Raw genomic sequence first — 121,896 nt, 5'->3', positions numbered from 1 at the left:
CATAAAATTGTCGCCATTGTGCCATACCATCAAACGCAGCCACTATGCCCATCAAACGCAGCCACTGTGCCTATCAATTGTCGTCACTGTGCCATGCCAAACGCAGCCACTGTGCAATACCAAACGCAGCCACTGTGCCATGCCAAAGGCAGCCACTATGCCATGCCAAACGCAGCCACTGTGCCATGCCAAACGCAGCCACTGTGCAATACCAAATGCAGCCACTGTGCCATGCCAAACGCAGCCACTGTGCCATGCCAAACGCAGCCACTGTGCAATACCAAATGCAGCCACTGTGCCATGCCAAACGCAGCCACTGTGCAATACCAAATGCAGCCACTGTGCAATACCAAATGCAGCCACTGTGCCATGCCAAATGCAGCCACTGTGCCATTGTCACCACTGTGCCCATTAACTGCTGCCAGCTTTCCCCTAAAATGGCGCCGGATTACCCCCCCCCCCCCCCCACACGCCACTTACCTTTCTCAGTCAGCCATCCTTGGATCGTTCCCTCGAAGTAGTCCGCCCTCGATGTTGCTTCACCCAATCAGGTTACTGGTAACCAGAACCGGTGAATCCGATTGCCTGAGACGCCTGTCAGTGTTAACCAGGGAACGCACACCCCTAGTTAACTATTTGGAAGCCGATTACAGCCCTCAGGCTGTAATCGGAAAGCCTATCGAAGCCGCTGGCTCTGATAGACACTTCCAAAGCCAACCAGCTGCCGTTATTCAGATGGCCGGCGCTCACCAGGGGGGCGGCCATCTGAATATTGGCGGTGCATTGCCATGAAATGAGATTTGCCATGGAATGAGATGGTCCGCCTCCATCTTATCCTATTGGCTCACTCATGTCACGTGACAAAACATCAGTCACAGCTAGGCTATCATAGGGAGAGGATCTCCTCTCCCTGAGATAGCCCGATAGCACTGTCAGCAGCGTGCCTCCCGCCAGCGCTAAGTACATCCCGCGCCCGCAGCTCTACTCCCCGATTAAGTACACCTGTTCCTGCAGGAAAAAGTAACAGTTGCATGAATGTAGCCCTCCTGCCAGCAGCACATATACTCCTTTCCTACCCTCTCCTGCTGCTCTGTTTAGCCACTGGTAATACCCGGTTCTCTGAGGTAGGGAGGAGCATGTGACTCGCTCCGCCTTCTTTTGTGACAGCGCTGGTGATTGGACGAGTTCTGTTACATTGGATGAGCGGAGAGCTCAGACTATTCTGTACTTACATGGGTCTCTCTCTGTTTGCTTGGAGGTTGAATGAGTGTGTGTGGCTTTACTGGGGGGCCATTAACCCCTTTAATACCGGGCATTTTCACCCCCTTCCTGCCCAGACCAATTTTTAGTTTTCAGCGCTGTCACACTTTGAATGACAATTGCGCGGTCATGCAACGCTGTACCCAAATTAAATCTTTATATTTTTTCCCCCACAAATAGAGCTTTCTTTTGGTGGTATTTGATCATCTCTGCGTTTTTTATTTTGTGCACTATAAACAATAGAAGACAATTTTGGAAAAAAACACAATATTTTTAACTTTTTGATTTAATAAATATAATTTTTTTTTTTTAAATACATATTTTTTTCCTCAGTTTAGGCCGATACATATTCTTCTACAGATTTTTGGTAAAAAAAATTGCAATAAGCATATATTGATTGGTTTGCACAAAAGTTATAGGGCCAGATTCAGAAAGATGCGCGTATCTTTAGGCGGGCGTAGCGCATCTCATATGCGCTACGCCGCCGTAACTTAGTCAGGCGAGTAGTGTATTCAGAAAGAAGTTGCGCCCGAAGTTATGGCGGCGTAGTGTAAATGGGCCGGTGTAAGCCCGCCTAATTCAAAGTAGGCTGGTAGGGGGCATGTTGGTATGGTAATGAATTGTGACCCCATGTAAATGATGCACCTAACGAACGGCGCATGCGCGCGCATGCTCAGTATCACGTCAAATTTTCTCCGTAAATTACGCCGGCTCAATGCTTAGTCGACGTGAACGTAACCTACGTCCATCCCCATTCACGGACGACTTACGCAAACAACGTAAAATACAACGCTGTTCCGACGTTTCCGACGTCCATACCTAACATGACTTACCCCTGCTTTATGAGGGGTAAAGTTACGCCGGTCGGACGCCTTACGTAAACAGCGTATTTTAATACGCCGGGAGCAAGTACGTTCGTGAATCGGCGTATCTAGCTCATTTGCATATTCAACGCGGAAATCAACGGAAGCGCCACCTAGCGGCCAGCGTAAATATGCACCTAAGATACGACGGCGTAGGAGACTTACGTCAGTCATATCTTAGACAAATTCTGGCGTATCTGATTCTTTGAATCAGGCGCCGAGATACGACGCCTCACATTCAGACTTACGACGGCGTATCTGGAGATACGCCGTCGTAAGTCCTTTGTGAATCTGGGCCATAGTGTCTACAAAATAGGGGATCATTTTGTTGAATTTTTTACTAGTAATGGCGGCGATCTGCGATTTTTAATGTGACCATGACATTGCGAGCGACATATTGGACACTTTTGACACATTTTTGGGACCATTCACATTTATACAGCGATTAGTGCTATAAAACTGCACTGATTACTGTGTAGTTGTGACTGGCAGGGGTTAACACTAGGGGGAGCTGAAGGGGTTAATATGTTCCCTGGGAGTGATTCTTACTGTAGGGGGAGGGGGGACTCACAAGGGGAGGAGACCGATGTGTGTTCCTTTGTCTCCTCACCTCTGACAGGAGGTGAATCTGTGTGTTTACACAGAGATTTCCGTGGCCTCCTACTGCGCAAGCGCCGCGCCTGCACAGTCGAGGCAGGAACCTATCCGATGGAGGAACCAGCTCGACAAGACACCAGTGCCACATGGCATCTTGCAACCAGTGACAATTTTATCTCAGACAACGAGACTGGGAGCGAGGCCTGCGCCTAGTGCAGCACTGCTGTCCCCACCCACCTCGGCACCCAGCAGGGACTGGTGTGATCTTCACTCTCCAGATAGTGATGCCACTCCTTTCCTTCTACGCACGTGGCTCATGCAGAGGGAGTGACAGCAGCACTGCATCTGGCGGCAGGCAATGGGTGGCAAGCGGCACTGCATCTGGTGGTAAGTGGCACATTCACCTGACAAATAACCCGCCGCCAAATTCCCCATCAACCCCGAGACTACATTTCCCCCCTCCCCCCCATCTTTTTTTGGGGAAGGTAAGAGAGGGGGGCAGGGGCGGACTGACTATTGAGGCACTCGGGCACTAAGGGGCCCCATCAGGGTTGCCAGGCTCAGTAAAACCAGGGACAGTATGTACAAATTTGTGTTTTTTTTGCATCTGTCCCTGATGTGTCCGAAACCAACATGCTTTTCATGTGAAAATCCAGAGATTTTAGCTGCCCTCCTGGAGATTTTAGCTGCCTGCACTGCCTCCTGGCGTGGTGGCCATCTGTAAGCCCAGGGGCCGCACAATCTTCTATTGCCCGGGGGCCCCATGAGCTGTCAGTCCGCCCCTGGAGGGGGGTCTGTCCCTGAATGGCAGTTTGGAAATGTGGTCACCCTAGGAGGTAGAAGGGAAGCTGTCGCCACTAAGGGACCATCCACCTTGTTACCGGAGACCACTGTGAGTGAGCTGGAGCCAGTACCAGAGCAGTCTTCTCACCAGCCGTGGATGGTGAAGAACTGGGAAACTTCAGCAAGTGCCAAGCCAGGGACCCAGCGGGACAGCAGAGGTGATGCTTAACCACTTCCATACCGGGCCTATTTTGGCACTTCTCTCCTACATGCATAAATCATAATTTTTTTTGTTAGAAAATTACTCAGAACCCCCAAACACTATATATGTTTTTTTTTAGCAGACACCCTAGGGAATAAAATGCCGGCCATTGCAACTTTTTATCTCGCACAGTATTTGCGCAATAATTTTTCAAACGCGATGTGAATTAAAAAATAACAAAGCAGTAAAGTTAGCCCATTTTTTTTGTATAATGTGAAAGATGAAGTTACGCTGAGTAAATTGATACCTAACATGTCACGCTTTAAAATTGCGCACACTCATGGAATGGCGCCAAACGTCAGTACTTAAAAATCTCCATAGGCGTCGCTTTTTTTTTTTTTACAAGTTACAAATTTAGAGTTACAGAGTAGGTCTAGTGCTAGAATTGTTGCTGGCGCTCTAACGATACCTCACATGTGTGGTTTGAACGGCGTTTACATATGTGGGCGGGACTTACGTGTGTGTTCGCTTCTAAACGCGTGCTACCGGGGATAGGGGCGTTTAAAAAAAATTGTTTTATTATTTTATTTTATATTTTACTCGATTTCTTTTATTTTCACACTTTTTTTGTCATTTTTTTTTTTTTGATCACTTTTATTCCTATTACAAGGAATGTAAACATCCCTTGTAATAGGAATGGTTTGTGACAGGTACTCTTTATGGAGCGATGCGGGGTCAATAAGACCCCACATCTCTCCTCCAGGCTCTGACTCTAGATTGGATTCACCAATCTAATGCTTTCAGCCGCGATTGCGGCTGTGTTTACATTCCAGGACCCGGGCGTGACGTCATAACATCGCGCCTGGGCCTCTGACGATCATAGAGATGACTGGTGACCATCTGGTCACCAGTCTACTCTATGGTTTCCATCGGACGCCGGCGGATCGTTTCTCCGGGTCTCCGATGGCAAAGGAGAGCCCGGAGAAGCACCGGATGGCGGCGGGAGGGCGGGTGTCCCCTCCTGCCGCTATGATCATTCTTATGGTGCACAGAATCGCCGGCTGAAGAGATGGATATCTGAATGATGCCTGATATCCCCACTGAAAGTCCAGAACGTCATATGACGTCCTTGGGCGGGAAGTGGTTAAGGAACATCAGTCAGGGACCTAGCAGGTCAGCAGGGGTGACGCTTAAAGAGTATCTGTGAATGCCAAGCCAGGGACCCAGCAGGGAAGCGGGGGTGACGATTGAGGAAGATACTGAGTAATAGAAGTGGAAGAGTTTAAGGGATCCAGTGGCGATTGGGTCTGACAATCTAATGAGAGATTGGGAGCTCTGAGTGAAGATCTACAGTGAGAGACTGTAGAGTGTGAAGAGAACTATTCTGTATTACCAATAGTTAAGTACAACTATCATTAGTGACTGTTACAAGATTGTTGCCATAGGAGACAGCAGTCCTACCTATAGAGAAGTGGTGTCTGGCTGGAGGCCTTCACCTGTATAGCTGTCTACCTGTAGAAGTCTCAGAGATCGCTAATTATTATTGCATCTACTTAAGGGTGTCCTGGCCCTAACCCTCTCTCCCACAGTTGTGTTCAAGAGACAATAAATCTCTTTGCATTCAAAAAGTGTCTGGCGCCCATCACTCCACCTTGTATTACACCCACCATGCCTCGTAACCCACTCTACACAGAAGGATGTCAGCTCTCCCTCACTGAAACTTCTGGTCATCTTTCACACCCAGGTGACAAATGTGAACATAAAGCGGAGTTCTGGACAAAATTTTTTTTTTTTTAATTGTTCCTTGTATTATTACTAATTAAATACAATAACGATTATACAAAGTTCATTATGGATTCAGTAGAAAATGTAATTACTTACTCAATATTTCTCCCTCCTGTTGTGGCTGTTGCCATCATGATTGTGGGCATGTGAAGCCCAATCGATATCTCTTCCTGGTTTTCTTTGGAGAGGTGCATGCTGGGTAACCAGCATGTGCGATATTTCGAAAGTTGCCATAACACTGGGCGGCAACAGAGAAAGGCCCCGCCCCTTTGTTATGGCAACATAGATAAACACATCTCGGCACTGTGATCCGCCCTAAATCGTGTCATTTCCTGCCAGGAAACAACGAGATTTTTGGTCACAGTACTGCACACTCATTTACCAGGAGCATAGGCGAGGGAGGAAGTGGCGAGGAGCGCCACGGACAAGGAAGTGGCAGATTAGGAGGACTACATAGCAACAGGGCGATTCTGGTAAGAAAAAAAAAATCCTCCAAATCTTTTTTTATAGGTTTAGAGCAGGGGTGGCAAACACATAGCCCGCGGGCCGGAGACCTTGCCATGTGGCCCGCGCAACGGGCCGTTCATTGCCTCTAGTGATGCAATGGATCGTGACCGATCCGTGATCCGTGGAGCGCACGCTGCCTCGGCCTTAGGAAAGGCTGCGGCTTCGGCCTAGCTCCGGAGCGGTCGGCCATCTTGGTACACCCGGCTCCTATGATGGACATCCTGGAGATCCAATCACAGGACCGCGGGAGGTGTGATGTCCATCATAGGCGCCCCCACATGGGCGTGGTCATTTTACGAACTCCTCCCCTTTACAAATGTTTCTATGGCAATGACTCAACCACAGAGATGCTCCCCCACGAAGTCTTCATTACCCTGGGATCCTTACATGATCTCTTAACAATAAACAAAATACAGGAAGAGAGGCAGAGTACTTTTTTGGGACGTGGAGGGGGGGGCCTCCCTGATGGACACAGAGAGGGCTTCTGTTAGAGAGTCTGTTAGAAAGACCCCCAGACATACTACAGACATGATACAGGAGATGGTCAGAGACTGCAGACATAATTACAGGAGATGGTCAGAGACTGCAGACATTGTACAGGAGATGGTCAGAGACTGCAGACATAGTACAGGAGATGGTCAGAGACTGCAGACATAGTACAGGAGATGGCCAGAGACTACAGACATAGTACAGGAGATGGCCAGAGACTACAGACATAGTACAGGAGATGGCCAGAGACTACAGACATAGTACAGGAGACGGTCATAGACTGCAGACGTTGTACAGGAGATGGTCAGAGACTACAGACATAGTACAGGAGATGGTCAGAGACATATCAGTTCTGGACAGACACACCCCTATGCTCCGAACACTAGTTCTAAACAGACACAAACAAGGCGAGAAGGAGGGAGGGGAGAACTCTTCCACTTCGGCGCCCCCACCTCTGCAGGCGCCTGGGTGCAAAGCACCCTGTGCACCCTGCCTAGGATCGGCCCTGGCAAGATGTCAAATCACATCTAGCTAGGTAAGCAAAAAAAACTGAAGCAGACAAACTTTTACTTTTTTCTTAAATCAAACTTTATTATCATACAATAGGCCATAAGAATAAAACAAAAGCTTCCTTTGTGTACACTCTACCCCAGTAAATGGTAACAAGCAATCCTTAAAATATATCATGTACAACACTAGGCAACATATATGAAAGCAAGAATGTCAAATATTAAAGCGGATCTTCACTGCATCTGAGCACCACAAACCAAAAACACAATTAAATTCATTTTTCATTTTCAAAGCAAACTCCCCCGACCGTCCATGTCGCTATGCTTTATTTTATTGAGAAATCACTTTGAAAAACACCCCACTAGTAATTCAGGTGGTGACCATCTTCAGTAAGGGCAAATGATTAATGTAGCATTTACTTCCTGGAATCCATCGGCCCTTGGCTCAAGTATGCATGCAGAGAGTGTGCTTAGCTGAGAAAACCCCTCCTCCTCCCATGAAGACTGCTATATGACATCTTTTGCCTTGGCAAGAAACCAGGAAGTACCGTATTTATCGGCGTATGACACGCACCCTAACTTTAAAAGGGAAGTTTCAGTAAAAAAAACTTTCCACAGCCCCCTGCGTATAACACGCAGGCACAGTTTACCCTCTATTTTCAGGGTAAAAAAGTGAGTGTTATACGCCAATAAATACAGTAACTGAAAAAATGTAAGAAAAAAAAAGGTTTAAAACAAGCAACTATGATATACTTTTTTATTTACTAATGCTATCAGTATTAGGTTTAAAAATATGAAATGGTGAATGGGAGAGCGAATTTCCGCTTTAAATTTGAATTCCAAACCAAAACCTTTACCTTTAATATTTCTAGAGGTTCTAACCTCTGCCAGGTTTTAAAAAGGTATGTAAACCCCAACATCAGTTACATTGTTCCTAGTTATCTCTGAGGTCTGAGGGCTACAGAATTCTGTCCACCTATGTAATGGACAATAGGAGGTCTCTGCAGTCCTGTCCTAGGTTGAAAAACCATGGCTTCTTCTATAGGTACAGTGGAATCCATGAACTTTTTTGGCTGAAAATAAATGAAAAGTGCTTGAAAAAAGAAAACTATTGCAGACACCTAAGGACTAATTGAATGCAAAATACGTGTTTGTGCTTGTATATGTGTTTGTTTTCATTTCATTCTTTTTTTTTCTGAAATTCTGAAATTCGAAAATTCGGAATTCGGGAATCCAAAAATTAGAATTTTGCGAAATTCAAATTTCCGAAATTTTGAAAAATCAAAAATCTGAGAAAAAGAAAGAAAATCTGTAAAATTTGAGATAATAACTAACTAATAATAACTATTAAAGTATAGGTATTGTTATTTTCTTTTCAAATTTGGCTGTTAGTGAACGTAGCGTATACAAATTTATCCGAAGTTACGAATTATCTGTAATAATGAATGCCGCATCTAAACAAATTGAATGGAACAAATTAATAATAATAATAATACGTTTTCATTATTATTATTATTTATTATTATTAGATCATTACTTTCCATTCAATTAGACACGGCATTTGTTATTTCATATAATTTGTAACTTCGGATAAATTCTTACTCGTTACGTTCACTAACAGCCAATACCTATAATTTAATTGTTATTATTCAAATTTTCCAATTTCCGCAATTTAGAATTTCTGAAATTTAGAAATTTCCAATTTCTCAATTACGAATTATGAATTTTCCAATTTTTAATTTCCCAATTTTCGATTTTCCCAAATTTCAAATTTTTGGAAATTCAGAAGTTCAGAATTTTGGAAATTGAAAAATTTGGACATTCAGAAATTTTCGGAACTAAACGAATTGCACATGTCTACCTTTCACTACATACAGTAAGTGGCAGCTACAGCCATGTGGGGAAGAATGTCATGGAGGCTAAGCCTTTGGAAGGCTTCCAACACCAAACCTTATACCATTGTTTAGAAGAAGGGATTGAATGAAGCTCCATATGGTGAGAGGAACAACTTCCCCAACTACCGTATGCAGTTTATGTTTAGTGTGTATGTACTAGACACTGGTGGCCAGTGGGAAAAGGCTGCTACTTGTAAGTACCTACGACCTATGTGCATGCATTAATAGGATTACCTTGAATAATTAAACAGTATTATAATCATCATAGGAGCTGCAGGCTCCAGAAGGCGGGACCTAGGCAGCCGCCGCCGCTGGGTGTACCAAGATGGCCGACCGCTCCGGAGCTAGGCCAAAGCCACGGCCTTTCCTAAGGCCGAGGCAGCGGTGCGCTCCGCGGATCGACCCGTTCGGGTCATGGAGGCGCGGGCCACATGGCAAGGTCTGGCGGGCCGGATTCGGCCCGCGGGCCTTGTGTTTGCCACCCCTGCCATACATTATACCATTTTCTTGTACAATTTTCCTTTTCGATTTACCAAACCCATATAATATGAGGTCATACCTAAACACTTCCATTTTGTATGCAATCAGGAAGGCCCTTGCACTACATCATGCTAGGGCAGGGGTTTTGAACTCAAATTTCAGCCTGGGCCGCATCAGCAATTATAGTTGACCTCAAAGGACCAGGTGTATCTGTAAAGCCTCGTACACCCAATCAGATTTTCATCAGACAAAGCATAGGACTTCTGTCCGAAGGGCATTGGCCAGGAACTTGTAATACATACAAACATAGCTCCCAACTGTCCCTGATTTCGAGGGGCTGTCCCTGATTTGTCCCTCTGTCCCTCATTCCTCCTCATTTGTCCCTCATGTTGGTCTGATCTCTATAGTTGTATATAAAATGCACTTTTTATCTTTCAAAAAGTGTTCCCTAGTGCTAAACCTTTCATCTAATTTCTACATTTCTGCATTTGCACATTTTAAAAGCCAATATAAAGGAATAGTAGTGGTAAAAAAAGAAGTCCTTGTGGATTTAATTAACTTTTTTTGTTAATTTTTCTTTAAGGGGTGTGACAGGGGGCGTGTCCTATGCCAACATACGTTTGTTAGTAGGTGTCCCTCATTCCCATCTCAAAATGTTGAGAGGTATGTACAAATGGCAAAGAATTGTCGGCCAACAAATACGAAGCTAAGTGGTTTTTAAGCTCTTTAGCACCACCTTTTGGGCAACTTCTGCTAATGTAGTGTTATGGTAAGCATTGCTTCTGAGCATGCGTGTTTGTACTTTAGAGTTTTGTCTGATGGACACTATTGGATAATCTGACAACACATATTTGTTGGCAGACAATTTTAAAGCATGCGATTCAACATTTGTTGGCGGAAAATACGACAACAATCTTCCGATGAAGCATACAAACGGTCGGATTTTCCGACAACAGCCTGTCATAACACAATTCCCGTTGGGTAATCCGATCGTGTGTACGGACCTTAGGACTGTTGAAATTTATCCAGCGCTTTTTTTCTCAAAGAATAGATGCAGGCGCTCAACCCCCCCCCCCCCCTGAACTGCATCAAATGGTGGGTGTGGTCAAACTGCACTAACAGTGGGAGTATCTTAACAGGGGCAATAATATAGTATGTTATGTACAGAGTGTAGTTTCAGGGGTGCCCTATGCACAATGCAGAGTTCAGGGTAACACTACATACAGTGTTCAGGGGTTGTGCTCTGTACAGAGTGCAGGGTTGAGGAGTGCGCTACATACAGAGTGCAAGGCTTTCGGGTGTGCTATGCACAGTGTGCAAGGTTCAGCTTTCTTTCACAGGCTGTCTATATTTCTGCTTATTTCCTTTATTGCACCCCTGTGTCTTTCTGTCCCAGTGAATCTACACCCTCCTATTTCTTGCTGTAGCATCACCAGAAAGCTATGGAAAACTTCCTAATGTAGACAATTACTAGAATTTCTGACTATTACCTACTCTATCAAAATACAGCCAATAGGAAAAAAAGGTTCTAGCCAATTAAGAAGCGTACTGTATTTGGGCAGACTTCTGAATGTAAAGTTAATATACAGAGTTTTCACAGCTGCTATCTACCTATGACACGAGAGAGGGAAATAAAGAGCTTACAATAGCCAGTGGGCAGAGTTACTGTTAGATGGGGTAGCATTACAAATACCAAGGTGCACTTTAAGACCAAAGTTATCCATGTACTTTATTTTTATATCAACCCTTTTTCATAAACTCACAAACAAAGTAAATTGTAAGCTGACAATCAACATCATTCCAGGCGCCTGTACTGAGCATTTCCACACAGTCCTCGTATCCTGATTTGTCATTGGGTTCCCCGGACTTCCAACTGCTGAAGGTCTGTAAGGGGGTGTTATCCACATACATAAATTGCTTCTCCTTCTCTAGATCATTGATGCCAATGAAGACTCTCAGTAAACCCAAGCTGGAGATATATTCTGAAATCAGCGAATTTGTGGCCGCATCCTTGGGCATCGCCAAGGTGCCCCCTCTGATTCTGCACTGAGTCAGTGCATCCCGGTAATTGCGCTCTTCTTTCACAATGTAATAAAACTTCTCATCTGTTTCTCGGATACCAGCAATCACTTGAAAAGAAGATAAAGTAAAATCAACAAATTTTGCAAGAACTTAATATCCACTACAATAAGGCCCCGTACACACGAGGAGACATGTCCGCTGAAACTGGTCCGCAGACCAGTTTCCGCGGACATGTCCGACCGTGTGTACGGCCTAGCGGACAGGTTTCCAGCGGACAAAAGTTTCTAAGCATGCTTAGAAACTTGTCCGATGGAAACATGTCCGTCGGACATGTCCGATGGTTAGTACGCCTAATCGGACATGTCCGCTGGTTATTACGTCTAACCAGCGGACCGAAATCCTGCGCATGCGTCGAATTGATTCGACTAATGCGTGGAAGCATTGAACTTCCTGGTTTGCGCACGATGCCACGTCACCGCGTTCTCTGTCCGCGGGGATTTTGGTCTGATGGTGTGTACACACATCAGACCAAAATATCCCAGGAGACATGTCCGATGAAAGCGGACCGATTTCATCGGACATGTCTCCTCGTGTGTACGGGGCCTAAGGCTTGCTGAGCAAGATCCATCCTTGCTGAAACATCTGATTTCTACAGTGCCTTGAAAAAGTATTCACACCCCTTTAAATTTTCCACATTTTGTGTTACAACCAAAAACATAAATGTACTTTATGTGTGTAGCGGCCTGCTCCTGTTGGGCTGGCGCTGCTTTAAATTTAGGGGGAAGTCCGAGAGTTAGTTGACTCAGACATGTGTAATTTTGAGCAAATTTGGCCTCTGTTCCAGCCATGGCTGTGCTGTGAGTGACCACTATTGTTCACCTGGGGTGTTGTTATCACTCCAGGCCAGTGGCGGCTGGTGCTCAAAATTTTTGGGGGGGCGTAAACGAAAAAGAAAAAAAATTGCAGCCTCACTGTGCCCATCAAATGCAGCCACGGTGCCATCAATTGTCACCACTGTGCCATGCCATCAAACGCAGTCACTGTGGCATCAATTGTCACCACTGTGCCATGCCATCAAACGCAGCCACTGTGCCATCAATTATCACCACTGTGCCATGCCATCAATGCAGTCACTATGCCATCAATTCGCACCACTGTGCCATGCCATCAAACACAGTCACTGTGCCATGCCATCAAACGCAGCTGCTGTGCCATGCCTTTAAACGCAGCCGCTGTGCCATGCCATTAAAAGCAGCCGCTGTGCCATGCCATCAAACGCAGTCCTGTGCCATGCCATCAAACGCAGTCACTGTGCCATGCCATCAAACACAGTCACTGTGCCATGCCATCAAATGCAGTCACTGTGCCATGCCATCAAACACAACCACTATGCCATCAATTGTCACCACTGTGCCATGCCATCAAACGCAGCCACTGTGCCCCTCAATTGTCGCCACTGTGCCAATTGTCACCACTGTGCCCCTCAATTGTCGCCACTGTGCCCATTGTTGCCACTCTGCATGTCACTGTGCCCTTTAATTGTTGCCACTGTGCATGTCACTGTGCCCTTTAATTGTTGCCACTGTGCCCATTGATGCCACTGTGCCCATTAATGCCACTGTGCCCATTGTCGCCGCTGTGCCCTGTAAAATGCACTTACCTTAATGCTTCCATGTCCCTCGATGTCTTCTCTCACCTTGGTGACGCTTCAGCCAATCAGGTTACCGATAACCAGAATCGGCAAACCTGATTGGCTGAGACGGCCGTCAGTCTTATCCAAGGAACGCACCCCCGTACGTTCTGAGGATAAGGCCCCGTACACACGCACACAATGCATGAATGTATGTTATTTTCAGTGGTGGTGCGGAGCCAGAGGGGGCGGCGCTCCAGCGCCCTCTATGGACGGACCGCCGCTGCTCCACGCCAAGGGTGGCAGCAGCTAGGACAAGGTAATTTGGGTATTTTCCCTCGGCAGCCAATCAGTGGGGTTGATCAACCCGCTGTGCATGCTAGGGAGGGGTACTTAAGGGACAGACGTCATTGGACAGGGGTTGTCGATCCTGGGTCTGTTGTCCCACCACCCCCCGTGTGTGGCCCTCCTGGCCCAGGGTGCGTGTTCCTGTAATCCTGGCTTCGGATCATGTTGGTCCGGGGTTGTGATCTGTTAAGTAGGCCCAGTAAGCAGATTGGGTCTACGTTTTCAAGAGTGATCCTGTGCTGTCCGTCCTGGAGGGAGGAAGCCGCTTGATGAAGGACCTATTTTGTAGAGGACCAAACAAGAGGCTGGTGTGTCAAGAGAGGCCTTGAACTTCATCGAAGGATGCACCATTTACTGAAAGGCTTGGTGGTGATCGCCTGTCAGTTCTAAGTCCTGCAAGAAGTTAATCTGGAGAGATACGGGTGCTGAATCCTGTGCTACAAGGATTTTGGACCGAAAAGTGTCTCCGTTTGTGGGAAGGTCTGTGGCAGAGACTGTACCATATTCCGTGCGCCATTCCGGCTGCTAGGCGAGGGTGACCAGACATCCCCAGTTTCAGGGGACAGTCCCCTGATTGAGGACACTGTCCCCGGACCAAGTCTGTCCCTGGTTTTGTCCCCAGATTGGATTTAATAGGGGGCAGGGGCAATTTCAAAGAAAGTCAGTGCAGAATTAAGATAAAAAAATTAGAATTACACCCCCCAGCTCCGCCGTGTCTACTAGCATAGTGGGGTTGTATTGTTCCCATTACCTGTGCCCCTTTCTGATGATCATGTGCTGGTCGGAGTGGAGGGAATATTTCTTCAGTTTTGGGCGCATACCCATTCAGCTCTGCTCACATGTTATTCTACCTTGGCTCAAATCCCGGCCAGCCACCTGCCTATCTCCTTGCCTTCCCTGGCAGAGTGATCTTCCTCCGCTCCCTATCTAGTAGTAGCCGGGGCCCAGAGAGTAAGACTTGAGAGGCTGTGAGGCGGGCGACGGGCAGAGAGTTGCTGATTGTTGCCATTACTAGTAAAGAAAAAATATGTCCCCGGATTTCATTTTAAAAATCTGGTCACTTTATGCTAGGCTAGTGAAAGAAACCTATCCGGGTGCGCAATACCCACTCTGGCTAGAGAGGCGACAAAAGCTGTTTAGCTGGAAGTAGGGGTGTTTCCGGATTGAATTAATACACCTGAACCTATACTCCTGTTATTCTTCCACCCCTTCAACCACTTCTTTTATTCTTTTACCAAGTTCAGCAAATAAACCTTTAAAAAGGAAGTGTAAAGTGTGGACATTGAACTTTCTCTACTTTCATCCATCACTCTGAACGGCGAGGAAATAGAGGTAACATGCCGCCCGAAAATAACCAACAGCTCCTTCGGGGGTAGTGTTACACGTGATAGACCAACACATACTGTAATTGTAAAGTAGAAGGAAAATGATAAATGGTTTTCAACATTTTTTACAAATAAATATGTGAAAAGTGTGGTTTGCATTTTTATTCAGCTCCCCGAGTCAATACTTTGTAGAACCGCCTTTCTCTGCAATTACAGCTGCAAGTCTTGGATGTCTCTACCAGCTTTGCACATCTAAAGAGTGAATTATTTGCCCATTCTTCTTTGCACAATAGCTCAAGCTCTGTCAGATTGGATGGAGAGCGTCTGTAAACAGCATTTTTTCAGCCTTGCCACAGATTCTCAATTGGATTTAGGTCTGACCTTTCTCTGGGCCACTCTAAGGCCCCGTACTCACGACCAAACATGTCTGCTGAAACTGGTCCGCAGACCAGTTTCAGCAGACATGTTTGGCCGTGTGTTGGCCCGAGCGGACCATTTTCGGACGGATCGGACAGGTTTCCAGCGGACAACTGTTTCCTGGACTTGCTTTAAAACAGTCCGCTGTAAACCTGTCCGCCCGGACATGTACGGTCGTCTGTACAGACCTACCGTACATGTCCGGCCGCCCGCCATCCCTCGCATGCGTCGAATTACTTTGACGCATGCGTGGAAGCATTTAAAAGGCAGGCCCGCCCACGTCGCCGCGTCATTGTCGCGGCGACACCGCGTCATCGACGCGGCGACACCGCGGACACGCCCCGCGTATTGTTTACGTGCGGACTTCTGTTCGATGGTGTGTACAGCCATCGAACAGAAGTCCCCGGGCAGACATGTCCGATGAAAACGGTCCGCGGACCGGTTTCATCGGACATGTCTGCTCGTGAGTACAAGGCCTAACACATGAACTTACTTTGATCTAAACCATTCCATTGTAGCTCTGGCTATATGTTTAGGGTCGTTGTTCTGCTGGAAGGTGAACCTCCGCCCTAGTCTCAAGACTTTTGCAGACCCTAATGCCGCGTACACACGATCATTTTTCGGGTTGTAAAGAACAACGTTTTTTAAAAATGTAATTTAAAACGATCGTGTGTGGGCTTCAGAGCATTTTTCGGGTTCTAAAAAACGGACAATTTTTTTTCCGAACATGCTCTATTTTTTCACAACGTTTTAAACGTTGTCGTTTTTCGGGTTGTAAAAAATGATCGTGTGTGGGCTTTAATGACGTGAAAAGCCTGCGCATGCTCAGAAGCAAGTTATGAGAATGGAGCGATCGTTCTGGTAAAACTACCGTTTGTAATGGAGTAAGCACATTCATCACGTAAGTTTCCTACACCGTCGTATCTTGGGCGCATATTTACGATGGTCGCAAGGGGCGCTTCCATTGATTTACGCGTTGAATATGTAAATGACCTAGATACGCCGATTCACTAACGTACTTGCGCCTGTCGCAGTAATATACGCCGTTTACGTAAGGCGTACGTCCGCCGTAAAGTTATTCCACCATATAGGAGGCACAACCCATGCAAAGGTATGGACGACGGAACAGCCTTCGTATTTTACATCGTTTACGTAGTACTACGTGAATAGGGCTGGGCGTAGGTTTACGTTCAGTGAATCGGCGTATCTTAGGTGTTCGTTCTGACGTGATTCTAAACATGCGCACTGGGAAGCGTCCACGGGACGGCGCATGCGCCGTTCGTTCGGCCCTTCATTTGCATGGGGTCACGCTTCATTTAAATGGATCACGCCCACTTCCTTCCTACTTTGAACTAGGCGGGCTTACGCCGGCCAATTTACGTTACGCCGGCGCAACGTTGGGAGCAAGTGCTTTGTGAATACTGTGCTTGCCTCTCTGAGTTACGTCGGCGTAGCGCATATGAGATGCGCTACGCCGGTATAAAGATGCGCCAATCTACGTGAATCTGGGCCATAGAAATGTGTATTCAGTATACTCACCATTCTTTACAAACAATAAAGACGACTTGAGATGAGTGACTTTTAGGTCCAACTGTCCAACAGCTCGGCGATACCTTCCACAGTCGCAGAAAGTGCCTGGATCAAAACAGAATACAAATCAATCAGAGGAGTCTCATGGCCATCATATATGGCTCTGTCCACAGATAGACACCTGGGTAGAGATGGGTGACTTGATTCACAAATCTGGAAAATGTGGAAAAATCCCAAATATTCATCTGAAACACAATTAGGTAGATTCAGGTACGGCCGTGCAATCTTAAGACGGCGTAGCCTAGCGTGTTTACACTACACCGCCTTAAGTAAGAGAGGCAAGTACATGATTCTCAAAGCACTTACCTCCTTACTTAGGGCGGCGTAGTGTAATCGCGGCCGGCGTAAGGGCGCCTAATTCAAATTGGTTGGAGGGGGGCGTGTTGTATGCTAATGAGGCTTGACCTCGCGTTTTTTGACATTTTTAGCTACTGCGCATGCGCCGGGCGCCTACATTTCCCAGTGCGCATTGCGGCTAAGTACGCCGTACGGGCCTATTGATTTCGACGTGGACATAAACGACGTAACTCCCGATTTGCGGACGACTTACGCAAACAACATAAAAAATTCGAACCTCGCGGCGCCACTTCATAGGTGGAATAACTTTAGGCCGCCTAAGGCCTTACGGAAACAACGTAATTCGACTGCGGCGGCCGGGCGTACGTTCTTGAATCGGCGTACAAGCTCATTTACATAATCTACGCCGGCCGCAATGGAAGCGCCACCTAGCGGCCATCCGAAAAATTGCAATCTAAAATAGGACGGCGCAAGCCGGCCTATCTTAGATATGTTTAAGCGTATCTCTGTTTAAGCATACGCTTAAACATACGGCGGCGTAGATTCAGAGTTAGGTCGGCTTATCTACTGATAAGCCGGCCTAACTCTTTCTGAATCTACCTAAATGTTTGTGGGTTTGTTGAGTTGGGTTGGCTCATCACACAGAAACGGAACTTCACTCCCTCAGTCAACATGGATTATTTTTAATCCTTATGCTGCTAGCATTGGTAAATAGTAGGGATGCACCGATATATCGGAGACCGAAAACAACTAAAAAATTGCGGATAATGACTAGTGGTGCAACGCGGGATTGCAGAGCGGTAAAACACACACTGAAATTGTCTCCACACTGCTTGCACACAGCCCCGCCTGCTCCTAACCACGCTGTGATAGACAGAATGCGGGTCTAATGCTGAGATGTGTTCTGTCTATCACTGCATGGTATTAGGAGGCGGCAGGGCTGTGTGCGAGCAGCGTGGAGACAGTTTCAGCATACGAGCGGTGAGTTGCTTTCTTTTCTAGTAGAACATGTGTGCACTGTTCAGCCATTATTTTCTCCTGTGTGATAGCAATAAAGTTAAGTGTAAAAAAAACAAGAAATAATAATTAAATTAATAAAATAAGTAATTAAAAAGTAAAGAATAAGAAAAATAATATTAAAAATAAGAATATTATACAAAAATAAAAAAAGTAAAACGACAAGCTACAAAATAAAAAGTGATAAAGTAATAAAAAAAAAAAAAAGAGAAATAAACAAGAGGCGGCAATTGGGGGACAGTGATAGGATGTTACATACATTTTTGTAAATTCAAACTTGATGTTTGAAAGATTTTTTTTTTTCAAGTAGAAGCAACTCCTTATAAATTGGAATTTACGCATTAAAACTTATTTGAAGATTATGACCCGGATTCACAAAGCACTTACGCTGATGTATAACAAGATAAGCCGACGTAAGTATAAATCTGGGCCGTTGTATCTGTGCGCCTGACCCACAAACAGAGATGCGCCCAAAAATAGGCTTCAGCCTGCCGACGTAACTTGCTTATGCCGGCATAGGGTGGACGCACATTTACGCTGGGCGCATATTTACGCTCCCATTGATCAGCCATTCAAATATGCAAATGAGGGAAATACGGCGATTCACGAACGTATGTGCGTCTGACGCAGTGCGCGTAAATTATACGCCCGGCGTAAAGTTATGCCCCATAAAGGAGGTGTAACCCAGCACCAGACATGCAAAGGTCTGCACCAGGGAACACAAGCCGGCGTATTTTACGTTGGACGTGGGTCTGGCTGGGCATAGGTTACGTTAACGGCGTACACAGTGATCCGGCGTAGCATAGGCAGTTGTTCTGACGTGGTTGTGAGCATGCGCACGGGGATGCGTCCACGCCACAGCGCATGAGCAGTTCGTTTTATGTACTTGTCTGGCGCTCGGCCCATCATTTGCATGGGGTCACGCTTCATTTGCATGGATCACGCCCAATTCCACTTCCGCCAGCCTGCGCCTTTGAAACCCACGCCACGCTGGTGCAACGTAGGGAGCACTGGCTTCATGAATTCCATGCCTGCCTCTCTGCGCTGCGTTGGCGCAGAGTACAGGGGGATATGCTACAACGGCGTAATGTGCGCCTGCTGTCTGTGAATCCGGGCCTTAATGGTTAGGCTTACATAGGGCCAGATTCACAAAAGAGATACGACAGCGTATCTCCTGATACGCCGTCGTATCTCTGTTTTAGGGGCTTCCTAACTATGCGACTGATTCATAGAATCAGTTACGCATAGTTTGCCCTAAGATCCGACAGGTGTAATTGTTTTACACTGTCGGATCTTAGGATGCAATACCGCGGCCGCCGCTGGGGGGAGTTTGCGTCGTAAACCAGCGTCGGGTATGCAAATCCACGGTTTTTCGCGTTCGCTACGTCACTGCTAGTCTAGTTTCCCGTCGCAAAGTTAGTCGTTGTTTTAGCTGCCCTAACTTTACACAGCTCATGTTAAAGTATGGCCGTCGTTCCCGCGTTGAAATTCAAAAAAAAAATTTCTTGCGTAAGACGTCCGGGAATACAAAAGTACGCTACGCACGTCGCCGTTTGAAAAAATTACGTCACTTTGCGCAAAGCACGGCGGGAAATTCAAAAGTAAGCATGCGCAGTAGGTCCGGCGCGGGAGAGCGCCTAATTTAAATGGCACACGCCCCTTTGAATTACGCGGGCTTACGCCGGAGGCCGCCGGCGTAGGTTTTCATTGCAAGTGCTTTGTGAATCAGGCACTTGCGATGAAAACTTGCGGAGGTGTAATGTATCTACGATACGTTACGCCGCCGCACTTCTACGTGAATCTGGCCCATAGACTTTAGGTTTTCTATAATGATGTACAGCTAAATTCACATACCTGGTTTCCCCTTTCCTCCTGGAAATCCAGCTAAGCCTGTATGTCCTTTGTCCCCTAAAACAAACATCAAAGACATTTTCTATTGTATTATATGTGCAGAAATCAAACCAATAATCATTGTACAATTTTTATCCTGACATACATACTTTTCAAATGAAAATTCTCCCAATAACATATTTTAAATCTAAATAAATAATAAAAAAAAGTAATAATCTGAACAATGAAAGTCTAGAGAAATGGTTCTCAACCACGTGGCCGTGGCCTGCTTCCCGGTCTTGTCCTTCTCCCTCCCGGACCTCCAGCCAGCTGTAGATCACCTAAACTCCCACTGTGCCCCTCAATCTTCTACAGTGTCCCCGGAGTCCCTGAGAGCCGTCAGCCCCTACAATGCCCTCCAATCTCCAACAGCGCCACCTAGCCCCCTGCTTTGCCCCCTAGCTTGCTGAAGAGTCTCAAGCCCCTATAGTGCCCCCAACAGAGTCCCACAGTACCCAGCAACTTCCTGCAGGGCTCTAAAGTCTCCCACAGTGCTCCCAATCTTCATCAGTTTCCCATAGTGCACCCCAACTTCCTAAAGTGCTCTCCAGTCTCGCTGCAAAGCTCCCAGCCTACTAAATAAATAATAAAAAAACATAATAATCTGAACAATGAAAGTCTAGAGAAATGGTTCTCAACCACCGGGCTGTGGCCTGCTGCCTGGTCTTGTCCTTCTCCCTCCCGGGCCTCCAGCCAGCTGTAGATCACCTAAACTCTCACAGTGCCCCTCAATCTCCCACAGTGTCCCCGGGCTCCCTGAGAGCCCTCAGCCCCTATAATGCCCTCCAATCTCCAACAGCGCCACCCAGTCCCCTGTTGTGCCCCCTAGCTTGCTGCACAGTTTCCAGCCCCTATAGTGCCCCCAATCTCCAACAGAGTCCCACAGTGCCCACCAACTTCCTGCAGTGCTCTACAGTCTCCCACAGTGCTCCCAACCTTCATCACTGTGCCACAGTGCCCCCCAACTTCCTGAAGTGCTCTTCAGTCTCACACAGTGCCACTGCAAAGCCCCCAGCCTACGGAGAAAAAAAATCAGCCTCCTCCAAAGACACCAGCTCCCTTCAGGTAACCCCTTACCCTACAACATAGCTCCCAACTGTCCCTGTGAAAGTGGTTAATGGTAACTACTATATACAGAGTGGGGCAGATTTAGGTACCTGCGCGCCTAGTTATGGCGGCGCAGCGTATTGTATTTACGCTACGCCGACGCAACTTACAGGAGCAAGTGCAGTATTCACAAAGCACTTGCTCCGTAAGTTGCGGCGGCGTAGCGTAAATGGGGCCGGCGTAAGCCGGCGTAATTCAAATGTGGAAGGGGGGCGTGTTTTATGCCAATGTGTGATGACCTGACGTGATTGACGTGTTTTACGAACGGCGCCGTCCGTGTACATATCCCAGTGTGCATTGCTCTCAAGTATGCCGCAACGCCGTATTGGTTTCGACGTGAACGTAAATTACGTCCAGCCCTATTTACGAACGACTTAGGCAAACAACGTAAAAAATTTAAATTTAAAAGCGGGAACGACGTCCATACTTAACATTGGCTGCGCCTCCTAATAGCAGGAGCAACGTTACGCCGAAAACGACTTACGCAAACGAAGTAAAAAACTAACGCCGGGCGCACGTACGTTTGTGAATCGGCGTAACTAGGTAATTTGCATAATCTACGCCGAAAACGACGGGAGCGCCACCTAGCGGCCAGCGTGAGAATGCACCCTAAGATACGACGGCGTAAGAGACTTCTTCCAGTCGTATCTTAGGCTAATGTCGGCGTATCTTGCTTTCTGAATACAGAAAGAAGATACGCCGGCGCAGATTTGAATTTACGCGCCGTATCTATAGATACGCCGGCGTAAATTCTCTCTGAATCTAGCCCAATGTCAATAACATAATAAAACGTGCAATAATGATTTCTGCCCAGAAGAGGGCAGTGTGGCCCTTCTAAGTGACAACCGACATCAAGGACACAGTATAATAATCTTGTGTACGTTTTAAAGAGAAAAGGTTTCTGAAGCATTTTAGATTCACACTTTCACTCAGACACATTTTTTTTTCTGTTTAACCACTTGCTTACTGGGCACATATACCCCCTTCCTGCCCAGGCGAAATTTCAGCTTTCGGCACTGCGTCGCTTTAACTGACAATTGCGCGGTCGTGCGACCCTGTACCAAAACGAATCTTGCGTCCTTTTTTCCCCCACAAATAGAGCTTTCTTTTGATGGTATTTGATCACCTCTGCAGTTTTTATTTTTTGCACTATAAACAAACCAACAGTTTTTTTTTCCTCAGTTTAGGCCGATATTTATTCTTCTACATATTTTTGGTAAAAAAAAAAACGCAATAAGCGTATAGTGATTGGCTTGTGCAAAAGTTATAGCGCCTACAAAATAGAGGACAGAATTATAAAAAATATATATATATTTTTTTACTAGTAACAGCAGCCATTCTGCGATTTTTATTGTGACTGCGACATTATATCGGACACTTTTGACACATTTTTGGGAGCATTCACATTTATACAGCGAACAGTGCTGTAAATATGCACTGATTACTGTATAAATGTGACTGGCAGGGAAGGGGTTAACACTAGGGGGCGATCAAGGGGTTAAATGTGTTCCCTGCTAGTGATTTTAACTGTGGGGGGAGGGGACTGACTGGGGGAGGTGACCGATGCTGTGTCCCTATGTACAAGGGACACAGCATCGGTCTCCTCTCCCTGACAGGATGTGGATCTGTGTGTTTACACACACAGATCCAAGTCCTTGTCTGTGTAACGTCCGATCGCGGGTACCCGGCGGATATCGAGGGCGCCAGGCACGTGCATCGGCACCGCAGTGATGCACCATGCGCGCCCCCCAGTGTCCGGAGGAGCCGAGGACATCAATAGACGTCCTCCCGGCATTGTAGAGCCACCTTGTGGCCGTCAATGTACAATGTTGGGGCTCCAAGTGGTTAAACAAAAAAAATAGTAATATTAAAAAGGTAGTAGCCTATATCAACCAATCAAAACATTTGTTTTGCATTTCTTACTTCGGAAAACTGAAATTTACAAATGTAGCAATTTAGAAATGAGATGTAAGGTTTAACACTGGGGAACGCTTTTTGAAAAATAAAAAAGTAATATAGTAATATATAAAATATAGAAAATTGGCACTATAATCTATGATTAGCACTAAATACAGTGGAACCTTGGATTACAAGCATAATCTGTTCCAGGAGAATGCTCGTAATCCAAAGCACTCACATATCAAAGTGAGTTTCCCCATAGAAGTCAATGGAAACGAAAATAATTTGTTCCACGTTGACTTCTATGACATGCAATACCGCATGTGGCCAGAGGTGGGGGTGCCCCGGAGATACTCGGGACAGCTCGACTGAACTTGGAAACCCTCAAAAAGGCTCGGGAAAGGAGTATTTCCGAGTAACGGCTTTGATAGGCTCCGATCAGCTTCGGCACCCACGCACCACAGGCCAAATGCGGTACTACACACCGCTGTGGCTTGAATCCTGCTACATAGTTAGTCAGGTTGAAAAAAGACACAAGTCCATCCAGTTCAACCACAAAAAATAAAAAAACAAAATAAAAAACACAGTAAAATCCCATACACCCAACTCCATACCCACAGTTGATCCAGAGGAAGGCAAAAAACCCCAGCAGAGCATGATCCAATTTGCTACAGCAGGGAAAAAATGCTAGTTTTGTGAGACAATCGAGTCAGGATTTTAAAAAATAAATAAAATGATTGTATGGATTAATCACGTTACTCGCAATCCGAGGTTTCATTGTAGTCTAAATTTCCATGGAACACATTTGTTCAGAATCTTCCTGAGACTTGCTGTCTAGATCAGAGTTTCTCAACCTCTTTTCAGTCAAGGCATCCTTAAAAAATGTACAATCCAAAGGCCCCCCCATTCTAATGTATAAAAAAACGACATAATGCAGCAACATTCACACCTACAGGACCCACCAACATCAGAGGTAATTTATTCTTCCAAAGAAAATACACCTTTCCACCCTGGTACTGACTAGTATTCAGGCCCGTCGCTACAAGGCAGGCAAACCAAGCAATTGCTTGGGGCCCTGAGCTGGCCTGGGGCCCCAAGCAGGGCCCTTACCATGCTTCCTACAGCTGCCTGAGCGCTCTATAGAGAGCCTGCAGCACTGCTGCCTCAAGTTGTCACTTCCCTTTCTCTGTAGCGTGGCCGAGCTCCTTTTCCTTCCTACTGTCCGTCCGGACTCTGGCCGGGTACCGCGCGTTACAGCGGTACTGGAGATTCAGTTTCCTGTTCCTGGCCAGACTGACAGGAAGTGCACACTGAGTGCTAACTTCCTGTTAGTCCAGCCGGGAACAGGAAACTGAATCTCCTGCCGTGCGGTACGGACCCGGTAGGGATGGGGGAGTAAAAAGAACATAGGGAGGGGGAGGGTAAAAAAAACATTGGGGGGGGGGAGTAAAAAGAACGTGTGGGGGGGTTGGGGGGCCTCCATGTCCATTTTGCTTGGGGCCCCCAAATTCCTTCAAATGGCTCTGCTAGTATTCCAGAGTTTCTCTCCTCTCTCACTCAACTAATGTGACTTCAGTGCTGACAACGAGAGACCAACAAGGATGCTGTGCAGGCACCTTACATCCTCCTTATCAACCAACCACATCATTGGTTGTGTTAGGATGCATGATGGCTAGAAGGTTGTAATGAAGGTCTTCTCTCCTCCAGGCTGGAAAGCATCAGATAAAAAAACGTCTCCCCTAAAAACCAAGGACGTCATATGACGGGCTGCGGTATGGAAGTGGTTAACAAACATTGTTGCAGATTCCTACCCTTTGTTATTCTGAAGAAATCCCTGTGTGTTTCTCTGTGCCCATGTGGGAAAGTGAGTCTAATGGGAGGGGTTTCATAATAATCAATCAGCTGCTGCACCTGCAGGGCACTAATGAGGAAAGCTGCTGGGCCTGCATTTCTTTAGATGTGATTTCCTATTGAAAGTATCTCACCAAAAATGACATTTTTGTTGCAGGGGATGCCCAAAATCTGACTTGTATCTTGGGCCAATCACACAAGCAGGAAATTATGTTGCTGTACGCATTAATAATATTCAATTACAATATGAAAAGTGTCGCAATTGTATACACTATATTATTTTTTTCTTTACTGGATATTTTTTTTCCCCACGAAATTGATCCCCACGGATTTACGCTTTAATCTACCTGCCGGCTTGTATACAAATTTTGGGCAATTTTTAGGCATTTTGTCAAGGCGCCCCAAGTTGAAAAAGGCTGGTCTAGGAACTTGAAATGGATTTTATCTGTTCTGGAAGAATTCTTAAGAGAATGTAAATAAAAACACAAAAACATATAAAAATATACTGAAAATGTAAACTTTAAAAACTTGTGAATATGCCCCAATAAATATAGGATAGAATAGTGTAATGTCACAGAATAAATACTAGATGGCATTAACTGCACACCAGGTCCACGTCCAGGTTGTCAATCTGGGGCTAGATTCAAGTATCCCGCCATAAGTTTGTGCGGGCGTATCGTATGTTATTTACGCTACGCCGCCGCAACTTACACGGGCAAGTGCAGTATTCACAAAGCCCTTGCTCCGTAAGTTGCGGCGGCGTAGCGTAAATGGGGCCGGCGTAAGTGCGTCTAATTCAAATGAGTACGAGGGGGCGTGTTTTATGTAAATGAGTGGTGACCCGACGTGATTGACGTTTTCCCGAACGGCGCATGCGCCGTCCATGGAATTTCCCAATGTGCATTGCTCCAAAGTACGCCGCAAGGACGTCATTGGTTTCGACGTGAACGTAAATTACGTCCAGCCCTATTCGCGAACGACTTACGCAAACAACGTAAAAAATTCAAAATTTGACGCGGGAACGAGGTCCATACTTAACATTGCGTACGCCTCATAATAGCAAGAGCAACCTTACGCCGAAAAAGCCCAACGTAAACAACGTAAAAAAATAGCGCCGGGCGTACGTAAATTTGTGAATCGGCGTATCTAGGTCATTTGCATATTCTACGCTGAAAATGACGGAAGCGCCACCTAGCGGCCAGCGTAATTATGCACCCTAAGATACGACAGTGTAAGAGACTTACGCCAGTCGGATCTTAAGCTAATGTCAGCGTATCTTGCTTTCTGAATACAGAAAGGCCGTATTTTTCACTTCTCATTTATGGTTCTTAGCCAGTTTAACCGCTTCAGCCCTGGAAGGTTTTACCCCCTTCCTGACCAGATCACTTTTTACAATTTGGCACTGCGTCGCTTTAACTGACAATTGTGCGGTCGTGCGACGCTGTACCCAAACAAATCTTGCGTCCTTTTTTTCCCCCCACAAATAGAGCTTTCTTTTGGTGGTATTTTATCACCTCTGCAGTTTTTTTGCACTATAAACAAACCGACAGTTTAAAAAAAACAAAAAAAAAACATATTTTAAACTTTAAAAAAAATAAATAAATGATTCTCATTTTAGACCAATATGTATTTTTCTACATATTTTTGGTAAAAAAAATCACAATAAGCGTATATTGATTGGTTTGCGCAAAATTTATAGGGCCAGATTCACAGCGGACTTACGTACGCCGTCGTAAGTCCGAATGTGAGCCGTCGTATCTATGCGCCCGATTCCTAGAATCAGTTACGCATTGATTTGGCCAAGATACCAGCGGCGTAAGTCTCCTACGCCGTCGTATCTTGGGTGCAATATTTACGCTGGCCGCAAGGGGCGCTTCTGTAGATTTAAATTAGGTAGATACGCCGATTCACGAACGTACTTGCGGCCGCTACGTCATTTACGTAAGGCTTACGTCCTGTGTAAAGTTACCCCTGCTATATGAGGCGTAGGTAATGCAAAGTATGGACGTCGGCAAGCGTATCTTTTTACGTCGTTTACGTAAGTCGTACGTGAATGGGGCTGTGCGTAGGTTACGATCACGTCACAGGCAATGGGCCTGGTGTATCTTATGGAGTAAATTCGACGTGATACTGAGCATGCGTTCGTTAGGCGCGTTATTTACGCATTGATTTACATACAACACGCCCACCTCTTCCACATTTGAATTACGCGGGCTTACGCCGGCCCATTTACGCTACGCCTCCGCAACTTACGGAGCAAATGCTTTGTGAATACTGCACTTGCCCGTCCAAGTTGCGGAGGCGTAGCATAAATAGGATACGCTACGCCCGCACAAAGTTACGCGCTCGTACGTGAATCTGGCCCATAGTGTCTGCAAACTGTGGGAAGGATTTTTGGCATTTTTATATATTTTTTTTTTACTAGTAATATCGGTGAACTGCGATTTTTAGCGGTACTGCGACATTGCGACGGACAGATCAGAGACTTTTGACACTTTTTTGGGACCATTGGCATTCATGCAGCCATCGAAATTTGGAATAAACTGTTAGCGCAAACACTGGTACTACCCAACACTTAAAAAGCAGGCAATGTATATGTCTACAGTCAGTTTTATAGTCCATATAGTGGTACAAAATGACCAGTCCTAAAAAGAAAGGAGATCAGAAGATGATTGGCGGCAGCTGTCCTCAGAGAAAAGCCAACTCTGTTAGGGGAAGACAAAGAGACAAATGCATTGATTACTGTGTAAAGGAAGGACTGGCAGGGAATAAGTTAACACTAGCGGGCAATCAGGGGGTTAAATATGTGTCCCCCCCCAGTGTGTTCTAACTGTGTGGGGATAACAGACATCATAGGCGTGCGCACAGGGTGTGCCAGGTGTGCCTAGGCACACCCTAATCATCCTGTGCAGCACAGATTCCCCCTACTGCCCTCCCCTCCCACCACGCTCCCGACTTCCCTCCTCTCCTCTACCGTCGGCTGTTGCTGCGGAGATGTTTTAAGATGAGTGGGGAAGGGGCCAGTAAATATGTAATTTACTGGCCCCTTCCCTTTCTGAATGAACATTGTGAATAATCGGTAATGTGTGTTTGAGCTTTGGGGTGCACACCCTAATGCAATAGGCTGCACACACCTATGACAGACATACAAACTTACTTCCATGCAGCAGCATTGGTCTGATGCTGCAGCTGTCCCCAGCTGGCTCTAAGCTGGAGAATTGCAGTCATGTGATCGCTCAGCTCTCAGTCTTCTCAGACCAGAGAACATTGACTGTCAGTCACCGCTCTCTGCTCTGCCCCTCTCGCACTCACTGGAGAGCCAGGCAGAAGAGGGGGCAAGCACAGATGGCTTTGGCTCTCAGCTAAGCGCTGAGAACTGAAGCCATTTGTCTGTGAGGCAGCTGGGTGGATCCTGACTATATTGCCGGGATCCTTCCAGAGCCTGTGGCGGCTCTTCCACGTCAGCCAAACATGCTTTAGCCCAGGGATCCTCAAACTACGGCCCTCCAGCTGTTGTAGAACTACACATCCCATTAGACATTGTAACACATTGACATTCACAGACATGACTAGGCATGATGGGAATTGTAGTTCCTGAACAACTGGAGGGCCGTAGTTTGAAGACCCCTGCAGTTTAGCCCACTGTCAGCTGATTCTGGGTCACAGGAGAGCAAAAGCACATGCACTTCTGTAACCCACAAGAGAAGTATGGCCAAAAAAGCGGGCGGCTAGGGGGCGCGCGTGCCCGCCACATCGCTCGGGACCCAGTGCGTGTGCCCGGCGTCCGCAATGTTCGTGTAAACACACAGATCCATGTCCTGTCAGAGGTGAGGAGGAACCGATGTGTGTTCCCAGTAGAGAAGAACACAGATCGGTCTCCTCCCCTTGTGAGTCCCCGCCCCCTACAGTTAGAATCACTCCCTAGGGAACATATTTAACCCCTTGATCGCCCCCTAGTGTTAACCCCTGCCAGTCACATTTACACAGTAATCAGTGCAGTTTTATAGCACTAATCGATGTATAAATGTGAATGGTCCCAAAAACATGTCAAAAGTGTCCAATTTGTCCGTCGCAATGTCACGATCACAATAAAAATCGCAGACCGCCGCCATTACTAGTAAAAAATATAAAAATGCCATAAATCTATCCTTTATTTTGTAGATGCTATAACTTTTGCGCAAACCAATCAATAAATGCTTACTCTGATTTTTTTTTACCAAAAATATGTAGAAGAATACGTATCGGTCTAAACTGAGGAAATTTTTTTTTTTTTTAATTGTGATATTTATTAAATCAAAAAGTAAAAAATATTGTGTTTTTTTTTTCAAAATTGTCGATATTCTTTTGTTTATAGCGCAAAAAACAAAAACTGCAGAGGTGATCAAATACCACCAAACGAAAGCTCTATTTGTGGGGAAAAAAACATAAAGATTTCATTTGGGTACAGTGTTGCATGACTGCGCAATTGTCATTCAAAGTGCGACAGCGCTGAAAACTAAAAATTGGTCTGGGCAGGAAGGGGGTGAAAATGCCCGGTAATGAAGCGGTTAAAGAAAATATCTAACATTTTCTCCTATGTGTGTAAAAGTGGCAAATCCTAGAGAGATAATATATAAACTGCAAATAATACTAACATTATCATTCCAAGGAACGATTTAACATAAAAACAGAAATCTCACGGATGCAACCATAAGAAATAGTCATTCATAGAAATATTACTTTGACTTTTTATCACATAAAAAAAGAAGAAGAGAAAAAAAAATGTCCTACCTTTTCCTCCAATAGGGCCAATTTTTCCTATCAGCCCTTGGCCACCCAAGTACCCAATTTCTCCTTTAGCACCTGAAATATAAAACATGTTAACAAAACAAAAAATAAATAAAATGCAAATCACTTAAAGGGGTGGTTCCCCCTAAAACAAATTTCTAACAATACATTCGTAAGACTGCTTACACTGCGGGTAGGCTGGCTTTTGTTTTGTTTTTTTAGTACATACCTCGATAACGCCGTTTCGTCCCTTGGCGGTGGGCGTTCCTAGTTGATTGACGTTCCTCCGACGGGCACATACGTGACGTCACGACTTTCCGAAAGAAGCCGAACGTCGCTGCGCAGGCGCCGTATAGAGCCGACTCTATACGGCGCCTGCGCAATGACGTTCGGCTTCTGTCGGAAAGTCGTGACGCGCAGTATGCGCCCGTCGGAGGAACGTCAATCAACTAGGAACGCCCACCACCAAGGGACGAAACGGCGTTATCGAGGTATGTACTAAAAAAACAAAACAAAAGCCAGCCTACCCGCAGTGTAAGCAGTCTTACGAATGTATTGTTAGAAATTTGTTTTAGGGGGAACCACCGCTTTAAACACACCAATCATTTTGAATGTTTTATTTAGCTATTTTGCACAATGTCAGGCATGTTACATTGCAGGGAAATCCATTTTTTTTAATGGGCTGTCCTTTTTGCAATAAACAAGCTCATGTACCTTTTTTGAGCACTGTGCATTTTTTAACTGAGGTCAAAAATTCCCCAGTTCCTTTCTCTGCACTGGACAGTGAATGAATGGGGAAGCACTCTGTGCTAAGTGGCTTCCTGTTCATTCACAAACTGAAGCATAGTAAACCGTTTACTATGCTACAGCTATGAACAAACACAGCGAGTGATCGGTACCGTATCACAGCATTGTTAAACCCTTGATCCCCAGGAGGCACCAGCTCAGCAGGGTAATAATAACCAAACAATGTAAAAGCCAATAGAGCCACACACACAATAACCTTTATGGAAACAAACACTTACTTAGATGTGAGTGACAAGAGAGGAAAATATTTACTGTCTTTTTTGGAGCTTTCATTTTAGAGACACACTAAGTTAAAAAGAGACAGTTGGGCTATGCAAGGAGTACCACCTGCGCTAACCAGGGGAATCAATGGGCCAGATCCACATAGAAATAGTTTGGCGCAGCGTATCAGAGATACGCTACGCCACCGTACCTTACCTGGCGTTCTTTCGAATCCTCAAAGATTTTGCGCTGTAAGTTACGGCGGCGTAGTGTATTTCTGGTGGCGGAATTCAAATCGGCGGTTAGGGGGCGTGTTTCATTTAAATGTAGCGCGTCCCCGCGCCGAATGAACTGCGCATGCTCCGTTTCTAAATTTCCCGCCGTGCATTGCGCTAAATGACGTTGCAACGACATCATTTTTTTTAACGTCCGTGAATTACGTCCATTTCGATCCACGGACGACTTACGCAAAAAAAAAAAATTCAAATTTCGACGCGGGAACGACGGCCATACTTAACATGGCAAGTCTAACTATACGTCGGAAATAGCTTATTTGCATACCATAAGTGGAAAACGACGTGAACGCCACCCAGCGGACGCCAAAGTATTGCATCTTAGATCCGAAGGCGTACAAGGACGTACACCTGTCAGATCTAACCCAGATGCCGTCGTATCTTGGTTTTGTCATGGTCTTACCTCTCTCCTGTCTCCTTCGTTTGACATGTGCTGGCGGCCATCTTGGTTTCTGGGACTCTTGTAGCCTCCCACCCTGCGGCTCCTCCTTCCCACTGGGAGGAGCTGGATGCCTGGCTCACATATATAGGAGCTCTGTGGCTTCAGTTCCTTGCTTGGTCCTCCTGTGTTCACATGCTTCTAAGACTGCTGCTGCTTCTGGTTCCGATCCTGGCTTCGTCTGACTTCTCTGCTGGTTCCTGATCCTGGCTTCGTCTGACTACCCTGCTGGTTCCTGATCCTGGCTTCGTCCGACTACCCTTCTGGTTCCTGACCTCTGGCTTCGCAAGACTCTGTTTAACCATCCGTTTGGACTTTTGCTTTACAGCTTGATTTTCAATAAAGCCTTCTTATTTTCACTTATCTCTTGTTGTACGTCTGGTTCATGGTTCCGTGACATTAGGACCAAGCCATGAATTCTGACGGTACAGGGCCATTCTCGCTACCCACGCTGGTTGCCAGACTTGATCAGCAGGATTACCTGTTGGGTCAGTTCGCCGTGGCGTTGCAAACCCTGCTTGAACGCACGGCTCATTTCGCTCCCGTTGCCGATGGGTCGGTTGTCGCTCCTGGGCCCGCTCCTACTGCCGCTCCGGTTGTTGCGCCAGAGTCTACCCCGACACCTGATGTTGCGCCTGCGGTGTTTCGGGGTATGACCGGTTCTGCCCCCCTTCCACAGCGATTTGGGGGAGAGCCAACTCAGTGCCGAGGTTTCCTTAACCAAGTGGGCATTTATTTCGAGTTGCTGCCACATGCCTTTCCCACTGAGAGATCAAAGGTGGGCTTCTTGATCTCGCTGCTCTCGGACAAGGCCTTGGCCTGGGCCAGTCCTTTATGGGAGAACAACAATCCGGTGGTTGCCGAGTTTTCCGGTTTTGTTGCTTCTCTTCGGAAGGTATTCGATGTGCCGGCTCGCGCCGCCTCTGCTGCGAAGCTCCTTATGTCCGTCAGACAGGGTTCACGATCCGTAGCCGAATACGCCATTGAGTTTCGTACCCTGGCAGCAGAGGTGGGCTGGAATAATGAGGCTCTGGTCGCTGCTTTCTCTCATGGTCTCTCGGATGCCTTGAAGGATGAGGTTGCAGCTAAGGACCTACCAGTGGAGCTCGAGGCTCTTATTTCTTTCCTGATTTTGATTGACACCAGACTCAGGGAGAGACCTTCCTTTAAGGAGAGCCTGCGGAGGCCTCCTAACAGTTTGGCGCCTACGTTTGCTGTCCCACCCGTGCCTCCCTCTCCTCCCACGCCTCCTGGGGTTGACTTGTCTGGGGGTGAACCCATGCAGCTGGGGTTTGCTCGCCTGTCCGAGGGGGAGAGGGTACTCCGGAGACGCGAGGGCCGATGCACGTACTGTGGTCTCGGTGGGCATTTTCGGTTGGCATGTCCGAACCGTCCGGGAAACGCTCGCACCTGAGATCCTGTCGGGGGCAGATCTTGGGTGGAGTCTCCTCGTCCCCGGTTTCCCGTGTTGATAAACCACTGATCACTGTTGTCCTCTCCTGGGTCGGGGGCTCGGTGACGACCCAGGCGTTGGTGGACTCTGGTGCTGGTGGTTTTTTCATTGATAGTGAGTTCGCTGCCGCCAATTCCATTCCTCTGCAGGCTCGAGGTTCCCCGCTGGCTCTAGAGGCGATAGACGGCAGACCCCTCCAGCCGTCACACGTGACTCATGAGACCCTTCCAGTGGGGATAGCCATTGGTGTCGTTCACAGAGAGTCAGTCTGCTTCCAGGTTATTTCGTCTCCACACTACTCGGTGGTCTTGGGGTACCCCTGGCTCCAGAAGCATAATCCGACTTTTGACTGGAGATCGGCCGAGATCCTCTCATGGTCACCACAGTGTGGGGCTAGTTGCATCCATGGGCCTGTCAAGTTGCTGTGTACTTCCTCGGACTCTCTGTTGCCTCCTGAATACGAGGAGTACCGGGATGTATTCGATAAGGTGCGCGCAGTTGCCCTACCTCCGCACCGCCCATACGATTGTGCCATAGAGTTACAACCTGGTGCCGTTCCTCCTCGCGGCAGGGTCTATCCTCTGTCGGTTGCGGAGAATGAGGCCATGGAGGAGTACGTGATGGAGGCGCTGTCCCGTGGTCACATTCGCAAATCCTCGTCCCCGGCAGGGGCTGGATTTTTCTTTGTGAAAAAGAAGGGCGGTGAGTTGAGGCCTTGCATCGATTACAGGGGCCTTAATCGCATCACGATCAAGAACGCTTACCCGATACCCTTGATTTCCGAGCTGTTCGATCGCCTTAAGGGGGCCACGGTCTTTACCAAACTCGACTTGAGGGCGGCATATAACCTGGTAAGGATCAAGGCGGGCGATGAGTGGAAGACCGCGTTTAACACCAGGACCGGTCATTATGAATCCTTGGTTATGCCCTTTGGGTTGTGCAATGCGCCTGCAGTCTTTCAGGAATTCATCAACGATGTTTTCCGTGACCTGTTGCAGCAGTGTGTGGTGGTCTATTTGGATGACATCTTGGTATACTCTGAATCCATGGAGGCCCACATTCTGGATGTCAAGCGAGTGTTGCAACGGTTACGAGAGAACAAGCTGTTCGGTAAGCTTGAGAAATGCGAATTTCACCGATCCCAGGTAACCTTCTTAGGTTACATCATTTCCGCTGAGGGGTTCTCCATGGACCCTGAGAAGGTTTCGGCTGTCTTACAGTGGCCTCAGCCCAGTGGTCTTCGTTCCTTGCAGCGCTTTTTGGGCTTCGCCAATTATTATCGGAAGTTCATCAGGGACTTCTCCATGCTGGCCAAGCCTCTCACGGATCTGACCAGGAAGGGCAGTAATTCCCAGGTCTGGCCGCTCGAGGCCATCCGGGCTTTTGAGGCCCTAAAATCCGCCTTTGTGTCGGGCCCGATTCTGTCTCATCCCAACCCTGGGTTGCCCTTTGTCCTCGAGGTGGACGCATCTGAGACGGGAGTAGGCGCCCTTCTGTCTCAGCGTAGAACACCAGAGGGCCCGCTGCTTCCTTGTGGGTTTTACTCCCGGAAACTGTCACCCGCGGAGTGCAACTATCAGATTGGTGACAGGGAGTTATTGGCCATAGTGCAGGCTCTCAAGGAGTGGAGGCACTTGCTCGAGGGCTCCGTGGTTCCGGTTCTCATCCTGACGGACCACAAGAATCTGACCTACCTTTCTGAGGCCAAGAGATTGACACCACGTCAGGCCAGATGGGCTCTGTTCTTGTCACGTTTTAATTACGTGGTCTCCTACCTACCCGGTTCCAAGAACATCAGGGCGGATGCCTTATCACGGCAGTACTCCAAGCTGTCCAGGGAGGAATCTATACCGACTTCGGTCATACCTCCGAATCAGATCCTGGCCGCCATTCGCACCAGCCTGACCTCTCCCCTTGGTGAGCAGATTTTGGCGGCTCAATCTGGTGCTCCCTCTGGGAGACCCAACGGCAGATGTTTTGTGCCTGAGGAGTTGCGCACTCGGTTGTTGCGAACCTACCATAACTCCAAGACCGCGGGGCATCCTGGTAAGAATCAGCTGTCCTGGGCTGTTTCACGTCTGTTCTGGTGGCCTTCCCTACGTTCCGATATCGCCGCATATGTAGCGGCATGCTCCGTTTGTGCCCAGAGTAAGTCCCCTCGGCACCTTCCGTTGGGCCTGCTGCAACCCATAGCCACCGGGGAGCGCCCATGGTCACACCTGGGGATGGATTTCATTGTGGATCTCCCTGCATCCCGAGGCCATACGGTCATTCTCATGATTGTGGATCGGTTTTCCAAAATGTGCCACTGTGTTCCTCTCAAGAAGTTACCCTCTGCACAAGAATTGGCCACGATTTTTGCCTGGGAGGTCTTCCGGTTGCACGGTTTGCCCAAGGAGATAGTGTCGGATCGGGGGAGTCAGTTTGTGTCCAGGTTCTGGCGCGCCTTTTGCTCCCAGTTGGGGATTCATCTCTCCTTCTCCTCGGCCTACCACCCTCAGTCCAATGGGGCCGCAGAACGATCCAATCAGGCCTTGGAGCAATTCCTTCGTTGCTATGTCTCCGATCACCAGGACAATTGGGTTGACCTCCTGCCTTGGGCTGAGTTTGCCAGGAACACGGCGGTGAACTCTTCCTCTGGGACGTCTCCCTTCATGGCCAATTATGGGTTCCAACCTGCCGTGTTACCGGAGGCATTCTCTCCCCAGGATATTCCGGCTGTGGAGGATCACCTTTCCGTCCTACGCGCCTCTTGGGTACAGATCCAGAAGTCCCTTGAGGTCTCTGCGCAGCGCCAGAAACTCCAGGCTGATCGCAGACGAGCGCCTGCTCCTTCCTACCAGGTCGGAGACCGTGTATGGTTGTCCACTCGCAACCTCAACCTTCGAGTGCCCACTCCCAAGCTGGCTCCTCGCTTTGTTGGTCCCTTCCGAGTGCTTCGCAGGGTAAACCCGGTAGCCTATGCCCTTGCGCTTCCTCCTGGCATGCGGATCTCCAACGTGTTTCATGTCTCCCTGTTGAAGCCACTGGTGTGCAATCGCTTCACTTCCTCGGTTCCTCGGCCTCGTCCGGTCCAAGTGGGCAATCATGAGGAGTATGAGGTGAGCAATATCCTGGACTCACGCCTGGTCCGCGGTCGGGTACAGTTTTTGGTCCACTGGCGTGGTTACGGTCCAGAGGAGCGTTCCTGGGTTCCCTCCGCAGATGTCCATGCTCCTGCCTTGCTCCGAGCCTTCCACGCACGTTTCCCTCAGAAACCGTTTTTTGCACCGCGGAGGAGGGGCCCTTGAGGGGGAGGTACTGTCATGGTCTTACCTCTCTCCTGTCTCCTTCGTTTGACATGTGCTGGCGGCCATCTTGGTTTCTGGGACTCTTGTAGCCTCCCACCCTGCGGCTCCTCCTTCCCACTGGGAGGAGCTGGATGCCTGGCTCACATATATAGGAGCTCTGTGGCTTCAGTTCCTTGCTTGGTCCTCCTGTGTTCACATGCTTCTAAGACTGCTGCTGCTTCTGGTTCCGATCCTGGCTTCGTCTGACTTCTCTGCTGGTTCCTGATCCTGGCTTCGTCTGACTACCCTGCTGGTTCCTGATCCTGGCTTCGTCCGACTACCCTTCTGGTTCCTGACCTCTGGCTTCGCAAGACTCTGTTTAACCATCCGTTTGGACTTTTGCTTTACAGCTTGATTTTCAATAAAGCCTTCTTATTTTCACTTATCTCTTGTTGTACGTCTGGTTCATGGTTCCGTGACAGGTTTGAGGATTAAAAATAAAGATACGATGCGGGTAATTTAAAAGTACGCCGGCATATCAGTAGATACGCCGGCGTACACTGTCTGTGGATCTGGCCCAATGTATTTAACCTAGCCTCAAACAAGCATAAAAGGCCCTATGCTCCGAATTAGTTTTTTAATAAATTTGGACTAATTAGTTAATTTCCGAAATTTCCCATTTTCCGAATTTCTAAATATCTAATCAAAATTTCAGAAATTTGGAATTTCAGAGATTTGAAAATTCCAAATTCTAGAAATGTGAAAATTCAAAATTTCGGAAATTTGGAAATTCAAAATTTCGGAATATCAACATTTCGGAAATTCGAGAATTCTAAATTAGAAATTTCGGAAATTTGCAAAAATTCTAAATTTGGTAAATCGCAAATAAAAAATGAAAATCTGAAAATTCTAAAGAATGAAAATTCGAAAACCCGAAAATCTGAAATAACTAACTAATAATAACTTGACTATTACCAGGGCTTTTTTTCAGGGGGAACTTGGGGGAACTCAACCTCTGGCTCATACCCTTTGGTGTCTGCTCACCACAATCACTTGTAAACACAGAAGTCTGGTTTCTGTGTTTACGAGTGACAGCTCTGCACTCTGTGTGTAACCACCCAAACTCTGCTCTCTGTATGTAATGCAATCCTGGTATTCAATGCCCCTTTAAGACCCTTCTACTGTTTGTGAAATCTGAACGGGGTCGTTGTTGAGTTCCTGCACCTATTTTCGGAGAAAAAAAGCTCTGACTATTACTAACTATTAAATTATAGGTATTGGAATTTCCTTTCAAATTTAGCTGTTAGTGAGCGTAACGGATATCAATTTAACCAAAGTTACGAATGATCCAAAATAACGAATGCCGCATCTAAAAGTATGGAACGTAACAATCTAATAATAATACTATAAACTTTTTATTATTATTATTTATTATTAATTTGTTCCATTCCATTTGTTTAGGTTGAAAAAATTCCATCTAGTTCAACCATAAAAATAAATAAATAAAAAATATCATACAATCCAGTGGAAGGCGAAACAATTCCTTCCTGACACCCGAGAGACAATCAGATTTCCCTGGATCAACTTTACCTATAAATCTTAGGGCCAGATTCACAAACAGCGGCGCAAATTAAGTTACTCAAAACTTATGTCATTTAAGTTACGGCGCCCTAATTTGGTGTCGTAAGTGCCGTATCCACAGCGCATTTGCGCACAAAATTGCGCAAGCGTAACTTAAATCCCGAGGCGTAAGGCGGGGTTATTTCAAGTGGGAAGGAAGTAAGCACTGGAGGAGGCGCACCCTGCCCCATCAGGCTGAGTGAGGAGGAATGGGCAGTGGCCAGGTGTTTCCACCCACAGCAGGTGGTGGGCCTGCCTGGCTATCAATCTGATTCTCCTGTGAGGACAGGTAAGTTTTGGGATTTTCTATCTGGTGATTAGCATGTGTGGGTGGGGGAAGGGAAGATGTGCCAAGTGTGTGGATCCTCCAACCTGTGATTGTTTTGTGTCCTCCACACATGGCCAGGAGATTGCTGGCCCATCAGGCCAGGAGGTTGCTGGGCCATCAGGCCAGGCTGCACCATCCCCTGGACAACAGCCTGCAGAAGAGTGGCCATACCTCCCCTCATGGGGAGGTTGAGGGGGAGGAGGATGAGGGGGTGGAGGCTGAGGATGAAGATATGGACATTGCCAGGGAAGTCCTTTTGGCCTCGGATTTGTTTACCCCTGAGGCTGGCAGCAGTCAGGCCACCATCAGGGGTAGCCCCTCCCACTCCTCCCCCAACAGGCCTCAACCCACAAGGGTCTCTCTCTCCCCTCCTCCCAGGCCACAAGACTCGGCTGCAGGCAGGATGGCGACCCATGAGACCAGGGGGGTGGCCGAGCGTCTGCCGGCCAGTCTGCAGAGGGACAATGCCCGGCAGACCCGCAATCTGGCTCAGATCAAACAGACTCTGAGCCAGATGGAGGACAGCCTGGGTTCAATTAAGGAGTCACTCACTGATGTGGCCACAAACTCCTTGGCGGTCATCACATGCTTGTGTGACCTGCAGACCGCCACAACAGGCGTGGCCCAGGAGGTGAGTGCCCTGACCCAGGCTGTCCAGGACAATACCCGGGCTGTCCAGGCCAATACAGCTGCCCTCACAATCTGTCTGAACAGGATAGCAGTGGCCATGGAGGGCAGGCCAGCAAGAGGACAGTCACCAGGGGAGGCTCCTCCTTCCCCTGCTCACCCCCCCATGAGTCTCCTCTTTCCCCTGCTCACCCCCCCCCCAGGAGGCTCCTCCTTACCCTGCTCACCCCCCCCCCCCCAGGAGGCTCCTCTGGTTGGCCGTGGCCGTGGGCGGCCCAGGCGTAGCCGCCGCCGTTAATTTTTGGGGGTACTTTTTATTTTTTATTTTTTATTTTTTTATACTGTACTTATGATTTGTTTTATGTGTGTGAATGATGTGTGAATGTGGGGGTGACATTCCTGATTAAATAAGGGTGTCATCCTCAGTTTTGGTGGAGTAGGGATCCCCAGGACCAGGGAGAAGTGATCCCAGGTCCATGTGAATGGTGTAAGAATGCACAGTGACATAATTGGAGCCGTGGCATGGCGTTACTGCTCCCAAGTACCATTGGAGGGGTACTTGGATCTAATCCAATTAGATGTGCATGTGATGTGTCTGTGCTAGGGACCACAGTGGGTGTGCATGCATGCATTCTCATTGTGACATGATTAATGTGTGTGTTTACTGTGCAAAGATGCATTCTGCGAGGCGTCTCCTGACTGCTGTTCCCTCAGAAGAGGGGGTACCCTCGGTTACTAAAGTCACTAGTCTAGCTATGCGCATGGATGCCCCTGGCATGTTGGCATACAGATTGTTGTCCTGCAAGTGTGTGTGCTCAGCTCTTCCTTAATGGTGTTGCTTTAGCTGACATTTACACGGCTGGTGTAAAGTTAGGGCTGCTTTTATAAAGTGTAATTTTACACCATGAAACTAACAGAAGCGCACAGGGCGTAATCTACGCCGCACACACTTAATTTTTTGGATCGCCTTATCTCCCTCATTTGCATCTTTGCCTATCAAAACAGCGGTCTGTCTAGCGTATTTTGCGCTCGAAGAAGCGCCGGTGTAATTTTTTTAGGTAGGACGGAAAAAACAGGATTTCAGGCGTAACTCGTTTTGAGGATCAGGCGCAAAAATACGCGCGGCGCATCTTTCAATTACGCCGCGCATCTCGAGTTAAGTTGGTGCAAGTGCTTTGTGAATCTGGCCCTTAGTGCTCAGTTATATTATATACATTTAGGAAAGTATCCAGGCCTTTCTTAAAGCAATCTACTGAGCTGGCCAGAACCACCTCTGGAGGGAGTCTTTTCCAAATTTCACAGCTCTTACTGAAAAGAAACCTTTTCGTAAGTGAACGTAATGAATACGAACTTATCCGAAGCTCCGAATTATCCATAATAACGAATGCCGTATCTAAACGAATGAAACTTAACAAATAATAATAATAAATAACAATAAAGGCCCCTTTCACACTGACCGGTTTAGCGTTAAAAATAGCGACTAAATACCGCCTGAAAAAATCCTGCACTGAAGCGGTACGCTAGCAGGACCGCTCCAAAAGTCCTGCTAGCCGCATCTATTTGTTCCATTTGTCTAGATGCGGCATTCTTTATTTCAGATCATTTGTAACTTCAGATGAATTTGTATATTTGTTACGTTCACTAACAGACAAATTTGAATGGAAATTCCAATACCTATAACTTAATAGTTATTATTAGTTGGTTATTATTTAGATTTTTGGATTTTCGTTCTAATTTTCGAATTTCCTGAATTTGCGAATTTCCTGAATTTGCGAATTTCCTGAATTTGCGAATTTTCAAATTTACGAATTTTCAAATTTACGAATTTACGAATTTTTGAATTTATGAATTTTCGAATTTATGAATTTTCGAATTTATGAATTTTCAAATTTACGATTTTTTTAATTTATGTATTTTCAATTTTTTTTAAATGTATGAATTCCGAGTTTTCGAATTGTCAAATTTTTTGTATTTTCAAATTTACGAAGAACACAAAAAACAAATGAAACGAAAACTAACACATTTTTCGGCAGTACACGTGTCTACCAAGCGAGCAGAATCTGATAACCTAGTATAGCGGGGCATCACCTTTTATGTGACCTAAAGACTACCATCTGCTGATCAAGAAGGATCTCGGCTCCCTCCGGTGGTCAAGTTGTGATATAGCCACCTTATATTTACTTTGCATTGTTACAACAAGGAATTTTGGGAAATTGAGTACAGGGAGAAAGAGACTCCATTCCCCTGGTTTTGTTATAGACTACAATACCCAGAGAGCAACTGTACAACCCCAGAATGCTTTGCTGCCCGCACAGACTTCTGGGTTAGGTAATTTAAGAAAGAGGACATTCTTGGCGCGCTCTCTCGGGACTGCCTCTCCAACCCAGAAGGAGGCCTGCGTTGAGGTGTCTCACTGGAAACCTAGGCCGAAGCCTGAGGCCTAGCCATACCCGAGTGGATCACCATCCAGCGACAGAGGGAGCATCCCTGACGGAGTGATTGGACGGTGTCCCAGCACGACGGTGACTTGTGAGAGAACCAGAGAGTGTCATCCTGAAGGACTGTGAATCGGAGTTCGCAGACGGAGTGTTCCGGGAGGACAAGGCCTAATCTGGTTGGGTGAGATGGGCACCTGCCCAAACCTACTGACTGTGTGGCAGGAGGGTGGATTGTTTGCATTCACCACTGGGATTTAACTGGCATTTCCCTCCAGTTGACATATTCCCTTTTTTGAATTACAAATTACCCTTTGCGTGCCAACGCATGCCTACGCGGGAGTGCACGAACTGCTGAGATCATTTGTATTGAGGTTTGGTCTGGCCCACCAAACCGCATTAGTGGAGTATATTATCTAGAGCAGGGGTCATCAACCTCCGGGCCGCGGACCAGTACCGGTCTGTGGCCTGTTGTCGAGCGGGCCGCCATCGGAGCAAGAGGTGAGCCCTGTCACGGACCGCAGTATAGTTAGCAGCCTGTATGTATTCTGCCATTTCTCCCGAGCGGCCGACAATGTCAGCCTATTAGCAAGGCAGGGGGCGGGACGGCTACAGATCGCGACAGAGAGCGAGAGCTGCCAAACTTATATTAACATGCGGGCGATTGCTCACTTGTTATTATGAAGAGTTTTTCACTCTCTGCCACGATCTGCAGCCGTCCCGCCCCCTGCCATGCTAATAGGCTGACATTGTCGGCCACTCGGGAGAAATGGCAGAATACATACAGGCTGCTAACTATACTGCGATCCGTGACAGGGTTCACCTCTTGATGAAGCATGAGGAAATAGACATAGGCTGCAGGGAAGGCAGCTATTAAATTGGCACTATGCAGGGAGTACTGTGATTGGAGGGGGGGAGGGGGGTGCATAACTGCAGGGAGGACTGTGATTGGAGGGGGAAAGGGGGTGCATGACTGCAGGGAGGACTATGATTGGGGTGGGGGGGTGCATTAATGCAGGGCGGACTGTGATGGGGGTGGGGGTCATGACTGCAGGGAGGACTGTGATTGGGTGAGGGTCATAACCGCAGGGAGGACTGTGATGGGGGGCCATGGCTGAAGGGAGGACTGCGATGGGGGGCCATGACTGCAAAAGGGCACTGTGATATAAAGGGGAGTGTAATCCTTACAGTGCAGGCCCCTTTATATTACAGTGCTCCTTTACAGTGCAGGGTGGGTTGTAACACTCCGCAAAACACCCGCCTTCCTTATATGATGCCCCCCCCATGGGCCCTGAAAAAAGTGACTACACCAAAAGCGGTCCCCGGTGCCACAAAGGTTGGGGACCACTGATCTAGAGACTGCCTATTAGATATAGCAAACTGTTGATATCTATTTACATACTCTTTAGTTCGGTAATTGGTTTCATTAGTACTGTACAGCGTTGTTGTTAAGAAGAGCTGGGTGAGGCTTGGCAAGGAGGTGCTTTAGTGTGGATATCTTGCTGAAGGGGCTCCTTTGCAGTGTGCTTACACAGGTCCGCATAGTTGTTATAACTTATTTTGTATTTATCTGTTACCACTAATTCTGACTCTTGTAGGGCCCTGTTGTACTTGCCCCCTCCCTTGGACTACAAGAGAGTCAGGACGCCCACTAACACACAGCTCCTTTCTCTATCTGCAACGTAGAGAGTGTCCTGACTCTCCTGTAGCCTAAGGGAGGGGGCGAGCACAACACTCCACACCAGGGAGAAAGCCTTGCATTACTGTGTGGAGTTACAGACAGAAGAACAGGAAGTGAGGATTTCTCAAAAGAAATAAGGACATTTAAAAGCAAAATGGAAGGATGAGGTAAGTGAAGGAGGACTGCACTAAGGTAAAGGAAGCTATTTAGGAAAAAAAAATTGTACCTTTACAACCCCTTTAACCACTTGGGATCCGCGCTATGGACGAAAGACGTCCACAGCGCGGCTCTAAAGTGCCGAGTGGACATCTTTGGATGTCCTATTGTTGTCATTCCCCGTGTGCGCCGGTGGGGGCGCGCCGCGGGGAAACAACGTGCCCGGCGCATCGCTCGGGAGCCGATGCGTGTGCCTGCCGGGCGCGATGTCCGCCAGACACCCGCGATCGTCAGTGACAACAGGGACTGTATAGGCCTTAACTAATACACAATATCAGATTGATGTGCTTTATTATAGATAGTGAGATCTGTTCTTTCCAACAACTCCTGAGTGTGTCCTGACGAAAAGAAAAACAGCGAAACGTGTTGATGCACAGGGGCTCACTGCTGTCTATATGGTGTCAACATTTTGTTCACACCAAACATTTATGTCTATTGTGTATTAATTGTTTGTGTTTTTTTTTTAATTATTTTGATACTTGCTCTGTGTGCGATTAATTGCTATCAATAAAATATATTTTTACTATACTCTCGTCCATTTTGCCTCTAAAGTCCGATTTAGGGCCATTTTGGCCCACCTTTTTTTCCCAATATTTACCCTTGTATTAATCTGATATTGTGTATTAGTTAAGGCCTATACAGTCCCTGTTGTCACTGACGATCGCGAAATTGAAGTTTGAAAAATAACCTCCTAATATTTTAAGCAGTAGATACATTTTTTTTGCAATTAAAGTTGAATTCCAGATATGCAATTTTTTCATAGTTTCACTGACCCAGCTTGCACCAATGTAAACATGTATGCGCCATACCTGTAGGATACCCATGGAAGCTGGAAATCACTGTAGGGGGCACCACTCTAAAAGTGATTTCCATTTGCTTCAATGAATGCAGTGGGGTTCATTTACTAAGCCTGGAGAGTGCAAAGTCTGGTGCAGCTGTGCATGGAAGCCAATCAGCTTCTATCTTTAGCTTGTTTGACCACTTGCCGAATGCTGCACGGCGACATACATCGGCAGAATGGCACTGCTGCGCAAAAGGGCGTACCTCCGTCATCAGCAGCTAGCGGGTCCCATGGACTTGATGTCCACCAGTGGCCCGCGATCGTGGCATGGAGAGGCAGAACGGGGAGAGGCCTATAAAAAATTAAGCATTTCCCTGTTCTGCCTAACAAGATAACAGGGATCTAGTGTTCCCAGTGATCAGGAGCAGTGATCTCTGTCATGTTCTAGTGAGCCCATCCCCCCTACAGTTAGAACACATCCCTAGGACACACTTTACCCCTTGATCGCCCTCCCAGTGTTAACCCCTTCTCTGCCAGTGACATTTACACAGTAATTAGTGCATTTTTATAGCACTGATCGCTGTATAAATGTCAATGATCCCAAAATAGTGTCAAAAGTGTCCAGTCTGTCCGCCGCAATATCGCAGTCTCGATAAAAATCATCGCCGCCATTACTAGTAAAAAAATATATAATAATAATAATGCCATAAAAATTACAAAAATCTTTCCCATAATAAAAATGTAAAAAATATTAATAAAAATGCCATAAATCTATCCCCTATTTTGTAAATGCTATGGCCCAGATTCTCGTAGGGAGCGCGTATTTGTGTGCAGGCGTAGCGTATCGTATTTACGCTACGCCTCCGCAACTTTGACAGACAAGTGCAGTATTCACAAAGCACTTGCTCTGTAAGTTGCGGCGGCGTAGCGTAAATTGGCCGGCGTAAGCCCGCCTAATTCAAATGTGGAAGATGTGGGCGTGTTTTATGTAAATTTATTGTGACCCCACGTAAATGACGGTTTTATCGAACGGCGCATGCGCGCGCATGCTCAGGATCACGTCGATTTTTTAAATTAAATTGCGCCCGCTCAATGCCTAGTCGACATGAACGTAACTTACGTCCAGCCCCATTCACGGACGACTTACGCAAACAACGTAAAACGTGAAAAATTTTACGCTGTTCTGACGTCCATACCTAACATTAGTACGCCTCATCTACGCCTCATAGAGCAGGGGTAACTATACGCCGAAAAAAGCCTTACGCAAACAACGTAAAAAAATGCGCCGGCCGCACGTACGTTTTGAGAATCGGCGTATCTAGCTCATTACCATATTCGACGCGTAAATCGACGGAAGCGTCACCTAGCGGCCAGCGTAAATATGCAACTTAGATACGACGACGTAAGAGACTTACGCCAGTCGGATCTAAGACAAATCTATGAGTAACTGATTCTATAAATCAGGCGCATAGATACGACGCCTCAAACTCAGAGTTACGACGGCATATCTGGAGATACGCCGGCGTAACTCCTACGAGAATCTGGCCCTATATCTTTTGCACAAACCAATCACTATACGCTTATTGCGATTTTTATTTTATTTTTTACCAAAAATATGTAGAAGAATACACATCGACCTAAACTAAGGAAGAAATTATTTTTTTAATATATTTTTTGGGGGATATTTATTATAGCAAAAAGTAAAAAATATTGTTTTTTTTTTTTCAAAATTGTCAGTATTTTTTTTATTATAGCACAACAAATAAAAACCGCAGAGGTGATCAAATACCACCAAAAGAAAGCTCTATTTGTGGGGAAAAAAGGACGTCAATTTTGTTTGGGTGCAATGTCGCATGACTGGGCAATTGTCGGTTAAAGCGACACAGTTCTTTATCACAGAAAAGGGCTTGGTCAGGAAGGGGGTAAATTCTTCCGGGGCTGAAGTGGTTAATTGAGCTTTGACAAAGAAACCTGAAAGCTTATCAGTGTCTACGCAAAGCTGCACCAGATTTTGCACTCTCCAGTTTTACTAAATCAACCCCAAAGTGTTCTCAGCGCGGGGCCCGAAAGCAAGCGCAGATCATTGGAGCAGCGTTGCCTACTGCAGTGATTTCCAGCTTCCATGGGGATCCAATAGGTATGACACATAGGCCCAGATTCTCATACATTAACGTTGCTCCTGGGCAGCGTAACGTATGTGATTTACGTTACACCGCCGCAGGTTTACAGGTTTACAGCCTGATTCTCAGAACACTTACCTGTAAACTTGCGGCGGTGTATCGTTAAATCGCTCGGCGCAAGCCCGCCCAATTCAAATGGGGCGGGCACCATTTAAATTAGGCGCGCTCCCGCGCCGAGCGTACTGCGCATGCTCCGTCGGGTAAATTACCCGACGTGCATTGCGCTAAATGACATCGTCCCAACGTCATTTGCTTAGACGTTTACGTAAATGGCGTCCAGCGCCATTCACGGACGTCTTACGCAAACAACGTAATTTTTTTTAAATTCGACGCGGGAACGACGGCCATACTTAACATTGGTTGCCCCTCTTAATAGCAGGGGCAACCTTACGCGTCGCGTACGCTACGGAAACGACGTAAATTCTAAGCGTCGACCGCGCATATGTGCGGGAATCTCGCGTAATTACCTAATTTGCATAGACGACGGGGAAAACGACGATGCGACACCTAGCAGCGGGAAAAAAAATAGCTTTTAAGATCTGACAGCGTAAGAGCCTTACACCTGTCAGATCTAATGGGTATCTATGCGTAACTGATTCTAAGAATCAGTCGCATAGATACCCGGGGCCAGATGAGGAGTTACGACGGCGGAAATGGTGTTGCGCCGTCGTAACGCCTTTGAGAATCTGGGCCATTCTGTATATACTAACAGTGGTCCAAGCTGGACAATGGAACAATGTAAAAATTGCCATACCTAAATTTCATTTTTAAAATTCCACTCCACCTAAATACAGGGAAAATATTCCACAAATGTATTTTACCTTTTGATCCCATAGGACCTTCTTTTCCCGGTTTTCCAATCTCACCAATATCCCCATTTTCACCAACATCACCTGAAAAAAAATATAATTAAGGATTAAGGAGGAAGCACAAAAAATGATACACAACATATTAAGAATTCAGTTTCTCTTTAACCACCCAGCCCCCCTCCCCCCGTTTTACTTACCTGAGCCCCGAATTTCTGTGGGCGCGATCCCGCGTCGCTCTCTTCATGGCTTCTTGGCTCTTCATTGGATAGATTGATAGCAGCGCAGACATTGGCTCCCGCTGCTGTCAATCAAATCCAATGACATGGGCGCCGGGGGCCGAGTCATACACTTGGCGGCTATGGATGCCAAGTGTATGACTCAGGAGTGCGCCTGCAAGGTAACCCCCTCAGGAGACAGCTTCCCAGATGGGGTCATCTAATGTGGGGAGGAGCCGAGGCAGCTGCCATGGGACCCCAGAAGAGGACGATCAAGGCCATTCTGTGCAAAACAAACTGCACCGTGGAGGTAAGTATGACATGACATAACAATAATAAAAAAAAAAACTATACCTTTACAACCCCTTTAAAGGTAAAACACACAAGTTAAGTTTTTGTTATCAATGTTGTCACCAAGACAGGAAGTGAAGGACAATCTCCACAAAGGTGTGAAAGTGAGATGAACTCCTCCGTGTGCTACTATGTTTACCTTTTACTGTTTAGTCACAGAGTGGGAATGGGAAGGAGAGTTAAAAATGAAACTCCATCAGAGAAAGATCAGCTCCCCCCTCCTGCCAGGTAGGACTGTGGTGTGTAGTACAGCAGTGTAAATCTTAGGGCTAAATGGACAGAAATACAAATCGTTTGGCAGGTAAAAGAGCTCCGTTATGTGTGTTTTATTTAATTTAGCTGGGTAGCGCTGGCTGTCGGCGTCCTCTTTAACCACTTGCAGACTGTCCACTGTAGACATATGGCAGCAGGGGCAACCTGATTACGTACCGAGTATGTGATCCGCGCGCCCCCCCCGCCACTCCAGCTGTGCTGCGATTGGCTGCAGAACAAAACAATCAGAGGGTGCTGACTGCTAGTAAAAACAGCACGCACATTAACACTGGTTAGGCACACATTTAACCCTTTGATTGCCCTTCCCAGACAGTGTCATTAGCACAGTGACAGTGCATATTTTTTTAGCACTGATCAATGTATTAGTGTCACTGGTCCCCAAAAAGTGTCACTTTGTTTTCGATTTGTTTGCCGCAATATTGCAGTCCTGCTATAATTTGCTGATCGCCGCCATTAGCAGCAAAAATAAATAAAAACTCCATAAATCGATCCCATATTTTGTAGATGCTATAACTTTTGCCCAAACCAATCAATATACGCTTCTAGATTGTAAACTCTAATGATCAGGGCCCTCTGATCCCTCCTGTATTGTAACTCTACAGCCTGCCCTCATGTTGTAAATCCTGTATAATAATAATAACAATAATATTATACGCTTATTGTTTTGTTTTTTACCAAAAATATGAAGCAAAATAAATTGATGAAGAAATTTCATTTTTTTATTGGTTGTGTTTTATAGCAGAAAGTAAAAAATTATGTTTTGTTTTTTTTTCTTGTCTTGTTTATAGCCCAAAAAATAAAAAACGCAGAGGTGATCAAATACCACCAAGTAACAAAAATAGTAACAGTATATATTTTTTATTAAAATAGATGTACATACATGAATAATACAGCATGGTAGCTCAGCCAATAGATTTGCACATAATAAAAGGTAATTAAAATTGATACAAACGTTATACAATGCAGTATATACAAATGCACGCATCAGAGAACCCGACGCACGTTTCGCGAGATCATTGCTCGCTCATCAGGGGTGGATGCAGATGGAATGTATCAATGAACGAAGCCAGTGTCTCCATTGCTGAACCCCCAAATGGACGGCAGCAGCCAAAGTGTGACACAGGAGCTGAGGGGGAGAAAGCAAACACAGATACCCCCAGGGAGGACGTCAAGCGGCAGACATGGCATGGGTAAAGGTGAATGGTCCTAATTGTCTCAGTATGCGACTTGATAGATATCAGCTGATCCAATAATGGAGCAGACATAGAGACCATGGGTAAAAAAGTAAATCCTGAAGCAGTGTGTTTGTCTAGGAAATCAATCCCTTAATGTGTAGAATCACTGAGCAGCAGTAGAAGTCCATGTGATGTGCATGGTGAGTAAAGGAAAGTTTTTTAAATTGTCAGTCTTGATTATAGCCCAAAAAATAAAAAACGCAGAGGTGATCAAATACCACCAAAAAAAAGCTCTATTTGAGGGAAAAATGGACATTCATTTAATTTGGGTACAGCGTTGCATGACCGCGCAATTGTCAGTTAAAGTAACGCAGTGCCGTATCGCAAAAAATGTCCTGGTCATTCAGGAGGGTAAATGTTCTGGAGCTGAAGTGGTTAAAGTGGTTGTAAAGGACATTTAAAAAAAAATAAACAAACATGCCTATACTTAGAGGAGGAGCCAGGGGCGGCCACAATCCTCCTCTTCTTGGGTCCCCCGCCGGCACGCCTGGCTCCTCCTCTCTCGCTATTGCCCCCAATAGGAAACTGATTCCCGTGGGGGGACTCATGCAGGCTGCGTCTATTGACACAGACAGCGAGGCTCGGCCCCGTCCCCCCCACTACCTTGTCACTGGAGTTCACTGACAGGAGTGGGAGCCAATGGCTCCTGCAGGTATTGGTCTGCCCAGGGAGGTGGGACAAAGCCAGGTGGTGGATCGCGATGGGGTTCAGGTAAGTATAAAGACTGGGTGAGGGGGGAGTCTGACATGGAAGCTTTTTTACCATAATGCATGGAATGCAGTAAGCCAGGTTCACACTATTGCGAATTGGATGCGGCATCTCCACATCCAATTTGCAATAAATAGCAGGAGAATGTGAATGGCTCTCTATGGAGCCGGTTTACATATCTCCGATGCGGCTCCGGAGCCCTGTGCGTCTTTTGGTCCATTTCAGGTCTGAATTTAGCCCAAAATACGGGGTGAATTCAGACCTGAACAGTGAACCAGGACACATAAAACTCCTGCTGGGAGCCGCATCGGCATTAGGTGTGAACCGAGACTAAAGCCTCGTACACGCGACCGGTTTTCCTGCCAGGAAAACTGCTAGGAGAGCTTTTGGCCGGGAAAACCGGTCGTGTATGTATGCTTCCTCGCAGTTTTCCCAACAGGAAAACTGAAGTGAATCACGGCGGGAAAATAGAGAACCTGCTTTCTATTTTTCCGCCGGCATTCCCAACGGTTTTAAACTCGGCAGTTTTCCTGTGAGGGAGCATACACACGGCCGGGATTCCCGGCCAAAGCTCTCCCTGCAGTTTTCCCGACGGGAAACCCGACCGTGTGTACACGGGGAAACTTTACAGAGCAAGTTCTCGGTTTTCCCATCGGGATTACCGCCGGGAATCCCGGTTGTGTGTACAGGGCTTTAAGGTAAGAAACCTTGAGACTTTAGAACCGCTTTAAGCCACTTGGCAGAATGTTTTCTCAGTCGTTGCTCTCCCCAGTTATTGGACAGCACAGGGGGAATAAGGAGAAAAGAGTATGGTAAGGAGATCTGTAAGTGAAACTGCAGCGAAGGAAGATCAGGTCTCGACGTGATTCTTGTGAAGCTTTCAGGATCATACACACGATCCTGAAAAAAAAAAATGCTCGAGCAAAGCGCAGTGACATACAACACGTACGACGGCACTATAAAGGGGAAGTTCCATTCGATTGGTGACACCCTTTGGGCTGATTATGCAAATGTTCCTTCTCATAACCTGCTTCTGAGCATGCACGTTTTTTTCCCCGTCGTTAAAGCCTACACACGACCGACGTGAAAAATTACGAGAAAAATTAGAGCAAGAAAAATGCTCTGTAGCCTACACACGATCGTTTTTAACCACTTCCCGACCGCCGCATGTAGATATACGTCGGCAGAATGGCACGGACAGGCACATCAACGTACCTGTACGTGCCTGCCTAGACGTGGGTCGGGGGTCCGATCGGGACCCCCCCGCTACATGCGGCGGTCGGGTTCCCTCGGGGAGCGATCCGGGACGATGGCGCGGCTATTTGTTTATAGCCGCTCCGTCGCGATCGCTCCCCGGAGCTGAAGAACGGGGAGAGCTGTATGTAAACACGGCTTCCCCGTGCTTCACTATGGCGCTGCATTGATCGAGTGATCCCTTATATAGGGAGACTCGATCGATGACGTCATTCCTACAGCCACACCCCCCTACAGTTGTAAACACACACTAGGTGAACACTAACTCCTACAGCGCCCCCTGTGGTTAACTCCCAAACTGCAACTGTCATTTTCACAATAAAGAATGCAATTTAAATGCATTTTTTGCTCTGAAAATGACAATGGTCCCAAAAATGTGTCAAAATTGTCCGAAGTGTCCGCCATAATGTCGCAGTCACGGAAAAAATCGCTGATCGCCGCCATTAGTAGTAAAAAAAAAAAATTAATAAAAATGCAATAAAACTATCCCCTATTTTGTAAACGCTATAAATTTTGCGCAAACCAACCGATAAACGCTTATTGCGATTTTTTTTACCAAAAATAGGTAGAAGAATACGTATCGGCCTAAACTGAGGAAAAAAACATTTTTTATATATGTTTTTGGGGGATATTTATTATAGCAAAAAGTAAAAAATATTGCATTTTTTTCAAAATTGTCGCTCTATTTTTATTTATAGCGCAAAAAATAAAAACCGCAGAGGTGATCAAATACCACCAAAAAAAAGCTCTATTTGTGGGGAAAAAAGGACGTCAATTTTGTTTGGGAGCCACGTCGCACGACTGCGCAATTGTCTGTTAAAGCGACGCAGTGCCAAATTGTAAAAACCCCTTGGGTCATGTAGCAGCATATTGGTCCGGTCCTTAAGTGGTTAATGACCAATTTAAAAAATGTCCGTCTGCGGCCTCAGTGGTGTCCTCCCGGCTTCTCCCGCGCTGTCTCCGAGCCGAATCCCCGCTTCCCGCGCTCAGTTTGAACGCCTCCGCCGACATATACCGAGCGCAGTACACTCGGGCACGCTCGACCACGCTCGGCTTCTCACGCATAAACGTCACAGGGCGTGACCATGAGCGAAGCCGAGCCTGGCCGAATGTACCCGAGTGTACTGCGCTCGGTATATGTCGGCGGAGGCGTTCAAACTGAGCGCGGGAAGCAGGTATCGGCGTATATCGCGCACCCACGATTTTCCCCTTATTTTAAGGGGAAAAAAGTGCACGTATACGCCGATAAATACGGTAGCTGTTTGCCTGGAGTTCACCTTATTTATAATTTTGAACATCTCATCTCATCCAGCTTTACCAGGGCAGCTTGCCGATTCCAGAGGCCAGCCTTTCTTTCTTTTCTTTCTTTTTTATGCATTTTAAATATTACAACTACGCTATTATTATTACACTGCAAATGCATTTTATGTGTCTGGTGACGCACTATACCTTAGCACTGAGTAATATATTTACATTTATCCAAAAACAGATAGCGGGGCATTTACTGGAAATATTATGAGGCAAGCGGAGAGAAGGAGTTAATTGGGGGATATGCTGGCTCTGGACATCCAAAACAAATTCAATAAATTGCAGGTTCTCTTCAGATGAAATAAAACAGAGCAGGGAAGAGGAACATCGGTTTACAATTGTGCGGGATGTGGGAAACAGAATCACAGACTCTTCAGGAAGTGTGGGCAGCTTGGCACGTTCCTCCGCTCTCACAGTATGAGATGTTATTACACACCACCTTTTAAATAGGAGAGATGGAAGAAAAATATATGTGGGGTTATGTTCTGCTTAAAGTGGACCTTGAGTCAGAAAGTGAATGCCTGCTATCTTAAAGGGTTAGTTCACCTTTACAAAAAAAAAAAACTGCCTATACAAGTACAGGATATTTGGGGATAAAAGCAAACTATGCAGCTCTGACTAAAGTAGAAAAATGCCCTTGTTATAGGCAGGGCCGGATTTGCTCTCCCTGCCACCCCAAGGCCAGGTTCCGCAATGCACCCCCTCCCTGCCAACCAAAACCCCCCCCCCCCAAAATCAACGGAGAATGGGCGGCACGGTTAGTTAAAATATGTTTTGTTTTGTTTTTTTACTTGTTTATCACTTTTTTTTATTATTATTATTATTATTATTTGTAGCTTGTCGCTTACTTTTTTTAATTTTTGTATAATTTTCTTTATTTTTCCTTATAATTTTTCTTATTCTTGACTTTTTTATTTTATTAATTTCATTATTATTTCTTCTTATTTATTTATTTTTTATCAATTTTGTTCACTTAACTTTTTTGCTATCACACAGGAGAAAACAATTGCCTGTGTGATAGCAATTGGAGGTGACATGTTCTCTTTATTGACCCTGTCACCTCCAAAACAGGAGTCCTAGCACTGTGCTAGAACTCCTGTCACAGCTGGGATGGGAAGAGCACAGCTCACCCCTCTCTCTGTGTACATCGGCAGCAGGGACAGGAGACAGACTCGGTGGCCGGGGGGAGGACGGAGTCCCGAAGACAGAGCCAGCAAAGAGAGGTATGTGAGGTGGGGGGAGAGGGGAGGACGGACGGGAGCACACATTTTACAAGTGATTTCGGCGACATCGCCGCAATCACTTGTTAACGAGCGAGCGGATTCCCCCATAACTTACCGCCCTTAACTGTATGTTCCGGGCGTCGGGGGACTCCATGCCACTGCCGCCCCTTGGCGCCCTGCCGCCCCAAGACCTGGCCTCAGTGGCCTTGTGGGAAATCCAGGCCTGATTATAGGTGAAGGACATTTACATACCTCCTGAAGCCTGACTGGAATACTCCCAGGATATTGGTAGGATGTTACTAAGTGAGGCCCAGTCGTTACGGCTCACCACTCACTTTCTACCATTGTAGGCGGAAGGGGCTATAGACATGTTTACTACAGGTCCACAGCAAACAGCAGAATCTGACAAGTGGCACCACGTGCCAAACATGCCCAGTAAGGTACATGGGAGCGTGCCACAACCATAAGCCAAGCACCTAGCTCGCAGTTGCGGTGAGGTAGTGTATTACAAACTACCCCTTGAAATAACAAAAAATAGGAGACATCCAAGAGGTGGCATGATCACCTCCCGAATGCCTGATAGCCCCTGTTCTACTGACCTCTGAAAGTGATCCTCCAGCTTTTCTCAACTAGGGTCCCACGGAACCCCAGGTTCCTCTAGATCAGGGGTCTCCAAACTGCGGCCGGATGCGGCCCTTTGCTTGATTTTACCTGGCCCCTAGTATCTGCCCCCCAGCCATGCTGTGAACTGAATGGGGAGCTGCGAAGTGGCTGAGTGGGCGGCCACAGGGTCCAGGAACAGCCCAGCTGGGACAGCCGCAAATAGGCTCGGAGAGGGGTGCTGGTTTCGGTGATCCCTGGCAAATCATAATTCGACCCTCAGGTTGAGAACCACTGATCTAGAGGTTGTTAGGGGTTCCTTGAGCAATGAGTAACACCTACCTCTCAGATAAGTAACCATTGACACCAAGGTTCTTGTTGCGTGTCTTTGAGGGGCCATTCTTCCCAATGACCACAAATGTAAGGAGCATTCCAGTGGTGAGAGTACTAAATCGATCAATGGGTGGGAATCCTTTTCATATGCTGTTTCATTATCTATATTTAACTCTCATTATTATCATAATATAGTTTCCCCACTTTATTATTCACTCAACGTAGCAACAGTTGTAGGCCATTAACATGGAGTCCATGAAATGGAAACCCATGATCCTATATGTATCAAATAAAATCCATCAAACACATCGATTTGCAATTGATGTCTGTGAATATGTCCTCAAATAATGAATGTCCACATTGTCTATAGGCATTGATCCCCACATTGATATTTCCACTTGGGATTATTGGACAGCCCCACCCAGTTACTGTATGCTATCAGTGATTTCAGAATGACCGTAATGGAATAATACTATTCTAACATTGAGTTCCTGAAGAAGATCAATGGTCTAGGAAATGTGTTGAGGAACACATATACCTCTGCTTTGGTGATCCCTATGGAGATGATGATTGGGGCAATATAGAATATAGTACTGGATGTTCAGGGTGATGTGGAGGCTTGATTTTTTTTGTGAAGTGTAAATGATATATGTACTTTTTATATGTATGCAGATAGTTTTTATGAATGCAAATGTCCATATGTAGTTTTAAACCCTTACAGACCACTTTTAACTACAGGTAAGCCTATAAAGAGGTTACCGGCGGCTTCCGTGTGCATGCGCAGGAGTGACGTCATCACGTCTCCAGGCAATCACAGCGCCGGAGCCCGCGATACCCGGAAGTAACTCCGGGACCGATGTCACCGGCCGGAGCCGTGTACGGGGACCGCTACGCGGGCTTCGATCTAAGGTGAGTATTTCATAGTGAGCTAGTATGCTATGCATAACTGTCTGTAATAGCATTTTCCTTCTCTCTTGAGCGCTCTACTCTCACAGGAGATGAAGGAATATCCCCCTGTGGCACACAAAAAAGCCTGCAGGGGTTTTAGCTTTTCCTTTTACGAAAAAAGTTTAAAATGTAAATATACTTTATAATGCAGACCTAGTTTCAGCACTACGGTTTTAAAACCACTCAACGGCCACAATACATATATTGCGGTATACATATACTGTATATATATTGTGAGGGGTTAGCTCGGTAGCAGTAAGCAGCTTGCTATGGGGGCACCCAAGCAGGCGCTCTCCCGAGCAGTGGCTCTCTGTGTCTCCCTTGTACATAAGAACTCCTCCCTTCACAGTCAGTCCCCTCCCCCCACAGTAAGAATCACTCCAGGGAACACATTTAACCCCTTCCCCACCCCCTAGTGTTAATCCCTTCCCTGCCAGTCACATTTATACAGTAATATGCATATTTATAGCACTGTTCACTGTATAAATGTGAATGGTCCCAAAATAGTGTCAAAAGAGTCCGATCTGTCCGCCGCAATATCGCAGTCCTGACAAAAATAGATAAACCACCATTACTAGTAAAAAATAAAAAGTCATAAATCCATCCTCTATTTTGTAGGCGCTATTACTTTTGCGCAAACCAATCACTATACGCTTTTTTTTTGCCAAAAATATGTATAAGAAAATATATCCACCTAAACTGAGCAAAAAAAATAGTTAAAAAAAATAAAAATAAATTGGGATATTTATTATAGCAAAAAGTAAAAAATATAGCTTTTTTTTCAAAATTGTCGCTCTTTTTTTTTTAAAGTGCAAAAAAAAACGCAGAGATGATCAGATACTGCCAAAAGAAAGCTGTATTTGTGGGAAAAAAAGGGTGCCAATTTTGTTTGGGAGTTACATCGCAATTGTCATTCAAAGCGTGACAGTGCTGAAAGCTGAAAATTGGCCTGGGCAGGAAGGGGTGAAAATGCCCGGTATTGAAGTGGTTAAAAGTCAGCAGCTACACTTTTTGTAGCTGTTGACTTTTAATAAACACAAAAATGAGTGGTACTCAGATTTAAAGACCCAGGGGCAGATTCACAAACAATTGCATGGGCGCAGCGTATGCGAGATACGCTACGCCGCTGTAACTTACTGTTCCCAGTTTCGAATCCACAAAGAATTTGCGCCGTAAGTTACGGTGGCATAGTGTATCTCTTGCGGCGTAATGGCGCGCAATTGAAATGGGGCGAGTAGGGGGCGTGTTTCATTTAAATGAAGCGCCGAACGAACTGCGCATGCGCCGTCCCTAAATTTCCCGCCGTGCATTGCGCTAAATGACGTCGCAAGGACGTCATTGTTTTGATGTGTACGTAAATTACGTCCAGCCCGATTCACGGACGACTTACGCAAACTAAATAAAATGTTTAAAATTATACGCGGGAACGACGGCCATACTTAACATTGAGTACGCCACCATATAGCAGCTTTAACTATACGCCGGAAAAAGCCGACTAGAGACGACGTAAAAGAATGCGACGGCCGCTCGTACGTTCGTGGATCGTCGGAAATAGCTAATTTGAATACTCTACGCGGATTACGAAGGGAACGCCACCTAGCGGACGCCGAAGAATTGCATCTAAGATCCGAAGGCGTACAAAGACGTACGCTTGTCGGATCTAACCCAGATGCCGTTGTATCTTGTTTTGAGGATTCAAAACAAAGATACGACGCGGGAAATTTGAAAGTACGCTGGCATATCAGTAGATACGCCGGTGTACTCTCTTTGTGGATCTGCCCCCCATTTTTTAACAAAACGGTACAGACTTCTGCTACCGCTTTGATATGATGTAGAGGAAATACTGTTGCATATTCCTGTGACATATCAAGAATGGCTGTAAAATGTAATGAGTTGGTGAGAAGATCCAAAGATTGTTTAACTCACCAAGACACAGAGAAATCTTCCAGTGCAGGGTAACCCTTTCTTAACCAGAAGTCATGAAAGCATCGTCCCTATATGTCAATGTGACAATAACTCTACCACTAAAGGAGCTGCCCTAATAGTTTTTAAAATATTTTTTATAGTACAGTAGAACCAAATGCAAAACTTTTTTTTTTCTTTTAGTTTTGGATAGAGTGGAGATGGATTAGATGGATCTGCCCCCCACCCCAAAGCACCTTGTCTCCCCTATGCGAATGAGTATGTGGGAAATAGTACCCCTACCCATTCACCAAAAAAGTGAATAAGGACAGTACAAGAATTTTTGACAAGTCCTTTATTAAAAAATAAAAAAACAATGTCCCCCGATGTAGACATTTCTTAAAGCGGGAGTTCACCCGTTTTTTTTTTTTAACATTAGATTGAGGCTTATTACGGGAAGCAGAATCGGGTGTTTTTTTTAAAATGAATGCAGTACTTACCGTTTTAGAGATCGATGTTCTCCGTGGCTTCCGGGTATGATCTTCGGGACTGGGCGTTCCTATTTGATTGACAGCCTTCCGACGGTCGCATACAGCGCGTCACCAGTTGCCGAAAGAAGCCGAACGTCGGTGCGGCTCTATACGGCGCCTGCGCACCGACGTTCGGCTACTTTCGGGAACTCGTGACGCGCTGTATGCGACCGTCGGAAGGCTGTCAATCAAATAGGAACGCCCAGTCCCGCAGCCCATACCCGGAAGCGGCGGGAGAACATCGATCTCTAAAACGGTAAGTACTGCATTCATTTAAAAAAAAACACCAGATTCTGCTTGGTAAAATTAGCCTCAATCTAATGTTAAAAATAGATTTTTTGGGTGAACCTCCACTTTAAGTATGTAGCACTGCCCCCTTGAGGGCTGCTTCGATTTACCTGTTCATCTGCACCACCCTGACCCTGTGAACACTCTAAACCACCTGACACTCTGGGTTCAGACATCTTCTTGCAAGCATCTTTAAATGACACTCCAACACAAGTCAAATAGATATTATATTAGGCTTTACTGGAGTAAGGATATGTTTACAAAAAGGGGTTATTGATCAACTGTGTCCCGGATAAACAGCCGAGACTCAGGTGAGGAATCCCCTTGAAACAACTTAATTACAGTTCAACAGCACAAAATATATATATATATATATATATATATATATATATATATATATATATATATATATATATATATATATATATATATATATATATATTAGGGCTGTTACTGATCAAAATTTTTGTGTTCGATTAATCGATTTTTTAAAATCGATTAATCAACTCATTTTGATTAATTATAACGCACATACAGATCCAACTACTTTTAGCTGATCTCCTCCTTGCAGGCTGATTCCCAGTGCAGCTCCCAACCACTGGAAAAATGGATAGCAGGATACAAAAAACACACAAAGGCAGCGCTCGATGGGAATAGCATTAAAACTATTATAGTCTTCAAGTAGGTAACAAAATAAACATTAAAAAAGAACAAAAAGCGGCGCCCTCTAAGCGTAGTATGAAGTTTAATAAGGCGGACAAACGACAACAAATCATATGAGGGGTTACTCACAAAGATAGAGGGAATACAGGTATTTAAATACTGGTGTCATCTGAGGCTGACGTCTGGAAAGCGTAGACTCTGCTGAAAAGGTCTTTATTGCAGGCTTCAGGCAGCGTGATGGTGGATCCACACAATAATGGCCGTGGGGGGTGTCTCTGGGGGTCCCCGGATGATATCACAGCGCTGGTACTGGGGGAGACAGAGACGCCACATTCGGCGCGGTGGAGCGCAGCCGTGGAGCGCAAAACAGCTCCACGGCTGCGCTCCACCGCGCCGAATGTGGCGTCTTTGTCTCCCCCAGTACCAGCGCTGTGATATCATCCGGGGACCCCCAGAGACACCCCCCACGGCCATTATTGTGTGGATCCACCATCACGCTGCCTGAAGCCTGCAATAAAGACCTTTTCAGCAGAGTCTACGCTTTCCAGACGTCAGCCTCAGATGACACCAGTATTTAAATACCTGTATTCCCTCTATCTTTGTGAGTAGCCCCTCATATGATTTGTTGTCGTTTGTCCGCCTTATTAAACTTCATACTACGCTTAGAGGGCGCCGCTTTTTGTTCTTTTTTATTGTTTCTCCAGAATTGCTTCTTCTTGACAGCTGGCAGCCCTCCAAGCAAGAGAGTATATACCCAATCTATTAACATTTGTGCTACTGTTCCATGAATTTCTCAATGGACTGAACTTTTATCACAAATAACTCTAAAACCCTTTTTAAATTTATTATTCATATATAATTTTTTAACAATGTTTTAATTCTTCATTTTTATTAACATTCTTATGGATAGCTGAATAGGACCATTGCCCCACTCCAAAAATCCTCCCCCCCTTTTTTCATTATTTCCTAATCCTTCAGCTTTTTCATGAGTTTCACCATTTCATTATTCCATTTCCTAAACGTATATTTTCATCCCCTTCATTTCATTTTAGTGAGCGCTTGATTTTATTGATGCCACTGCTGAATCCCGTGAAGGGAACTATCACAACTCCCAGTGGATGGCTGTAGAATCCCAGGTTGATAGATGGAAGTGTAACAGCCCTTGCGTGTGGCAGATAGTGAGGTCCCGCCGACATGCAGATATGAAGGCACAGCAAAGGAGTCCTTCAGATGGACACGGCAAGCCCCGCCGGTGGCTGTGACGTCACTGGATCTCCGACGGAACTCCCTGAAGCCTAGCGGAGAGGTGAGTACAAATCAAAATAATTTTGATCGATCCAAAAATTTTGGATCGATCAAAAAAATTAAAGATTAATCGATTAATTAAAAGTTAATTTCCACAGCCCTAATATATATATATACACACACACACATATATATATTGTGACAGGAAGTCAGGTAAATCTGGGGGTGTTGTCACAGACGGGAGATACATTTCTGCCTTGTTTAGAAAACTCAGCAATTACTATCAGGTGTCGGCTGCAGAGGTAGCCAGAAAGGTTTAAGGACGTTGGATAGCTTCAGCTGTTCAGAATGAGGAAATTAAGGCCTCTATATGTTGTCAAGAGGATTACTGCTCAATGCTGTATCCTGAGGCTTGTTGAGTTAAGGCAGTGTTTCTCAATTCCGGTCCTCAGGCCCCCCCAACAGGTCAGGTTTTCAGGATTTCCCTCAGATGAAAAGGCTGTGGTGATTACTAAGGCAGTGAAACTGATCAAATCACCTGTGCAAAATAATGGCAATCCTGAAAACCTGACCTGTTGGGGGGGCCTGAGGACTGGAATTGAGAAACACTGAGTTAAGGAGAGCAGTGAGCTGAGGAAGACTTCTGAAGGTGAAGTGGTGGTTGATATTTTTGCTGTGTGATAAAAAATCAAAAAGACTATTGTTTTCTGCTGGAAGACCAGCAGTGTCTGTCCAGCAGTAGGCTGTGCCAGACTCCATAGGTAGGTTCCTGTGTTGTGAAGGTAGACGGCCCAAATGGCCAGGGTTTATTTTATATTTTGTTTTGTTTATGCTGTTTGGTTGCTTGTACTTGTTTCCAGCAAGATGGAAGAATAAACCATAACCCTTGTTTTTCAACCACCCTCGGCTGCCTCTCTGTAGTGTGTGTGTACCCACTCAGGAGGTCACACACCCCCGCTACCGAGCTAACCCCTTACACATGGTGGAGTGCCGCGGGCAATTAAAGTAAACCCAAAATGGAGGAGATACTGAAGCAGCTGGCTATAGCAAATCAACAGCAGGCAAATGCAGGTTTGCAGCAGAGCCTTGCAGCTCAACAACAAGCTCACCAAGAGAGCATTGCAGGCTTGGAACAGAGACACCAGCAGCAAATAGAGGCCATCGTGAAACAGCTTCAGAGACAGCAGGCCGAGGTTGGGAGTCAGGCCAGTAACATAATGACTTTTCGGGTAAGCAACTTATTGCCAAAGATGACTGCAGATGATGACCCTGAGATGTTTCTGACCACGTTTGAGAGAACAGCAGAAAAAGAGAGGCAGCCGAGGGTGGTTGAAAAACAAGGGTTATGGTTTATTCTTCCATATTGCTGGAAACAAGTGCAAGCAACCAAACAGCATAAACAAAACAAAACATAAAATAAACCCTGGCCACTTGGGCCGTCTCAACACAGGAACCTACCTATGGAGTCTGGCACAGCCTACTGCTGGGCAGACACTGCTGGTCTTCCAGCAGAAAACAATAGTCTTTTTGATTTTTTATCACACAGCAAAGATATCAACCACCACTTCACCTTCAGAAGTGTTCCTCAGCTCACTGCTCTCCTTAACTCAACAAGCCTCAGGATGCAGCATTGAGCAGTAATCCTCTGGACAACTTATAGAGGCCTTAATTTCCTCATTCTGAACAGCTGAAGCTATCCAACGTCCTTAAACCTTTCTGGCTACCTCTGCAGCTGACACCTGATAGTAATTGGTGAATTTTCTAAACAAGGAAGAAATGTATCTCCCGTCTGTGACAACACCCCCAGATTTACCTGACTTCCTGTCACAATATATATATATATATATATATATATAGTAAACTTTGGGGGTCTTTAAGCTCCGCGAGTCAAGTGCGTAAAAACCGTGTCAGTAAAGCAAAGGATCTTTATTGGTGACAAAACAAAATAAAGCTTTTCTTCAGCATCCAAAACGTCACAACAAAATTCCTGCTTGTTTCCAGCATAAATTAGGAAAAAGTCTTTCTTCAGAAAAACAACCAAAAGAAAGGCACATACGTTTTTAGTAAGAAGTCCTCCAGACCTTCCCTGCAGACACAGCTTCACTTCCAAACTACTCAAAGGTCCTCTCTGAGCAGCTAGTGTGATAGACGTGAAACTAAAATGAATATTTTTGTGTTATGATTAGAACCACTGAAATGGAGTGTATATTTTCCTTGAAATGATTCTTCAGATTTTGTCAGATATGTTCTTAAAGTATATTTTAACTTGGATGGACATACAGAGAGAGCTGTTGAAATCAAAAAGCAACTCCATCCACTCACTCACTCTGTGTCCCCCCTCCCTCCTGGATTCCTCAGTTGTAACAGGAAAAGCCTTCCCATCCCCCACATCCTGACTTTTACAGACCCCAGAAGGAGCCTGTATGACTTTTGGAAGAATATGAAATGGACTTGTGAGGAGAAACCACCCTTCTATGAACTGGCCAATAAAAGACTCACAAGGGTGATGGGGAGGGATTGATGGGTGTGTATTTTGTGACATCATGAAGTCAATAAATCTAAGAGGAGAAGGCCCGCCTCTCTCTCCTCTTTCATTATTTTACTACATTCTCTGTGTGTGCATCTGTCTGTTCTTCTCTTCTCTCATCTTCCTGCTGTGCACTTCAGCTCCAGACCACAAGAAGCTGTGTGTGTGTGTGTGTGTGTCTCTGTTTGTTTCTGCTTATTTTAACAGATTATAGCAGTGAATCATTACAAATCTAAATCACTAGCAGACTTCCATCTTGTCCTCACAGGTGCACTCTCCCAACTCACTCACTCCCTCCAGCATCACTTCCTGCTTTAATGGGTGGTTGTCTGTGAGATTTTAACCCCTTGTGCGCTGGCTTCCAGGGTTTAGGAGTGGAGGCTCCATCCCACCCAAATAACACTTTGGAGCCTCCAAAATTCCAGGCCCCAAACTACTTTATTAAGATAGAGAAGACTGCGAGCCAGTCCTCTCTGAATTAGCGCCTGCCTGGAACTTTTCACCCACTTTTGGGTGACCCCCTGAACCTTCTACCTCTATTTAAATGGACCATAGTCCAAACAGTGGTGCCGTATAGCACCCGTCCAGGACCCACCCCCGGTGTCCTGTACAATATATACAGTGGAATCTTGGATTACGAGCATAATCCGTTCCAGGAGAATGCTTGTAATCCAAAGCACTCGCATATCAAAACAAGTTTCCCCGTAAAAGTCAATGGAAACAAAGATAATTTGTTCCGTATTTATTGCATGCAATACCACATGTGGCCAGAGGTGGGGGGGGGGGGCGCCAGAGAGCCTCATAAATACTCTGTTTAAAAAGTTTGGAAATAAAAGTTTGGAAACACTGGGGAACGGAGTATTTCTGAGTGATTCTGACTATTTCCAGAACGGCTCCAAACTGTTCCGTGTGTCACCGGCGCCCCCGCACCTCTGGTCAAATACGGTACTGCACACCCCATTAGCTTGAATTTTGCTTGTTTGTCGAGACAACACTCGCAAACCGAGTCAGGAGTTTAAAAAAAAGTTGCTCGTTATTAAAAACGCTCATTAACCTCGTTACTCGTAAACCAAGGTTCCACTGTATATATATATATATATATATATATATATATATATATATATATATATATATATATATATATATATATATATATATATACACACAGTGAAATACCAACTAGGGAATAGACTGGAGAGGTTGTAAAGAATCCACTAGTTATCTATGGATTTTAGGAACTATGGGCCAGATTCACAGAGGAAATACGCCGGCGTATCTACTGATACTCCGGCGTATTTTCAAATTTGCCGCGTCGTAGCGTTGTTTTGAATCCTCAAAACAAGTTACGACGGCTTTAGGCTTCGATCCGACAGGCGTACGGCTTCGTACGCCTTCGGATCGTAGGTGTAATACTCCAGCGCCCGCTGGATGGAGTTTGCGTCGTTTTCCGCGTTGGGTATGCAAATTAGCTGTTTACGGCGATCCACAAAGGTACGCGCGTTCGCCGCATTCTCTTACGTCGTCGCTAGTCGGCTTTTCCCGTCGTAAAGTTACGAGTGCTATTTAGGTGGTGTAAAATTAGACCATCCATGTTAAAGTATGGCCGTCGTTCCCGCGTCAAATTTTAATTTTTTTTTTTTTTGCGTAAGACGTCCGGGAATATGAAAGGACGTAACGCATGTCGCCGTTCAAAAAACACGTCGGGGCGCCGTAATTTCGCGCAAAGCACGGCGGGAAATTTTCACACGGAGCATGCACAGAACGTTCGGCACGGGAGCGCGCCTAATTTAAATGACACACGCCCCATTTGAATTAGGCGGGCTTACGCCGGACGGATTTACGTTACGCCGCCGCAAGTTTACAGGCAAGTGCTTTGTGAATCAAGCACTTGCGCTGAAAACTTGCGGCGGTGTAACGTAAATGAGATACATTACGCCGCAGCGCAACTATGTGAATCTGGCCCAATGTATTTATAGAACGGACATAAACTGCAATGCCACCTAATAGCTGACACAGAGATGTTGTTGTAGCTCAGTAATGTGTACGCTGCGCCTGCTCAGCCACTTGTGAGACAACATGGGAAACCTAAACCTTAGAATAACAGACTGATGCCTTTTTTTAAAACCAGGAAAACAATGTTCTCGCCCAGGGAATCCGCCTCTCTGGGTCTCCCGCTGGGGCAGAGGAAGTCCTGTAGGCTATCGGTTGGTATGTGAGTGGGGGGTGTGCCTGGCATATCATGTGCCCGGGACATTCGCAGAAAAACAGATGTAACAAAAGTTCACGTTCCAACTTTCAATATTTAGACAGATGGGTTTGGTTGTAGCAAACAAGCTGTGATAGAACACAATGTTATTTTCAATGAATGCCTGTGTATAGACATGCCAGTAAGTGACACAATTAAAGGGAATCTGTCACTAGAACAAAGTTTCCAAAGCAATAATGTGGGTGCGTTCTACGAAAAGGCAGCTCACCAATGACCCTGACATCGTATACAGAGTTGCAGGTGGTGGCATAATATGCAAATTTTGACTTAGCCTAGAAATCACTCCTCCTCATTTGCCCACAGCCACTCCCCCTACTATACAATGTCTTACTCCAGCCCCTCCTGCCTTGGAAATTTCCTAACCAGTTATCCTCGTTGTTGGCGCTACCATCTTTCGATATCGGCATATAGACAGATGCCTACTTTATGTTTTGGGTTTGTGTGTTTATTATGCCAATGCGTACTGTGATGTTCAAGTTTTGGCTGGCGTTGTAGGGGTTGGGTCAGCAGTGGCATACACTATATTACCAAAAGTATTTGGACGCCTGCCTTTACACGCACAGGAACTTTAATGGCATCCCAGTCTGATAGCTGTATTCAGGTAGGGGCGCGCATCTTTAGGTAGGGGCGCGCATCTTTAAGGCGGCGTAGCGTATGGCATTTACACTATGCCGCTGTAAGTTAGAGAGGCAAGTGCTGTATTCACAAAGCACTTGCCTCCTAAGTTACGGCGGCGTAGCGTGAATTGGCCGGAGTAAGCGCGCCTAATTCAAATGAGGATGTGGGGGGCGTGTTTTATGTATATTACTTGTGACCCGACGTGATTGACGGTTTTTACGAACGGCGCATGTGCCATCCGTGTACATATCCCAGTGTGCATTGCTCCAAAGTACGCCGCAAGGACGTATTGGTTTCGACGTGAACGTAATTTACGTCCAGCCCCATTGACGGACGACTTACGCAAATGACGTAAAATTTCCAAATTTCGACGCGGGAACGATGGCCATACTTAACATTGACTAGGCCAGCTATTTGATGGAATAACTTTACGCCGGAAAATATGAAAATATGTTCAATATTGAGTTGGCCCACCCTTTGCAGCTATAACGGCTTTGACTCTTCTGGGAAGGCTGTCCACAAGGTTTAGGAGGGTGTATAGGAATGTTTGCCTGGCTCGCAGTCTCCACTGTAATTCACCCCAAAGGTGATAAATTGAAAGGCCAGTCAAGTTCCTCCACCCCAAAATCACTCATCCATGTCTTTATGGACCTTGCTTTGTGCACTGGTCCAAATCATTTAGTGGAGGGGGAATTATGGTGTGGGGTAGCTTTTCAAGGGTTGGATTTTGCCCCTCAGTTCCAGTGAAGGGAACTCTTAATGCCTAATACACAGGATCGGTTTTCCCGGTAGTAAAAAGTCCGCTGGGAAAACCGAGGGAAAAACCGAGAACCTGCTCGGTAACTTTTTCCCCTACACACACGACCGGGAGCTGACCTCGTGGTGAGTAGCCCGTTGTGGGAAGCAGACAGTGAGGATCTGTATCCTCATATATTTATTCTTTCAGCCACAACACCCTCCAATGGGACCCGTTATTAGGGCAACCACGTGTTATAGACTTTTTAACTATGGACTACGGCCAGCACTATTCACTTGTGCACCATTATCCAAAAGCACCACTAGGGGCAGTGTAGCTAAACAGCGCAGCCACATTGCACAGTCAAGTATTGCAAACTGTTACGGCAATATGATCGCATGTGAATGAGGAGGATTATTTACTTATTCTGATATGGATATACAACTAATCATTTGCAAGTCTGCAAGTAAAAAAAGATCTCATATCGAAAATGAAGAGGTCACTAAAGTTCTTGTATGACAGAATAAAATTTCTGAAGTGATGTCATGTATTTTATTGTATTTGTATTGCATTTTTGGATGAAAACTGTACAGAGTGGGTGAAAAAATCATACGATCTGGTGTGGTACGTGTTTTTTTTTTTTTTATGGTTGCCCCTTCGGATAATATCGGAGTAGTGATTGGCTTTCGATAGCAATGTACTAACGATCAGATTATCGTACGATTGCTTCGAAAACTGTATTTTTCATACGATTTTCTGATCGTGTGTACAGGCCTTTAGCTGAATCTGGCCTTTAAATTAGTCACAGAATATTAAACTGAGTTGAATTCATCTATAAGGGGGTAAGAAGGTGCAGTGGTTCTAAAAAGGGCCACGAGTATCTACGTATCTACCACCAAAGTTTGGGAATTAACATATCAAATATAATATAGTAGATATACACACTATATCTAAAATGAATAGTGTGTGTGTATATATATAAAAAATTGAAATAATAAAAAGTTGTGTAACTCTGTAACGGGAAAAGATACCAATTTGTCTGTTTTTTTTTCTTTTAATGTCCAACAGCGATAAAAGTATAAAAAAAAATTCAAACAGCTGAAAACCTGAAGAAGCAGCCTTACCAGCCCACAAAACAGACTGGACCACATTCAATAGAAAATATTGTATTCTGGTAACTGTATGTGGTTAACACCTGTAATGATAGTATTCAGCGTATGAATTCCTTTTTTCTTATTTCACATGCCTTTATTTATATATTTTTCCACATTTACATGCAGACGAAGTGTCCAGAAAAGTAATAGTTCCATGGGAATGGACAACCATATTTTATTGGTGGGGATATTTACAAATGGTCAGCTTTTATTCACGTGTTTTAAACCTTTATCCAAAAGAAAAAAAATACTACTTCTGTAATTGCTTAACCACTTCAAGTCCGGATGCTTTCACCCCCTTCCAGTCTAGACCTTTTTTTTATTTTTCAGCACTGTCATATTTTGAATGACATTTACCTAGTCATGCAAGACTGAAAATAAATCAATTTTTTATCATTTTTTACCCAGATATAGCTTTCTTTTGTTGGTATTTAATCACCACTGGGTTTTTTTTTTGTTGCTATATAAACCAAAAAAATACCAAAAATTTAAAAAAATGTGTTTGTTTCTGTTATAAAGTTGGGCAAATAATCTTTCTTCATAAATTTAGGCCAAAATGTATTTTCCTGGTGCCTCCATGGCAGCATACCAATGGTCATGGCTCCGCCCCCGACCGACCCACAGGACCTATTAACTCTCTAATAAAAGGAGTAATCCCCCCCCAGTTAGGCATTCTTTTTTCTGTCCTCATCCCCGCAGGATCACGCGTCAGCCCTACCTCACCGTCTTATGGTGTACCGTTGCAGGTTCATGCTCTCCTGCAGGATGGAGTCCTATCGCTTGGGTTGCTAAAGGCACCAGATAAGTATAGGAGCCCTTTTTTCTGTGGATCTTTTTTTGGCAATACACACACTTGTAACCTCCAGGAGCTTCTCCTCTCCTCGTTAGGTGCACAGGCTGACTGTCCTAAACATCCTACATTTCCCCAGTACAAGCCACATCTTGGTACAGGAGCGCAGCCTCATCTGAGGTACTTTACCTGACTTCCGCCACCCCAGCCTCCGCTCGTCGCTCGGTACGGCAGGGAGAGGGGGAGCGGGTCAGCTGTTTTCCCCTGCTTGCGGCTCCACATGCTGTCGGCGCTTCGCGCGCGTCACGGAGCTCAGCCTCGTCATCTTGGTGGGCGGGGCCTCAGTCGGCGCGGCGGCGCATGCGCAGTACGTCGCGGGCGGCCATCTTGGTGCTCTCATCTACTTAAGGCAGCCTGTTGCCTCATTTGAGGACAGGCTGTCTTGAGGGAAGCATCTCTCCACCTCTCCTGCTCTGATCATGGACCCCTGTCAGGGTAAGGCTAATTTTCTTATCAGAGGAATATTACTTATTTAAAAAAAAAAAAAAAAAGGGAGAACCATCCTTTCTTTTAAGTGGATTGCTGTGCTTGTGTATATATATGTATGTGTAGGTATGTGTATATATATGTGTATATATGTATGTATATATATATATATATATATATATATATATATATATATATATATATATATAATGTATGTGTTATCCAGCTGATCTTGTGTATAAAATGTATAGCTTCATTTTTAGTTTAAAAAAAAAAAAAAAAAGAGATAGTAATTTCTGAAATAAATCTACCCCTAGCTGCCCTGGACATAGTCATGCCGCTACAAAAAGATCCTCAACATTCCACTAGGTAAGGGCTGCAACAGCAGGTAAGCTTTTTTAAATAAAAGAGCACTACAACAGGTGGGAGTCAAATTAGCATCCTATATTTTTTTGTCTTCCCAGCCCGCAACGAGACTCTTCTCGCAGATCTTCCCAAGACAGAGGCTCAAGGAGCCATAGAAGCTCGGGACACTCAGCCCACAATTCCAGTAGTCACCAGAGTTCCTCCCACCACGCGTCCTCCAGACCTAAGAGGGACGATTGTTGGGTGTGTGGCAGAAAGGCCCTTCCTGGGAAATTAGCCTGTGGCCAGTGCTTTCTGGAGGCCACAGCAGAAAGACAAGGTTCCTCTAGTTCCATTAAAGATCTAATCAAGGAGTCTATCAGGGAATTGGCCACAGTACAGAGCACTCCCGCCTCCCCTCCCGCTGATCAGGAGGTCGCAGGGACATCTGTCTCTCGCCCTGAGGGAAGCATCTCAGAGGATGAGTCAATCCTGAATGAAGAAGAGCCTTCAACCTTTGACTTTGGCCTGGTTGAGCCCTTTGTGGTAGCGGTCAAGGACGCTATTCAATGGGAGGAAGACCCGGAACCTCCTTCCAAAACAAAAAAGTACTTCCCGCATTTGACTAAAAAAGTTTCCAACTTTCCCCTAATGGAAGAGATTAAGGGGGTTATCGTAGGAGAATGGCAAAAGGTAGACAAGAGGCCGGTCGCCTTTAACCGTCTTCAGAAATTATACCCATTAGCCGAATCGGATGCAAAACTTTTTGACTCTATCCCTTCTGTAGACGCTTCAGTTATGAGGCTAGCAAAAAATACGACCTTGCCATTAGAAGACGCAGTCTCTTTCAAGGATACCTTAGATCGAAGAATCGACACGGACCTCAAGAAGATTTACCAGGCGACCGGAGGGGCTTGCAAACCGGCAGTAGCCTTATCTTCTATTTCTAGAGCGACCAAAGTATGGGCGGATAACATTGAGACAGCCCTCAGGGCTGGCATAGATTCCGAAGAAATTATAAAGGCCTTGGATGAGCTGAAACTGGCCTCAGATTTTATGGCAGAGGCGGCCATAGACGTCCTGAGGTGTTCATCTAGAGCCATGCTGTATTCTATTACCGCCAGAAGGGCCCTGTGGCTGAAACCATGGGCGGCAGACGCATCATCTAAACAATCATGGTGCCGCATCCCGTACGACGGGAAGGCGCTGTTCGGAGAGAAGATGGACTCCGCAATCACCAGAGTCACGGGGGGAAAGAGTGGTCTGATCCCTCAAGACAGAAGCAGAAGAAAGAGGTTTGCTCCTAGGCCAGCGGCTCAACAGAGGGGAAGGGACTCAAGATTTTACCGCCCAGGTAGAGAATACAGAAGGGGCTGGAAGGGCTCACAAGCTTCCTTCCTCAAGCTGGGAAAGCCAAAACCCGCTACCTCAGTTGGGGATAACCAGAAGTCTTTTTGACTCCCCTACCGCCCAGACCAGCGTAGTGGGAGCAAGGCTAAGATCCTATGCGCAGATCTGGGTGGAGGGCTGCACAGACCAGTGGGTAGTGTCCACTATTCTCCAAGGTCATTTTTGGAGATTCAAGACACGTCCTCCACCATTTTCTTTTCAAAACACCAAAATCCCGGCCTCCAAGGAGAAAAGGGAAATATTATTTCAGTACGTTCAGATGCTCCTGCAGCAAAAGGCAGTTCTACCAGTTCCGGAGTCAGAGATAGACTCGGGATTTTACTCTCCAGTCTTTCTAGTGCCCAAAAAGACGGGAGGGTGGAGACCCGTGTTGGATCTAAAGAGACTGAACAAGTACATTCGTTTAGAACACTTCAAGATGGAGTCCCTAAACACAGTGATTCTATTAGTCCAGCCGGGGGACTGGATGGCCTCCATAGATCTTCAGGATGCGTACTTCCACATCCCCATCCACAGCCAGTTCCAACATTTCTTACGTTTCAAAGTGGGCAATCTACATCTACAATTCCAGTGCCTCCCCTTTGGAATCTCGTCAGCACCCAGAACCTTTTCAAAAGTCTTGGGAGCCATCCTGGCCCCCCTCCGAGAAAGGGGGATAAGAGTATTGCACTATCTAGACGATATACTGGTTCTGTCGCAACACAAGAGTACCCTGGAAGAACACACTCAAACAGTGTTAAACACCTTAACCAGGTTCGGTTGGTTGATCAACTTCACAAAAAGCCAGCTAGCGCCAACACAAAGAATGGTGTACTTGGGAGCCTTATTCAGCACCCCGGAGAGAGCAGTCTCTCTTCCTCCAGAGAAAATACCAGCATTAATCCAGAAGGTGAAGAAGGCGTTAGAATCCCACAGCATGTCAGCATCAGATTGCTTGAGCCTCACAGGCTCCCTCGCGTCGTGCATCCCAATGATAAAGTGGGCCAGATGGCACCTACGGGACTTCCAATTGGGTTTCCTGGCACAATGGGGGAAGTACATCTCAGGCAGAGGATAATTATTACCTCTTCTATGAAGTCCGGCCTCTGGTGGTGGACAAGGCCATCCAATCTATTAGTACCTCGGTCCCTAGGGCCGATTGCCTGGACTGTTCTTACCTCAGATGCCAGTCAGCTCGGTTGGGGGACTCACTCCCAAGGCAAATTAGTTCAAGGGAAGTGGCCGTTCAGTGCGGAGGGCGTGATCTCCAACGTCCTGGAGCTCAGGGCCGCTTGGATGGCGCTCCTACATTTAGCTCCTCTACTCAGGGGGAAATCAATCCTCCTCCAAATGGACAACAGAGCAGCAGTGGCCTACGTCCAGAACCAGGGTGGCACACACAGCAGATCACTATTCAGCGAGGTGACCCCAATAATTTCCTGGGCAGAGAAGAACCTATGCAACCTGAGGGCATCCTATATTCCGGGTCCCGAAAACCAACTAGCCGACCACCTATCGAGGTTGTTTGTGAGCAACAACGAGTGGTCGCTAGACCAAGAAGTCTTCAATACAGTATGCCGGCAGTGGGGGACTCCCCAAATAGATCTTTTTGCCTCACCCCTCAACGCGAAAACCCCACGATTCTTCTCGAGGGGCCCCTGTCCGACCTCGGCAGGGGTGGACGCCCTGATACAGCCATGGTCTTTCCGGTTGGGGTACGCCTTTCCCCCAACACCCTTAATACTACGCTTTCTCCAACGGCTGACAAAGGAGGATGTCACCATCTTAGCGATAATTCCATACTGGCCGAAGAGACCCTGGTTCCCACTCTTGGTCAGTCTGGCACTGGGCAATCCGCTTCCTCTACCTCACAAGAGCGGCCTACTGTCACAAAGAACTTTTCTTCACCCACGCCCAGAAATCCTGAGTTTGAGGGCCTGGAGATTGAACGGAGGAGGCTGGGCAGCTTAGGGTGTTCTCAGGAGGTGATTCAAACTCTCCTACAGGCAAGGAAGTCTTCCACAAATGCCACTTATTACAGGATATGGAAGAGGTTTATAGCTCTGGCGGATTCCAACCAATTCAATCCTCTAGTTCCCGGGATCCATAATGTACTGCTGTTTCTTCAATCAGGTCTGGACCTGGGTCTTGGCCACAGCACACTAAAGGTCCAGGTATCTGCCATCTCAGCCTTAACGGATACCAGATGGGCCCATGACCCTCTAGTCGATCGTTTCCTTAAGGCGGTCCTAAGATTACGCCCCCCTAGGAAAACGCTATATCCCAAGTGGGATCTGACTGTAGTCTTAGAGGCGTTGGCACGTCCACCCTTCGCCCCTACAGAGGAATGCTCGCTGGAGGACATCACTTGGAAGACGGCCTTTCTAATTGCTATCACGTCGGGTCGCAGAATATCAGAGATCCAAGCTCTCGGTGCTCAGGAACCCTATGTCACATTCTTCCCAGACAGGGTGGTTTTGCAGCCTATTCATCAATTCATTCCCAAGGTCCCCTCGGCCTTTCATCTTAATCAGGAATGGGTCCTTCCAGCATTTGGAGAAGATCAAAACTCCTCGAACTTACACGAGCTAGACGTGGCCAGGTCCTTAAAACATTACCTAAAACTCACACAGGGGTTCCGGAAGGGCCAACGACTCTTTATCATCCCCAGAGGGGCAAGGAAAGGAGAAGCGGCCTCCAAGACAACAGTAGCTAACTGGATTGTGAAACTTATTCAAAACACCTATCGGGCTAGTGGTCTCCCTATTCCCAAAGCGGTGAACGCCCACTCGACGAGAGGAATCGCATCATCTTGGGCAGCCTTGGCTCGGATCTCTCCGGAAACGATCTGCAAGGCGGCAAGCTGGTCATCCTTCAGCACATTTATGGCTCACTATAGCCTAGATCCGGCAGCTCTCACCTCCCGCGATTTTGGGAGAAAAGTGCTACAGCAATCTGTTCTGTAATTCATTAAAATATATTTTTTGAGCAGTACCCTCCCTGTAAGCGAGTTATTGGACCATTGGTATGCTGCCATGGAGGCACCAGGAAAACGGAAAATTGAATACTTACCTTTCCGTAATTTTCCTTTCCTGGTGCCTACCCATGGCAGCATACACCCTCCCTTGTTGACTTGCTCTTTGGGTCTGAGGTCTAGTTACTAAGAATGCCTAACTGGGGGGGGATTACTCCTTTTATTAGAGAGTTAATGGGTCCTGTGGGTCGGTCGGGGGCGGAGCCATGACCATTGGTATGCTGCCATGGGGGGTAGGCACCAGGAAAGGAAAATTACGGAAAGGTAAGTATTCAATTTTCCGTTTTACTGAATTTCTTTGTCAAAATTATCCAAATCAGTGTATATTTAGTTTGTGTGAATGATATATACTCTTCAAACTATGGTATATACCGTATTTATCGGCGTACAACACGCACAGGCTTATAAGGCCGCGTATACACGACCGGTCCAAACCGATGAAAACGGACCGAAGTTCAGTTTCATCGGTCCAAACCGTCCGTGTGTACGGCCCATCGGTCTTTTGTCCTTTAGGCAAAAATGAGAGAACTTGCTTTAAAATCGAACCGATGGACCGCTGACCGATAGTTAGTACAGAAAAGCATTGGTTCAAAACCCGCGCATGCTCAGAATCAAGTCGACGCATGCTTGGAAGCATTGAACTTTTTTTCAGCACGTCGTGTGTTTCACGTCATCGCGTTCTGACCCGATCGATTTTTGAACTGATGGTGTGTACGCACATCAGACCAACAGTCTGCCAACAGTCTGCCTCAGCGGCGAACCGATGAAAACGGTCCGTCGGACCATTCTCATCGGATGGACCGGTCGTGTGTACGCGGCCTAACACGCACCCTAACTTTAAGAGGGAAGTTTCAGGAAAAAAACTTTCCACAGCCCCCTTCGTATAACACGCAGGCACAGTTTATCCTCTATTTTCAGGGCAAAAAAGTGTTATACGCCAATAAATACAGTATATTTATGATGTACTGATCTAATTTCTTGAGGCCCTAAAATGCCAGGACAGTACAAATGACCCCTTTTTGGAAAATAGACAGTCCAAGGTATTTAATAAGAGGCATGGTGAGTTTTTTGAAGTTCTCATTTTTGTCATCATTTTTTGGATAATGAAGAAAGTACATGAAATATTTTTTTCACAAAAAAAAGCAGAACACTGATAATGCGTTGTATGATCCCAGGAAGAGGAATTTGGATCACAGAAGCAAACATGTGGAGATTTGGAGGAGGTTGAGAGCAATAGAATGGCATTTTTTGAGTTAAAGTGATTGTACAGCTTCCTTAAAAAAAACCAAAAAAAAACAAAACACATGTCTATACTTACTTCTTCTGTGCAGTGATTTTGCACAGAGTGGCCCCCGATTATCCTCTTCTCAGGTCCCCCTGGCGGCGCTCATGGCTCCTCCTCTTCTTGAGTACCGCATTCCATTGGCACTGCTGCATACATTGACACAGACAGCAGGACTCAGCCCTACCCCCGAGTTCCGTATCACTGATTTTGATTGACATCAGTGGGAGCCAATGGCTCCTGCTGCTATCAATCTATCCAATAAGGAGAGATTTTTTTTACACCAGAGGTTAGTGTCTCTGTAAGGCATTGAGCTGCACAGTGGTTCAGTGATTAGCATTTTTGGGATCTCCAGTTTGGATTCCAGTCATGACCCTGTCTACATGGAGTTTGCATGTTCCCCTTGTGCTTGCATGGATTTTCTTCCAGTTTCCTCCTTACATTCCAAAGACATGCTGGTAGGTTAATTGGCTCCTGTCTAAATGATTCCGTGTATGTGTATGCATGCAGGTGACTTTAGACTGTAAATTCCTTCAGGGCAAGAGAGTAATGTAAATGTACAATATTTAAAATTAAAATGTAAATTACCAGTGCTATATACTTGAAATAAATAAATACACTTTTAAATAAATACACCCTAAATAAACAGGGTGACAACGCTGCTGTTTGAATTCACTGCAAACAAGCAGCGTTGTGACCATGTTATAGGAAGTAGAGTAATCGTGGATCTACTAGCATGTAACAAAAGTAGGTCAGGAAAACAAAAACTCCAACACGTGGTTGTAAAGGCTAAAGGTTTTTTTGTAACTTAAAGTGGAGTTCCACCCATAAATATAACATTACATCAGTAGTTTTAAAAAAATGTCATTAGTCCTTTACAAATTTTTTTTTTTTTTTTAGATGCCTTCAAAGTGTTGTTGCTAGGCAGAATAGTTAATCTTCCCACTTCCTGCACCTAGGTGCTTAATGCTTCCTAACCTACACCGCACAGACTCCTGGGAATGTAGTGGGTGTAACTTTCCAGGAGTCTGTGCACTCCCCAGTCTCAAAGAATCATGTGACTTGGACAGCACAGGTGCTGAAACCTGATCTGACACTGCTTGTGCAGCACTGAGCATGTGCGAGATCTGCAAGGCTGAAATCCAGGAAGTCATACAGTCTGGCTTCATGATGCCCACATTTAAGATGGCCCCAGTCAATTTCTATTTTATAAAGTGTCTAAATGCTGTAACAACCTAACAAAACTGACCTTAGTTTACAGACTAACTTTACTAGAATACATTAAGCTTGTGTAGTACAGGGGTATTTATATTTAAAAAGTGAAATTGTGGCCGGAACTCTCGCTTTAATACATTCTCTGGATTAAGGTAAAAAACCTTAACTTCCCCCAGTCCCCCTAAATAGCCCGACCATGATCCAGCGCTGTGCCCGTCTTCTCCCCAGCTCTTCTCCTCACTCTTTTCTTACAGACTAGACTTGGAAGCAGCGGCATTGGCTCCTGCTGTTGTCAATCAAATCATGTGAAGGGGGGGTGAGAGGTGGGGCTAGGCCACGCTGTGTGCGCCAGCTCAGGATCTAACCTGCACAAGTATCCGCCTAGCAAGCTGCTTGCTATGCGGGCATCAGAGAAGAGAAGGAGCCAAGATCACTGGCAGGGGACCCCAGAAGAGCAAGTTTGGGGCAGCAGGTAAGTATAACATGGTGTTTTGTTAAAAAAACCTACAGGTTTAATATCACCTTAATCCCAGTGACAGACTGCATCATAAAACTAATTTTTTATATACCAACAGGTAAAATATTAGGAGCAGTATACAGTTATTCAGTAGATATTAACACCATAGAAACAAATTATAAATGCCTTGCTAGATGGTATAAAAAAACGATTAAAGCAAATACCAGTTAGAAAAATCGTCAACGTGTTGGAGGGGATGTAATTTACAGGGCATTATGACACACATTTGGTGGGAATGCCCAAAGGTCAGAGAGTATTGGCGGTGCTTCCATAAGGGGTGCCGCTCCCTTTTTCCTGCCACCCCTCTATCACCAATAGATGGATTCATGTACTGCATGAATCTATCTAGGGTATTTTTTTTGTAAGCACCTGATTAGAGCCGTAAGCTATAATAGGCGTCAAAAAAGGTGAAGTAAAAAAAAAAAACATAAATCTTTCCCATAGTTTGTAGACGCTATAACTTTTGCGCAAACCAATCAATAAACGCTTATTGTGTATTTTTTTTACCAAAAATATGTAGAAGAATACATATCGGCCTAAACTGTGGAAAAAAGTTAAAAAAAAAAAATGGGATATTTATTATAGCAAAAATAAAACATATTGGGGGTTATTTAACCCCTTCCATACCGGGCACTTATACACCTTCCCGCCCAGACCAATTTTTAGCTTTCAGCACTGTTGCACCTTGAATGACAATTGCGCGGTGATACAACACTGTACCCAAACAAAATTTTTATCATTTTGTACCCACAAATAGAGCTTTCTTTTGGTGGTATTTGATCACCTCTGGGATATTTATTTTCTGCAAAAAAATAAAAAAATTACCGCAAATTCTGAAAAAAAAACGTTTTCTTTGTTTCTGTTATAAAACATTGTGAATAAATACGTTTTCTCCTTCACTGATGGGCACTGATGGTACTGCACTGACGGGCACTGATAAGGCGGCACTGATGGGCACCGATGAGGTGGCACTGATGTGGTGGCATTGATGGGCACTAATATGCGGCACGGATGGGCACTGATAGGTGGCACGGATAGGCGGCATGGATGGGCTTGGATAGGCGGCATGCATGGGCACAGATAGGTGGCACAGATGAGCACAGATAGGCGGCACGGATAGGTGGCACGGATGGGCACGGATAGGCGGCACGGATGGGCGGCACGGATAAGCACTGATAGGCGGCATGGATGGGCACTGATAGGCAACATGGATGGGCACTGATAGGCGGCATGGATGGGCACTGATAGGTGGCACGGATGGGCATAGATGGGCACTATCGTATGTGTTGTACTAATGGATGCCAATCAGTGCCAAACAATGCCTGCCAATCAGTGATGCCCATTGTGGACACTGATTGGCATCCATTGCGGCACTGATTGGCATCCATTTTTTGTGTCCTTCTCATCCCTGGTGGTCTAGGGTGGCATACTTTTTTTTTTGCATCCCTGGTGGTCTAGTGGGCATCCCTGGTGGTCCAGTGGGCATCCCTGGTGGTCCAGTGGGCATCCTCGGGGGGGCTGTGCTGATAATCGATCAGCACAAACCCCCCCTGTCACAGGAGCAGCCGATCGGCTCTCCTCTACTCGCGTCTGACAGACGCCAGTGAGGAAAAGCTGATTACCGGCTTTTCCTGTTTACATCGTGATCAGCCGTGATTGGACACGGCTGATCACGTGGTAAAGAGTCTCCGTGAGAGACTCTTTACCTTGATCGGTGTTGCAGGGTGTCAGACTGACACCCTGCAACAACGATCGCAGCGATAGCGGCTCAAAATCCTGAGGACGTCATATGACGTCCAGTCAGGATTCTACAACCACTTTGCCAATGTCAATATGTCTATGGCGGGCGGCAAGTGGTTAATAAAGGCAAAACCACTTTGCCCTACAAGTGCAAACTACAGGTGCAAAGTGCACTTTAAATTGCACTGAAAGTGCACTTGGAAGTGCAGTCGCTGTAGATCCGAGGGGGACATGCAAGGAAAATAAAAAACAGCATTTTTTTTAGCTTGCACATGATTAGATAATAAAATCAGCAGAGCTTCCCCTCATTTCAGATCTTTCCCTCAGATTTACAGCGACTGTACTTTCAGTGCAATTTCAAGTGCACTTTGCACTTGTAGTTTGCACTTGTAGTGCAAAGTGGATTTGCCTTTCGTAAACAGCCCCTATTGTGTTTTTTCAAAATTGACGTTATTCTCTTGTTTAAAGCGCACAAAATAAAAACCGCAGAGGTGATCAAATACCACCAAAAGAAAGCTCTATTTGTGGGGAAAAAAAAACCCGTCAATTTTGTTTGGGTACAACGACGCACGACCGCGCAATTGTCAGTTAATGTGACAAAAGGCCGTATCCGAAAAAATGGCCCGGTCGTTGGGCAGCCAAATATTTGGGGGCGGAAGTGGTTAAGAATCATATATTGTAAAACGATAAAGTTTAAATATTTAAATAAATAAATATCATTTTTCATTATGCCCAGAGTTCTAATTTAAAGTGGAGTTCCACCCGTTTTTTTTTTTTATCCTAAAAATCGTAAAAGAAATATAAAAATAATTGAAACATTTTTTTTTTATACTCAATTGAAAGGGCGGTTGCTATGCGGAAGTAGCTCTTCTGCCTCTTCTTCCACCACGGAGGATCTTCAGGCTCGTCCTACGTCGCCGTGTCTTCTTGTGAATGAGCTGCGCTGCCTTCTGGGAACTGTGTGTATCCCAGGAGGCAGCCGCCCAATCACAAAACACTGTGCGTGTCGCGCATGTGCAGTAGGAAACGGGCAGTGAAGCCGTAAGGCTTCACTACCTGTTTCCCTTAGTAAGGATGGAGGCACCAGGACTGAGCGATCGCCGTCGGGGGACCAACATCGCGGGCGACTAGGACAGGTAAGTGTCCTTATTAAAAGTCAACAGCTACACTACAGTAGCTGCTGACTTAAAAAAAAAAAAAACATCGTGGGTGGAATGCCGCTTTAAGTTAATAACCACTTAAGACCCGGACCTTTATGCAGGTAAAGGTCCTGGCCAGTTTTTGCAATTCGGCACTGCGTTGTTTTAACTGACAATTGCGCGGTCGTGCGGCGTGGCTCCCAAACAAAATTGGCGCCCTTTTTTTCCCACAAATAGAGCTTTCTTTTGGTGGTATTTTATCACCTCTGCAGTTTTTATTTTTTGCGCTATAAACAAAAATAGAGCGACAATTTTGAAAAAAAAAACAATATTTTTTACTTTTTGCTATAATAAATATCCCCAAAAAGGATATAAAAAAAACATATTTTTTTTCTCAGTTTAGGCCGATGGGTATTCTTCTACCTATTTTTCTAAAAAAAAAAATCGCAATAAGCAAAATTTATAGCGTTTACAAAATAGGAGATAGTTTTATTGCATTTTTATTAATATTTTTTTTTTACTACTAATGGCGGCGATCAGCGATTTTCTTCGTGACCGCGACATAATGGCGGACACATCGGACAATTTTGGGACCATTGTCATTTTCACAGCAAAAAAATGCTATAAAATGCATTGTTTACTGTGAAAATGACAATTGCAGTTTGGGAGTTAACCACTACGGGGGCGCTGAAGGGGTTAAGTGTGACCTCATATGTGTTTCTAACTGTAGGGGGGCGGGGCTGAACGCGTGACGTCATTGATCGTGTTTCCTTATAACAGGGAACACACGATCAATGACAGCGCCACAGTGAAGAACGGGGAAGCTGTGTTTACACACACACCTCTCCACGTTCTTCAGTTCCGGAGGACCGATCGCGGGACACCGGCGGCCATCGGGTCCTGCGGCCGCAGTGCTTCGGACCGGGTCGCGCCCCCACGGCTGGGCTTAAAGGGCAACGTACAGGTACGTGGATGTGCCCAGCCGTGCCATTCTGCCGACGTATATCGGGCGTGAAGGGATCCTTAAGTGGTTAAATTATCTAGGAGGAGAAACAAAAGAGTAACAGCTCATTTACACTGAATGCAGTCGCATGCATTCTTAAATGCAAGAGAAACGCATTTGCAAGAAATTCGCAAGTACTTCAATAAGTCTATTTTACATCATTGTGGTGCTTTCAAGTGCATTTCAAAAAATTACAATATGCTGCATTTTTTGCATGTAAACGCACATGAACGCACCGCAAGTGTAAATGCAATTCTGGAGAAAAACAAACAAACATTGCCTAAAACAGCACAGCAAATGTGCCACAAGCGCATGCAAAACTGTACACAAGGGCCAGATTCACAAAAGGGATACGACGGCGTATCTGCTGATACGCCGTCGTATCCCTGTTTCTATCTATGCGGCTGATTCATAGAATCAGTTACGCATAGATATGCCTAAGATTCAACAGGTGTAATAGTTTTACACTGTCGGATCTTAGGATGCAGTGCCGCAGCTGGGGGGAGTTTGCGTCGTAAACCAGCGTCGGGTATGCAAATTAGCAGTTACGGCGATCCACGAAACTTTTTCCCGTCGTTACGTCGCCGCAAGTGTTAGTTTGCTGTCGCAAAGATAGGGCACCTTTTACAAAGTGGAAAATTACTCCACCATGTAAAAGTATACCCGTCTTTCCCGCGTCGCTTTTGAATTCACAAAACGATTCACAAAACGTTGGCGCGTCGTAATTTCGCGCAAAGCACGTCGGGAAATTTGCGTCGGGAGCATGCGCAGTACGTCCGGCGCGGGAGCGCGCCTAATTTAAATGGTACACGCCCCATTTGAATTGGCCCGCCTTGCGCCGGACGGATTTAGGATACACCGCCGCAAATTTCCAGGTAAGTGCTTTGTGGATCGGCCACTTAGACAGAAAATTTGCGGCGGTGTAACTAAATCGGTTACGTTACGCTGCGCCCGGGCTACGTGAATCTGGCCCAAAGCGCTTTTGTGGTGTAAACGAGCCCTTAAAGCGGGAGTTCAACCATTTCTTTTTTTTTTTTTTTTTTTTCCTTAGATTCCTGCTCGTTCGGTCTAGGGGAATTGGCTATTTGTATTAAAATATGATCCGTACTTACCCGTTTTCGAGATGCATCTTCTTTCGTCGCTTCCGGGTATGGGTCTTCGGGAGCGGGCGTTCCTTCTTGATTGACAGTCTTCCGAGAGGCTTCCGACGGTCGCATCCATCGCGTCACTCGTAGCCGAAAGAAGCCGAACGTCGGTGCGGCTCTATACTGCGCCTGCGCACCGATGTTCGGCTTCTTTCGGAAAATCGTGACGCGGTGGATGCGACCGTCGGAAGCCTCTCGGAAGACTGTCAATCAAGAAGGAACGCCCATTCCCGCAGCCCATACCCGGAAGTGGCGGAAGAAGATGCATCTCGAAAACGGGTAAGTACGGATCATATTTTAATACAAATAGCCGATTCCCCTAGACAAAACGAGCAGGAATCTAAGGGGAAAATGTGTAGGGTATGGGTGAACCTCCGCTTTAAAGAGCTACAAGCAGCCCACACAGTCTGACTTGCCTTCATATACAATTATTTCCTGTCTTGAATCTCTTACCTTTTGGTCCAGGTAATATTGTGTGCGTTGAACAAGTATCCGATCGGTTTTCAGCCTCGGAGGCACCAATATGGGTCAGGAAAAACACACATAGAACAACATAGACGCCAAGCTGAGTACGGATCACAGGAGCCATGTTCAGAGGGTGCGGGGGACCCGTCCTGGATGTGCGACCGTCCGGGGACTGTGTGTAAGAAAGAAATGTCATTAGTGTTCAGTAATTGGTGTTCTATCATCGAGGTCTCTGCTCAGTGTCAGAAATATTTATCCTATCCTGACATGTTTATGTTTAATTATCTCTGAATGGTGGAGAATTCTATGTTGGGTCTGCAAAAAGGATACTGTAATTATACAAACTCTGGGATGATTGAAAAAAAAAAGGAAAAACTAAAACACACCACTTTGGCTCATTGCATTTTATAATATCTATGACTTGTTTGAGTGGATGGAGGAATCTGTTCCATTTTTTATTTTTGTTAGTTCTGTCCACTGGTGAAACAAATAAAAACAACAGATCGTCTATTGCCAGCTTAACTATAGTTTACAGCTGTACTTACCTCTGGGGCTGCTGAGCTGTCAACACCCCTGAAGCGGCTCCAATGGTTCAGGGATTCAAAATCCCCGCTCTTCTCTGTGCAGCGCTTCAGGAAAGGACCAGATGGATTCTGATTGGTCAGCGCCGTCACATTGATCTGAATCCATATGGTCTATGAAACAAAAAAAATAAAAAAAAGATAATAAAAAAAGAATCCATCTGGTCCATCCCAGAAGCGCTGATGGAGAAGAACACTGAAGAGGCTGTGGGGGTGCTGACAGCTCACCAACCCCAGAGGTAAGTACTAGACATGTGCACACTGAAATATTTTTTTTCGTAATTTCGTTTTCGTCAGAAAAATACATTTATTTAGTTACTCCCGAAAATCGTTTTGATTTATTACGTTTTTCGTTTGGAATAGCTTTCGTCCGAAAATCCAGATATACTTGGTTTCAGTGTCGAATGGTCAAAGAATATTCGACGGAACATCGAAATTTTACCACTAATCGTACATTTCCGGTCGAATATTCCGCCTACAAGAATTCTAATGTTGTATGACTAGTAATAATAATAATAAATAATTATATTATTATTATTTATTATTACTAGTCAACCAGCATTAGAATTTTTCTATAGCCTATGGGCAGAGCATTAAAAAAGTACGAGTGCAGTATATCTTCTCCGTCGAATCTGCTTAGCACTTTCGATATACACCATAAGCCTTCAATGACAGATTTGGCGATTTTCGATGCTTTGTCAAATCTTTTCTTTTCTCTATAGTGTTGAATCTTTTCTCTATAATGTCGAAAAGTACCGTATGTGTGTAGTAGAATATCAGGTTCGATAGACAGATTGCTATTCAGTCAGCGTCATGTCGAATCTCCTATCTATATCGAATTGTTATATTCGCAACGAAAACGAAAAAAAGCATTTTTTTATTACGGATCTCTAGGTTTTCGTTTTCTGCGCTTTCATTATCGTTTGTTAAAACGATAACGAAAATACCTGAATTGCGGACGAAAATGCATTCGGACGAAAACGAATGCACATGTCTAGTAAGTACTAGACATGTGCACTGCTGAAAAATGTGTTCGTTTTTGTTATCGGTTTCATTCGTTTTTTTTCGTAAATTAGAAAATTGGGAATTCGTAAATTCAAAAATTTGGAATTCAACATTTCGGAAATTCGGAAATCCGAATCTAAGAAAGAAAATCCCATATTTTGAAAGAACGAAAATACGAAAATTACAAATAATAACTAAGTAATAATAACTATTAAATTATAGGTATTGGAATTTCCTTTCAAATTTGTCTGTTAGTGAACATAACGAATACAAATTCATCTGAAGTTACGAATTATCCGAAATAACGAATGCCGTATCTAAACAAGTGAAACAAATTAATAATAAATAATAACGTTTTTATAATTATTATTGTTATTTATTATTATTATTATTCGTTACATTCCATTCGTTTAGATGTGGCTTTCGTTATTTCGGATAATTGGAACTTCTGATAAATTTGTATTCAATACGTTCACTAAAAGTCAAATTTCCTAATTTCCGAACCTTTCGAATTTTCTAATTTTTAGAATATTCAGAAAAATTTGTAAATTCTGATATTTCTGAATTAACACATTTGTCGAAATTCGTTAAAAAAAAAAATTCAGAACTAAACGAATTTCACATGTCTAGTAACTACATTGAGGACTGGGGGTGGTTGAAGCACCATATTAAAAGAAAAAAAAAATTGAAGACAACGTAGAAGAAGTACCGATCACATGAACTGTGTTCAGAGATGCAGGAAACCTGCCCTTTCTACCAGAAACATGATTACAGTATAGTGCTTATAAAGTATCAAAGGGGCAAATTCCAGAACACAATTTGTAGTTAACCCTAAATATTTTTTGAACCCTAAAAAACTTATAGTTGCAATATCAGTCGACCCTATTTTATTTTCATTAAAGTACAGTGCTTTGAGGAAACATTTTGTCATGTTACAAACTAAAAACATAAATATAACAGCTGTAGGTGTTTTTAAGGTTCTAGAGAGGGACATTTTTGCCCATTCTTCATTGCAAAATATCTCAAGCTCTGTCAGATTGGATGGAAAGCGTCTATGAATAGCGATTTTCAAGTCTTGCCACAGATTTTCAATTTAATTTAGGTCTGGACTTTGACTAGGCCATTCTAACACATGAATATGCTTTGATCTCAACCATTCCATTGTAGCTCTGGCTTTATGTTTAGGGTCGTTGTCCTGCTGGAAGGTGAACCTTCGGCCCAGTCTCAAGTCTTATGCCGCGTACAGACGGTCGTTTTTTGTGATGAAAAAAAACGACGTTTTTAAAACGTCATTTAAAATGACCGTGTGTGAGGAAAACGTCGTTTTATGTCTTCTGAAAAACGTAAAAAAAAAAATTCCGAACATGCTCGAATTTTTTTGTGTCGTTTTTCAAAACGTCATTTTTTGTGTCAATTAAAATGATAGTGTGTGGGCAAAACGACGTTTTTAAACCCGCGCATGCTCAGAAGCAAGTTATGAAGCGAGCTTCAATGGAACAGAGTGCAGTCGTACGTGCTGAACGTAACCGCGCTTTGATAGAGCATTTTGAAAAACGATGGCGTGTAGGCAACGCCGTTTTTGAAAATTAAGTTTCAAAAACTTTGTTTTTTTTCATCACAAAAAACGTCTGTCTGTACGCGGCATAAGGCCACACCACCGGACATGTCCGATGAAAACGGTCCGCGGACCATTTTCATCGGACATGTCCGCTCTGAGATTTCGGTCTGATGGCTGTACACAGCGGACCAGTTTCAGCGGACATGTCCGGTCGTGTGTACGAGGCCTAACAGGTACTTCTAAGATTGTCCTGGATTTGGCTCCATCCATCTTCCCATCAACTCTGATCAGCTTCCCTGTACCTGCTGAAGAAAAGCATCCCCACAACATGATGCTGCCACTACCATGTTTCACAGTGGTGTGTTCAGGGTGATGTGCAGTGTTAGTTTTCCGCCACACATAGCATTTTGCTTTTAGGCCAAAAAGTTACATTTTGGTCTCATCTGACCAGAGCACCTTTTTATACATGTTTGCTGTGTCCCCCACATGGTTTCTTGCAAACTGCAAATGGGACTTCTTATGGTTTTCTTTCAACATCGGCTTTCTTCTTGCCACTCTTCCATAAAGGCCAGATTTGTGGAGTGCACAACAAATAGTTGTCCTGTGGACAGATTCTCCCACCTGAGCTGTGGATCTCTGCAGCTCCTCCAGAGTTACCATGTGCATCTTGGCTGCTTCTCTGATTAATGTTCCCCTTGCCCAGCCTGTCAGTTTAGATGGACGGACATGTCTTGTTAGGTTTGCAGTTGGTCCATACTCTTTCTATTTTTGGATGATGGATTGAACAGTGCCCTGTGAGATGTTTAAAGCTTAGAATATTTTTTATAACCTAACCCTGCTTTAAATGCAAACTCATACATACGGTACATTTAAATATAAATATATATTGCATAAACTGTGAAGTTTTACTAAAGATGTGATCCATAGTTTTCCTTCTGTCCAATGCAGAGGTCTCCAGACTTTCTAAACAAAAGGGCAAGTTTACTGTCCTTCAGACTTTAGTCGGGCCGGACTGTGGCTATTGGGAGTAAAAAATGTCCCAACAACAGTGGGAAAAAATAATTCCTCATTGTTGGTGTCATTGGGAGGAATTCATATTTGGTTTCTGGAACTGTGTAATAGGAGAGACTACAAGATGACACAATCCAGCTGCCAGGACATCCTGATATATCTGTATATATAAACTTGCAAACTTTCGTCAGAGCCTGCCCTGTGTGTACTGCTTATCACAGGACGCTATTTCACGCTATTTCTATTTTTGGGAAAATATTGTACTTTACTACAAGAAATATTCCTATCCATTGTATTACAATCAAATAGGCCTCATTCACATGGGCACTGAGGCCTGTAGTCCATGTATGAGCCGGGCTGCCAGGTGCTGTGTGCAGGCTGCCCATGTATGTGTATGGTGATGCAGCGGCTGCACGAACACATTTTGTCCTAAATTTGACAGGGGTGCAGGTGTAGATAAGGGGCCCTGAACGCACACTATTTGTGCTGTTGCACGCAGCACCTGCCACCTTACGCAGCATAAACACCAGTGACGGCTGGTGCTAAACTATTTTGGGGGGGGGGGCAGCAAACAAAGGTCCAAACTCAGCCCTTCATGGTCCTCCCCACACTCAGCCCCTCCACGGCTTCCTCGGCTTCTCCTCCCGGCCACCCTGATACACCTTCTGTCCTGCTTGGCCGGGAGCCTCTGGCTCTAATAATGTGGCTCGAAAAAAAAACCTCATAGACACCTATGAGTCTGGCACCCCGCATGCAACCGCGCATGCAAACTAACTGGGCTCCTTATGGACCGGCCACTCCAGATAAACACACAACCAATTCAGGTGCTATATCACACCACCCCTACACAACGCACACCAGTGGGCGCATTGGTATGGTCTGTACAGTGTGTGCCCACCAGTGCTAATTCTGTAGGGGTGGGGCGATGATTTGTTGCAAGGCATTGCACTGTTTACTTTTCTTTGTAAATATTTGCATAGGTGTAGGTGAGCCTACCTCTTGCCCCCTGATGTGGTAATGCTGAGACCTTGTGTTTGGCTACTCTGGCAACAGGCACTGCCTCATGGGAGGTGGCATGCTTATTCTTCCTGTAGCGCTCTGTCCTAGACTGGAAAAATGTGTTTTTTGGCTCTGTTGTACTCAGCTGAGCAACAATTAATTTTTTAGTTTTTTTAAGCTTTTCCTAAGCCTGGTGGTTGAATTTTCCTGCCTGCCTCTGGAAGAAGCTTCCAGAAATAGAGTAGAAGGGTCAGCCACTGGGTTATGAATATTCCTCTGACCTCAGCTAATTCTTGGAAGGGGGTGCCCAGAAGGTGGCTGGGAAAATGATAAATGCCTGGGAGGGTCTGTTCAGAGCTCTCCCAGAAGAGCTGAGGCCTCTCCCCAGAAAACAGGCAGTGCTATTAAAGATCTGTTGCTGATAGGCCTCAGCATGTGCTTGGATGAGGGCCCGAAAGATATCTGTTGGAGGACACTACCTCATGAAGCTGGGCTGTGGAAGAACTTTTACTAAAGAGTGTCACAGGGAAGCTGGTTGATGAGCTGTTTCTGGACATTGTGAGTTGGACCCTGTAGGTCTATACTAAGACAAAAAATTGACTACTCTTTCTTTTTTCTGCTGTCACTTTTCTATGTATCACGTAACAGTTTATTAGGCACAGAATTACCTTACTTCCCCCACCCAACACACACACACACACATACACATACAGAAATCAAATGGTCTAATAGGGGATAGGCTTCCTAACTCTGGTCATCCACCATAGCGCAATGATGATCCCTCTTAGATTTTAAAGTAGAACTGGGGGTAAAACTTGTATTTCTCCATTTTGCATTTTGTTTAAAAAAAAAAAAGGGGGCACAGACAATTAAAATACCGCTGACAGGTGTCCTAATCCCTCTCCACACTATCCAAAACTATGTTTTGCCTTTAGTTATACTTTCATTCTGTTGCTGGGGAGTGGGGGGGTTGAGGCCTCTAAATCCAGCAGACGACTACTGACATTTATTTTTATTTCGGCCAAAATCACCATTGCCAGAAACTGGAAGTCGGCGGCTCTCCCATTTGAACAGCTTAAGGGCAAATTATCCTGGCTGATGTTAAATGAGAGGTTGTCAGCCCTGACACAAGATAAAATGAAATTCTTCCATCAGGTGTGGGATCCCTGGATTCGTTACCTCACTAATGATGCCAGTATGTGTGGGACTTAGGCCCCGTACACACCATAGAATCCATCCGCTGAAAAATCCCAGCAGATGGGTTTCAGCGGATAGATTCTATGGTGTGTACACGCCAGCGGATCTGTTTCCGCGGATATTTCTCCCCTGGGATGGATTCCAGCAGATCGAATATTTGCTGACATGCCAAACAAATCCATCTGCTGGAATCCATCCCAACGGATGGATCCGCTGGTCTGTATAGACTCACCGGATCCATCCGTCCGAAGGGATCCCCCGCATGCGTCGTAATGATTAGACGCATGCGTGGAATTCCTTATATGACAGCGTCGCGCACGACGCCGCGTCATAATCGCGGCGACGGCGCGACACGTCATCGCCAGAGGATTTCGGCACGGATTTCAATGCGATGGTGTGTACACTCCATCGCATGAAAATCCGCCGAAATCCTCGAGAGGATTTATCCGCGGAAACGGTCCGCTGGACCGTATTCGCGGATAAATTCTCTTGTGTGTATGGGGCCTTAGTTATAATTTTCAGTTCTGTGGTTTGGAAATGCCGATCCGTGGCTCCCCCCCCTCCCCCCACTCCTTTTTCTTTCCCCTTTTTCCCTCTTTCTTTCCTTTCTATCCCATTCTCTCTTCTTGACTTCTCTGTCTCGGCTACCTTGTTATATCTTTATTGGTATGACCGGATTAAGCCCATGTAGGGTTTCCTAGACTTTGATATCCTCTTTCCCGGCTTATCCGCATTGTACGAACGTTGTCGGTCAATGATTCGAAGCTGAGGGAAATATTTGTTTGTAGATAAACTATGCATTCTCCATTGGATTTTGTATTCTGTTTTTGTTTATCCTTTGTTGATGTTTTCCTGGTATTCCAACTGGGAGCTTAGGGCATCAGATCCCTTGGTATTGGAATTCCATATGCTGTTATGACTGTACAATGACCAGATATGTTTCTTGTATGTCTATACCATTTTATCCTTTCTAATAAAAACATTGAAACATAAATGGTGTAATCAGCTAAGTCATTTGTTTTTGTGCTGTGTAGGATTAGATGTTTCCGACCGAAGAATTATACCGATCTATAATAATCCTGGCCCTGTATAATTTATGCCGTTCTAAATAACTTGAGCCGGGTAGGTCTGCTTAGTCATTTGACTAGAAAGCATCTGAATTCACATAAATAGAGATCAGAGTGTTTTCCACTCCATTCGGTGCAATGACTCATCTAGCTGAGTGCATGAGTTTATGTCATTAAACATAGCAATATCTAAATAAGGTCTTCCACATAGACAATGACATCATAATGAGACACATTAACGTCTCATTCATATATAGGTGAATAAATAAATACATGCAAACATAAAAAATGACTCTTTCTATAAATGATTCATCAGTTTATTTACCAAAATTCTAGTGCTGCAAGAAGTTTATTTTTCCATTAAAGTAATTTTACACTCTAATTTATGAAACTCAATATATCCATAGTACATATAGTACACAACACATTTCTGTGTGTATCCAAAAAGGTGAGTTTACAGCATTATTTGTCATATGGATGTAAACATTTTATCAATTGTCTCAGCATGATTAATTTAGCCAATCAAATGATGGAATTTCATATTTCACAATTGTAGCTTGCAAGTCTTGTTATATCATTTTCTTTAGAAAAGTTAAAGAAGAACTCTCACATTGAAGTACAGTTATCTTTTATTACCTGTGTGTGCCTCTCCAATCATCCTCTACTGCTCTGATGTGGCCCTTTGGCAATTTTTGTGAGGCCCTTTGGGCCCCTGCAGACACTAATCTGTGTTTCCCTATTGTCCTGGTATGCCACTGATTTCTAGCAGTCTTATGTAATGTTTCCAATCTGGGACTGTCTCCTAAAGCATGTCTCCAGTCTCCAACAACTTCTATAGGTTCAGTCTCTGACAGTCTCCTTCAGCATGTTTACATTCTCTGACCATCTCTTGAATTATGTTTAGTCTCTGACTATCTCCTGCATTGTGTCCACAGTCTCTGACCATCTCTTGTATCATGTCTGCAGTCGCTGACCATCTTTTGTATTATATCTGCAGTCTCTGATCATCTCTTGTATCATGTCTGCAATCTCTGACCATCTTTTATATTTTATCCGCAGTCTCTGACCATCTTTTGTTGTATATATGTAATGTCTCACCATCTCTTGTATCATGTCTGCAGTCTCTGACCATCTTTTATATTTTATCCGCAGTCTCTGACTATCTTTTGTTGTATATATGTAATGTCCCACCATGTCTTGTATCATGTTTGCAGTCTCTGTCCATCTTTTATATTTTATCTGCAGTCTCTGACCACATGGGCGTCTGCTCCATAGGGCAAGGGGGGGGCAATTGATCCCCCCCGGAAAATCGAGAAGGTGTTGAAGAGTTTTGCGACTGCGGGCTGTTTGAGAGGTCCCGGGCTGGATGTCACACAGGCACAGCGAGCAGAGTGAAGCCACCCCCCTTCCAGTGTTTATGTGTACACAGGGGGAGGGAACCTGCTGTGCCTGTGCCGCGGTGATGGCTGATCTGAGGTACTGAATGGGATGGGGGGAGGGGGGTCCGTCTGTGCTGAAGGGGGAATTGTGCTGAATGGGGGGTCCATCTGTGCTGAAGGGGGGGTCTGTACTGAAGGGGGGGGTCTGTGCTGAAGGGGAGGTCCATCTATGCTGAAGGGGGGTCTGTACATTCTCTAGGTTATATTTATATGGGCATGGAGTGAAGATGAATTATCTCAAGAGCTATTTCAAACTGCCAGCTGGCCGCGTTATCGGTAAAGCGCCGCTAAAAAGTGACGCTTTACCATTGTTTTAGCTGCGCTATTCGGCCGCTAGTGGGGCACGTTTAATCCCCGCTAGCGTTTGAAGAAAGGGTTAAATGCGACTGTGTATCGCCGCTGCCAAATCGCCCCTCCCTGAAAAAATTTCAGCGGACGCCCATGTCTGACCATCTTTTATATTTAATCTGCAGTCTGTGACCATATTTTGTATTATATCTGCAGTCGCTGATGCCCTGTACACACCATCACTTTATGTGATGAAAAAAAACGACGTTTTTAAAAACGTCACTTTAATTGACCGTGTGTGGGGGAAAACGTCGTTTTATGTCTTGTAAAAAACGACCCAAAAAAATTGAAGCATGCTTCAATTTTATGTGTCGTTTTTCAAAACGTTGTTTTTTACTTCACAGAAATTGACCGTGTGTAGCAAAAAACGTCGTTTAAAAAGACGTTTTTACACCCGCGCATGTCCAGAAGCGAGCTTCAATGGAAAAAGTGGTGAGAACGTAACCTCGCTTTGCTAGAACATTGTGAGAAAAACGATGGTGTGTAGGCAACTTCGTCTTTGAAAATTGAAGTTTCAAAAACGTCATTTTTTACTTCACAGAAAATTACGTTTTTTTTCATCACATAAAGTGATGGTGTGTACGGGGCATGACCATCTCTTGTGTCATGCCTGCTGTCTCTGACCATCTCTTGTATCATGTCTGCAGTCTCTGACCATCTTTTGTATTATATCTGCAGTCTCTGATCATCTCTTGTATCATGTCTGCAGTCTCTGACCATCTTTTATATTTTATCCGCAGTCTCTCACCATCTCTTGTATCATGTCTGCAGTCTCTGATCATCTTTTATATTATATCTGCAGTCTCTGACCATCCTTTGTATTATATCTGCAGTCTCTGATCATCTCTTGTATAATTTTTGCAGTCTATCACCACCTTTTGTATTATATCTGCAGTCTCTAAACATCTTTTGTATTATATCCACAGTCTCTGACCATCTCTTGTATCATGTCTGCAGTCTCTGACTATCTTTTGTATTAAATCTGCAATCTTTGACCATCTTTTGTATTATATATGCAGTCTCTGACCATCTTTTGTTTTATTTCTGTAGTCTCTGACCATCTCTTGTATCATGTCTGCAGTCTCTGACCATCTTTTGTATTATATCTGCAGTCTCTGACAATCTCTTGTATCATGTATGCAGTCTCTGACCATATCTTTTATACTTTATCTGCAAAATCTGACCATCTTTTGTATTATATCTGCAGTCTCTAACCATCTTGTGCATCATGTCTATAGTCTCTGACTATCTCCTGTATTATGCCTGCAGTCTGTTTTTTTTTTTTTGTGTATATATTAAAATTTTAGGAACTGGTTACAATATAGACTATATGGGCACTTTGTTATAGGTGCTCGTTCTGTTCCTCTCTCTCTCTTCCACAATCTGCCATAGTGCATATAACAAGCTTGATTGAAATATGTTTTGTAGATTTAATAACTGATCATTGAAAGTGATGTAAAATTAGATGTGATATCATTTATTAATCGCTTACAGACTCGAAGATTTTACTGATTAATAACCAGGCCATTTTTTGCGATACGGCACTGGGTCACTTTATTTGACAATTGTGCGTTCATGCGACATTGTACCCAAACAAAATTTACATTCTTTTTTTTCTCACAAATAGAGCTTTCTTTTGGTGGTATTTGATCACCTCTGCAGTTTTTATTTTTTGCGCTATAAAGAAAAAATGGACGACAATTTTGAAAAAAAAACAAACAATGGGCCAGATTCAGGTAGAATTCCGGCGGCGTAACGTATTGCATTTACGTTACACCGCCGCAAGTTTTACGGGCAAGTGCTTGATTCACAAAGCACTTGCCTGTAAAGTTGCGGCGGTGTAGCGTAAATCCGTCCGGCGCAAGCACGCCTAATTCAAATGGGGCGTGTATCATTTAAATTAGGCGCGTTCTCGCGCCGAACGTACTGCGTATGCTCCGTTTTGAAATTTCCCGCCGTGCTTTGCATGAAATGACGTCGCACCGACGTCATTTTTTGAACGTCGATGTGAGTTACGTCCTTTCCTATTCACGGACGACTTACGGAAAAAAAAAAAAAATTAAATTCGACGCGGGAACGACGGCCATACTTTAACATGGCAAGTCTAAAGATAGGCCAAGAAATTGCTGCTTTAACTATACGCCGGGAAAAGCCGACTAGCGACGACGTAAGAGAATGTGACAGCCGCGCGTACCTTCGTGAATCGCCGTAAACAGCTAATTAGCATACTCAACGCGGAAAACGACGCAAACTCCACCCAGCGGGCGCCAAAGTGTTACACCTACGATCCAAAGGCGTACGAAGCCATACACGCCTGTCGGATCGAAGCCAAAAGCCGTCGTATCTTGGTTTGGGGATTCAAACTAAAGATACGACGTGGCAAATTTGAAAATACACAGGAGTATCAGTAGATACTCCGGCGTATTTCTTTTGTGAATCTGGCCCAATATTTTTTACTTTTTGGTATAATAAATATCCCCAAAATGTTTTTAAAAAACAAATTTCCTTATCAGTTTAGGCTGATATATATTCTTCTACATATTTCTGTTAAAAAAAAAAAAAAGAAAGAAAAAATATCGCAATAAGCGTACATTGTTTGGTTTGCGCAAAATTTATAGTGCCTACAAACTATGGGAAAGATTTATGCCATTTTTAGTATTATAATTTTTTTACTAGTAATGGCGGTGATCTGTGATTTTTAGTGGTACTGCAACAATTTTGACACATTTTTGAGACTATTCACAATTTTTAGAGCGATCGGTTCTATAAAAATACACTAATTACTGTGGAAATGTCACTGGCAGGGAAGGGGTTAATACTGGGAGGTAATCAAGGGGTTAAATGTGTTCCCTAGTTAGTGTTTCTAACTGTATGGGGATGGGACTGACTGGAGAAGGAGACATATCATTGTTCCTACTCACTAGGAACAAACTATGGGCCTGATTCCCAAAAACCTGTGTAAATTTAGGATTTTCTAACTTTTGTCATTTAAGTTACGGCGCCCTAAGTTGGTGTCGTAAGTACCGTATCCACAGCGCATTTGCGCACAAAATTGCGCCATCCTTAACCTAAGTTCCAATGCGTAAGGCGTGGTTATGGCAAGTGGGAATGAAGTGGGCGTGCTTCATTGTAATGAGCCGTGACCCCATGCAAATGAAGGGCCGGCCGTACTGCGCATGCGCGCACGAATCTGGACCGCACTGCGCATGTGCAGAACTTTGGTCATCGCAATCAGTGAGATAGGTAAAAGGCCAAGCGTACTTAGTTTGAGGATCGCCCTGTGTCTAAATAGCCCCAGTCATACACACTTCTATTGCAAAAGTATTTCCCTGTGTTCCCTTCCTAAAGCAAGTTGCTTCTGCTTTGAACGTTTGTCAGTGTTTGTTGGTAAGATTTGTTTGTGAGAAAAGTTGTTGTGGAGTTGGAGTGTATAGTTGGTGTTTGTTTTTGCTAATTTGTTCTTTGTTTTGATTGTTTGCCTGTTTGTTTTTGATAAGTGTTTCTTTTTTGGTTTGTGATTGTTTTTTGTTTCCCTTTTTTGCCTGTTTGTTTTTGAATTTATAGTAGCTGTCTGTTTTTTTTTTTTTTGGCTTGTTTTTATTTTCTTTGTTGTGTGTGTGTATTGTTGTTTGTTTTTTTGGTGAGTTCCCTGTTGCTGGGTGTTGTCTGTCATGGCTCCCAAGCGCAGGAAGCTAAATTTTACACCGGCAGAGAAGCATATACTTGCTCAGGGCGTCATTAAATATGGGCGATTTCTCCATGGCCCTGAGAGCCACAACACCACCCCGGCCAGGAGGAAGGAGATCCTGAAAAATATTACCGATAGGATCAATGCGGCGGGGGGGGGGGGGGGGGAGACCAGGACCATCGCTGGAGTTAAAAAAAAATCAATGACTTGAGGAGCGTGTCCCGGAACAAGCTGGCAACGCTGCATGCCCATACCAGGGGCACTGGAGGAGGGGGACCCTGCCCAGTCAGGATGAGTGAGGAGGAATGGGCAGTGGCCCAGTGTTTCCACCCACAGCAGGTGGTGGGCCTGCCTGGCTTTGACAATGATCCTCTTATGAGGACAGGTAATTTTTGGGAATTTCTATCTGGTGATTAGCATGTGTGGGTGGGGGAAGGGAAGATGTGCCAAGTGTGTGGATCCACCAACCTGTGATTGTTTTGTGTCCTCCCCAGATGGCCAGGAGGTTGCAGCCCCATCAGCCCAGGAGGTTGCTGGGTCATCAGCCCAGGAGGTGGCAGCCCCATCAGCCCAGGAGGTTGCTGGGTCATCAGCCCAGGAGGTGGCAGCCCCATCAGCCCAGGAGGTTGCAGCCCCATCAGGTCAGGAGGTTGCAGCCCCATCAGGTCAGGAGGTGGCAGCCCCATCAGGGCAGGAGGTTCCTGGCCCATCAGGGCAGGAGGTTGCTGGCCCATCAGGGCAGGCTGCTGCACCACCCCCAAGACAGGCTGATGCAGAGTCCCAAGAAGGGCAGGATTCGCCATGGGAGGGGAGTGCCTACAACTCCCCTAATTTGGATGTTGAGTGGGAGGAGGATGAGGGGGAGGAAGATGACAATATTGAGATTGGGCAGCAAATCATGATGGGCCAAGATATGACCTTTGAGTCATCCCCTGAGGGAACCCCACAGGCGCCCAGCAGTCAGGCCACCATCATGGGTGGCCCCTTCCAACCCTCCTCCAACATGCAGCAGCACCCATGGCTCACTCCAACTCCTCCTCCAAGGCCACAAGCCTCAGGGGCAAGTAAGAGGCCGACCCCGGAAACCAGGGGGGGGTTGGTGCGTCTGCCGGTCAGTCTGTTGAGGGACAATGTCCGGCAGACCCGCAGTCTGGCTGAAATAAAAAAATCTATAACCAAGGTGGAGCGCAGCCTGGGTGCAATGAGGGAGTCACTGGGTGAGGTGGCCACCAACTCAGTGGGGGTCATCACGTGTTTGTGGGACCTGAAAAACGCAACAACAGGCGTGGCCCAGGAGGTGACTGCCCTCACCCAGGCTGTGCAGGCCAATACCCGGGCTGTGCAGGCTAATACGGCTGACATTACTTCCTGTCTGACAAGGATAGCCGTTGCCTTGGAGGGAAGGCCAGCAGGAGGACAGACACCAGGGGAGGCTCCTTCTTCTCCTGCACAGACCCCCCCCATGAAAATACTCCCTCCCCTGCACAGACCCCCTCCCATGAAAATACTCCCTCCCCTGCACAGACCCCCCCCCCATGAAAATACTCCCTCCCCTGCACAGACCCCCCCCCCCGTGAAGATCCCCCAGTTGGCCGTGGCCGTCCCCGTGGCCGTGCCGTGGCCGTGGGCAGCCCAGAAGGAGCACTCGGCAACATCCTTAAGTTGCAGGGGTACTTTTGTTTTTTGTTTTTTGGGTTTTTTTTGTGCTACTGTACTTATGATTTGGTTTATGTGTGTGAATGATGTGTGAATGTGGGGGGGTGGCCTGAAAACATAAGGGTGTCACCCTCAGTTTTGGTGGAGTATGGATCCCCAGGACCAGGGAGAAGTCATCCTAGGTTCCTGAATGGTGTATGAATGCACAGTGACATAATTGGAGCCGTGGCGGGGCGTTACTGCTCCCAAGTACCAAAGGGGGGGGGGTACTTGGATCTAATCCAATTCGATGTGCATGTGATGTGTCTGTGCTAGGGACCACAGTGACGTGCATTCATGCATTCTCATTGTGAGATAATTATTGTGCGTTTTCTACCCCAAAAAAAACATTCTCATTGTCATATAATTAATGTGCATTTTATGTGCAAAGAAAATTTTTACATGTCACATAATCTCTGTGATTTTTTCTGGGGAAAGCCAAAATAAAAAGATAATTAGGGTCCATTTACTGGGCAAAGATGCCTTCAGACAGTTGTCTCCTTATTGCCTGGCCCTCAGCAGACCGGGTAGAGGGGTTTGGGGGGGGGGATTGCCTGGGTGGGGGGTTAGGTCAGGACATATCTCAACATGCAGGCCCCTTCTCAGAGCAAAATTATGGAGGATGCAACATGCCCCAATAATTTGGCAGACAAAGTCTGGGGAATACAAGAGTGTACCCCCAGTCTTGTCAAGGCATCTAAATCTGGACTTGAGAAGGCCAATTGTCCGCTCTACTATTGCCCGGGTCTGGATGTGCACCTCATTGAATTTGCGTTCTCCGGGTGTTTGGGGGTTCCTAAAGGGGGTCATCAGGTGGGGTCCCAACGCATATCCAGAGTCACCTGTAAGGGAAAAGACAGGAGGATATTAGTCATGCATGTGCCCCTTGTGATGTCTGCATCATGGGGGGGGCATACCTGACTCCAATGTCACTCACCAATCAGCCAGCTGTCTCCATACACATTCTGCTCCAAGTCTTGGTAGATCTTGGTCTGCCGTAGGATGTAACTGTCGTGGCACGACCCTGGAAACTTGGCACAAACGTGCCAGATGAGGCCATGGGCATCTACGATCACCTGTACGTTTATCGAATGCCAGCCTTTCCTGTTTCTGAACAGGTGTTCAGTTTCATGGGGGGCTGTAGTGCCACATGGGTGCAGTCTATCGCCCCGATGGTCCTTGGGAAGCCAGCAATGCTGTAGAAGTCTGTCATGGCTTGCAGACGCTGCTCCTCCTGGGTGGGCATCACAAACTGGTTGGTCAAACTGGTTGGTCATGCGCCGCAGTATGGCAGTATGGACACATCTACTCATTGTCGACTGCACCATCCCAGCCAGACCTCCAGATGCACGCTGGAATGAGCCACTGGATAAAAAATGCAGGGTTGCCATCACTTTATGAAGAGGTGTCAGGGCATGGGAGCGTCTGGTTGGGGTGATAAGATCCTCATGAAGAAGTTGGGTGATCTCCAGGATGGCTTCCCTATCGAACCTGTAGTTGCCATACACCTCATAATCTGGCATTTGCAAAAGATCACGCCGTGGACGATAAACTCTCGCCTGTGCCCTCATCCTCCTCCTCTGTGCCCTCCTCCTCCTTTGTGCCTGTAAGGCAGCAAGTGCCGTCAGAATCATAGCTGGCCCTGGCATTTTTCAAAAACGACCCTTCTCAACTATAGCTCTAAGCTCTAGTCACTACCTACAGCAAACCCTTCCACGGCATGTGTAAAATTAGGGCTGGTTTTATAATGTGGAAATTTAGTCAGGAAAACTAACAGGTGCGCACAGGGCGGAAAATACGGCGCACACACTTAATTTTGAGAATCGCCCTAACTCCCTCATTTGCATCTTTGCCTATCAAAAACAGCGGCGAGACTAGCGTAATTTGCGCCCGGGGATGCGCTGGTGTAACTAATTTAAGTACGGCTGAAAATACGGAAATCTTTGCTTAACTCATTTTGAAGATCGTGCGCAAATATACGCGCCGTGTAAATTTAGAAAAATGGAGTTAAGTCTGCGTATCTCTTTTGGGAATCAGGCCCTATATGTCTCCTCTCCCCTGACAGAACAGGGATTTTTGTGTTTACATACACAAATCCCCGTTCTAGCTCTCGTTCCCGCAATCACGTGTCACCGGCAGCGATCCTGGCTGCCAGCCACGTGCATCTGGTCCCCCACCGTGAGGCGGGCATGCGTGCCTCTGACGGCTCATAAAAGGGCGTACCTGTGTGGTTAACATTGTTGAAATACACAAGGAATATTTGGTATATGTTTTCTATATTAATTTTTTTGTTAATATGTTTATATATCATTACGGTATATAGATAATCTGTGTTATAATCCGAGGCCCTGATGAAGCAGGTTATCCCACGCAATGCGTAGGCATGTACCCAGATTCTCCAATTGGGATAACACCCTGGACAACCTTACTGTAACTGTTTTTAACTAGTTCTCTCTGAACTTTTTTACAATCAAGCAAGGTACATGTAGTCCCACTCCACTTTGGTATAGATTGCAAAGTGGTCACGTCTACTTCTATTGGAAAATAATCTGTGAAAATAGATTTTTGCGTGCCGAGCACTCACAGAAGTAAATCATTTTGTAGTAGCGCAGTTTGCCTCAAGGTGGCGCAGTTGTGTCTGATCGTTTTGAAGACCTCTTTTGTATTGAACATAATACATAACCAAACAAATGCTTGAAACCGCTGATGTTATCTACAAAGAAAGCCAGGTTTCGCTAACATAGCACTATTAGTTTCAAAATGACAAAAAACGAAACTGTCACATCTGTAACAAAGCGGCAATTTGGCATCATAGAAGGAAACTAAAACCTCTTTCAAGTGGGCAGGTACAGAATCGCAAGAGGTTAAGTTCTGCTTTTTCTGACACGCTGTAGTAATAGTTGATGATCTTGGCTCGAAGAAACCAAAGCAATTTAGTGGTGACCACCGGAGGGAACTCCCTGAAAGCCTTACTATATAAAGATAAAAGTGATGGCTGTCCACTGATGTGTTTACGATCCCCAGACTTTAGAACCCTCGCTTAAAGCGGCCCAAAGTCCATTTTCTCTCAAAACAGTTATTTTCTTCTAAGCAAGTGAATATTTGCTATGTTGGAGGGAATGTCTGAAAATGTAAATTGTTAAAAGGTAGTACCCTGAAATATCGACCTGAAAATAGTGGTGCAATTTCTGGTGCCTCATTGCTGTATATATGCCGTGTAACATAATCTAGGGTATTGCTGCCTCTGATTGCTTACCAGATTTGCAGTGAAATTTGTTGATGTCACTACTGTGCTGCTAACTGTTTTCTTAGCTGGAGAGAAAGCTGTTCCTGATGTAGCACACTGATATTTAGGCAGGGCTGCTATCACATTTAGTTGCCAGACGATAGTTGCCTTGGCTAATTGTTAGGAGATCAATTGATTTCTCCTTAATTCTGGCATTGCTGCACTTTTCTCGTCTGTCACCAGGTGGCATTGTAGCTGGTGACATTAGAAAAGACAAGGGCATAGCATGGACTGATTAAGAATAAGGGGTGTCTCAACCAATGGGCAGTGATTTTCTTGGGTCCCTTGGTCTGCTGGGAGAGCCTATTTATTTGGGTGGAGTCGGGTGATCGGGGTTCTGTGCCACCTGGACGGCTGTCTGGGTGGACGTGTGCTGTATTGCCCCTGGCTGCTAGGCCAGAAACCTAAGGCCTATTCTGGGGACATCTGGTTGCCAGGCTGTCTGAGAGCCTATTCAGAAGTAGCGCAGGGTTGGGTCAGAGGTCAGAGGTAGAGGGGAAGCTGTCGTCACTAAGGAACCATCCACCTTGCTACCGGAGACCATTGTGTGAAGCTGAAGCCAGAACCAGAGCAGACATCTCGCCAGCCGGGGACAGTGAAGAAGTGGCAAAACTTCAGAAAGTGCCAAGTCAGGGACCCAGCAGGACAGCTGAGGTGTCGTTTGTGGAGCATCAGTAAGTGCCAAGCCAGGGACCTTACATGTCAGCGGGGGTGAAGCTTGAGGACTATATGTGAGTGCCAAGCCAGGGACCCAACAGGGAAGCGGGGGTGACGCTTGAGCAGGGATGGACTGGCCATTGGGGCTACAGGGAGTTTCCCGGTGGGCCGATGGCTCAGTGGGCCGGCTTCAGTGACAGCGGACCGCTGCCCCCCTCCACTCCTCTGTCTCTCCCTTCCTGCAGCGCTCACCTCCTCTCCCTCCCTGCAGTGCTCACATGGGGGGAACAAAGAAGCAGGGGGAGGACCAGAGGAGCAGGGAGGACGACAGAGGAGTATGGGGGAGGGGACAGACAGCGGACTCAACAGCTATGGCCTGGGAGTTTCTCACTTCTGCCAAATCTTGTCCCATAAGGGGGGGCACCGAAGTGATTTTTTTCCCCGGGTGAAATAATGTCTAGCTTCCCCACTGGTAATGCCTATAAGAGTACCAGTACCAGCCGTTCTACTCTAGTAAAGTATAACGGCTAGTGGCTAGTGGCCTATGACCCTAGGAACCCTAGGGTCATAGGCATCTTCAGAAGTTTTTTCAGGGGGGCATCATTTTAAGGTCACCCATGCTCCGCCTCCTTTTGACAATGTCATGAAGGGGAGGGGCTTAGCCGTGACTCGCAAGTACTTATTTTTAAAGGGGAAACGGCAGACTTTATTCCAGGCATGTGTTATTTACAGGGTGCAGATTCCAGGCTTGTGCTATGTACAGGGTGCAGATTACAGATGTGTGCTATGTACAGGGTGCAGATTCCAGGCATGTGCTATGTACAAGGTGCAGATTCCAGGTGTGTGCTATGTACAGGGTGCAGTTTCCAGATGTGTGCTATGAACAAGGTGCAGATTCCAGGCGTGTGCTATGTACAAGGTGCAAATTCCAGATGTGTGCTATGTACAAGGTGCAGTTTCCAGGCATGTGCTATGTACAGGGTGTAGATTCCAGGCATGTGCTATGTACAAGGTGCAGATTCCAGGTGTGTGTGCTATGTACAGGGTGCAGTTTCCAGATGTGTGCTATGAACAAGGTGCAGATTCCAGGTGTGTGCTATGTACAAGGTGCAGATTCCAGATGTGTGCTATGTACAAGGTGCAGTTTCCAGGCATGTGCTATGTACAGGGTGCAGATTCCAGGCATGTGCTATGTACAGGGTGCAGAATCCAGATGTGTGCTATGTACAGGGTGCAGATTCCAGGTGTGTTCTATGTACAGGGTGCAGATTCCAGGTGTGTGCTATGTACAGATTCCAGGTGTGTGCTATGTACAGATTCCAGGTGTGTGCTATGTACAGGGTGCAGATTCCAGGTGTGTGCTATGTACAGGGTGCAGATTGGAGATGTGTGCTATGTACAAGTTGCAGATTCCAGGTGTGTGCTATGTACAGGGTGCAGATTGGAGATGTGTGCTATGTACAAGTTGCAGATTCCAGGTGTGTGCTATGTATAAGGTGCATATTCCAGGTGTGTGCTATGTACAGGGTGCAGATTCCAGATGTGTGCTATGTACAAGTTGCAGATTCCAGGTGTGTGCTATGTACAGGGTGCAGATTCCAGGCTTGTGCTATGTACAGGGTGCAGATTCCAGGCATGTGCTATGTACAGGGTGCAGAATCCAGATGTGTGCTATGTACAGGGTGCAGATTCCAGGTGTGTGCTATGTACAGGGTGCAGAGTCCAGGTGTGTTCTATGTACAGGGTGCAGATTCCAGGTGTGTGCTATGTACAGATTCCAGGTGTGTGCTATGTACAGATTCCAGGTGTGTGCTATGTACAGGGTGCAGATTCCAGGTGTGTGCTATGTACAGGGTGCAGATTGGAGATGTGTGCTATGTACAAGTTGCAGATTCCAGGTGTGTGCTATGCACAGATTCCAGGTGTGTGCTATGTACAGGGTGCAGATTCCAGGTGTGTGCTATGTACAGGGTGCAGATTCCAGATGTGTTCTATGTACAAGTTGCAGATTCCAGGTGTGTGCTATGTACAGGGTGCAGATTCCAGATGTGTGCTATGTACAAGTTGCAGATTCCAGGTGTGTGCTATGTACAAGGTGCAGATTCCAGGTGTGTGCTATGTACAGGGTGCAGATTCCAGGCTTGTGCTATGTACAGGGTGCAGATTCCAGGCTTGTGCTATGTACAGGGTGCAGATTCCAGATGTGTGCTATGTACAAGTTGCAGATTCCAGGTGTGTGCTATGCCAGTATGCATTGAGCAGCTGTGGATAACCCGCCCCCTCTTCTGTTGTATAATGCAGAGCTGGGCAAAAACCTGTGCGCACGCCTATGGTGGACACCTTGCCAATACCTGATTCCGGGGGGAGGGGGTACTTGCCCCTGCCTACGAACGCTAATGCCTAGGGTCCCATGAAAGCCCTAGTTGAGAAAGGCCGTTCGAAACAGTAGGCCTGATTTAATAGTCTAAAGTGATTGTGAAGAGTATCTGTGTTCATTCACCAAGTATAGAAGGAATTACCCTTTTTTGTTTTGTACAAATTGCCCTGAAGGAGATTGGACAATTACATGACAGACAGGTGCACCTACCCTCACAGCATGCTTTAGTAGATCAGTCCCTACGGCATTAGATAAGACTTTAGGTTCACACATTCATTCTAAAGCATTTGTAAGTTTGTAGGTTTCTAAGTTGTAATGTCCTTACCTTAGCAGAGCAGCAGTCAGCTTAGCTTCTCCCCTGCAATGCTGACATCTTTCTCTCTGCCAGCCGGCCGGAATAGAGCTCCTTTCATTTCTCCGAGCAGGCACTTGTTAAACAAGCAAAAGTTGGCAGCGATGTTTTCTTTGAAGAAAAGTAGAAGTAAAACATTTCTCAGTTATTCAGCCATTTTAATGACATTTACTACCATAGACATGCTGCTCTAACAAAAACATTCGTCCAATGGAAAATCAGATTTTGGTTCTTAAAGGGAGTACTATTGCAACCACCAAATACCACTATTTAACACTTAAAGCTCCAGGGAGGGAAACAGGACCCGACACCCTGAAATATGTTGCCTTGGTCCATCTGGTTATTACAACTGACAGTTAAAGTTGAACTCCAGGCACAACGACTTTCAATTGAATATTTTGGGCCAGATTCACATAGAATCCGCGGCGTAGTGTAAGCCATTTACACAACGCCGCCACAACTTACTGGAGCAAGTGCCGTATTCTCCAAGCACTTGCTCCGTAATTTGCGGCGGCGTAGTGTAAATGGCCTGGCGTATGGCCGTGTAATTCAAAGGGGGCGGCTTGTATTTAAATTAAGCGCGCCCCCGCGCCGATCGAACTGCGCATGCGCCGGCCGTAAAAATAGCCCAGTGCGCATGCTCCAGCTCACGACGGAAAACGTCAATGAAGCCGACGTGAGCGTCATTGACGTAAAGTCCTATTCGCGGACGACTTAGTAAAACGACGTAAACGACGGAAAAAGACGACGCTGACCCGACGCCATACTTAACATGGCATACGGCGGACTGACGTAAGGTTACCCCTCATATAGCAGGGGTAACCTTACGCTTACGGAAACAACGTAAACGACGACGAGGCGTCGCAAAAATGTTCGGGAATCGGCGTATCAGGCTCATTTGCATAGACAAATGAGAAATCGTCGTAAACGCCATCTAGCGGCCAGCGTGGAATTACATCTAAGATCCGACGGTGTAAGTGACTTACACCTGTCGGATCTACGCCGTATCAATGCGTAAATGATTCTAGGAGTCAGACGCATAGATACCCGGAGCCAAAAACAGAGATACACCGTCGTATCTTTTTTGAGAATCTGGCCCACTGTATTTCTCAATGGCCACAAAAAGATATGAGTGAGTAAGTATAGCGCTACAAATGCGAACTAAATCACCTTCAAGGCGCTTTTTGCATCCAGTGTCCGCCTGTGTTTTCAGAAAAGGTGGGTCTTACGTTTTTTTCTGAAGGCCCGATGGTTTTCTTCCATGCGGATATCCGTGGGTAGAGCGTTCCATAGTCGTGGTCCTTGGACTGCAAATTTTCATTCTCCTTTAGATTTGTAGCGGGTCTTGGGGATGTGGAGGTGGTTTTGGTTAGTTGACCGCAGGGCGCGACTAGGGTAGTAGTGTTTTATTTTTTCGCATAGGTATTGAGGAGCGGAGGGTCTTGAATATAACCCGATCCTTCATGGCTAGCCAATGGATAGTCCTCAGGGACAGGGTGATTGATTCCAAGGGTTTTTTCCCGTTACCAGTCTGACTGCTGTGTTCTGGGCGAATTGTAGATGCAAAATTTGGTATTTAGGGAGTCCGAGGTAGAGGGAGTTTGCATAGTCGAGTCAGGACTTGATGAGTGTTCCAACTACTGCTGCTATGTCCTCTTCCGGGATGAACGGGATGAGTCTACGCAGCAGGCGGAGAAGGTAGTGAGATCCACTGACTACTGATCCTATTTGTGCATCCATAGTCATGTCTGAGTCAAAGATGACTCCGAGGCTTTTGACTTTGGTGCTTGGGGTGATGATTTGCCCAAGGATGGTGGGTGGTGTGAACGTTGTCCTAGAGTTTGTCTTTCGGTTTGCGTGGAGAAAGAGAAGTTCAGTTTTGGATCCATTATTTTTGAGGGAGCTCTTCATCATCCAATTATCGATCAATAAGAGGCAATTTTCTAGTGCGTGGTATTGGTATATAAATCTACTTTGTGTACACCAATAGCAGTGACATCATCCCTGTGTTGTACATAGAGCTGTGGGAGGAGCCCAGCAGGTCCCACCCACTACAGGCTTCCTGTAAAAGACTACAGGAGGGGGCAGAGACAAGACCAGTCACCCTGCACAAGGAGAGAGAGCAGCAATGAGTGGTATTTATTACAGGAATCTCCTGACAAAGTTCCACATTGGATTTCACACATACAGTACACTATATTACCAAAAGTATCGAGACGCCTGCCTTTACACGCACATGAACTTTAATGGCATCCCAGTCTTAGTCCGTAGGGTTCAATACTGAGTTGGCCCACCCTTTGCAGCTATAACAGATAGCCCATATTTCCCTTTTATTAAACAGACTCGACTTGTTCTGAAACCACTAGAAAGAAACACACTGCTCCAGGTCAGCCAGCTTACCATCCTCGGCAGTAGCACAATCAGGTGCCGGCCCAGCTCACGGTTGAAGTACCAATGAGAAAGGAAGTCAGGATGTCCGCACTACTGAAGCCACCTTTATTACAAAACTTCCATAAAATCAGGTAACAATATCAAGCAGTAAAAATGTTGCTGGCGCAAGTGAAAATATACTAAAATAGTGGGTGTGCTGCAATCAGAAAAGAAGGGTCAAGACACCCAATGGTGCCTGGTCCTTAAAAAAATGGATGTGGTATGTGAATTGCGCTCCCCTAGTGGTTCGTCTATCACCACCTACTTCTGGGCAATGATTTAAATTATTAGCCCCCAATACATATCACCTCCATTTGATAATACACCGAATATATATGTGTATATATATATGTGCCAAGTGCTTATATACAGGTGTTCTTCTCAGAAAAATTGTAAAAACACAAGAAAACACAAAACCACAAAAAACTTGCATATATCTGCTTATACGCTTATGATATAGTGCTCATATAGAACATAAGTGCCCCTATCCCAGATGCAAGAGATCACTGCCTCCAAGGCAAACAAGTATTATAATAGAAATCTATATCTGAAAAAAAAAAAAAATATATATATATATATATATATATATATATATATAGTGAAAAAAATATATAAACATGTGACAATTAGATAGAGGATTTCAAAATTGGTCCTCTGCTCATTAAAGTCCCAATATGCTAATCAGGTGCTTGTATAAATGCTTCTCCCGTGAGGTGTTATAACACAACGAAATGTCACCACTTCTGTGAAATTCCCGTCACCGCTAGAAATGGCCACTCACCAGATCTCAATCAATAAATGCCTTTGGTCCATTCCCAGGATAACCACTCCTTTTACATGTCTTTTCACCAATTGCCAGATGCCTTGGATGTGCCAGTGGGGTCTCTTTCCCTCCTACAATAGCTCATAAAAAAGAGGAGTGCCCCTCATGGTGTAGTACGTAACAAAGGTATTGGTTGCTTAACCACTTGCCGTCGCCGCACCGTCATAATACGTCCACAAGGTGGCTCTCCTAGGCGAGAGCACGTAATATGACGTCCTGCCTTTTAGCCGCCACTAGGGGCGCACGCGCGCCCCCCGCTCGCCCCCGACTCCCGTGCGTGTGCCCGGCGGGCGCGATCGCCGCCGGGCACACGCGATCGCTCGGTACAGAGCGGGGAACGGGAGCTGTGTGTGTAAACACACAGCTCTCGTTCCTGTCAGCAGGGGAAATGCTGATTTTCTGTTCATACAATGTATGAACAGAAGATCAGTGTTTCCCCTAGTGAGGCCACCCCCCCCCCCCACAGTAAGAACACACCCAGGCATACTTAACCCCTTCCCCGCCCCCTAGTGTTAACCCCTTCACTGCCAGTGGCATTTTTATAGTAATCTAATGCATTTTTATAGCACTGATCGCTATAAAAATGCCAATGGTCCCAAAAATGTGTCAAAAATGTCCGAAGTGTCCGCCATAATGTCGCAATACCGAAAAAAAAATCGCTGATCGCCGCCATTACTAGTAAAAAAAAATATTAATAAAAATGCCATAAAAATACCCCCTATTTTGTAAACGCTATAACTTTTGCGCAAACCAATCAATAAACGCTTATTGCGATTTTTTTTTTACGAAAAATATGTAGAAGAATACGTATCGGCCTAAACTGAGGAAAAAAAATGTTTTTTTATATATTTTTGGGGGATATTTATTACAGCAAAAAGTAAAAAATATTCATTTTTTTCAAAATTGTCGTTCTATTTTTGTTTATAGCGCAAAAAATAAAAAACGCAGAGGTGATCAAATACCACCAAAAGAAAGCTCTATTTGTGGGAAAAAAAGGACGCCAATTTTGTTTGGGAGCCACGTCGCACGACCGCGCAATTGTCTGTTAAAGCGACACAGTCCCGAATCGCAAAAAGTACTCTGGTCTTTGGGCAGCAATATGGTCCGGGGGGTAAGTGGTTAAAAACAAATAGGTATTGCACTCACATTTGGTTGTGCCCGTATGCCGGCACCAAGCTTCTCCAGCCGTGTATGCAAAACAATTGGAAGGTAAGAGCCGTTCCACTCGAGTTCCCCCAGCGCCTACCTCACGATCAGCGCGTGGCTCCGCAGGTATCAGCAGCCTCTACGCGTTTCGCAAATTATATTTCGTCCTCAGGAAGCAATATCAAGCAGATTGCAGGGGAATAAGAGGAACCCGCTAGCATCAGGGGTCAAGTCCTGGGGAAAAAAGTGTGGGAACTCCCACCAAGGATCCACTCCCCCACCAAAAAAAATTTAAAAAATGATACGCTCATATGCATAATTACTAAATCGCATGTTTTTTTTTCCGATCCACTGTACCTTAGTAAGCAAGTTCTTTCTAAATCCCACGATAACTCGCGGCAGACCTCCGCAATATCTCCTGGGAACAATGACAAAAGCTCCCAGGAGACATTGCGGCATAGAGGAAGTAATGGAATACCCGCACACTACCTGATGAATCCATATACAGGAAGCGGCCAGTACCATAAAGGATTACTAAGGTTCGCCTGCCCCTGACAGTGACTCGAGCTGGGCATCGCCACTTAGTGAAGGATTGGCTCGGGCGGCTCGGCTGCTCTCGTCCTGCAAAGGGAACTGAGTTCCTGCTGTGAAAAAAGTGCAGGAACTCCGTTCCCACGCGTTCCCGCAGGACTTGAGCCCTGGCTAGCATGTTACACAATGTACTAGCATTTACTCATGGCATCAGCTGCTATGAATACATGCTAGTACAGCGCAAAATGCAATAGGGGTGTCAGGGATCTGCCACCTAAGGGTTAACAGTGCAGACTGATTCCAATGATTGGCAACAGGCTGCCTTATTTAAACCCCTCAGCAGCACTGTGTCCTTGCTGTCTGATCTGCATCTTATCCAGAGACCTGATCCTGAACCTGCATCATTCTGACCTGGCTTTCTGACTCCGCTGCCATCTCCAGTCCTGACCTGCTCTGTTTACCTGTCTGCAAGATCCTCTGTTGCCGAATCCAGCCTGAAATCTGACCATTCCTTGCCTGCTGCTTTTGTCTGTACTGATCTTCCGTGTATGACCTGGCCTGTCTGACTCCTCTCCTGCTGTCGCCTGCACCTGCATGTGCATGTTGCTCTCAGGCGCACCTGTATCCGGTGACCTGCGTCCGCTAACCTGCATCCGGTGACCTGCGTCTGCAGACCTGCATCCGCTGACCTGCATCCCGCTGACCAGCATCCTGCTAACCAGTTAATCGGCATCCGCTGACCTGCATCCGGTGACCTGCATCCGCTGATCAGCATCCGCTGATCTGCATCCAGCTGACCTGCACCTACAGCGCTTCAGCCCTTCTCATTAGACTTCATCTCCAATCTCAGAGACTCTGCAGGCACTCATACCCCACTGTGCTCCTACGGTCACTGTCTCAACCCCAGTGACCCCGGAACCAGGACGGTACGAGAGGTCTCCCTCTGCACGTCAGGCTCACTCCCAAGGTACGTGTCAAGGGGGTTCCTTTTATTCCCCTGCTGTGTGCTTGATGTTTTTACCTGATTTTATGGAACTTTTGTAATAAAGGTGGCTTCAGTAATGCAGCCGTCCAGACTTTCCTTCTCATTAGGCTTGGCTTTTTATTCTTCAATAACAGGCTGTCCGATCTTGTACAGCGCATGAGCAAGATCAAGAGCAACACTATCGGTGGGTTTGGTAAAGAACAATGAAGATGAAGCCAGTCACTGATGATGTCATGGTGGCACGAGATAGGAGGGGGAAGAGCTGCACATTAGTGGGAGGGATACAGCAAAGGAGGAAGAGAAGATCTACATTTTAAATGTATATTATATGAATATATAATGAGTATATATACACAATACAATAATGGAGGGTATTATCAAATGGGGGTCCACTTTCATAAAAGTATGTACAGTAAAACCTTGAACTGGGAGCATAATTTGTTCCGGAAGCATGCTTGTAATCCAAAGCACTTGTATATCAAAGCAAATTTTCCCGTAGGAACCATTTATTTATAAATCCTTCAGTCTATAATCTATATAAAAAGATTATAGCAATGTGATAAATTGTGTAACCATAAAATGTCCATCCACAATAGAAGCCTCCCCAAGGGGATTAGAAGCCAAATCCAGAAGGAGCTCCAGAGTATAAAAAAGAAGAGAGACACCTCCAAGTGTAGCAATATGATTACATTTAATGAAGGTACAACATTTAGCAACTCACAGGGTTGATGATTAAAAGAGTCACATGTAAGTATGCAGGCATCCGGGAATAAAGCGATCCACATAGACCGTCCTCCTCACCGCCGGCTTTCACCTCTGTCAGTCTGCAATTGTGACCGAGAAAACTACCCTGCAGTAGAGCGATCTGAAAGCGAGGCTTGAACCGCTCGTGGAAGGGACGACATCAATGGTGGTGCGTGGGGCGGTCTATGTGGATTGATTTACCCCGGATGCCTGCATACTTAGATTTGCCTCTTTTAATCATCAACCATGTGAGTTTCTAAATGTTGTACCTTCATTAAACGTAACCATATTGCTACACTTAGAGGCGACTCTCTTCTATTTTATACTCAGTTGTGACATGATGTTACTCTTATATCAAGTCAAAATGTATTAAAAAATGTTGCTTGTCTTGCAATATGCTCTCAAACCAGGTTACTCTCAAACCAAGGTTTTACTGTATATCAATATATTATTGTAAGCTGTCGTCTCTGGGTACCCTAAAAGTCTGTCTGTTCTCTCTTTGATATCTCAACACAAACAGCCTGGTATTACTGGCATTGGTCAGGGCATACACTAAACATAGTTATAATGTCACATAATATACTGTCCAGAATCATGGAAGCAAGTGCAAAACAGAGACAAAGGTCACAAAGAAAATGATAGAATATTAGTAGGTGGTGTGCCCAGATAAAAGGATTTTGGAATTTTGCAATCTTTTATATAGTGCTACTGACATCCAATCAGAACGGACAGACACACTTACCTTCTCCTTGCAATGAAGGTAGCCCATTCTTTGCTTGTATGACGTATACACTGACTGATCCCGAAAAAAATAAAAATAAACATTTTCCTCTAACATGATTAGTGGCCTGACTAGACCTCTCCATTTTATTTTTGAAATGATAAAAGTTTTGCCAACCCTCTATACCTGTACCGCCTTACACTCATTTGCTTGGCTTTTATGTGGACATAAAAATGGCGATGTTGTGTTCCCTGGCTAATAAAAATTCACCCTGCCTGGCAGTAACTTCAGAGCAATATTAGAACCAGCCTAGGATAACGTCTTCCATGTGCAGAGCGGATTCAGCTTTCGCATTTGTTTGTCCATAAATCCCATGGCTAAATTGAATCCTTATTTTTGTATTTTATGGTTTTTAATCATATGATGGCATCCTAGAAATGTACCAAGTTATAAAGAAAACCTGTCTTCAGACAAACATGGAAGCTGCAGTAGCTGACCGCTCTTTCTGAAAAATCTTGGTTGTTTATGTCTCATGCCGCGTACACACGGTCGTTTTTCGGCATGAAAAAAAACGTTTTTTTTTAAAATGTCATTTAAAATGATCGTGTGTGGGCTTCACATCGTTTTTTGGCTTCTCAAAATGTCATTTTTTGTGTTGTAAAAAATGTTCGTGTGTGGGTTAAAACGATGTTTTAAACCTGTGCATGCTCAGAAGCAAGTTATGAGAGGGGAGTGCTCGTTCTGGTAAAACTACCATTCATAATGGAGTAAGCACATTCATCACGCTGTAACAATAAAAGACGATTCACGCTTTTTTGTCTAACAGGAAATCAGCTAAAAGCAGCCCAAAGGCGAATAGAACCTCCCCTTTAGAGTGCCGTCGTACATGTTGTACGTCACCGCGCTTTGTTCATCATTTTTCAAAAACGATGGTGTGTGGGAACGTCGTTTTTAATGATGAAGTTGGAAAAATTTCGTTTTTTGGACATGCTGAAAAATGACATTTTTTTCATGCCGAAAAACGATCGTGTGTATGCAGCATCATGTTTAAATGGATTGTAAAAAAAAAGTTTTTTCACCTTAATGCATTCTGTGCATTAAGGTGAAAAAAGTTCTGAGTATACCGCCCCCCCCCTTGGCCCCCCATTATACTTACCTGACCCCTCGAAAGTCCCGCGCTCGGCCTCGACATCCTCTTCGCCACTCAGCCTGGGGCCGTTGATTGGCTAGAGCAGATGGATTGAAAGCAGCGCAGCCATTGGCTGGCACTGCTGTCAATCATATCCAATGACGCGGCGTGCCGAGGGGCGGGGCCGAGTGATACAGCGAGCAGCTATGGCAAAAAAAGCAAAAAAGCAATCTCATCTGAGAACCAACATTAGGGAATAATATACATAAAAACCAAACATAAAATGCCTGTGCAATGATGTTGATCAGAGAACAAACAATGTGAAAAAGCAATCTCATCTAAGAGCCAACATTAGTGAATAATTAGTGAATAATATAACATTAATAATATAAAGTCCAAACACAAAGTGCATCTGCAATGATGTATAAGCAATGTATCAAATCCTCAAGCAATGTATCAAAATATTCAAATCCTTGCTGAGCAGTAAGGTAAAGAGATTGTAGGTTTTCCACCACCAGGGGCAGACTGACCATTCGGGTACACGGGCACTGCCCGAGGGCTCCATGCCACTAGGGGGCCCCATCAGGTTTGCCAGCCTCAGTAAAACCAGGGACAGTATGTAAAAATCATTTTTTTTACATCTGTCCCTGAAATGTCCCTTTACCAACGTCCTTTTAAGCCTCGTACACACGCTCAGTTTTCTCAGCAAGAACCAGCAAGAAAACTGCTTCTTGCCGAGTAAACCGAGCGCGTGTACGAGGCTTTCAGGTTTCTCGTCTGGAAATCTGGCCAGAATCTCGACGAGAAAAATAGAGATCCTGCTCTATATTTTCTCGTCGGGATTCTTGTCGGCCTGTTTCCTGACGAGAAACCTGAGCGCCTGTATACCTACCTGTCGCCGTGGAAACCCGAGCATGCTCGAAATGACTTTGACACATGCGCAGTAGCTTCCACGGCATAGGTAGGGTGAAGCAAGATGGCGGCTACGGCGTTGAATGTGACGAGCGCATGCTCGTCGTACTCGATGACGTCACCGCGTTCTTGCCTTTCAAAAGAACCGTGCTGTGCTGTGGTCTGATGAGACCAAAATAAACGTATTTGGTTCAGATGGTGTCAAGCATGTGTTGCGGCAACCAGGTGAGGAGTACAAAGACAAGTGTGTCTTGCCTACAGTCAAGCATGGTGGTGAGAGTGTCATGGTCTGGAGCTAAATGAGTGCTGCCGACACTGGGGAACTCTACAGTTCATTTGGGGAACCATGAATGCCAACATGTACTGTGACATACTGAAGCAGAGCATGATCCCCTCCCTTCAGAGACTGGGACCCAGGGCAGTATTCCAACATGATAACAATCCCAAACACACCTCCAAGACAACCACTGCCTTGCTAAAGAAGCTGAGGGTAAAGGTGATGGACTGGCCAAGCATGTCTTCAGACCTAAACCCCTTTTGAGCATCTGTGGGGCGTCCTTAAAACGGAAGGAGTACTGGGCTGTGAAGGGGACGGGAGTGGCTGGCTCAGGCTTTAGGGGGGTCGCTGAGAGGCTGAGCCAGGTGTCGGTCCAGGGCTGTGGGCAGATCCTGACCATATTGTTGCAATCCTACCCCAACCTGGACCGGATCTGTGACGTCAGCCGACAGCAGACTTCAGCCCACCGTCTGCTGAAAATGGGTCACAGGAGTGCAAACGAACTGCACAGGAGAAACACACAGGATTCCCAGGAGAAGTACGGCCAAATGAGCTTTGGCTGTAATTCTCCTTTAAGATATTAAGATATTGATTTTGCTAATGACGTGCCTTTGCTAGAAAATAGCTACAGCTTCCCAAACCTCATCACAATCTACATCCTACATACCAGTAACGTGTATCATTGTCAGTCGCTCCCTTGCCACAGAAGATGCTCATTCTCACGCACTAATAATTCACATTTACAGACGCCTCGCTGTGTGCTGTCAAGGCGTCAGCCATCCACTGTGAAAACTGCAAGCAAAGCTGTGACATTTTCTCACCACAAATGCTTAATAAGACCTTCCATTCACCGATTCATTTCCAGACCTGTGAATCAGAACAGAATGATAATCGGAGCCCTGCCCTGCATGTTTATCCTGCCGCTTACATTGCTTCTCTGAATTCTCATCTTAAAGTGGACCTGTCATTAACCACGTGAGACCCGCGCTATAGACAAAAGACGTCCACAGCGCGGCTCTCAAGTGCCAAGTGGACGTCTTTGGACGTCTTTTAAAGTGCATTACCCGCGCGCGCCATTGGGGGGCGCGCAGCGGGTAAACACTGTCCCGGCGCATCGCTGAAGAGCTGATGCGTGTCTAATTGGGCGACTGAGTGGCAGATGAGGTTTAATGTAGATAAATGTAAAGTTATGCACTTAGGGAATAAGAATATGCATGCATCATACATGCTAGGGGGAGTACAACTGGGGGGATCTGTAGTGGAGAAGGATCTGGGGGTTTTAGTTGATCATAAGCTCAATAATGGCATGCAATGCCAAGCTGCGGTTTCCAAAGCGAGCAAAGTCCTTTCTTGTATAAGAGAGGTATGGACTCCAGAGACAGAGATATCATTTTGCCCCTGTACAAATCATTAGCAAGACCTCATCTGGAATATGCAGTTCAGTTTTGGGCCCCAGTTCTCAAAAAGGATATCGGAGAACTGGAGAAAGTGCAGAGAAGGGCAACCAAACTGATAAGAGGCATGGAGGAGCTCAGCTATGAGGAAAGATTAGAGGAACTGAATTTATTCACTCTTGAGAAGAGGAGAATTAGGGGGATATGATCAACATGTACAAATATATAAGAGGTCCATACAGTGTACTTGGTGTTGAGTTATTCACTTTACGGTCAACACTGAGGACAAGGGGGCACTCTTTACGTCTAGAGGAAAGAGATTTCACCTCCAAATACGGAAAGGTTTCTTCACAGTAAGAGCTGTGAAAATGTGGAACAGACTCCCTCCAGAGGTGGTTCTGGCCAGCTCAGTAGATTGCTTTAAGAAAGGCCTGGATACTTTCCTATATGTACAGAATATAACTGAGTACTAAGATTTGTAGGTAAAGTTGATTCAGGGTAAATCCGATTGCCTCTCGGGGGATCAGGAAGGAATTTTTTCCCCTGCTGTAGCAAATTGGATCTCATGCTCTGCTGGGGTTTTTTGCCTTCCTCTGGATCAACTGTGGGTATGGAGTTGGGTGTATGGGATTGTACTGTGTTTTTTATTTTGTTTGTTTATTTTTTGTGGTTGAACTGGATGGACTTGTGTCTTTTTTCAACCTGACTAACTATGTAACTATGGAGGCCGCGATGTCCGCCGGGTACACGCGATCGGCGGGAACACAGCAGGGACGTGGAGCTCTGTGTGTAAAGAGCTCCACGTGCTGTCAGAGGAGAGGAGACCGATCTGGTGTCTCTTGTACATAGGGAGACAGCATCGGTCACCTCCCCCAGTCACCCCCCTCCCCCCACACAGTTAGAACACACCCAGGATACACATTTAACCCCTTCCTCATCCCCTAGTGTTAACCCCTTCCCTGCCAGTCACATTTATACAGTAATTAGTGCATTTTTATAGCACTGATCGCTGTATACATGTGAATGGTCCCAAATTTGTGTCAAAAGTGTCCGATATGTCCGCCGCAATATCGCAGTCCCAATAAAAATCGCAGATCGCCGCCATTACTAGTAAAAAAAATAAGAATAAAAAAAAATCATAATTCTGTTCCCCATTTTGTAGGCGCTATAATTTTTGCGCAAACCAGTCGCTTATTGCGATTTTATTTTATTTTTTACAAAAATACGTCGAAAAATACGTATCGGCCTTAAAGCGGAAGTAAACCCATCTATTTGATAGTTTAAAAAAAATGTTAACATTCCCGGCATGCCGGAAATGCTAGACGTCACATTTGCTTGTGCTCTCAACCAAACTGATCACATGTGCAGCATCGTGGCAGTTGCAGATTAAACAGAGGCCAAGATGGCAGCTTCCTTGGCTGAAAACAATAGGAGGGTTTACTTCCACTTTAACTGAGAATTATTATTATTTTTTTTTTTTAAATTGGGATATTTATTATAGCAACAAGTAAAAAATATATATATATTTTTAAAATTGTCGCTCTTTTTTTGTTTATAGCGCAAAAAATAAAAACCGCAGAGGTGATCAAATACCACCAAAAGAAAGCTCTATTTGTGGGTAAAAAGGACGTCAATTTTTTTTGGGAGCCACGTCGCACGACCGCGCAAATGTCAGTTAAAGCGACGCAGTGCCGGAAGCTGAAATTTCGCCTGGGCACGGAGGGGGTTTATGTGCCCAGTAAGCAAGTGGTTAAATATCACACTTTAAATGAATTGGTAGGGCACATGTCAACATTACCAACTACTTCTGAGTTGACTTAAAGCTGAACTCAAATAAAGTTTTGCACACACACCACTACTGCTTTAGCTAATCCTCCACTTACATTTGTAATAATTAAGATTAATCTAAAAACTTAAAAATACTTGCCTGAATCCATGACAACATGCGTGAGGTCCTGAGTCTTCTTTCTGGGAAGGTCCTTCTTTGGAAGCCCACATCTCTGCCTGATGATTAGTGCCAGGACAAGGTCTTCTGGTGCCCAAGACGAGGATGCCAAAGTCAAACATACACAAACAAAGCTAAACTAACACAAATGTAAAATGATAAAAAAAGCCAGGGGAAGGAAATGAAGGGTTTAATGACAATAATAGGTGTTAAAGCTGAACTTCAGGCACAAAAACTGTAATGTTAATATATTCTGTAGTAGTCACAAATTATATTCATCCACTTTGTATGCCCCAAATGCCTTTGCAAAAACAGATATTACCATAAAAATGTAGCTGTGACATCATCACTGTGCTGTACATTGCCTGTGCAGAGAGCTGAGCTGTGGGAGGGACTCAGCAGGCTCCACCCACCACAGACTGCCTGTAGAAAACTACAGGAGGGGCGGACACAAGACCAGTCTCCCTGCACAAGGAGAGAGAGCAGCAGTGAGCAGTCTTTAGGAAGGAAAAGTCTCACACTGGATTACTGCACAGATTTGGAAGAAATACACAAAGCACATCGGGATTCAAGGAACAATACACATGACTCTTGTATTGAGACAGTATTTGCTCATCTCAGAGTTTGGCTTTAACTAAAATTTTATGTACAAGTTTTTGGGTTAAATAACGAATTAGAGTTAACTACAAATTATATTTAAAACAAAAGTTGGATGTGGAGCCATTTTGGTCTCTCCTCAATCATTTCTATCTTTTACAAATGCAGCCCTCATTTGGTGGGGTTTAAAGGGTCAGTAAAGGATTTTTTTTTTTTAGCTAAATAGCTTCATTTACCTTACTGTAGTCCTGGTTTCATGTCCTCATTGTTCATTTTTGCTTTGATGTTGCTGTAATTCCTCTCTGTTCTGGACACTTCCTGGTTGTCTGTTTCCTGATAACCACAGTACTGGGAGATTTCTCATTAACAATTGTGTAAAGGCAGGGTTTTGTCGGAAAAACTGACCGTTTGTATGCTCCATCGGACAATTGTCGGAATTTATGACAACAAATGTTGGATAGCATGCTTTAAATTTTCCCACAACAAATGTGTGCGGTCGGATTATCTGATTGTGTGTACACAAGTCTATCAGAAAAAAATCCAAAGTACAAACACGCATGCTCCAAAGCAATGCTAACCATAAGACAACATTAGCAGAAGTTGCCCAAAGGGTGGCACTAAAGAGCTGAAAAACCACGTAGTTTCATGTATGTTGGCTGAGAAAGTTCTGCCGTCTTTCACTCTTGAGAAGAGGAGATTAATGAGGGGGGGGGGGGAATATGATCGACATGTACAAATATAAAAAGGGGTCCATATAGTGAACTTGGTGTTGAGTTATTCACTTTACGGTCAACACAAAAGAGGAAAAAATATTTAATCTCCAAATACGGAAAGGTTTCTTCACAGTAAGAGCTGTGAAAATGTGGAACAGACTCCCTCCAGAGGTGGTTCTGGACAGCTCAGTAGATTGCTTTAAGAAAGGTCTGGATACTTTCCTAAATCGGTGGTTTAGGAGCCTGAAACATCACGTCGCTCATCTGCTGTTCATTCCTAAAGATTGTTACTTCATGCCGTTTTTTGTCTGGCCAAATGTGAGTAGCCTGACTTTTGCTTCTTTTAAAGAATAAATCCACACATTGCAACAGTGAGCACTTAGTCTGTGATTATCTCTTTACATGCACCTGTCCTTTGCGGTTTGGTTGTCTTATGAGGATCTAATACATCAGCCTGGTTCCTGTTCATGACCTGCCTATTTGATTTGCTTTATTGACCATCTGTTAACTCAGTGGTCCATATATGAAGGTGAGAGTAGCCATCTACAACGGTGGAGGGATCACTTCAAAATTTTGGTGGATTGTCACGTGGTGGAGATTTATTTTTGTTTAATTCACTCATCTTCTGACACTTATGGACTTTTGGACTGTTTGTTTGAATTGTATTTAATTTTTAATATTTTTTTTGTTTTTTTTTCTGCATATTCATATTCACACTTATGGTATTGGTGTTTGAGTATACCAGTATCATTAATATATTTGAGTTTTGCGCTGCACTTTTTCTATTTTATTTTTTACTTTCCTAAATGTACATAATATAACTGAGTACTGACATTTATAGGTAAAGTTGATCCGGGGGAAATCGGATTGCCTCTCGGGGGATCAGGAAGGAATTTTTTTCCCTGCTGTAGCAAATTGGATCATGCTCTGCTGTTTTTTTTGCCTTCCTCTGGATCAACTGTGGGTATAGAATTGGGATTGTACGATATTTTTTATTTTATTTTTATACATTTTTTAGGGTTGAACTGGATGGACTTGTGTCTTTTTTCAACCTGATTAACTATGTAACTATGTAACCATGTAACTATGTCTGTATGCATACCAAGTTCACGGCCAACGCGCTTTGCACAAAATTCCACGGATTTGTCCGATGGAAATCCGATCATATGTACGAGGCTTTAGAATGACTTTGCATCCATCTTCTGGGAGATACAGTGGAATTACGAGCATAATCCGTTCTAGGAGAACGCTTGTAATCCAAAGTACTCGCATATCAAATGGAAACGAAAATAATTTGTTCCGCATTGACTTTAATGGCATGCAATACCGCATGTGGCCAGAGGTAGGGGGGGCAGAGAGCCTCAGAAATAGCCGGTAAGAGCCAGAGGACAGCTTGGTAATGGAATATTTCAGAGTCTTTCCGAGCATTTCAAAACGGCTTTGAATGGCGCTGATCGGCTCCAAGCGGTGCCGTTAGGCTTCGCTCGGCTCCGGCGCAACCCCCCCACCTCAGGCCAAATGCGGTACTGCACCCCGCTTTGGCCTGAATCCTGCAAAACAACACTCGCAAACCAAGTTAGGATTTTAAAAAATACAGTGCTCGTATTGCGAAACACTTGTTAACCATGTTACTCGTAATCCGAGTTTCCACTGTATAAGGCAGGGGTGTCAATTTTTTTTTCAAAGAGGGCCAGATTTGATTAAGTGAACATGCGTGAGGGCCGACTATTTTGCCTGACATTCTTTGAACCATTAAAATTCTGTCCAAGTGTGTTCGTCTGAGCACTAATACACTGCCCAACAAGAATTATCTTGCCTTCGTGGCTGTGTGTGGTGAAGAGATGAGCTTGGGCGTGTTATTTGGATAAACTATATATATTTTATTTGTGGCCCCAACGAATCCCAGAGCGCTGCTTAGGACTAAGGATGAGCTTGGGCGTGTTATTTGGATATACCGTATTTATTGGCGTATAACACACACAGGCTTACCATTGCCATGAATGCAGCCTCACCATTGCCATGAATGCAGCTTTACCATTGCCATGAATGCAGCCTCACATGTGCCATGAAAGCAGCCTTACCATTGCCATCAGTTCAGCCTGAACGATGCCCATCTGCAGCCTCGGAGGGTAGAGAGAGGGGGCGGGACGAGTGCCGACCGATTACAAACAGGAGAATGTCTTGTTTACCCTGTGGCCTCTTTAATACAAAGTCCCGCCTCTTATGATAGACAGAACAATCGTCCAATGGCTTCCCAGGAGACGGGACTTCCAATAGAGACGCTGCTGAGTAAACAGGAGATTCTCTTCATGTAATCTGGTGGTGCTCGTCCTGCCCCCTCTCTGTCCCCTCCAAGGCAGCACCGATAAATACAGTATATATATGGGGGCCACAAACAATATATATATTTAAATCCCCAAAGGGGCCATATTAAATCAACAGGGGTGCCGCATTTGGCCCGCGGGCCGGACTTTGGACATGCCTGGTATAAGGCATCTTTAGTGGTTAAAGTAAAAAAATATATACTGTATACAGTATTTGTTGTTTATAAACAATGATACATCACGTTACAAATGCCATCGGAAATGTCATTGTCATAGTCACAATGACTGTACTCAAAGCGTTCCATGTCCTATGTAGTTTCAGAATGACTAGACAACGTACAGCAAGCTCAATTTAAATATACCTCAATGACGGCGTTATCTTCAGCCTTTCGGAGGAGCGGAACAAATTCCGTCCTGCATAACTGGAAACACAGTCATTTCACTAGTACTTCTAACAAGCAGGGGGCGCTTTCCCGTACTTTACACCCATCAAACAACAGTGAAAACCACAAGGTTCTTGGAACAACAACAAAAAAAAGAAAAAAAGTACTGTACAGAGTTTGAATTCATAACTAAAAGTGGAAGATATTCTATTTGAGCCGCTCTGTAGTCTGTCTGTAAAGTGGTCAGTTTTCAGGTGGGTACGATGATTCATCTTTGGAAAATCCCTGAGTGATTTCTCTATGGGCCATACTAGACTCTGTGTACTGTTTGTATGCTACAAAACCACCTAAAATAACTGGAACGCAGCAATATGGTATGGCAATTATGGAGATAGGAAGAAAGCACTTGGGCGAAGCTACAACTTAAAGAAGAACTGTGGTCAAACAGCCATGGCATAACTGAAATACCAAAACTTCGTAATATTCAGCTACTTTTGTGATTTACAACCTCTTACCACACCACTACAGTGACACCAATATTTAGATCTTGCAACTCTACATTGGACTGTGAATCAGCCAACATGGTGCTGAAGTTTTCCCCATGTCCCTTTCCTCCTGTGTTCCTGTCTGGATGACAGCATGGCACAATGCAGTAGAGCCCAACAGGCCAAACTGGTTCATAGCACAGACCCTTTCTACTTGCAACCTGATTTCTGCTGTACTGAGGATTCAACACAGTTTAGGAAATAAAGTGCAGCGCTAGATAATAAACGGTCTGGACTAAAATCCTGACTCGTGACAAAAAATTATTATATATAGAATCTTTGGTAAAGATTCTAATTAAATGCAGTCACTGCAATGAGAACATGTGATTACACATCTATTAAACACAGTTGATATACAGTACAGGAAATTCCATCCTCATTCTATGTAGCAGAGGCCTTCCGCTTGTAGAATGTAGGGTCCTGGGTTCAGGGCCGCGGATAGGGGGGGACCACCAGTCCTCCTGTAGGGGGCCCGGGCACACAGGAGGGCCCAAACACCAGAGGGAAGGAGGGGCAATTACAGGATGCCCTGTGCGGCAATTGGCAGAAGCTGAAAACCCTCCCTCCGACTTTTAGCTGTTGCAGGGAGAGACACAGACACAACTGCCGGCTTCCTTGTTCTGTTAAAAAAAATAAAAAATAACCCTGTATTGTTTTAATCCATTGTAAAAAAAAAAATGAAAATTGTATAAAAATAATTTGTAAAAATTGTAAAATAAAATTATTTATTTATTTAAAAAAAAATTATCAAATGTTTTTGTTCAAAAATGTTGAAAACTATTTAACCACTAGAGGGCCGCGCTATAGACGAAAGACGTCCACAGCGCGGCTCTCAAGTGCCGAGTGGACGTCTTTAGACGTCCTGTTGTTGTGATTCCCCATGCACGCCGCTGGGGGCGCGCAGCGGGGAAACAACGTGCCCGGCGCATCGCTCGGGAGCCGATGCGAGTGCCTGGCGGCCGCGATGTCCGCTCTACACCCGCGATCGTCGGTGACACAGCAGGACGTGGAGCTCAGTGTGTAAACACAGAGCTCCACGTGCTGTCAGGGAGAGAGGAGACCGATCTGTGTCCCTTTACATAGGGACACAGCATCGGTCACCTCCCCCAGTCACCCCCCTCCCCCCACACAGTAAGAACACAATGAGGGAATACATTTAACCCATTTAACCCCTTCCTCACCCCCTAGTGTTAACCCCATTCACTGCCAGTCACATTTATACAGTAATTAGTGCATTTGTATAGCACTGATCGCTGTATAAATGTGAATGGTCCCAAAATTGTGTCAAAAGTGTCCGATATGTCCGTCGCAATATCGCAGGCCTGACAAAAAAATCGCAAATCGCTGCTATTACTAGTAAAGAAAAAAAAAATCATAAATCTATCCCCTATTTTGTAGGCGCTATAACTTTTGCGCAAACGAATCAATATACGCTTATTGC

General features: G+C 45.4%; 1 protein-coding gene across 1 annotated transcript; it reads right to left on the bottom strand.

Moving 5' to 3' along the window:
- Positions 1 to 11,073: 11,073 nt before the first annotated feature.
- Positions 11,074 to 102,931, bottom strand: COLEC10 (collectin subfamily member 10). Its single transcript, XM_040354890.1, has 7 exons — positions 102,830 to 102,931; positions 81,585 to 81,768; positions 46,682 to 46,753; positions 29,534 to 29,605; positions 19,871 to 19,924; positions 16,652 to 16,747; positions 11,074 to 11,499 (listed from the first exon to the last, which is right to left on the bottom strand). Exons 2-7 carry the CDS (start codon positions 81,718 to 81,720, stop codon positions 11,111 to 11,113), a joined length of 819 nt encoding a protein of 272 aa, XP_040210824.1. The 5' UTR covers positions 81,721 to 81,768; positions 102,830 to 102,931; the 3' UTR covers positions 11,074 to 11,110.
- Between the last annotated feature and the right edge of the window lie 18,965 nt (positions 102,932 to 121,896).

This window comes from Rana temporaria, chromosome 5 (genome assembly GCF_905171775.1).
Source record: "Rana temporaria chromosome 5, aRanTem1.1, whole genome shotgun sequence".
Taxonomy (NCBI): domain Eukaryota; kingdom Metazoa; phylum Chordata; class Amphibia; order Anura; family Ranidae; genus Rana; species Rana temporaria.
Note: the sequence above shows the minus strand (reverse complement) of the source record. Positions and strands in the feature narration are given on the sequence as shown.

Bases quoted from the DNA above. Each gene is read 5' to 3' on its own strand.
- COLEC10 (XM_040354890.1), bottom strand. From the start codon at position 81,720: ATGGCTCCTGTGATCCGTACTCAGCTTGGCGTCTATGTTGTTCTATGT. The intron at 46,754-81,584 runs GTAAGAGATTCA...ATTTTTTTTCAG, and splicing joins AATATTACCTGGACCAAAAG to GTGATGTTGGTGAAAATGGG. The intron at 16,748-19,870 runs GTATGTGAATTT...GTTTTGATCCAG, and splicing joins AGGAGGAAAGGGGAAACCAG to GCACTTTCTGCGACTGTGGA.